Raw genomic sequence first — 144,179 nt, forward strand, 5'->3', positions numbered from 1 at the left:
AGTTCTGAATGGCACATAAAGAAACCAAACTTTTGATTTCAAGGAACTACCAGAAGAGGACAGAGAATCAATTGCCCTGCTCTGCAATATTCCTATTTCATCACTGTTGACTTGTGTGATAATAATGAAGAAGCAGTTCATCATTATGTCACGTTTCCACTCCATCTCGCCTGAAACCTCAGATTATATTGACTTGTGTGCTCTCATCATCTTCATTGCTACTTAAAGAAATGCAAGTGTTACCAGCTTAAATGCTGTACCCTTTTGCCATAGATAAAGGTCCTGTGAGGACCACACCTCTAAAAAAAATTCTAAGCCTATGTGAGCAGCGGGCATCCTGGTGAAGCCTGGAGAAAAATTTTGCTGTAAGTGTGACAAGAGGATTTCCAAAATTTGTAAAATGAAGTTGTTTCCAATGGCAGTAAAGAAAGGAAGAGAGAACTTACATCTTGGAGGCTTTAGACTGCTCTCCTTTGAAATTTCATTCTTTGTCTTCTCACAGTAGACACTCATACGGAAAAGGAAAGATAACACAGGCTAAGCATTACCCTGTTTCTAAAATGTCTGGTGCATTGAAATTAGTGAATCCATCCCTGGAAAATATAAGTAGTAATGAAGATGAGAGTGAAAGTCAACTCATCAAGCGAAAGGAAGCCAACTTGGATGGCCTGCTGACTACAATAAAGACTGATTGCCAACAGTTAGTTGGCAGGGTAAAATTCAAATGCTGACCCTGGCCCCTTTATCTTGGTCCAGGAAAAGGATAATTAGTGAATTTCATGTTTTAGACTACACTGTGAGACAGTCAAAAAAGTCACTTGATGAGAAGGGATTTCCTGCTATGCCATCACCATGTGCTGGGAAACCGCGTCTAAACTCCACGGAAGAGCTGAAGAAAAATTTTTACCAGCTTGACAAGAATCCTAGACAGATTTCTGGAGTCAAAGATAAAGTCAGTGTGAGTAAGAATGAGTAGGTATATGTAGAAGAGGTTGAGCTTATATAACCTGAAGAAACTTTATGTGCTCTTCAAAGAGCAATATCCTCAAGAAAAAATTGGGTTCTCCAAATTTTGTTCACTTCAGCCAAAATGGTGTGTGATGGCTGGTGCTTCTAGGACTCATTCAGTTTGTGTTTGTGTCATACATCAAAATGTGAAACTGCTAATTAGTGCCTTGCAATTGAAAGAATCATAAGAAGTTAATTGCTATCATCAACTGTGACAAAAACAATTCAGATTGTATGCTCAGAAAATGTTTTTACTGTCCAGATCCTTCCAGGCTAAAGGATATCATCATTTCTAAATTTTGTGAATATGACCCTTCTGATACCGTGAAATATAGGCAGTGGGTTTCCACTGATAGAACAGAACTTCAGTTGTATATATCATCCATTGATGAATTCTTGGACATTCTATGCCTCAAAATGAATAAAATGATACCACATTATTACGTAACCTAAGAACAATCCTCGTTTTTTAAAATAAGATAAGAAACCCTCAGTAATGAAAAAGCAGTTATCGTTATGGAATTTAGCGATAAATTTTCATTTTTAATTCAGGATGAAGTTCAAACTATCAATGGACCAATCTATCATGCATCATACACCCTTGATTGATTTACCAGAAGAAAAATGGTGCACTCACTACCTCATCTCATTGTTTCATATCTGATGACCTTAACTATAATGTGGCCTTGGTTATGGAAGTGCAATGTCACCTGATAAAATTTTTTAAGAGAATTTCGCCTATGATCCAAGAGGTTCAGTACTTCACACATGGATGTGCAGGGCAATATAAAAACTGCAAGTCTTTTATAAATTTATGTCATTATTATAGTGACTATGGAATGAATGCAACCTGGTCTATTTTTCCACAAGCCATGGAGAGTCCTCTTGTGATGGTATAGGTGGTACCATTAAAGGAATGGCACAGCAAATAACAAACAGCATCGGGATACATGAATTCTGTAGAGATAATATGAAAAACATCAAAATCCATTACATTTAGTTTAGTGATGTGGCTGGGTCACGTAGTAAACTTCTTGAAAGATCCACCAAGGCAAAAACAATTCCAGGAACAAGAGATTTACATCACTTTTGTGCCTTTATCGGATAGAAAAGTCGCTGCAAAGTTCACTGGCCTGGATGATGAGTACAGCATTATATTTGATTTTTGTTCTGAAACAGTGGATTTCCCAGGTAATTTGGCTGTTGGTTCACATACAGTGTGCATTTATAGCAAGCAGTGGTACATTGGAGCAATGAAAGCTTTCAACCATGAAGATGGTGATATTTCAGTTAAAATCATGGCACCTAAAGGGCCCTCACCTTCACTCTCTTGGCCAGAGAGATATGATGTTTGCTGGTGCCACAAGGGCACTTATTGTGTGTACTTTATTCTCATGCAACCACAAGCTCTAGGAGGTCATACTACTTCTTGAGGGAGGAAGTGGACAACAGAAAAAAAAATATTTAGACTTTGTGAAAAACAATGAAACATCTTAGAATGTGGTCAGCCAGTTAAAAAGAGAAGGCTCACTTTCAAATCAATTCGTAAGGTCATTAATTTAATTTTACTGTTTTTGCCTTAATTTCCAATGATATAGAATGACTAAATGAAACATTGAAAATAAGCATTAGGATGAAGTACCTCAGAAATTTCTCAATTCAAATGATTTGATGACAGTTCCCTTTGACATTTGATAATGTACATTCCTGTGATGTAAATACATCTGGAAATGAAATGTATTTGGTCTTTGGACACAGGTTAAAAGATATGTAGAATGTAATAGTGTACAATGGATCATGCAGTTTTTTTTATTAAAACTCCCTCTGCTCAAATAGTTCTGATAGCACGAAATTAGCAGTAGGTTGGGGAGTACATTGACATGATTGCCTTTGTGTTTCCTACTCTAAGAGCTAGTAGCATACACTATAGTGAGATAATGCATGATCCAATATTGTTTAATCATGAGTATTAGCTTATATCTCCTCTAAATTGTGTAATTTCTAGGTGCCTTGAAAAAGAGCCATTTTTTCCTGTGAACATGAACGAGTATTTTATTTTAATAAAAGGAACGCCAGACTCACAATTTTTTTTCGTCAACGCAAAATGATTTAATTTCTATAATAATGTCTATTTTTTTTACAACGGAAGATTTTTCAGATATAAATCTTCAAATGTGCGTAAGTGGCCTGCTCTCTAAGTGTGCCCCTACGGTAAAAATTAAAACTAGACGAACTTGAATGTTAGCCAATCTTTGCTTGCATTATCTTATACTAACAATAAGCATGAAAACTGCTGGAAACGGTTATCCTTTGTGCTGCGGTGTGATTATGCAGCCATTGGGGGCTTGATATTTTACTTTTTGAAATAGCATCAATTATTATTTTACACTTGGCGCAGCATTATATTTCGCTGATTTTTAATGCGTAATTCATCACCCAGGTTGGTATGAAAATTATCGTAGGACAAAATATAGTCGAGTTATTGAGGAAATTATTCATTAATATGTAACTTTAAGAGAAGAAAGTAACAAAAAAATATTTTTAAAATTTTTTCATCTTTAAAATGCGGGTAGTTAAAGCTAATTTAAGATTTTATGATAGTACCTGTTCATCAGAGTGAACAGGACTTTTGCGCTTCAACTGTTTAGTCATCCCAAGTAAACAACGAGAAACAATGCTACGGGACGTGCTGATGCCGTTTAAGAATATATGCGCTAGAATGTCATAAATTCTTTCACTTATATTATACATCTCGTGATTTTATGCTCTAAGTGCCAGTAATTCAGCGGCCACATCTGAAGGTACCCCAACCGTTTCCCCTGAAAAGTATATAGGGCATCGGCTAAAGTGATGTAGTGGTTATCTCGTGCTTAAGTAATTATGTCGTTTTTTGAAAAACTGGGAAGTTTAGCGATCAGAGTTGCGGGTAACCAGGTATTTCTTCAGAGCAGGTAAACGTCGGAGAACTCGAAGAACTGCCTAAACCCGTGTACTGTTTTTAATCCTTCTATATTTTTTTCTTGTACTTGCAGATTACCTGTCTCATGCATAACCTCACATCGGTGTGCAAGAAGTGTAGTGAATGCTGATGACTTGCGAAGTTTACCAGAGAAACCGAAAAAGCCACTGTCACCTTACTTTAGGTTCATGGCTGAAATGAGACCGGATCTGAAGAAAAGCCATCCAGACTGCAAAGTGACAGGTGATTGTTAGCTTTCCTTTATGTTTTCAATGAGTGATATTTTATTTTAATTTAAACTGTCTATTGAATACGTATTTATAGAACTGGCGAAGTTGCTTGGTGATAAATGGGAAAAGTTTCCTCAAGAAACCAAGCTAAAGTACTTGGAGGATTACAGAAAAGATATGATTGTTTACGTGGATGCAAAAAATAAATACGAAATGCAGCTGACAGACGATCAGAAGCAGTTATTAAAAAGAGCCAAAGAGGAAATGGTGGCAGTAAAAGAAAACCGAAAACTTAAAAAGGTACGTTCGTTGTGGAAAGATTCCTCATTTTTCTTGTGTCTGTGCAGTGAGTTTATCCTTAATATAGGTCTGTTTGCACGGTAAATTAACACGTACGGGTTCATGTCCAAATGTATGAACGCGAGAATGAACGTCAAAATGCACCGTGTAACCACGCTACTTGTGCAAATGCATGCACAGAAAATATAACCTGTTCTAATTTGGTTCATGCATTCGTACATGTTCCGCTCCGGTCCACAAAAATCATTCACGCAAACGTACATTAACTCGTACGTGTATCGTGTAAACGTGTGTTGAAGTTTTAATTCAGGAAAATTTATTTCCGTCGCGGTGCAACTCTGAATTCTTAATTATGTAGAATTACCCTTCTAGTCTATCTCGGAAACAAGTGAGATTACTTGCTCGTCTGCAAGCCGTTTGGCTCGGTAAGCTCTCGGCGAGGGTATTTGAAGCCGGCAGTGAAGGGTTTTTCATATCATCAAAAATTATTTGAAGCCAAGTTCAACGGTACTCATGATTTCTCGATCCCTTAAATTGGATAATTGCTTAATAATAGATTTACTAAGTTTTATTCCCGTAATGTGCATATTTTTTATATATTTTATTTTATTTAGCGGTTATATTAGCCTTTGACACCGTGAAAGTCACAAGACAGACCTCTTGCTCTTTTCGTCAAGGGAAAAAAGAAGTGACTGACAGCAAAATCAGAGAAAGCCACTTCCATCTAAAACCTAATCAAATCTATAGCTTCATCCTTGTCTGCTTATTACACCAGACATTAATGGGTATTTTTTATTTATGCTAAATTCACCCATCTTTCTCCTGTGTGCCATTTATAGGCACACATGACTGCAGAATTTTGACTTAAACATACTATCTCTAAAATACGGCTCATACCTTCTTGAATGGAGAGCTATCTACAACATATTAAAAAGGAGGAAAATGACAGGGGTAATGCATCGTCGAAAAACAATTGGGAAATTTGAATTTATTTAAATATTTATTTCTGAATTTCTTAAAACAATGCCATGATAATTTTTTCCAATGTCATAATTTGTAAACCTTTAAAATGAGAAATTGCATGGTTTTGTATTTTCCTTATTTCCGTTATTGCGATGTCTAATGTGGAGACACTGTCGTTGCATCCCAGTAAACTGTCACGTGCATTGCGGATATGGAAAAACAAAGGAATTACCTGAATTATGGAAAAAAGGGTTTTCGTTTTCTGATGAAATGAAGATGGTTTTCTAAATTTAGTAGAAATCACTGACCCAAGGGGTATATGGCTCGTCGAATTTGTTAGGAACAACAAAGATGTTGATTCCTCCCCATTTCATTGGGAAACGAAAATTTGTGCAAGCAAAGACGGCCTTTTATAAAGCACCAATTACAATACCATTTAATTAACCATACCATAATACCATTAACAATAAATTTCCCCTTCATGGTTTTTTAATTTCTGAAAAGTGGAATTCTTCAATTTTCGACCCCCTGCTTTTGAGACCGTTTAGACAGGTAAAATTTGCAAAGGGGATTATGACTATTATGAAACACTAATGTATGGAAGAAAGTACTGAAAAAGAGGATTCCAGTTTCAATCTTGTTGCACGATGCAGTCCAGAGATAATCAATTTAACGCAAACGTCTACAAAGGGAAAAAATGCTCCGTGATTCACAACAAAAATGGCCACCACATGTAAACGGTGTAGAATAATTTTTAAAAATATCTGTTTTGAACTTCCCATTTGTGTAGTAAAAACCTATAGAAAACATTAAAAATATTACAATTGGTCAAGCAACCTACCTTGGATCACTTCAAATGGATTGACCCATACATAAAAGTGGTTTGCACGAATGCTTCAAAACCGCTCCTCAACGTCAGAAACTACACTGTCAGGCACCACGCCAAGTAGTTGCGTCTCGCACAGGTTTCTCGGGTTGCAACTGCTGCAGGATGTGTATCCGTGATCACGGAGTGTGGTAAACAGGAACACGGTGCTCTCATGAATGCAGCTAGCCTCCGTTTTACGAAGGGGATTCAAATAGAAATAATAAGTCTGGTATAACCTAGCATTAACCTTTTCCCTACTGTACACGTATATATATGTGTGGACGTCAACTGACCCGGGAGACGACGGGCGTATATTTACGTGTGAGATTTTCCCGGCCAGGCGATCGAAAGCCGTATTTATACGTTTTCTAGCTCTCCCCCTTTTAGGATGGTTGTGGGTTTACCACGTCTTTGTCTCGGGACCCAACCCTTCGGGGTTTAGGATTAACCCTCGGGATCCGGGAGCAGGTGCCCGGACCCTTCGTCTTTTAGAACCCCTCTCAGCGATATGGGATAGTGGTCATTCAATTGTTTATAGAGTCAATTTTCGAAATAAATATTTGTTTATTTCTCAAGAAATATAGAATAAGAATTTAATTGTTTGTCTTTTGAGCTGCGTTTAGAATTTTTAAACGAAATTCTACGACAAATATTAACTTATATCTTGAGTTATGTATAAACATCAACATGGAAATTGTTGCTGCATTAAATTCGTTAATAATGGCCTTAGAGTTTTGTTAAAAATTTACAATGCTCAGATAAAAATGAGGAACTCAATTCAAAGTCTGTAATTTACGTGCAGGCGTAAATTATCCATTCGCTAAATACATATAAGCAATACATAAGTTGACCGCGAACCAATGCCGCAGGTATGGTCGTAAACCCGGAAAGGAGGGAGCACAACTACTCTCGGAGTCCGAGATAATGCGAAGTCCCTGCGTGGAGGGGTCGAAAATGGTTCAGGGAGACCCTTCTTAATGAATGTCCTCCAAAAATGTTCCGTACCACGAGAAAGAAGAGTCTACTGGGGCTCAGTACAGCAGTCATGTTAAGACGAAAACTCCGCCATCTCGAAAGGGTTAATGCAGTGGTCATTCCATGTCAAATCAGCCAATGTTTTGACCAAATGACACCCATGGACTTCGATTTTCATGAAACTTGCCATGGTCATACATCCTGGTATAACTATAGATTACAATTTTAGCCTCCAATTGTCAATTGTTAATGAAATATGAGCAATTGAAATTTGAGCGTGACTCCTAAAGTTGCGCAACGTGCAATGCATGGTGATTTTTATTTTCCTCAATAACTCCATTCCCGTTGGATGAAAAGGCATGATTTTTTTTTCTCAAGCTAAGTGGTCCATAATGATCCCTCTATTATCATAGAATATTCACTGCATGAAGTAATTCAGCTGCAAAAAAAATAAAGTTTACAAAAAAATCTCACTTGTACCATTTTTCATTGTCAGCATCCACGGGGAAAGGCCATGTGAATACAGACTCATGGTTCAGTTTAAAGAAATCATTAATGCATGGGCAAAGATCCTGATTAAAAAAATCTGGAGTCCGATGTTCCTTTTAGTAATTTAATTTTACTGTTTTTACCTAAATTTTTAATGATATAGAATGACAGAATGAAACTTTAAAGGGGTGATGTACCTGAGAAATTTCTCAATTCAAATGATTTGATGACGGTTCCCTTTGACATTTGATAATGTATATTCCTGTGTTGTCAATACATCTGGATATGAAATGAATCTGGTCTTTGGACACAGATTAAAATGAATGTAATATGTAATAGTGTGCAATGGATCATGCAGTTTTTTAATTAAAACTGCTCGAATAGTTCAGATAGCACAAATAGCAGTACGTGGGGGAGTACATTCACATGATTGCTTATGTGTTTCCTACTCTAAGATACAGTAGCATACACTGTAGTGAGATAATGCATGATCCAATATTGTTTAATCATGAGTATAAGCTTATATCTCCTCTAAATTGTGTAATATCTATGTGACTCCAAAAAGAGCCATTTTTTCCCATGACGATGAATGAGTATTTTTTTAATAAAAGGAACATCGGACTCACAAATTTTTTTCATCAGGATCTTTGCTCATACATTAATAACTACTTTAAACTGAAGCATGAGTCTGTATTCGCATGGCATTTCCCTGTGGATACTGATAATGAAAAATGGTAAAACGAGATTTTTTTTGTAAACTTTATTTTTTTGCAGCTGAATTACTTCATGCAGTGAATATTTGATGATAATGGTGGGATCATTATGGACCACTTAGCTTTAGAAACCAAACCATGTCTTATCATCTCACAGGGTTGGAGTTATGGATGAAAATAAAAATCACCATGTGTTGCACTTTGCGGCACTTTAGGGGTCACTCCCAAATTTCAATTGCTCATATTTCATTAACAAATGACAATTGGAGGTTAAAATTGCACACAATCTCTAATTATACCAAAATGTATGACCATGTAAAGTTTCATGAAAATCCGAGCTGGTGGGTGTAATGGTCTGGCTGATTTGTGATGGAGTGACCTGCAGTAATTCCAATGATTTTGCAACCAAATTTATTTTTTTTATGAAGATCGTGGAAAGTATTGAGGGAAAGTAAAAATCACACAAAGATAATCCGCAACACATGTACACCCATGTCTCGTATAGCGCAAGGGATGCGTTCCTTGGGGTCTTTGCGCTATACGAATTTGCGTTATACGAGAGCGTTTTAACATTGGGAAGGTAGGGATGCGTTCCTGGTAGCATAGGTCTTTGGTATTGAATTTCCTCTAAAACATCTATATTCCCATAAAAAGCTTTAGAAAACATTATTTCTATAAATATTTATAGTTTAAAACATCTTTAAAGATAGTATTCACGCATTCAAAGACTTTTATTCACGTTAAAAAAAATTCTTACGTGCTTTCGAAATTCCATCCTGTCGTGCGGGTGGGCTAACATCTTTTATCTCAGGGGATCGTAATGCGTTGCCGGCAGTTGACGATTTTTCAAACTAGTCTAAAAACAACTGTTTTGTCACCCAGGCCCTTTTGTAGGTCATCGAAATGACAGGAAAATGATACTTCAAATGCCATTTCATAGCTAGCAGAGTTTATGAATGATAAATCATTTTAATTTGAAGTCCTCCGAGTCATTAGCAGCTACGTGAAACAGTCTTTAAATGCCTTGAAACCTGACCCAGGTTTTCCTTCCCTGAAAATGAATGAACGAGAATGCATTCTTTTCCAAAAGAATATCGTCTCGTCAACACAAGATCTAGTTGAGGGGGAAAGGAGCCACTTTCAATAACAGCTTGGAGTTCATCAGAAAATGTTGTGGTGGCTGCGCTATCTACACTTGCAGATTCACCTGATATCGCCGCACTGAAAATACCTGCTTGTCGTTTAAATTCTGGAACCAACCGCTTTCACTAAATGTCTCGGAGCGATTACCACTCTCGTCTTTTTGTACTGATTCACCATGAACTTTCCGTATGTGTAGACCGCTTGGTTGAAGTTGGTGCGGCTGAGGTCACTGATATTTTAGCTTCGTCTTTATTCAGAATAAGGCATCGTGAGTTTAAACTTCCACGCAATATCGCTTTGACGCTCTCCATTTTCAAAGCAATTGACCTCTCTCAAGTCCTCTTCTAGGTTTATGGTTTTTCTTGATAAATTCTTGATTTTTCTACACGCATTCTTATTTTTTGCCATATTCTCTTGGTTTTTACTCTGTATGACTCTATCTAAATCACCTTCTTCTGCTGAACTGTATTCCTGAGATGCAGAAGGGCTATGACTGCGGGGAGGGAACGAAGCCATTGTGTTTGAGACTCTATAGCGGACCCTTTTATGTGTTGATGCTATTCATGCGCAACTCGGCCACCGCTTCATTTCTCCCCCGTGAATACCGATGACCTTGAAGGCTTTAGCGTAGACGCCCCTACCTGGAAGTCAATCGCCCGGTAACCTACGACGGCAAAAATACGTCTCAAACCGTATTGCTGAAAAAAAACTCATTTCCACTAGCCCCATGCTTAATTAACGATCTAAATTATTTATTATCATTCTGTTAAGGAGAGGAGATAAATCTTCGGTAGGCCGGCTATCTGGACCCAATGACGAGTAATACTTTTGGCAATTGCACAGCAATGAAATTTCGATTAATATATAAACAAAAAAGAAGATTTGAGGCAAGAAATAATATTAATAGGCGTAAATTGATAGAAATTATGAGTGTACTTAGCGCAAGTTCATTTTTTATCACGAGAGCGTTTAAAATTTTTGATTAGGCTACACTGCGTTGCAATGTTTCCCCGAGGAACGAATTTGCGCTATATCGAAATTGCGCTAATCGAAATTGCGCCATACGAGACATGGGTGTATACCACAGCCGGATAATCAGGAGTCTGTTGTACTCAGTTGTGTTCTTGATTCTCACGCAATCCTTCAAATCGTATTTGTATTTGTATTCAAACCGTTTTTACAATTTATTAAAGTATGAATGGTCAAGGGTTGATAAATAAGAATCCAGGGTGGCGATGGCTGACCAAAATGATATGGAGAAGTTTTTCGTGCCCTTACGTTGTTTCTAATAAAATGAGTTGTAGCTAACAAACCTGTGTGACGAATTACGCAATGAACTCTGCATGTTCTTAAATGAAGTATTGAATTCACTAAATAAGGGTAATACCTCCTGCAAACAACTCTGCTTATGCATGGTTATATAGATGCATACCAATTCTATAAAGAAACGGAAGTCATGGTTTTCATTCCTCGGCAAATTTATCCTTGAAAAATGGTCTGATAGGTGGGGAGCTATTGTGGAAACGGACCAAAACTTTCATAAGCAAAGAAGTTGACTTACCCTGGATGTTGGTCTGAACAACAGAAAACCAATATTGTGGTCATTGTTTTTAGGTCTGGGACTCCTACAATACTGGGAAAACATTTGGCCACCTCAAAAATACTGGGCATAGCCAAGTAAATGACAATACTCCTTGCAAAATTGTTCTCAATTGCATGCCACCTCTTGGAGGACGTTGGAAAAGTATGTGACCATATTTATGTGATGAGTAAAAATTACAATTCACAAATTACCTACCAATCAATTGTACTCCACTGTGCCGTCAATGAAATAAAAAATTTGAAAAAAGCAAACAAGCTGTGGTTGAGCAGGGAAGCATAAATACTGCAGAAGAGAAACAAATAGCTATCAAAAATGCGTGCACTTATGGCATAGGTGATAGGTCATCATAAATTAAGATATAAATATGATCATATGCTAAATATGCTACATATTGTCTCAAATATGCTAAAATATTGACCCAAATGCAAATAGGGTAATTTCCTTCATCAGAGAAAATGAAAGGCATTGATTGTGATTCATTACCCACCATTACTGTATTCATAATATACAAATTATTTGGTTTTAGAAAGACCGGTTTTAGAAAGACCGGTTTAGACGAATGGTAATGGTCAATTTTATCCTCATTTGAAAAAGGCCAGATTGGCGCCCATGCGATGCCACTCCACATTACGTCACAGGGACATACAGGGTGTGTCCTGAAAGTAGTAGGACTGATTTTTTCCCACACACGCGGACGGTCGGACGGGAGTTTTCTGGGTTGTAGGTGGTGGAAGGGACTCTAACAAAGCGCTGCGAACACGCGGCAGTCGGCTCTGAGCTCTTGCGGAGTGTGAATCGTATTTCTTCCAGACCTCTGTCAAGTGACCTTGTCACGGTGCGTCATGGAACATTTAGTGGAGCAGCGTTACGCAGTGAAATTCTGCGTTAAACTCGAGAAAAGCGGCAAGGAGACCCATGAACTCATCAAGGCAGCTTACGGGGATAGTGCCATGAGCAGAACAACCGCTCAACGTTTGAATACGACCCAGAAACGAAGCGGCAAAGTGCAGAATGGCACACAGCGACATCGCCGAAACCCAAAAAAGCTCGCATGTCCAAATCGAAGCAAAAATCCATGCTCATGTGCTTCTTCGATTCGAAAGGTGTCATCCACAGTGAGTTTGTGCCACCAGGGCAAACCGTTAATGCAGCTTTTTACGTGCAAGTACTGGAAAGACTGCGAAAACGCATCTTCCGCGTCCGACCAGCCATCGCCGCTTCGTGGATCCTTCATCATGACAATGCGCCGGCCCACACCGCGTTCATTGTCGTTGACTAACTGGCGAAACACGGCGTGGAAACCCACCCTAAAGCCTGGATATTGTCCCCCCGGACTTCTTTCTCTTTCCCAAGCTCAAGACCCCTCTGAAAGGGCGTCACCACGGGTCGGTGGAAGCTCTCCAAAAGGCCGTGACGCGCGCTGTAAAGGACATCCCGGAGTCAGCCTTCCAGGAAGCGTATGCTGCGTGGAAAACTCGCTGGCAGCGTTGTGTCGATGCCCAAGGGGGCTACTTTGAAGATTTTTGAAGCGATGTACCTATATGAGAAATACATTTTTTGTTCTCGACTCAGTCCTACTACTTTCAGGACACACCCTGTAGTTTCTATATGAATATATAGGATCTTTACATCGTCTGAGATTACCCATGCGTGCACGAGGCACAGAGCTCAGGGAAATATGTCTAAATAATCACCTATTAAAACTGGCTAAGGTTGGAAAGTTTTCTTCATTTGATAGGGTATTAATAATCATTATTTAAGCCAAGCGCTACCTGCTAGCAGGGTACTCTGCTACATGATAGCATCCTGCGTCATATCAGCGTTCAAAGCCTCGCCCCAAGGTCACCTCACTTGCGGCAGCGGGAATCAGAACAATGTGTCATGGAGTTTACCCAGCATTTATACTTACCTGTCACGTTTTCGTGTGCTTGAAAATATTCACTTTTCATTTAATCGCGAAAAATAGATATCGTCATTTAAAAATCTAAAATCGTGAAATACGTAGTCCAGGAGTAATAATCTTTAGGCAATAAAAATATAGGAAACCACCCTATTATAAAGTTGTATTAACTGAAAAATGGTGGCTGGACATCTTCTTCAAGATAAAAAATTGAGCTGAAATGTGGGCACATGGCTGGATATTCACTCCCTATGATGTCAAAGTCATCATTTCTGTTTATGCCTTTTGATGAACATAAATCATTTTTTCTTTTTTATTTTATGATCAATTTTGTAAATAAGGTGCAGTGGTAACAAAATAATTGATCACCAAAGGTAAGAGACATAAGTTTACACTTTAGCATGTGCCCAACACATTGGTTGCATGACTTTTGTATAGGTGAAACTTGTATGAATATGTGTATTCACCCATTTACTTGGTTTTATTGAAACTATTTTGTCTACTCATTTCTTATATCATTGAATTTATTACGTAATAATTGTAATACAGGGAAAGAAATGTGTTTGGCCTTAATTTCAGTATTTACTTTTGACCCATTTACTGCATACACTGCCATTAGGCTGGGTTGCCTAGGACAATAAAAAAATGGGACTCATTACTACTGTCGGCTTCAAAATGATGTGCCGCTGTACTTTGCAAATTTAATTCTGGACTTCAGAGCGTGCCATAATAATGAATAACCCGTTCTTTTAGAGGAAATTTTATTTTCAATTCTGATTAATATTTTTGTTTTATGAAAAATTCAAAAATCAAGACACTCGAGTGCATTAAATGAATCCACCCACTATAAAAGTAGCCTTTTTGTCAATTTCATGAACTTCGTAACACATCAGAGAGAAAACTACTACGTCTACAACGTTCATCTTCCACAATTAGATGCAAACATTAATGTAGATTAATTAAATGGCTTTTACGTATTTTTAGAATGCATATCTTGTTGTAAACTAATGAAAATGTTTAAACACTATCTAGTCCTACAGTTTACCCCGAAAGAAAAAAATTTAATTGAGAGAAACATTTCTTTATTTATTTATAAATTTTCTATGATCCATAATCTATGAAACTATTGATATTTGTAAATTTTAATAACTTTTATTAATGCCATGTTGCTAAACAGGGCTGTGTAGGGCCAGTGCCAGTTACCAGGAAGCAAAGTTACGTGCGCAAGACCTGGCAACACAGTATTCGTTTGCTCCGACGTATTTTTTGAATGTTCCTTAATAATCTATGCTACATAAAAATCACGTATTTTCGGATCATAGAAAAATTGCAAATAAAATATGGAGTGTTTCTTTCAATTTTCGTTAGTTTACAACAAAATATGCGTACCAAAAATACGTAAAAGCCATTTTATTAATCCACTCTAATGTTTGCATCTTTTTGTGGAAGATAAATGTTGTAGATGTAGTAGTTTCTCCTAGATTGAGTTCCAAAGTTCATGAAATTGACAAGACGGTTAATTTAATGGTACGCATAGTCATTTATTTCACTCAGATGTTTTGATTTTTGAATTTTGAAAAAGCAAAAATAAATCAGAGTAGGGTAGTTTCCTTCATCAAAGAAACTGAAAGGCATTGATTGCGATTGGTTACCCACCATTAGTGTATTCATAATATACAAATTATTTCGTTTTAGAAATACCGGTTTAGACGAATGGCAATGGTCCATTTTTATCCTCATTTGAAAAGGGCCAGATTGGCGCCCATGCGATGCCACTCCACGTGACGTCACAGGGACCTAGTTTCTATAGGAGAAGATAGGAGTTATACATCGTCTGAGATTACCAATGCATGCATGAGGCGCAGAGCTCAGGGAAACATGTCTTAATAATCACCTATTAAAACTGGCTAAGGTCGGAAAGTTTTCTTCGCTTGATAGGGTATTAATAAACCTTTTTTAAGCCAAGCGCTACCAGACAGCAAGGTACTCAGCTACCCTATAGCATCCTGCGTCCTATCAGCTCTCAGAGCCTCGATCAAGGTCACCTCACAAGGCGGGAGGGGGAACCAGAAATATGTCACACGGAGAGATTTCCTTACCCGTCGCGTTTTCGCGTGCTTGAAAATTTTCACTTTTCATTTAATAGCGAAAAATAGATATCGTCATTCAAAAATCTAAAAGCGTGAAATACGTACTCCAGGAGTAATAGTCTTCCGATATAGGCAATAAAAAAATAAATAGGAAACCACCCTATTGAGAATAAAATTTTCTTAAAAATGACTTATTATTCATTATTATGGCGTGCACTGAAATCTAGAAATAAATTTGCAAAGCACAGCGGCACATCAATTTGACGCCGACAGTAGGCAGGGTATTTAAATGGATAAAAAGATGGAGGAAAAAATGCACTACTCAGATAAGTTCAAAACTTTCAAGCTGTAAGGAATGGGTTTGTAGAGGTATTTTGTGAGGTAGAATAATCAGTTTTCCATGTCGAATTTGCATCTGTTAATACTAATTTCATGCATTTTCTCCTGTGCTTTTTCTCGATAGAAAATGAAAGATCTGGGAAAACCACGAAGACCACCATCAGCTTTTGTCATGTTTTTCAGTTTTAGACAAAGTGCTCGAGGGGATACACCATACAAGGTAATTTTCTTTGATCTTCCCACCCCGCCCACGTGATTTCCCTTCTCATACAAAATTGAACATTTGAATTTGAAATGTATAATCAGTATATTCTGTATTCAATTATTTCTGGTTTTAAAGGCTATTAGTTGAGTGATAAGATGACATTTGTGGAATAAAAAAAGGTACATTTTCTCCTCTTTTTTTCTAAAATTTTTCAAGAGTTAGAACCATAAATTTTTTATTTCTAATGCTCATCATAAGATAAGTGGCAATGTGTAAATTTAAAATGAATTCACTGAATGATAGTGCAGTTTAAACCATTGATTTACATATTAGGCAGTATTTGTTATTATGCATAATAATAAATTTATTACTGATTTGTGATTGAAAAACTTTGCTGTTTCTACAATTTGGTTTGTATTGATTTTTGTTGTTGTTGTTTTTTTGTTGATCCCCAAATTGTAGAAACAGCAAAGTTTTTCATTCACAAATCAGTAAGATGGATTTCTACAATGTGAAGGCCTCTACTATTCAGTGCATAAATTTATTAAGTTGCATACTTTGAGCACCTAATCTTTAAGGCACAATGGAATTTTTTCCTAATGTTTAGCCTATAAAATGAGGGCTTGGGGACTGCATTCAGTGAAATATAATATATTAGAAAATTTAACTTCAGGGTACATGACATTTTGTAATATGGTAGTTTCCTTCATCAAAAAAAAAAGGAAAGGCAATGATTGCGATTCAATACCCACCATTAGTGTATTCATAATATACAAATTATTTGGTTTTAGAAATCGCAGTGTAGATGAATGTTAATGGTCAATTTTAACCTTATTTGAAAAAGGAGTCATTCTATGTCAAATCAACCAATATTTTGACCAAATGACACCCACCGACTCGGGATGTTCATAAAACTTAAGATGGTCATACATTCTGGTATAATTAGAAATAGTGTAGAACTTAAGCCTCCAATTGTCAGTTGTTAATGAAATATGAGCAATTATTTTTTTAGGCGTGACTCCTAAAGTGCCGCAACATGCAACACATGGTGATTTTTATTTTCATCCATAACTTCATTCCTGTCAGATGAAAAGGCATGATTTTTTTTCTAAAGCTAAGTGGTCCATAATTATCCCACGATTATCATTAAATATTCACTGCATAAAGTAATTCAGCTGCAAAAAAATCTCGCTCGTACCATTTTTCATTGTCAGCATCCACAGGGAAAGGCCATGCGAGTACAGACTCATGGTTCAGTTTAAAGTCATCATTAATGTATGAGCAAAGATCCTGATGAAAAAAAATCATGAGTCCAACGTTCCTTTTAGTAAAAAAATACTCATTCATGGTCATGGGAGAAAAATGAAGTCTTTTTCACGGCACATAGAAATTACATAATTTATAGGAGATATGAGCTTATAAAAAATATTGGAGCATGCATTATCTCACTATAGCATATGCTACTGGCTCTTAGAGTTGGAAATACAAGAAATAATGTGAATGTACTCCCCCACATACATAGTGCTAATTTTATGCCTCCAGGACTATTCCTACTAAACTATCTCTTCCATGGGTAATGGGTAACTGAATTGTATGGTATAAAATGTAAAGGCAGAAGAGAGCCATCAGAACGTTTTCTCCAAGTGAAGTTAATTCATTTCTCATTCATATGGTGCTGCCTTAGTGATATCCTGGTTGAATTTCAGACTAGGTAACTCATGTTAGTGTGAGTGATAGTGAATTATGTTTGGTGAACCCTTCCTTGGAAAATCTTACTAGTGATGAAGATCAAAGTGACAGTCAACTCATCAAGCAAAAGACAGCCAACTTGAATGACATGCTGACTAAAATTAAGAATAATTTGACAACAATTAGCAAACATGTCAAAAATCAAATGTTGACCCTGGCCCCTTTATCTTGGTCTAGGAAAAGTTTTATGCGTAAATTTCATGTTTCAGTCTACATAGTGAGACTGGCAAAAAAGTTAATTGATGAGAAGGGAATGTTTGCTTTGCCACCACCATTTTTTGGGAAACCACTTCCAAACTCCACAGTAGAGATGTTAAAAAATATTTGAACTGGAAATATTTACAAGAATTCTAGACATATTCCTGGAGCCAAAGATAGAGTCAATGTGGGTAAAAATGAGTATATGCAAAAGAGGTTGATTTTATATAACCTCAAGGAACTTTACGTGCTCTTCAAAGAGCAGTATCCACAAGAAAATATTGGGTTCACCAAATTTTGTTCACTTCATGCAAAATGGTGTGTGATGGCTGGTGCTTCTGGGACTCATTCAGTTTGTGTTTGTGTCAGACATCAAAATGTGAAACTGATAATTAGTGCCTTGCAATTGAAGGAAACATATAAGGAGTTGATGGATATCATCATCTGTGACAAAAACAATGCAGATTGTATGCTCAGAAAATGTTATTACTGTCCAAATCCTTCCAGGCTAAAGGGTATCATCATTTCTAGATTTTGTGAATATGACCCTTCTGATACAGTGAAATATAGGTACAGTGGAACCTTGATTTATCGTTTTTCAGGGGGATGGATGAAAAAAACGATGAATGCGGGAAAACGATCAATGCGGGATTGTTTGTCCGGGTTGCCTATGTCCCAGGAAACGCTGGATTTTTGCGAATTATGACATTCATTAATGGATTTAAAAAAAGATTTTAGCTTATTGCAGGAATATTATTCCTGTATCGAAACACTTAGGTCATATTGTTGATTCGGATTATATCTCTTTCAAAAATCCTGAAGGAACACGCCTGCTAAAAAAAGGTTTTACTCCACTCGGAATTTTCACTGCTATTATGCATTTCTGTCCGATGTAAAAATTCTTATCCATCAAATGCCATTTCAAGTACACGTATTTACGAGAGAAATGTGCGTGTTATGCCTCAAACAACTGATTTCGCCGTCGCAGTGATTGGTTATAGGATGGATCAAGAAGGCCAAAAATAGTTTATTATTTGAAATGTTCCTTTCTTGCAATAAAATTTTTAATATGATTGCGGCAATGTGGCGTTAATCGTCAGCGGCACGCCCACCTGAACCTTGGCTTCATCTCACTTCTTGTTTTCACCAGGGATCTCGCTCTACCCCCACCCCTGCCGTCATGTGCTAGCGGACATACCGAGGCATGCGGTAATATTCACACATTTCTAGCCCGGATTCTTTTCTTCGTCTTAAATTAATTTCAGTCTATCTTTTAAAGTTCTCACTCGTGTCTTCGGAAGGGCCATGGTCCGAAGACGAATAAGAATAAAACTAATAAAAATGAAACCGGACTATTGAACCCGCACGGAAAACACTCGCCGGTTTTAAGTCAACCCACCCTGGAAAGTATGGAACCACTCGTTCGAGGTGAAGTTCGGTACTAATGCTATCGCGTACGGCGTAAGCAGAGCTTACTGCAGAGGGTGAAGCATGACCATAAGACTGCACAAATTTTTTTATTCTATGGAGAAGGCAGCTTACCCACTCATTTGTAACAATAAGTAGCGTAGCTGTAGATGAGCAGAGTTTTTGAAAAAAAATCCGCATCAACTGCCGTGAAGCTCACTATCAGCTGCAAGGATATCGATATTCACCAGAAATCACCATCTCTTATTATTCCAACTATTTCCTTGCTTAAAATGGTTAAATAACGTTATAAATTCTTCGTGTTTGGTATCATTCTTTTTTGAAATACGTGCACATTATTAATATCTCAATCTAATAAAAGTATAATACCAATTGCCGAAATTCATTTTTACATACCTTTTGGGCTAATCGGTGATTCATGCAGCAGTTGACCTCCAGAGGATCTTTGAAGCGAGTCAGCTAAAAAAAAGTCAGCGGTCGAGAAAGGGGGAAGCGTGAAAAAGGTTTCTTATGTTCTCGAGTAACTAGACCTTTTTTTTTATTTTGGAGAAGAGGAAAGCCTCAGATGAGGAGAGGCGAGTGCTGAATGGAGGGGGATACCGGATCTTGGGAAATGCGATAATGTGACTATCCCACGGCACTCAGCTTCTCCCTATTGTATTTCAATCTCCTGGGGAAGATTCAAACTTTGTATCTGTAGTTATTAGCCATAAACAACACGTTGTAAACACTTCGTCTTATTTTTGTCAAATGATGAATGCAGGAAAATTATACGACGGGACCGCGATCTTCAAATGATCAATGCGGGAAAACGATACTTCAGGGAATGATAGATGCGGGAAAAAATTACATTGTCTTTATGGAACTTAATTTTGGACCAGGAGCGGCGAACGATTAATGCGGGAACGATAAATCGGGGTTCCACTGTAGTGGGTTTCCACTGAGAGAACAGTACTTCCGTTGTTAACGTCACCCATTGATGGACTCTTGGATATTCTATGCCTCAAAATGAATAAACTGATACCACATTACTACGTCAATAAAGAACAATCCTCATATTTCCAAATAAACAAAGAAACCCTCAGTCATGAAAAGGCAGTTATCGTAATGGATTTTAGTGAAAACTTTTCATTTTAAATTCAGAATGAAGTTCAAAGTTAGCAGTGGACCAATATATCATCCATCTTGGCTTGATTTACCTGTTAAGAAAGATGGTATGTACTTTCACTTCCTCATCTAATTGTTTCATATCTGATGACCTTAACCATGATGTGGCCTTTGTTACGGAAGTGCAATGTCACCTAACAGAATTTTTAAAGAGAATTTCGCCTCTGATCCAAGAGGTTAAGTACTTCACAGATGGATGTGCTGGGCAATATAAAAACTACAAATTTTATAAATTTGAGCCATTATTATAATGACTGTGTAATGAATGCAACCTGGTATTTTTATTCCACATGCCATGGAAAGTCCTCTTGGGATGGTATATTTGCTACCATCAAACGAATTGCAGAGCAAATAACAAACAGTAGTTGGATGTATGAATTATGTAGAGATAATGTGAAAAACATCAACATCTATTACATTAAGTCTAGTGATTTGGCTTGGTCACACAGTAAACTTCTTGAAATATCCACCAAGGCAAAAACAATTCCAGGCACAAGAAACTTCCATCATTTTGTGCTTTTATTGGATAGAAAAGCCACTGCAAAGTTCACTGGCTTGGATGACGAGTACAGCATTATATTTGATTTTTGTTTTGAAACAGTGGATTTCCCAGATAATTTGGCTGTTGGTTCATATGCAGCTTGTATTCACAGCAAGCACTGTGGTACATTTAACTAGTGGAAGCTCTTAACTATGAAGAAGGTGATATTTCAGTTAAATTCAAGACACTTAAAGGGCCCTCACCTTCATTCTCTTGGCCAGAGAGATATAATATTTGCTGTGTAACACTAGGACACATATTGTGTGTGCTTAATTCTCCTGCTACCACAAGTTCTGGGAGGTCATACTACTTCTTGAGGAAGTGGCCAAAATTTAAAAAAATATTTAGACTTAGTGAAAAACACTAAGACATCTTAGAATGTGGTCAGCCAGTTAAAAAGAGGAGGCTCACTTTCAATTCAAGGTTGTAATTAAGTTGTACTGTTTATAACTAAATTTCCAATGCATCACTAAATGAAACATTGAAAGGGTGAAGTACCTGAGAAATTTCTTAATTCAATCGACGACAGTTCCTTTTGACATTTGATAATGTACATTCCTGTGATGTCACTACATCTGGATAAGAAAGGTATCTGGTCTTTGGACTGAGATTAAAGGAATGTAAAATATAATAGTTTACCATCGGTCATGCAGTTTTTTTTTATTAAATCTACCTCTTATCGAATAGTTCGGATAGCATGAAATTAGCAGTACGTGGGGGAGTACATTCACATGATTGCTTATTTGTTTCCTAATCTAAGAGCCAGTAGCGTGCACTATCGTGAGATAATGCATGCTCCAATATTGTTTAATCATGAGTATAAGCTTACGTCTCCTCTAAATTGTGTAATATCTATGTGCCTTGAAAAAGAGCCATTTTTTCCCATGACGTTGAATGAGTATTTTTTTTACTAAAAGGAACCTCTGTCTTACGATTATTTTTCATCAGAATCTTTGATCAAACATTAATGATTACTTTAAACTGAACCATGATTCTGTATTCGCATGGCCTTTCCCTGTGGATGCTGACGATGAAAATTGGTACAAGCGAGATTTTTTTGTAAACTTAATTTTTTTGCAGCTGAATTGCTTCATGTAGAGAATATTTAATGATAATGGTGGGATCATTGTGGACCACTTAGCTTTAGAAAAAAAAATCATGGCTTTTCATCTCACAGGAATGGAGTTTAGGATGAAAATAAAAATCACCATGCGTAGCACCTTGCGGCACTTTAGGGGTCACGCCCAAATTTCAATTGCTCATATTTCATTAACGATTGACAGTTGGAGGCTAAAGTTTTGCACAATTTCTAATTATACCAGAATGTATGACCATGTAATGTTTCTTTAAAATCCGAACCTGTGGGTTCCAGGGCCTGGTTGATTTGAAATGGAGTGACCCAAAGGACGGATTAGTGCCCATGCAATGCCACTCCACGTGACGTCACAGGGACCTAGTTTCTATACGAGTAGTCAGGAGTTTTATATCATCTGAGATTACCACTACATCCATGAGGCACAGAGCTCAGGGAAACGTCTCTTACTAATGCCCTATTAAAATTTCCTATGATCTGAAAGTACAGAGAGTCCTCGTTCTACGTCACCCCGTTTAACGTCAATTCGCGATAACGTCATGAAAATTTTGAGACCGTCATTCGTTTATCGCACCTTTGCTTTGCGATAACGTCAGGTCTCTTAAATTTCGCATGAGAAAAAATGCGAAGCGGCGGGCGTTGCAGGTTGTTCGTTTTGTGGGTGGTAATACAGTCACTCTAAATGAAGTGTAAAACGGTGTGTTTATTGTCACTTGCGATTACGTTTATTGCAAATTTTCTGCCAAATGAATTCTTCGGTAGGTGCGTAAATGTCATGTTAAGTTTTAGCAAATTTTACTTGACATAATGGTTTTCTGGAACCTTAAAAGTGATTTCAAGGAATTTTTCCGTGTAGAACTCGGAGTATTTGTCGTCACTTTTTTCGCCGTGTTCTCAATAATCTTGTTACCTGTAATTGCAACGATGTTTCAGCGATGATGATGCCCAGACGACGCTCGACCGGGTGACCACCATAGCGAAGCCGAAAAGCTAATGCGGGAAGATACAAAAATGGAGAAAGATGTACGTCGCTGCTGCTATTGTCGTTGATGAAGACAGGAACTCGTATTTATGCCATAGTTTGGCATTCCCATTGTAAAAAATGGCCCAGATATGATACGCTATAATTTTTTGGCGTAGGAATTGTGAGGTCTAGTAGCCGATTTTCACTTTTTACATTGTTTCTTATGGGATATTGTGTTTCGATGAACGTAATTTCATTTATCGTCACATTTTTCAGGAGCGATAAGTGACGTTAAACGAGGACTCACTGTATCCCTCGTTTGATAGCGTATTAATAATCCTTATTTATTCCAAGCTTTACCTGTTAGCAAGGTACTTTAGGCTACGGCTATACTCGGCAGCAAGCAGCCTGTGTCGTAGCGGGGTTCAAAGACTCGTACCCAGGTGGTGTCACACAGCAGCAGCTGGACGTCACACGGGCTTTTCCTAGCATTCATACTTAGCCGTCGTGTTTTCGTGCACTCGAAAATTTTCACTTCTCATTTAATTGCAAAAAAGTAGATATAATCATTTTAAAATCTAGAAGCATGAACTGAGGTGCTTGAAAAGTTTCACTTTTAATAAAATGGCAAAAAGTTTCATTTAAAAATCTAAAATCATGAGATACGTACTCCAGGAAATCTTTTGATTTTGGCATTAAAAAATTAGTAAACCACCCTATTATGAGGATAAATTCCAAAAACTTATCTTCATTTACAAAATTATTCAAGTAATTTTATAACAATTACTTTTAATGTGTGGTATGTACAGAGGACTTGTTAATGCGAACAACGTTATTACAAAGTTCTCGTTATTACGAAGCAAATCGTTGTTCTCTACATAGGTTTATCATCTTACAAACTAGGTCTGAGAACGCATCTAGTTCATATGTTGAAGTATTATTGCATTCGGGAAGTTATCAACCCTCGATTTCATCATGCCGCATTCTTCTATGGAGAATCTGAAACGAATTTTCTCATTTTTATATATTTGCGCTTAATCTAATCGTGTATATAATAAATATTTTTGAACGTTTCCAAAAATACGAGAATACAAACTTTGTTATAACGTACATCCGGGTTTTCGGTCCTGTGAACTTCATAATAACGAGTCTACCATGTAGCTTACCAGTCATGCTGACAAGTACAAATTATTTTGTTCTTGCAGTAATTCAAAAGAAAATAGCGACATATATCTTCTTCAGCTTATTTTAATGAGGAGGATTCTTTTCACCGCATCTCATATGGGTTTTAATATTCTAATGAAATTTTTGTTGGACCCTCCTTTATATCACATTCCATCAAGTTTAATTTCAAGTATAGCGTTGACATAAGACTAAGAAGTAATTGAGCCATTGCAAGAATGTGATATTTATTGATGTGATGCTGTCATGCACACAAAACAGGAGGGTGTGACTCTTGGAAATTGAGAACTTAAATAGGGTAGTTTCCTTCATCAAAGAAACCAAAAGGCATTGATTGCGATTCGTTACCCACCATTAGTGTATTCATAATATACAAATTATTTGGTTTCAGAAGTCCTAGTTTAGACTAATACTAATGGTCAATTTTAACCTCATTTGAAAAAGGCCATATTGGCGCCCGGGCGATTCCACTCCACGTGACGTCACAAGGACCTAGTTTCTATATGAATAGATAGGAGTTTTACATAGTCTGAGATTACCAATGCATGCAAGAGGCACAGAGCTCAGGGAAAAGATCTCTTAATAATCACCTATTAAAACTGGCTAAGGTCGGAAAGTTTTCTTCGTTTGATAAGGCATTAATAAACCTTTTTTAAGCCAAGCGCTACCAGCCAGCAAAGTACTCAGCTACCCTCTAGCATCCTGCATCCTATCAGCACTCAGAGCCTCGATCAAGGTCACCTCACAAGGCGGGAGGGGGAACCAGAAATACATCACACGGAGAGATTTCCTTACCCGTCGCGTTTTCGCGCGCTTGAAAATTTTCACTTTTCATTTAATCGCGAAAAATAGATATCGTCATTTAAAAATCTTAAAGCGTGAAATACGTACTCCAGGAGTGATAATCTTCCGATATAGACAATAAAAAAATAATAGGAATCCACCCTATTATGATTTTAGATGATTTATCTTGTGTCTTTGTAACATTAATCTTTTTATCTGTTTCTTTCAGGAATGGGTGAGCAAGTTGGGGAAGGAATGGTCAGATATGCCTCCTGAACTGAAAGCCACATACCATAGACAGTTTTCTTCAGCCATGGAAAGCCATCGACGGCAAATTCAGGAATGGGAGGAGAGAATGATAAGAATGGGACACATTGATCTTGTTAGAAGTGAGGCTCTAATTGAGCCAAAGGTTACCTCCAGGAAAGCATTCAGAACTAGGCTAGTGGAGAAAAACAAGTAATTTGGCATGTCACACACCCTTTTGTTGGTGAGTTCCCATGGGCCATTGAATGAATATTCTCATTGAGCCCAAAATTCAGTAACATCATTTCATCGTCGAAATGACATGGATCCTCGCTTCCCGCAAATCAAAGACTGCCAAGTGCCAAGTGTGCAACAATTGTCAATAGTAGGTGGCACTTGTGGTGCATCTGTATTAGTTCCACTTTTAAGCGACTGCTTACTTCTTCATTCATAGTGTACCTATAATTAAATCATAAAAATCATGTTCAGGATTTATTATTCATTCGTGAGAACCTTAATGCATGAAATTCAAAGGACCCAAAAAAGAACTTCATTTCTTTTTTGTAACTAAAATGTTTTCACCAAGTTTTTATAATATAATAAAGGTATATTTAATAACTTAAGGCTAATTAAGTGGATAATAAAACGAGTAATATTGCCACAATGCAACATAACTCAACGAGGTAGTGTAAACAAACAAAGATGCCAAACCGGTGTGAAACTAAGATAAATTGACAGGGCTGTCAAGTTGGTGGTCAGCAATTATCTATAAATCATTTTTCCCAATTAGATTAAAATTAACAGAGAAAAATGTGTCACTAGTTGAGATCTTTTTATTCATCCCAAATGATGTAGTTATGAAGCTGTCCTGCATTACCAGGGAAAGTTTTTAAATTCTATCGATACATAAAGAGTCAATATAACAGCCATTCTTCATATCACAGAATGAGGAACTTGCATGGGTCGTAGATTGCTCTAAAAACTATTTTGAATAAGTCAAATGGATACATTAGCTCGCAAAAATACCTTCAGTTTCTCCATTCAACATCAAAAGAAATAAAAATATTGCATTTAAAATCGAGAAAAATTTCTCTGAGCCGACCACTGCGCGAAGACACCCGAGCGTTGCCGAGGCCAGGCGTGACGTCATAGGTGCCTAAACAACCGTAGGGAGTAGGGAAATATGCTGAGCGCATGGTGTAAAATTTGTTTTGAGGGAGTATTTAGCCGCTCATCGTCACTTTATTTTGTTCTGTTATTCTGGGGCAAGTTTTCCTATTGCTATTGTGCCTAGATTATTACTTGGGATATTAATAATGCGGCATCGGGATAATGAAGTACAAGCGTTTCACTTCGTATGTTTTCGTTATCAGAAAAATGGATGATAACGTTGCCACTCGTTCGAATAGTACACCTGAAATTCATCTACATCTACAAAATACCCCGCAATCCGCCTAAAAGGCGTGTGGCATGGGGTGTTAGGACACCAGCCTTTTTTAGGACACCAAAAATTGATGCCACGACCCTCATGGAATTTGTTAAGACAAATTATTGCTATACGTCGGCGGAAAATCGAGTTGTAAAAGAAACTTGTAATACTGGAGGATAACGATCGTAAGCTGTGCTGTTGACATTAGAGTAAGCTGTGCTGTTGAATTTGGCAACGCCGGATTAACGGAGAAGGTAGTCCTATCCGTCCTACGGTACGAATTCACAGCAAAACAGTCTGCACACAATCCACATGTGAGATCGCGAATCGGTTCCGCTGCCAACACACACTCAAGCTACAACCTATTTCAATAATATAGGTAAATCCATAAACAATATACTAGCATATACCATAAAAATATAGTGGGAAACAGGCAAATACTCTTATCAAAAACTGGATGTCACTATCACATTATTATATTCATCACGTACAACTTACAATAACAGAACTCGTTATGATGAATACAACTATTTATTCACTGATTTAAACCCTTAAATTAGCCCACACAAGTGACACAGGTGACATTTCTCACTACTATTCGTTGAAATAATGGAATAACAAACTTCACACACAGTTTTAATGTCAATAGCGTGATCGTGAAATGTCATATCTACGGTGAACAACGGAGATTAGCACGCCACTGACAATTTTTACACTACTTTTAGACATTTATCGATAGCGTAATAGCCCTTTTTACAATTCAATCACGATGGAACACTGATAACTCTTGGCCGATATTTTTCAACCTTGTCAAACTTTGTGCATTACAACCACTGTCACTGTGATTATTAGCAGTAGCTTAACGGGAGATGTCACGTTGAAAATAACACTATTTTGGCACAAAAATGTTCCTAGATGTCTCAAATCAGCGAGCAAAAGTTGCATTGACTGGAATTCACCCCATAATACAAGCACCGACAGTCCTAAACGACGAATTCTCCGGTACCTACAAATAAACGGATGAAGTTATTGTATATAAAAGCTAAGCGGACATTAGTAAACATCAAAATCGTTCTAATTACATACTTAAATGAATGATATGCCGTCGATAACATCAACTTACAATTAACGTATCCCCCTTCCAATGGCCGTGGCTCAGACTCCTACAACGATGTTATTTAGGTATTATCAAATTTTTGGTTTAACTGCTCCAGTTTTATATTTTATGCCCTTACTCAGATATTAATATTATAAATAATGCAAAATACTAGGGCTTCCAAGCCTCTATCGTCGGATATTTATCTTTAAATAGAAAATAATCAACACGTCTAACAAACGAAGCTCTCAGAACTGCTGGCAACTATTACAAACAATCACAACAATAGCTTCGCGTGATGTTTAGGCACCTTTGACGTCATCGAGGCTTCGTCGGCAGTGGCTTGGGGGGTGAGGGAGTTTTTCCCGCGCTTTAAAATTCGTTATATTTATCATTAAATATCTCGCGAAGGAAAACTCAGATTTACATGCGGTTTTCTTTGTTGTATTCAGAAAATGATTTTCTGTCCGCCTATGAAATAAAAAAAATTCATGCAAGTTCCCCATTATTCCATTTTTAGTAAAAATTTCATGCATGGTACAGCTATTTTCATTAATTTAAAATTAGTTTTAATTTTTATAAATTACATATTGAGCCATTGTATCTTGTATTTGTCGAGTTTATCTAACTAATGAAAGCAGCATTTCGAAGCGCAGGTTCTACCTTAAGTTCCTCATTGCGGAGAAAAATAAGTATCAGTGGGGCAAATGGGTATTAAAACTTCGTGAACGAAGGGGAAATGTTTACGGCAGATTTTGGGCGGCTTAGGAAGGAGAGGGTTAAAATACTTACATATATGACAGAGATACCCTCTTTCCTCATACAACTTAGAGATTTGAACAACTGAAGGTGATTCAGTTCAGGTTTTCACTAAGCACCAGAATTAAACCTACCAACTCATTGTCCCTGGGTATTTGGCAATCTGGCACAGGAATGTATATTTCAGTCGCTTGGGCTGACCATGTTAACTGTGAAGTGGTATCAATTACATCTCGAATGTACTCCTTAGTCCGCACAGAAGGCTCCGACTTCTCATCAGCAGCCCCATCTCCTTCAATATTCTGCAGAGAAAGTAACAGTGATAAACAACTCATCCCATTAAAAATCAACAAATAAAATATACTCCTAACCTTTATAAAATAATATGTTAAACATATTGTCTCTGCTTCTTTATAAAAAGTGTGTGTTGTCTGCATTTCAGGTATTCAATCACTGAAAAGCTACAGAGACGGCTGAAACAAAATTTGGCAGGAAGATCCTTCATATATGTAACTGAGTTAACATGGTGTCTACTTTAAAATTTCCCAAGGGCGATGGACGTTGAACCTTCAATGCCAAATAAATGATAGTGCTGGAAGAGAAAATGCTGATAGTTCAAAGGTATAAATAATCCCTTGTTAAAATATCTAGTATGATGCTGGGCACGATATGGTGGAAGTTCTTAATATTGTAAATATAAGACATTACAATATTTCCACTGAGTTTAGCTGAACACTCAGTGGAAATATTGCAATGTCTTATTTTAAAAACATAGACTTCTCAAAATAGAGATTGAGGATTCAATTTTTTGCAGTTAAGAAAATGAAAAAAATAACTCTCTTATTCTTACACTTAAGTTGCTTCTGCAATTAAAATTTTCAGAGAAGTTACTTACAAAATGCCAAAATTACTATTTATTCTTTCCTCAACAATGAAGTCTTAGATTAGGAGCTACTGATGTGGAACATGTTTTCAATGTATTTCCAATGTTCTAGAACTCTTGCTATTATTAAAATTTGAACTCTGGAAGATATAATGGGGTGTAATATTTATGCAGAAAGAAAATAAACCTCAAAATCATGTTCAATGCCAAAATTATTACTATAAAACTGTATTTTAAATAACCCTGATAAATATTGCTATCCTTAAAACTTAAAAAAACCAATCATACAGCAATTATTTATTAGGTCCAAAAGTTCCAGCTGTCTGTCAATAGATGGCTATAGCACCGATTGATGATCGATTTTGACATACGAGAAATATCATGACCATGAACATACATATGGATGCTCATCGAGTTAATGGCAGATGACCCCAAACAATCCGCTTTTAACGCACACGATGCCACTCGTGGTCGTGGCGCCACTACTCGGCAGAAAGCGATACTAAAAATCTAAAACGCGGGTTTTCAAATGTGGCTTTAAGTCGGCCTGAGGGCGAAATAATTAATTACAGTTATTACGCTTAAAGGAAGCAATGGAGTTAATGCCGGTAATTATCTATTTCGGTAGCAAACGTCTTTTCACCACAGAAAGCTGAAATTCACGTAACGACACATCGAGAAACACTTTGCCTCACTGTAAACAAAGTACATGAAATTTCCTAGGAGTAAAAGTGCTAAATATTTGGAACCGACCAGCCAAAAATGCATCCTATAAACAAAACCTGCACCGCCAAGTATCGGTGCAAAATAATGAAATTTCTGAACAGCAGTCAACAAATGCATCATCTGGCCTTCATACATGCTATTAGCAATACTATAACCTGCTCCGTGTAATAATAAAGCGAAATATACTAGAAATCACAACAGCAGCAGTGGCGCAGATTCCATGGGTGCAGAGCCCCTCAAAAATTCGTTAAGGGTGTGAGGAAAAAATGTCAGGCTTGTTGATTTTCCTCAGAGATGAAGATTTGAGTTAGCAGGATTCTAATATTCATCATTTGACTCTTCTAAAATGCTAGAAAACTCACTACTTATAAAATTTCCTTGGATATGATCCCTGGTTTGGGCCCCCCAATATTTTAGATATCCCTGAACAGCAGAGGTGTTACATTACTTATCTTTATCCTATTCCACGTACCAATGCTGACACTGGAATTATAGGGTAGTCAGCAGGTAAATTAAGTGACCATTTCATAATTAACTGCAAATCCCCGATGGATAAACCAATATATACCACCCCATTCCTCTTACTGCTGGCTGCATGCCATCCAATATACTCAACATTTTGAAGCAACCATTCCACATCTAACCTTTGTAGTACAACATGAAATAATAATTGTTGTCATAGATACAAGGAAGTAATTTGTTTAATTAAGCAATGAAAATAATTGAGTAATACTTGTAAAAGAACAAAATGACATACACATAAATATCATATTAAGGTTAGGTACAAAATCCAAAAGTCAAAAACCTATGCAATGAAGGACTTTATTCAGGATAGGAAAAACCTTTGATATATAATGTGTAAGTATAGAGGAATGAACAAACTTTAATATGTGAACTTCTTAGTACAGGGAAGTGGTAAAATCCATAAAATGTCAAAGCATTCATGCATTGCTTCATCTCTTAAAAGTTTATCATCACATTCATGAAGCCTAAGTTTGCAAATGATGACTAAAATATCTTGGAACCTGTATCATTCCTGGCACCTATCAAGTAATAACACTGCCAAGCAAAAATCAATATGAAGCCATTTTCTACCCAGATAAGTACGTTAAACATAGATGATGCAACAAACAGGAACCAGTCACTTCAAAATCAACCAATTATCACGAAAAACAATTTGATGTCATTTTCTTCACAGTTATGCCTGATGAGTACCACAGATGAATCTGCAAAAATATTTTAACATCAGTCAAAAGCATAGCAATACAAATGGATGCATATAGAGGGAATACGTAAAAATCACACTATTTCTATCTAAATACCAAACCGGGACAGACTACCATCCTCAAGAAATCTAGTAGAATACGTCAAAAACAATGTAATTCATTGACCTCTGGAAAAGAGTAAAAATCAACTAAGACAATGACTTTGATACAAATTTGCAATGGTGTGACATGCCTTACAGCCTCAAAGTCTAGAACATAATTATTTAAGAAAAATACCATGCAACCAATAATCATTTCAGGTAGTTTGAACAGAGATGCTGAAGCATACAGACTAAGAAAGAGAAATAAAGAAAAGGAGGAATTGCTACGCAGACGCAGACAGAAATTTCTTAGAGTAGCAGATGCTTCAGCTACTAGTAGGAGCCAACAACATATCACAGGGGAGATAGCAATATTACTAAAAAATAAGAGAAATAAATAAAACAAAGATTTACCTCTTATCAGCTAAATCCATTTATTACTTACCATCTGAAAACAGGCTGTAAATAAGGTATTTATAAAGAAAAGTGCATGACATAGGTAAACTTATTCCTCTTCTAAATGTAAAGTTCCTTTTGAGCTCCTTGTCAAGGCTTTTCCTCTCTTTGGATTCATATTTGATCTCACCCTTTTCTAGGTATAGGGATGTGGCTCCGTATCGCAGTCACTTTGTTTCACATGCATCTGTTGTGATAAAGTTTTGTGAGCGCTCGAATCTGAAGTTCTTATAATTTTTTTAATTTGCAAAAGAATCATCCTTGACATCTACATAATACACCCAGTAGCCTCTGCAAGTAATGGATACCAAATTTTATTAAAGACCAAATTCATTAAAATAATGACTGTCTACGTTAACACATTTATTTCTACTAGTAAGCATATTCATTCACTGACTAGGTTGGGACAAGTCAGGAAAGTCAGGAAAGTCAGGAAATAGTCAGGAAAAAAAGTTTTGGTCAGGAAAATCAGGAAATCGTCAGGATGAGCGCCCGAAGAGTCAGGATGGATCGGATTGTGTGCCTTTTGCTGTGCCGCCGGCCACCGCACGCCGCACTGGCGGCAAGCGACAGCCGCAAGATGAGCCGAGAACGCCCGCGCCGCGCTGTCTCACCGCCTCCCTTCCCCTCGTGCTAACCCGTGCCGAACTGGGCTGCCGCCTTCACCGCCGAAGCAAGGAGTGCTGGCGTCGCTCTGCCTGCCGCTGCATGGCAAGGTTCTCGCATGTGTTCTAGCAATTCACCGCTTTACACGACGCAATTTTGATTGCGCCTTCGCACGTACGTCAGACTGCGCAATTCCGTGTACCGTGTAAAACGGCCTTTAGACACTCTTAACCCTCTCATGCATGCATGCATGCATGAAATCCTTTGGAGTAATCAAAAAATAAAATAAACATGTGACGAGTGCAAAAAGTGAAAAGGGTTGAAATTTTACATCGCTTGCTGCAGCGGTTCCAATTAGGCAAACGTTTAGCAAATAATTTAGACTATTGAAAAGGAACCAACTTCAATATTGAGCTCAGAGAGAATTCAGAAGAGTCAAAGCATTTTTAGAAAATTTCTAGAAAACATTCAGCAATGTGAGTCACTTAAAAATAACGATCATTGATTATAAAATAAATTTTGAAATTACCGATTGCTAATTCAGATGCACTATAATTGAATTCATATGCCTACTTTTAAAGCTCCTCTCGATCACCCGTCAGGTATGCTATCAGCTAAATAAAACTAAAACACATATATGCATATGCTTTTCACTAAGGATGACCATGTCATTGCAAAACGCTATTTTCTCACCATGCGTCTTGTCGTTCATTATCATGCTCTGGAAAAATTAGTTGATAATTGAGAATAGAGAAAAGTATAAAGTCTGAACGCAATGAAGATTACCAATAAATCTGGAGCAAAGTATCAATACCTGAATTAATGACTTTTGATCGGATAACCAGGCTAAAATCTCAAAAGTAAAAAGAATCCTTCACTTGGAAGAGGTTCTGATTCAATACAGTTGCAAGTACATATGACGTGAAAAGAAAAAAAATTGAAACGGTTTATCCTAATTTACCTTAGAAGTTTAGCAAGACTACCAATTTATAGCTTGTTCGAGTGAAGGAATAATTACCATAAAAAATATAGGTTTCTATCATGCGATTTACGATCTTTCCCGTGATGCCTGAGAAATATTTTTAATGCGCTAAAATATTTTTGAACTTCAATTATCACATGTTATGGGTTATTCTGCTCAGCCATTGCCTGGAAAATTGCTCTGTATTATTTAATGGCGTACAAAATAATAAAATTACAACTAGTTTTTAGTCTCACGTCTAGAAATGAGGTTGAATGATTTCTTACAATGGGGATACAGTGGAGGTCATGCCTTTCGGGTTGATGATGTAAAAACATAATTGTCTTTGCACGAATAAGTATGTTAGGTAATTTATCTCAAAAGTGGAAAAAAATCTAGCTTATCACATGTGATAGGAGCATCGCAAATCTTGTACATCACTTCTTTGGTATATATACATATTAATTTTGACCGATTCACTTTCAGCGATATTTTTTTAACGTGTGAGGGGTATTAAGAGGTTGTTGGTGCCGATTTGTATATCCATGAAATAAAAGGATTCCTAAATTCAAGTGCCCACGTGTAGTATGAGACGTTTCGTCCAGCTTTCTTCGTTTCTGACAGTTTGAGCACGTCGCCACTGTATAGCGGGAGGCCGGCATACACGGCAGTGTAACGCGCTCTTCTTCCACAAAAAGTCATTTTATCATTTGTGGACTACTGAGACCATTAACGGAGAAAGCGCAGGAAATATTGACTACATTGTGTTGAACGCATGGCGACGCAGCGTCTCAGGAACCTTAAATGAATTCTGTACTACCATACGACAATGCAATAGCAAAGTTGCATTGGGTCGTCTGTGACATAGTAGCGGCTTGGTAGGCTCATGCGCAGAAGCGAGTGAGGCAACCTTAGGCTCTAAACCTTGGCTCCACGGTCGCTCCTTTTCCGCGCCTTTCCCCCCACACCCCCCGCCATCCCACGCGCTCCCCGGGTCTACGCCCGCGGCGGGTCAACAATAACAGTGCGACGGTGACGAGTCCGGACGAGTCGGTGTGCCTGGAGAGCAGCGGAGGTTGCGTTTTCTTCATTGAAGGTAGGCTGTCACGAATATTAGCAAACTCACTGTCGTGTTATTTTATCCACTCCATTCGACTATTCATTGAAACTTAATGGTGCTGTAGTTCAAAATGAGATTGTATTATTTTCAGACCCGAATGCTGAGGCCCATTTCGTCTCTAGTCATGGTCGGGGGAAAGCAGACGTATTGGAACGAGGATTGGTCAAAGGAGCTTCATTTCAGCTGCTTCTCACCAAAGACTTCGACTGCATTAAAGCATGGATTGCCAGAAGGAAAACCAACATCTTTCTACTGCTCGGTGTGCTGCAAGACGAATCAACTCGGCAACATGGGTCGCGGTGCCCTGACTAAACACCTGTCATCAACCCACCACAATACTGCCGTCGAGAACAAGAAGAGCTGTTACGGGATCAAGATATTTTGTTTGCCTTCCGCTAAGAAGGTAAGTGATGGTGAGTTATTTGTAAAATCTTCGGGGTTTTCTGGTTCTCTACCCCAGCCTGATTTTTGTAGGTGACTACAGCAACTCCCTCTACCTCTACATCCGCGTCGGTGAACCCCACGGCGGCGGCACCTGGTTCCTCAGCATCGGGTGGGACTGCAGAAGACCCTCGGGACGATCCCGATGACCCCACACCAGCTTCACCTGCCTGCACATGTTCATGCCCATGTGCGCGATGTACCAACGAAGTTATCGCCGTCCCGAAGACTGCTGGTTTGCAAGGTCTTAACACCTGGTTAATGAAGCAAGATACTACCAAAGCTGAGATTTTGTGGTGTATCTATTGTGTAACGAGCCATACTTCTTTGTCTTCTGGGGGCAAGGCAGTGCAGTTATTTCCCACAATGTTCCCAGATAGTATGATTGCTGCAAAAATGGAATTGGGTCGGAACAAAATCGCCTATTCACTTGTACATGGTTTAGCCCCACATTTCCATGATGTTATCACATCTAAGTTAACCAAACTGGATTTTGTGGTAGTTTTATTTGACGAGAGTCTCAATAAGTGTAGCCAGAAGACTCAAATGGATCTTGCCATTAAATTTTGGTGTGATGATCAAAATGAAACGGTGACGAAATATTATGATTCAGTGTTCCTGGGTCGCTCAAGGGCGACTGATCTCATATCGGCATACTGCACAGCAATTCCTAGAAGTGTGCAGTCTCATGTGCTTATGGTTGGCATGGATGGCCCGAATGTTAATGTCAAGTTCCTGAAAGATCTCCAGATTTATATGAAAACAGAGTTTGGTGAGGATGAGCCACTGCTGCTGCTCATGGGGTCCTGTGGTTTGCACGTAGTTCATAATTCCTTCAAAGAGGGGGTTAGTAAGTGTGGCTGGAATATTGTCATGTTTCTCAGGGCCTTATACAATATATTTAAGAATGTGCCTGCCCGTCGCAGTAAGTATACAGAGTGGACAGGCTCTACTACTTTCCCAAATAAGTATTGTGCAGTGAGGTGGTTGAATAATGCACCTGGTGCCGATAATTGCATCAAAATATTGCCAAACGTAAAAACTTTTATTGAAAAAGTGAGAACTGGACCTGAAGAGGATAAAATAAAATCTGCCGGCTTCTTGTATGTTGCAAAAGCTGTTGAAGATAAGATGTTGGGGCCTAAGTTAGCCTTCTTCTCATATGTTGCAAGACTTGTTGAGCCATTCTTGACTACTTATCAAACCAATGACCCAATGGCGCCGTTCTTGCACACGGACCTGTCGAACTTAGTGTCGAACCTGCTTAGACATTTTGTCAAGAATGATTATGTAAATCGAAAGTCAGATGTATGTAAAGTTGACATTACCAATGAAGACAATCTGATTCCTGTGAAGAACTTCAATTTTAGTTTTTCTGTAAAGGACGCTCTCAAAAAAGTACAAGTATCTACTCCAGAAATGCTGAAGTTCAAGGAGGAGTGTGTGCTCCTGCTGAAGGCTATGGTTAGTAAAATTCTTGAAAAGGCTCCCTTGAATTACAAACTCTGCAGAGCCATAACTTTTTGTGACCCAGAACTGATTTCACATTCCAAAACTGCCGTTTCTACTCGACTGAACGGCTTCTTGGAACAACTGCACAGCCGCAATTGGCTTCCTGCAAGTGAGTGCGACACTATTTTGTCTGACTTTAAGGTGCTCTGTGACAAACAAGTATTTGCTAACGCCTGTCAAGAATATGATCGTCAGAGGCAGAGACTAGATCATTTCTGGAGAGGTATCTGGGATCGTTATAAGTGCTCAGATGGTTTAGTGAAAGTGATTAAAATGGCTCTGATCATAAGCCATGGCCAAGCTTTCATCGAGCGTGGCTTCTCCATCAATAAGGAGATAATAGTAGAGAACCAATTAGATATGTCTTTGGTGGCTCAGCGCCAAGTGTACGACTCAGTCAACGCTGCTGGTGGCGTAGAAAACATAAAAATATCTGCTGAAATGATCAACAGATTTCGGCACGCGCGCTCCGAGTATGAAGAAGCAAAGAAGCAGCGCCGATCTGAGGACGCTGAGGTCGAAAAAAAAAGGACCCATGAGAAGATGATTGGAACTGAAGTTAAGGAGCTTCAAGCCAAAAAGATGAAAGTGTTAGCATCAAGCCAGAAGGAGGCTGATGCCATTGATGAAGAAATAAAAAAGTTGACTGGTACTTTCTAACTTAACAATGGAGTTTCTAACTTAGACAATTTGTGAAGTGCACTTTAAATTAATAGTGATTTTTTTGTTCACCAAGTTTTTTTTACTGTTTTGACTAATGATTAAGTCACAGTGATTGCTAGTCCAAAGTGGCCATATTTTGTTTGGAAAGTCAATATGAAAGAACTATGATAATTTGTGAAGTGTACTTAAAATGAGGAAATAGTGATTTTTTTGTTCACCTTGTTTTTTTTACTGTTTTGACTAATGATTAAGTCACAGTGATTGCTAGTCCACAGTGGCCATTTTTTGTTTGGAAAGTCACTATGAAAGAACTATTATTATGTGTGAAGTGTACTTAAAATAAGTAAATTGTGATTGTTTTGTTCACCTTGTTTTTTACGGTTTTGACTAATGATTAAGTCACAATGATTGCTAGTCCACGGTGGCCATATTTTGTTTGGAAAGTCACTATGAAAGAACTATGATAATTTGTGAAGTGTACTTAAAATAAGGAAATAGTGATTTTTTTGTTCACCTTGTTTTTTTTTTACTGTTTTGACTAATGATTAAGTCACAGTGATTGCTAGTCCACAGTGGCCATTTTTTGTTTGGAAAGTCACTATGAAAGAACTATTATTATGTGTGAAGTGTACTTAAAATAAGTAAATTGTGATTGTTTTGTTCACCTTGTTTTTTTTACTGTTTTGACTAATGATTAAGTCACAATGATTGCTAGTCCACAGTGGCCATATTTTGTTTGGAAAGTACCAAAGTACCTAACGTGTAGTACTGTACAGTAGTAACATTTCTTGTAAGTTTTTCTGATATTACAATTAAAAAATACTGAAGTGTTGCATATTTTGAGCTATTTCCTTGTATATGACCTCTTATGACATCTTTCTTCATGCGTTAAAACTTATGGCGAACGCTAGAAAAAGTCAGGATATATCAAGATTTTGGTCAGGAAAAAGTCAGGAAAAGTCAGGATGGGAGGAAATTGAGATCTTGTCCCAACCTAGACTGAGGAAATAAGTCAGGGAAGTGGCAGAGTTTGCATCATGTCCTTTCGGATAATAGGGTGGTTTCCTATTATTTTTTTATTGCCTAAATTGAAACATTATTACTCCTGGAGTACGTGTTTCACTCTTTCAGATTTTGAAATAACAAATTCTATTTTTCGCTATTAATTAGTAGTGAAAATTTGCAAGCACACAAAAACGAGGCGGCTAAGTATGAATGCTGGGAAAAGACCTTGGGGCGAGGATATTGTGCGCCGCTGCGATGCTGATCTAGCAGGTAGCAGAGTACTCAGCTAGCAGAGAGCGCTTGCCTTAAATAAGGATTATTGCTACCCTATCAAACGAAGGAAATTTCTCCACCATAGGGAGTTTTAATAGGTGATCATTAAGATATGTTTCCCTGAGGTCTGTGCCTCATGCATGCATTGGTGATCTCAGACGATGTAAAACTCCTATCTACTCGTATAGAAACTAGGTCCCTGTGACATCACGTGGAGTGGCATCGCATGGGCACCAATCTAACCTTTTTCAAATGCAATTAAAATTGCCCATTGCCATTCGTGTAACTAGGAATTCTAATCCAAATAATTTGTATATTATGAATACACTAATGGTAGGCAACGAATCGCAATCAATGCCTTTTGTTTTCTTTGATGAAGGAAACTACACTTTTACTGTTGATTTTCAGTTGATAAATATTCCTACTTATATAAACCAAATTCACACCAAACAATCAGACACACTCTTAATTAAATTCATTTTCATAACCCTAAATTAAGATAAAATTGGAATTAGATAGATAATCATACTTTTCAAGTTTTCCAGTACTTGATAACTAAATAATACAAGAGATTACATTTATGAAAGCACAAATGCTATACCAACAGTGGGTATGTGAACAAAAAATAGCTATAAGGACCAGGTGGAAATTCTACCATTCTAGATCGAAGAAAAGACATCATAGTAAAATCACGGATTAGCCTGAATTAGAAGTTTGAAGACATAAATGACCATTATTTCGGTCATCATTGTACAATTATTTACTGTATTTTATATATGAATACATGTATTATTAATTGTAAGTTAATTAGTTTCAAGAGTTCATTTACTAATTTATTTCTACCTATTTCAACTCTGGCAAAGAATCTGTTTAGTAATTAATGCGTTAATGTAGAAAGTCATAATAATTCGAAAATTAAACTTTCATCTGCATATGGTATGTTATTATAGGAATGGATCTTTTATAAAATGACAAGGTTATGATTCCATAGGATATGAACCCTCCATGAAATGCACAACACCTAATGTGCACAGAATGGACCTGATCCGCTACGGAGCCACCTTTGAGTGGAGCAAAAATGATGAGTCTAGGGATGAACCTAAAGAGAGGAAAAAGCGTTGGAACTCATCGCTGATTGGTGCTGGGAAGGCATAAGATGCAGGATGCTTAAAGAGTCAACCTTCCAAGTTGTTACTGGCCAGACTACATCACTTAAGTGGGGATATTGGGTGTGAAGATATTAATGGAAACAATAGCACATCTCATGACGATGCAGGAATGAATAGCAAGGAGTGCCTATGGGTGTCACATGTCCAGAAATGAATAGGTCAAACCTAAAAAAGAAAAATAGATGGTAATTAACGCATTCAAAAAATGCCCATTACTATAATCAAAAATTTATCAGTACTTGCAGTAAAAAGGCCATCAGCCATAGTCTGAAGTGATATATTTTCCTATGACAAAGGAGCTTAGTTTAACTTCAGATATTTCACATAGACGTCTTTGGACTTGACGAAACATGACGAAGGAAGATGAATATAAAGGAGTCCATGTTGAATAGCAAACATCCCCGATTCCATTGTTCACATCTAAAAAATAAATATACATGGTAATGCAGGCATTGAAAAAAACGCACTCATTATTAACCACTAATATGAGTACTTACGGGATGAAGGACCTGCATTATGGGCTGAAGCTAAGTGACCACCTTTTCAATATCAAAGGAGCTTAGTGTGACTTCAGATATTCCACATAGACGTCTTTGGACTTGACGAAACATGACGAAGGAAGATGAATATAAAGGAGTCCATGTTGAATAGCAAACATCCCCGATTCCATTGTTCACATCTAAAAAATAAATATACATGGTAATGCAGGCATTGAAAAAAACGCACTCATTATTAACCACTAATATGAGTACTAACGGGATGAAGGACCTGCATTATGGGCTGAAGCTAAGTGACCACCTTTTCAATATCAAAGGAGCTTAGTGTGACTTCAGATATTCCACATAGACGTCTTTGGACTTGACGAAACATGACGAAGGAAGATGGATATAAAAGAGTCCACATTGAGTAGAAAACATCCCCGATTCGATTGTTCACATCTAAAAAAGAAATATATTTGGTAATGCAGGCATTGAAAAAAACACACTCATTAATAAACGCTAATATGAGTACTTACGGGATGAAGGACATCCGTCATGGGCTGAAGCTAAGTGACCACCTTTTCAATAACAAAGGAGCTTAGTGTGACCTCAGAAGTTACTCAGAAGTCTTTGGACAAGGCATGGCGAAGCAAGATGAGTGGGAGAGTCCATGATGAGTAGCAGAAGCAAGATGAATATAAACGAGTACATGTTCGGTATTATATCTCTGTGATGTACTGATTAAATCTGAAAAAGATAAACAATGGTTATCATGGCATTGTGAAATACACTATACACTATCATTAATAACTGCCTTAATACACGAATGTTTATAAATACTTACTGGATAAAGAATTTCATGAATGATCATGAGCTGTAAGGAATGTCAGAGAGATTACATAAGGAATCTCTAATGCCTAGCGGTAATTGGCTTGGAGGAGAGTAACAATTAACACTATCACCCAATGCGAGGGCAACAAAGGGTAATGAAGTCAAAAAATAGTCACAAAATGAACATGATCACTACATGATAAAATTAACAGGAGCACTAAGGAATGTCAGAGAGATTACTTAAGGAATCTCTAATTTACATTATAACTTCGCCCTCTTCCTATTAAGGTGTGTCTCTTCCTGTTCTCTGTTGTCATTTTTGTTAGACACACGACATGCAAAGTGCATCCGTGTGGTAATAAAAAAATTTAATATCGCCTCTGTGAGGTTAGCCCTATGGTCCCCACATCCAACTAGAGGTATATTTGATTTCTCCTCAATTTCATTGATGATTTAAAAACTGAGTCCACACTCATCCCTTCCCTATTAAAGTGTGGACCAGTAACTTTTTCTAACTCATTTATTAAAAGGAAAAGTGTCTCTGATGCATAGGTTAGGTGGCCCCCATCTCGGTATGCAGTGAATGCTTCCCTTTCACTTATGGTGTTGGTATTTGATACCAACTCCTCCTTGCATCTTTCGCATTTGGTAAATCTAATTGCCTTCCTGGCCACATACCCAGCGAAATAACTTACAATGCCATCAGATGGACACATTGCAGCATAGGTGTGCTCAGCCATTACTGGACTCCGCAAATCTTCCACGGACACACCATTATCAATGATTCTGTCCAAGGTTGACTGGTAAAGAGACCATCTCTCATCTCTAGGAGTTATGTCCGTAAGCCTGAGCAAGGTCTCGAGTACATCCGGGCCTGACACATTGCAGCCTTTGGGTGGCTTCACCAGGCTGTATGTCCCCATTAATTGGAAGACCTGCTCAAATTGCACTGAATCAGGATGATCATTAGCACCACATGCTGCCCTCATCATGCAAAAAAACCTCTGCAATGTAGGAAGAAGAAAACATGCCATTAGTTTCCAAGAGATTTTGACGAGAAAGGTACACTTTAACAACCCTCATGAAGAACGCCTAAATTGCAGTGTGCTTTGTAACTATAAATTTGGTAATAGGGTAGTTTCCTTCATCAAAGAAAATGAAAGGCATTGATTGCGATTTGTTACCCACCATTAGTGTATTCATAATGCACAAATTATTTGGTTTTTGAAATACCGGTTTAGACGAATGGCAAGGGTCAAATTTTATCCTCATTTGAAAAAGGCCAGATTGGCGCTCATACGATTCCACTCCACGTGACGTCACAGGGACCTAGTTTCTACACGAGAGGATAGGAGTTATACATCGTCTGAGGTTACCAATGCATACATGAAGCACAGAGCTCAGGGAAACATGTCTTAATAATCACCCATTAAAACTGGCTAAGGTCGGAAAGTTTTCTTCGTTTGATAAGGTATTAATAAACCTTTTTTAAGCCAAGCGCTACCAGCCAGCAAGGTACTCAGCTACCCGCTAGCAACCTGCGTCCTATCAGCACTCAGAGCTTCGATCAAGGTCACCTCACAAGGCGGGAGGGGGAACTAGAAATGCGCTGCACGGACTTTTTCCCATCATTCCTACTTACGCGTCGCGTTTTCGCTCGCTTGAAATTTTTCACTTTTCATTTAATCGCGAAAAATAGGTATCGTCATTTAAAAATCTAAAAGCATTAAATACGTACTCCAGGAGTAATAATCTTTCGATTTAGGCAATAAAAAAATAATAGGAAACCACCCTATTGAGTCCTTCGGTGAGGCACTTACTTCTAATGCATCCGGATTCAGACGAGCAGTCATCAAATATTCATAACCGCAGTTTGCGGCAAGGAAATCGTGTATTTCCATTGTGGCCTTCAGGGTTACCTTTAGCCCAAGATATGTGTTCCCAGATAAGAAATGATATTCATTTCTACCAGCCTCCAATTGCCACTCCTCAAGGTAATCCAGGAACTTCTCAATAACCTATAAGCAAAAATATTACGTAGTTGTAGGCAAGAACATGGATGAAGATATCATTTCCACACAGACACCTATAACAGGTATACATCCTCACCCACCAATGCTCTGTGTTCTTTCTCAGAGCTGTCCCTGGAACCCTGGAATTCATCGCCAGGATTAACCCTTTCACCCTCTCAATGACAGCAATTGTGGAATTGCAGTCATGCAGAAGAGAATGATGTGTCTTGTATGCCATCATAGCAGCAGCCACATTACGTCCAAAAAACTGTAAATGAAGGAATGGAAAATAAAGACATAACTGTTAGCATAAAAAGTCATTGAACTTAAAAAGTCTGAAATGTTTTAACCCATTAAGATGTTATGGGTACGTAGTCATGTACCTGAAATGCCCTGGCAACATTCATTTTTTGGTATGGCCTAGGGCGAATGTGGTCCTCGGTCAGCTTTGGGCATGTTTTCAAATGGAACCCCTTAGGTTTATCCATTTCGATGACAGCATCCCAATGCCTGATCTTCACAGGCCCATCTGGAGTCTGAAGAGGAAAGTAACAGAAAGGACTTAGAAGAGGCAAAGAATAACTTGGTTATAAATAATGCATGCATGAGAAAAAGCAATACCCAAGAAACATCTCGAGAAATGAAGAATTTCTCATGTTCTTAATGAGATGAGGGAAGTCAGATATGAACCACAGGCGCCTTGATTGACTGCAGGGATATTCGCAGCTGCAGTTTTCGCCATCGATTCTGAACCTTCTCCACATGCTTCCATTCCATTGGGCTCCATCGCACGTCACTGCATCCACATAGAAGTTGGCTTGCTCCACCAACATGATGCCCTCCAAAATTATGAGGTGCAGGACAGTGCTACTTGCACAACCTTTGCTTAGGAAGCAAGCCAAGGATTGCACCCACCTGCCTCGAAATGGCTGAAACATAAGCACCAACGCATGATCCCCCCTCTCATTGCGTTGGTGCAGTGGACTGTAGTCCCCCAAATCGGTGAAGCCTTCCAACTTCAATGTTTTCTTATCAAAGGATAAAGCCTTTGAAAGTTTCATTTCATCCCCCAGTAGAACACCTAGAGTTTAAGAAAAACAGATTTACCAAAATGACAGAAAGTTTAATATATAATTTCATTTAACTTCAAAGGCAACCCAAACCTCTCCTTTCCTCCGCAGCTAGCCCTTCAGCCTTCTCCTTTAAGCAGTGGAAAATTGCCCCCTGAAATCCGTATGCCCCCTTCACATTACGGATGTACCTACTTAAGGTATTAGCTCCAGGGAGACAAAGGATGTTGTTTTTCCTGAGGTGTTCATATGCTTTGCGACTTTTAATCCTAAGAAGTAGGCACTCATACACCCAACTGAGTGTATAGCGCCTATTCTTAGGATTTTTTAGCTGAGGTGCAGCAAAGCATACCCTCACACCTTCTTGCTGGCGCTCTGGAAGGTTAGATATGTTTGCAAGGAGCTGAGACTCCCATGATGAGGAGCATTTCTCCTGTAACTCCTGCATCGTGGCCTTCAAATGGTTAACCTTTAAAGGAGACAAGGTATGGCATCCCACTCCATTACTTTATTAAAAATAATCAAACTAGTACAAGGGGGCCAAAAAAATTACAGTAAGAGTAGTTTTCGCGAAATTGGATTTTGAAATTTTTATGGGAAATTCATTTCCCTTCGCAAGGCGAAGTTTGTCACAGATTCATTTTGTTCACACACTAAATATACTCGACATCCTTTCATCGAAGGAAGTACATTCATGAAGGAATGGTATAATAATTAAAATGCTAAAATCAATAGGTGTCAAAACCTCATTTTGGTGGTTATTATGGCGTGGAATGACCCTATGGTTATTACACATGCTTACCTTGCTGGTCAATCTCCTATTCTTTGCACGGCATATCTTCAAGGAGACCCTTGCGGGACGCCTGGACCCTCTTTCTCCACCATTCCTCTGCCTCCTTCTCCTATCCATTGTTTGCCGCCATGCGACTGTGCAGGGTGGGCATCTCATTTTAGCCCTTCTGTTCCTCTCACCGGCAGATTTGGCATCAATGGGAACAAAACCCAGGCAGCCAATAGATGTTCTGGCCATTTGAAGAGGAACTCAACTGTCAATTATGCTATGTATAATACAATATCACAGTGGAGAAATAATCTGAATCCATTAAAAACTTATACAGTGCAACCTCGATATAACGACACCCCACGGTGCACTATTAAACACTCGCTATAGCAAATTGTCGCTTTACCGGAGGTGGAGCAAATAATAGCCAATATACCTGTTGCGAACAGATATACAGGAACAGGAGTGGTGCGGCGACAGATAAACATCTATCCGATAAACGTAAGCATAAATCCAGGCGAAAGGTGATGTTTTTTTGCATCACTAAATTTCCTTACTGAAATAACGACTAACTACTCAAACAATTTATAAGCGCCGCACTGAATAAAAATCATGCAAAGCATTGTTTCATCAATCATTATATTTATCGAACGACAGTTTACCACATAAATTTGAAACTGAGCACTCCATTAACTTCACTTCTAACAGATCGCTAGCAATTACAGAGGTTAAGGAGTCTTGATGAAAGTCTTCCGGTGGTGAAACCCTCGCTATGGCGAGAGCCAACACCGAAAGGGTCTCGTAAAAACAAATTTATTAACATGCTTATTATAGGGTCAATTGACGGTTCATCGGCTATCTCTCGTAATAGCGGGGGTGTCGCTATATCCCCTACTCGCTTTAACGAGGTTCCACTGTAATATTCTTTACAGTGAAACATGATTTGATATACATCTATGCAATGGAGATCATCCAGTGATTAGTTGAAGAAAAATTATCTCAACTGAAAACATAGGAAGAAAATGCAGGCAAGTTGGAAATACAAAAAAAGTTTACATTCGGCACCGACGCATAATATCATACAATAATGTATGATTCTACTTCAGTTATGGCCATGAGTAATTTGAAATGATGATATCTTGACACCAGACATAATGCAACTAAAATTTTCCATGTAACAGAAATGCCTCTCATACCTTTCACTGTTTGGCACTCCAGGAAATGCCCTGAGTCCATCTACTGACATGAGCATTGGCCCAATGTCGTCGACATCTGTCACTCTTTCTTTCCCTGGAACCATGACTTCCAGACCACGGAATATGAACTGGCGGAAAAGAAGGTATGATTAGAAGTTTATCACATATTATTGAAATTAATTGCTTTTTCCTGTCAAACTTAAAAATAAAATTAATCGGATAAAATTTATAAACCATACGTTAACCCTCATGTCCTGTGATATTATCACGGTTCTCTCTGTTACGAAGTCATGGCCAATGCGGACAAACACGACATTCCTTCCAACTAAAGCCCTAGCCCAATTTAATCCAGGCAGTTTTACAGAGTCAAGGGAATTAATAAAGCGAGAAAATTCAAGTCTTCCGAAACTTGCAGCTTCCCGAGACTCGGCCGCATTTGCTAGTAGGAGAAGACCGCTTGCTTCCGGTACGTTCTCCACTGCCTCATTATTGTCTCCTGAGGAGACACCATTGTCGGAAGGCAACAGTTCTCCCGGATAATTTTCTCCCAGGACACATTCATGGCACACCGTCCTAGACGTGGGTGGTTTTCTAGGACGAATGTTTTTTGATAAATAATGAGGGAGATTGGGGAAAATAGATGGCACCGCATCTTGAACTAAAGCTGGCCGGTCCCTCTCATTCCTGTGGGTGGTACCATCAGGCAACTTCGTTTCGAACCACCGGATTATGTCAGAGTCTTCAAAATGGAGCTCGCAAATCACATTGTGCTCCTCAAAGACCAAGTCTTTTCGCGGAATCACCGCTCTCCATTTCTGTAGCTGCGCATTGCTCTGAAAGTAAAGCTGGTTTCCTTTCTTTGACATGTCACCCGTAAGAAATGCTGCAAGCTCCATTTATATCATAGGGTAGAGATAACCTAACTAACCAACCAGGTTTTTAAAATTATTTATCTCATCAACCATTGAAATACAACACTAATACTTCAAGGGAACTAACATTTAAAACTCTAAAATTACGTGAAAAGTTTTTCACCACGGAAGTCTGCATGATGTCGAAGATATTCTCAGAAAAAATCAGCAAAGAGCATTAATCATTCCCTCATGCATTCCATTAATAATATATTCCTGTCAGCATAATCCACACTCATTGAACAAAATTTATCAACATAAAAACAGAATCCCATAGTAAATGTCACACAATTACCACACAAAATATTATATAGAAAAGGTTTCCGGAAACTTATTTCGAAATACATAAATTATAAGAATCAAAATACTGTGCACCCACATTATTACAACTCATTTAAGTCACAATCCCCTAAAATTTAACGCCGGTGTCCCACGGTCAAATTTACATCAAAATATTTGCATCAAAATCTCTGTCCAAAAATTTTGATGCAAATATTTTGATGTAACTGGACGGGGGTGTCCCACGATGCATCTCATTTTGATCAAAAACAAACGAAACATATTTATGTACACAAATTTGGAAACTTGTGGAAGTGAAGGATTCTGTCTTTTTTAGCAGGCGAAATTGTCAGAACAGGCCTCTTGAACATTAAAGAGGCAAAAAAAAAAGAAAACAGAAGGAATGCTGAACTTGGCCTTGGCTGGAAAGGGGGTTATAAAGCATTGGAATAAGCATGCTAAACATGTTGGAGAAGGAGTTGGTCGCCGATGTTCCTGTATATTATTGATAATAATTGACGATAAGTGAGGATATTTTCACGTCCCTTATCAGCTAAGTTGAGGGTAGAATACGTAAGGCAGTTTATTCCCGCGAAGAAAATGTTATTAAAAAATGATGGACATTGTGGTTGAGGAGATGTTACAAATACTGCTGTATGCATGCACTTAAATCACATTTTTCTCTCCTAATCTAGCAGTTGCTAAAATAAGGTCCTTATCCTATAATCATATAAATAGAAAGGGGCAGCTGTAGTGTTTCACAGGTATAATCGTCAGTTTATATTAGTCATTTCTCTAGCTGCTCACACGCATTATATGCCCTCCACAAAGCTAACCTGGAGAATTCCGCCTCGATACCTTAAATAAATCTTTTATTCTTTCCAAAACATCCCTCCTTGTATTGCGATTCTAAAGATCGCTTCCTTCTTATTAAAGATCAACTCATTATCACGGATTTCCTAGTTGAGACTTTCCATCACCTATCAAGACCAATTTTTGCTACAAATCCATTTGGATGAAATTTTGACCGTGGGACAGGGTGCGCGTCAGTTGCATCAGATTTTGATGCAAATATTTTGATGCAAATTTGACAGTGGGACATCGGCTTAAGAATGAAATATTGCCTTGCCACGGTTGTGAAGACTGTTCTGCAGGATAAAAATCTCAAACCATAAAAATGTTTTTCCCAATACAGGTCACCTTTAAACTTCTTAACCACATACGTAATTCATAGAAAATTTTCAATTTTCATATTGCAATAAGGGAACAGCTTTTATAAACACATGTACAAATAATCTTTATAAAGGTACTAACACAGATGGCTTTATCCATATGTTTGGTGATCTTATTAATCACAGTTGACGCAAAAATAAAAAAATAAATTAAAATATTGGAAATTGGAACAAAAAAATACTTAAGGACAACAGAAAAGGTGTATCACATCAAAATTCCTTATTTGCTTTGTAATTGTACAATTACTTAAAATATTTTCCAGGATAATTTTGGCGTACTAAAAATTAATATTTTTATATACCTTGCTACCCTTGCATTCAATGTACCCACCACCTATTCATAAAAAAACACCTTAAAAATGAACAATCCATTTCAGAAATGCAGTGAAAATATTTTGGTATACAGTGTGTTCCAAATAGAATGACCCGATTTCAACTTGTAATAATATTGAAACAAATGTCACTAGGCAAGCGAAACAGCACCAGATGTGATCGGCATTGTTTAGAGTTTTAGAAAAATCTGCTGAATGTCACTACGAGCGATGTGGAGCGTGCAACCCTTAGACCATTGGTCTAACAATAAGGTACAGCCAGTCTCGCTGAAGATGATGCACAGGACCACGAGAACAGGCTTTACACTGTTGGCCTCCTAGGTCCCCTGACATGACACAATGCGATTTTTTCCTTTTGGGAAATGTTAAACAGCATGTTTACGTTCCTCCCTTACCTCATGACATTGATGAACTAAAAACAAGAATATCAGCTGCTATAGTTTCAGTGACAGAAGACACCTTACGCTCAGTTTGGGATGAATTCAGCTATCGGCTAGATGTTGTCCGCGCAGCCAATGGAGGACACATTGAACTTTTATGATGGCTTTTTATAAACTTTTGTCTTTTGCGAGTAATTTAGTATAGAATATGTTTATGTTGAGCCCTTCTTCCTAATAAATAATCTTATTTAGAATCGGGTCATTCTTTTTGGGACACACTGTAGTTCACCAAAACCTCAAGAGATGATAGTCGAGGGTAAACAAGAACTCGAACAAAAGAAATATCATACGTTTGCGTGCACTTGAGACTATGCTTGACAACCGACAAACAAACTAATTTCTGGGTGTCTCACATTTCGTTCATTAGCAGTAAATTGTCTGGAATTTGTTTTTTCACTTAAATATGCTCCGGATACCCAATCGAATACTTAAAAAGGGAGTGTGGTACAGCCTAGTGGGTGGACTTCCTTTTTGAGTTGATCAATTGTGAATTTGAAAGCCATACTTTCCGGATATCATTGTTTAGTACACACATTAAGTTTTACCAGAAGACAAAATGTCTTCAGTCGTGGCCTTTGAAACACCAACTGCATAACTAGGTCCTTGCCAATGATTCACACACAGGGAACAGTTTGAGGGGAAATTGGATTTGTTACACTTTTCCGTAGACCACGTACGAGGGCCTTTCATGTCCCCAATTACTGTAGATAAAACATTGGTTTGCTCAACTCTCTTTCGATCGTTAATCGAAGTGCCTCTACTTAAAAGGTACTGGATTAAATGGCCTCATGCAGTAATACAATATATTTTTCCGCTAATGCCACTAAGCGAATATCTATTACCAAATTCAGTTAATCCCTACAAATTTTTGTCGTAACAATGTCATTCCGCAAATAATTATCTTCCAAGATTTCTTATTGCTGTTAAAACAAACCGAAGAGGGTCACTAATAACTCTCCGAAACTTATAACGCACAAGTCTTCAAATAAGAAAAAACGAAAAGTACTCACCCTGCTGTAATTTCGTGGCGGAATTTTTCTCAGAATTGCGTTTGATTCTAAACAAATCTTTTTGAAAACACTGAACTCAGTGAGTTTCGTCAAACAAGGTGGACACATGGTAGCGAGCAGGCCATCTCCCACAGCAACCTGAAATAGAAATAAACAAGCTGTGTTTCATCGGAATTTTCTTGGAAAAAACGAAATAATAATACAGCAGCACAAATTACAGGGAAACTACATTCACTTCAATGATGTGTGAAAATGAAAATACTATGAAATGATCCACGAAAGGACCAAAAACGCCAACAAATAATTCACCTAACACATACATTTCGACGCAATAGCATGGACTGAGAATATTTTCAACAAGTTTTGACACGATTGTAAATTCCTTACACACAACATCACATCCACATGTTATTTGTTAATATAAGACATTACATTAAAACACCGGCCTAGAATCGAGTATTTCTAGTTTCCATTTTTACCGCAGAAAGCACACCTAAACAACAGGCCTGATATCTGCGTTTGAAGACTAACTTCTTTCCATTTGATTAAATAAAATAAATGGACACTGCATTTGAAATTGATTGCACTACATTGATTGATCGTATTCTACAATTTCATTTGATTATTCAATATGCCGGCAATAAACGGAATTTAAGCCCAACCTCGGCTTGCACACGGTCACATTATATATAACGTCTTGAAATCAGAAAAAGGATTCCAAAATTTCCTTATTGTGTAAATTAAAAATATTAAAAAAAAAAACATGTTAATGCCCACTAAATGAATATAAAATAAACGCCCATTTGCCATTAAAAATGCTAGAATATAGCATTTTTCGATAGAAAGCCCGTTGTATACGTAGTCCTCTAGTGGTAAGATACGCAGATAAAGTACGAAATCTAAACTAAACCTTGCTTACCTGGTCTGATATAAACTCGGGTGTCAATGGGCATGAAATCCGTGTAGAATTATTTCCACTCTGTTGCGAAGTGATTTCTATTTGAGGTCGCATTCAAATGTGGCTTTATATGCCCTTGTCCTTGATCAGTCTCAATTTTTCGTATTGACGTGCGTCTTGGAAACGATCGTAGTGTATGAGGAATTTGGCAATCTTTACCAGTGCTGTGTGGATGATTTCTTTGATGAGTGAAGTGGTTTTAAGATTGAATGAGTTATTTCATTGAAAAAATGAGTGCGACCATTGAGAACTTCTCGGAGTCTTCAGGAAGGATTCACGAGGGTACCCTGTGCAGACTTTGCATGAAGAAAAATAATTATTATTACAACATATTCACTTCAACTATAGCAAGACAGATAACTGTAGCGGATGCCTTGTATGATTTAGTCGATTTAAATGTAAGTGATTTCGTTAGTTCATGTTTTAATCTGTTCTATGAACATATATTCCACGATGAGTCTGAAATCTCTTGACGCATATGTTTTCATTGCTTTCTCAGGTTGCTGTGGGAGACGGCCTGCCCGCCACTTTATGTCCATTATGCTGGGGAAAGCTCATGGAATTCTCTGATTTTAGAGATATTTGTCATAAATCGGACGCAAAACTGAGAAAATTTTTGCCCAGAAATTGCTTCAGGGTGAGTGCTTTTATTTTAGTTTTCCATGGGAAGCCTGGTGAAACTATCAAGTAATGTTAAATCATTCACGCAAGCAGGAAAATGACAATAGATGTGAAATATATTTAGGATATATTCCTTTTGCTTTTGACCACCTGTTTGGATTTAAATTTTAGGTCTTTAAGTTCATTAATAGAAACGTTTGAACTGCGGACGTTATTGAAGTTTATTTACCATTTTCAAAGTGTATTATTACACGAAGAGATGAGAGAAATGCAAAAGTGTACAAGGACTAAAGAAAAATATTTCTGTTTGAGGCACGATGTGGTGGAAGTTCTTAATGTTAGTAAAGTTGGACATTGCTATATTTCCACTGAGTTATATTTAGACACTATACGTTTCGTTGTTGTTTATTTGATAATGATACTCGTAATAACGGAACGCATAATGTCAAAACAAAACTCGGTGGAAATATTGCAATGCCCTATTGTACTAATAATTTAGCCGTACAAAAAATATCCAATAAATCAGAGCATTCGTGGAATAGAACTGCAAGAATAATATAACTTTAATTCGGATCCAAACTTAACGAATCAACCATAAATACCTATCGTCTCTTGTAACGAGTAATTGAAAAGCAATGCAATTCATTACATTTGTAAAATAACCCTGTTGCTCTCTTTAACAATAACGCTAGTTTGTCGTCTGTTTAGTAGGCTGTTGGCTCCCTGTGTCTTGTCCGAGTGAAAACAGTCAGGTGACTGTTGGTAGGTTGTAAATTGGAATGCCTTGTCTGTTTCAAGTCTGTGAGAGGAGTGTAACTTGTCTGTTCTTTCCCTGTTGTGGGATACGGCAATCTCTGTTCCTTACTTGTTGATTCACAGCCAACCAGCCAGTGGACTGTGCACTGTCATTTCAGTGCCTGTTTATGTGGCTGTTACATCTCTGTTTACTGTCCGAGTGACAATGGGCAGGCGACTATTGGTAGAATGCTAATTGGAACAGCTTGTCTGTTTCATACCCATGAGATGGTGACTTGCCTGTTCTCTCCCTAGTCGCAAACTTTGTTCCTTACCTGTTTGCTGCTGCTAATTTGGTAATAGACAAGGCATAATTTATGTAAAAATATAATTCAAAGTTGAAATTCATTTGAAGGATTGCTAAAAAAAACTTATATTGTGCTTTTCCACACATTCCATGAGTTATGAAAATCCTGAATAGTTATCGAAAAGCAAGCTTTGTCATCATTACCAGAAAAACCACGACACCAAAAAATATTTCACATATCTTCATCAAAGAAAGACTTCCTTAAATGAATACAATTTGGGGTATTCACTTTGCCAATATTATACGTATTAATGAGGAGAGAAACACACCATTAATGATTTTACATGAAGACAATAATTTCACTTCACACAAACAAACCTAGAAGAAGCACAGTCCTCTGACAAATGTTTGTAGGTTCTTATCAGCGGCGGAACTCGTATACCCATAATACATTTTAAATACAAACATTAGTAATTGCTCAGAAACTGAAGTCATACAATAAATTATTAAAGGAACACACTGAAAAACAATTATCACATCAAGACTTTCTCTGTTACTTGTATGCACGGATGACTTAATTATATGCTGCAGGGATTTAGTGCAAGTTAAATAACACTCAAAAAAATAAATTTTTTCTCTAAATCAACAGCCCCAATACAGTGCACATAAAGATGTACAGATAATGGTTTCAGAGATATCGGCATTGTTGTTTGCATTTGCTATCTTCCATAGGTAGGTGGCAGCACCATGTCCACTTTTGTCTTCTTTTGTCCAATACGTCATCTTTTTCTTCCAGTAGAGAGCCTGTTCACCATTTTCTGTATGTTCCCTTTAGTGTAAAATGGATGATCAACCTCCCTGTCTGATGAATATGTTCCCTGTCTGTTGAGTGCCTGTTTACTGTTGTCTGTTCGTTCCCTACCTGGTGAAACGTAATCCAGGCATCCCCTGCCTGTAATTGGCAAAGTAAATATTTATCATGCATAAGCCATGATAGCTGTTATAATTTTCGAGCTCACTTTATTAGCCATTTTCTATGGTTGGTGATAATCATATTGATGAATGGGTCATTCCATGTCAAATCAACCAATATTTTGACCAAATGACACCCACTGACTCGGATTTTCATGAAACATGCCATGGTCATACATTCTGGTATAATTAGAAATTTTGTACAATTTTGGCCGTCAATTGTTAATGGAATATGAGCAATTAAAATTTGGGCGTGACCCCTTAAGTGCTGCAACGTGCAACACATTGTGATTTTTATTTTCATCCGTAACTCCATTCCTGTGAGATGAAAAGGCATGATTTTTTTTCTAAAGACAAGTGGTCCATAATGATCCCAAGAGCATCATTAAATATTCACTGGGTGAAGTAATTCAGCTGCAAAAAATAAAGTTTACTAAAAATCTTGCGTGTACCATTTTTCATTGTCAGCATCCACAGGGAAAGGCCATGCGAATACAGACTGATGGTTCAGTTCAAAGTAATCATTAATGTATGAGCAAATATCCTGATGAAAAAAATTTGTGAGTCCGATGTTCCTTTTATTAAAAAAATACTCATTCATCGTCATGGGAAAAAATGGCTCTTTTTGGAGTCACATAGAAATTACACAATTTAGAGGATAAATAAGCTTATACTCATGAATACACGATATTGGAGCATACATTATCTCACTATAGCATATGCTACTGGCTCTTAGAGTAGGAAATACATAAGAAATCATGTGAATGTACTCCCCCACGTACTGCCAATTTCTTGCCTTCAGGATTATTCCTACTAAGCTATCTCTTCCATGGGTAATGGGTAAATGAAAAGTATGGTATAAAATTTGAAGGCAGAAGAGAGCCATTAGAAAGTTTTCTCCAATTTCAGTCTAAGTGAAGTTAATTAATTTCTCAGTCATATGGTACTGCCATACTGATATCCTGGTTGAATTTCAGGCTAAGTAACTCATGCTTGTGTGACTGATAGCCAGGCTTACATTTTAACATCTCATTCGTATTGAGGTCTGTCTTGCCATGTCAGAGATAGCATTGTGCAGTGTTGGTAAAGAACTCAGTTCTGAATTTCACAAAAAGAGCTACACAAGCACAGCCCAAACTTTTTATATCAAAGAACTTCCAGAAGTGGACAGAGATTTAATTGCCCTACTGTGCAATATTCCTATTTCATCATTGTTGACTGTGTGCTCTCATCATCTTCATTGCTTCTTAAAGAAATACGAGTGTTTTCAGCTTAAATGCTGTACCCCTTTGCCATACAAAAAGGTCCTGCGAGGAAATGCACAAAAACTTTAAGATTCCACGAAATTACTTGTATTCCTAAACCAAAAATTGAAGCTTATAAAAATTTCTTTAATTATTTTGCACCTAAATTGTATGTAAATCTTTGGCAAAAATTACAAGGTTGTAATAGCGAATCTGAATTTGCAAAAAAACTGAGAGACTGGTTGTTTAGTCATAAAAATATTGAATTTTTATTTGAGACAATTAAATAATCTGTTCGTTTAATTGCTTAAACTTATTTTGTTACAAAATTTATTATAATTTCATTCCATGTTAATTTTCCTATTTCTGTATTCTAATCGTATTTTGTATGTTTTCAAGATTGTATACATGCACATGGACAAATGTTTCTATGAAGGACTCATAGAAGAGCCACTTTTGTTTGTTTGTTTGTTTAAAGGTTATTATAATGTACTGCCGAGCATTGCCTTATTTGTATGTAATGGCAACCCCTAATCAAGACTCATCTTAAGGGGTGTCTAATTTCACTGTTAATGTAGGTATGTATTTGTTAGAATATTTTGGGGCAAAAAAAAAAAAATTCTGAGGACCATACCTCTAGAGCTCTGAGGACCATACCTCTAGAGAGTCTGTGAGAGCAGTGGGCTTCCTGGTGAAGCCTGGAGAAAAAAATTTGCTGTAGGTGTGACAAGAGGATTTCCAAAATTTGTAAAAGTGAAGTTGTTCCCAATGGCTTTGACAAAAGGGATAAAGAACGTACACCAGTAAAGTCTTTGGGGGAAAGTGATAGAAAATAAGATGAAAAAAACTGCAGCTTGGAGGCTTTAGACTGCTCATCTTTGAAATTACATGCTTTTTCTTATCATAGTAGACACTCATATGGAAAAGGAAAGATAACACAGGGTAAGCATCACCTTGTTTCTGAAGTGTCTGGTGCATTGAAATTAGTGAATGCATCCCTAGAAAATCTAAGTAGTGATGAAGATGTGAGTGACAGTCAACTCATCTAGCTAAAGAAAGCCAAATTGGATGACCTGCTGACTAAAATTAAGAATAAATTGCCAACAGTTAGCTGGTGGGGTAAAATTGAAATGTTGACCCTGGCCCCTTTATTTTGGTCTAGGAAAAGAATTATGAGTGAATTTCATGTTTCAGACTACACTGAGAGACAGGCAAAAAAGTTACTTGATGAGAAGGGAATACCTGCTATGCCATGACCATGTGCTGGGAAACCACTTCCAAACTTCATAGTGGAGCTGGAGAAAATTTTTTACGAGCTTGACAAGAATTCTAGACAGATTCCTGGAGCCAAAGATAAAGTCAGTGTGGCTAAGAATGGGTATATGCGTAAGAGGTTGATTTTATATAACCTCAAGGAACTTTATGTGCTCTTCAAAGAGCAGTATCCACAAGAAAAAATTGAGTTCTCCAAATTTTGTTCACTTCAGGAAAGTACTTTGTGATGGCTGGTGCTTCTGGGACTCATTCACTTTGTGTTTGTGTCATACATCAAAATATGAAACTTGTGTTAGTGCCTTGCAATTGAAGGAAACATATATGTTAGGAGTTGATGGATATCATCATCTGTGGCAAAAACAATGCAGATTGCATGCTCAGAAAATGTTATTACTGTCTAGATCCTTCCAGGCTAAAGGATATCATCATTTCTATTTTTTTAAAATATGACCCTTCTGATACAGTGAAATATAGGCAGTGTGTTTCCACTGATAGAACAGAACTTCCATTGTTTACATCATCCATTGATGAACTCTTGGACATTCTATGCCTCAAAATGAATAGACTGATACCATATTATTATGTCGCTAAAGTACAATCCTTGTTTTTCAAAATAAGCGAAGAAACCCTCAGTTATGAAAAGGCAGTTATCGTACTGGATTTTAGTGAGAACTTTTCATTTTTAATTCAGGATGAAGTTCAAAGTTATCACTGGATAAATCTATCATGCACCATACACCCTTGCTTGATTTACCTGAAGAAAGATGGTACTCTCACCACCTCATCTCATTGTTTCATATCTGATGACCTTAACCATGATGTGACAAAGAATGTAATTTCAAAGATAAGCAGTCTAAAGCCTCCAAGCTGTAGTTTTCTTCATCTTATTTTCTATCACTTTCCCCCAAAGACTTTACTGGTGTAAGTTCTTTATCTCTTTCGTCAAAGCCATTGGGAACAACTTCACTTTTACAAATTTTGGAAATCCTCCTGTCACACCTACAGCAATTTTTTTCTCCAGGCTTCACCAGGAAGCCCACTGCTCTCACAGACTTACACTTTTCTAGAGGTATGGTCCTCAGAAATTTCCTCGCAGGACCTTTTTGTATGGCTAAGGGGTACAGAATTTAAGCTGAAAACACTCGTATTTCTTTAAGAAGCAATGAAGATGATGAGAGCACACAGTCAACAATGATGAAATAGGAATATTGCACAGTAGGGCAATTAAATCTCTGTCCACTTCTGGAAGTTTTTTGATATAAAAAGTTTGGGCTGTGCTTGTGTAGCTCTTTTTGTGAAATTCAGAACTGAGTTCTTTACCAACACTGCACAATGCTATCTCTGACATGGCAAGACAGACCTCAATACAAATGAGATGTTAAAATGTAAGCCTGGCTATCAGTCACACAAGCATGAGTTGCTTAGTTTGAAATTCAACCAGGATATCGCTAAGGCAGTACCATATGACTGAGAAATTAATTACCTTCACTTAGACTGAAATTGGAGAAAGCTTTCTGATGGCTCTCTTCTGCCTTCACATTTTATACCATACTTTTCATTTACCCATTACCCATGGAAGAGATAGCTTAGTAGGAATAATCCTGAAGGCAAGAAATTGGCAGTACGTGGGGGAGTACATTCACATGATTTCTTATGTATTTCCTACTCTAAGAGCCAGTAGCATATGCTATAGTGAGATAATGTATGCTCCAATATCGTGTATTCATGAGTATAAGCTTATTTATCTTCTAAATTGTGTAATTTCTATGTGCCTTGAAAAAGAGCCATTTTTTCCCGTGACCATAAATGAGTATTTTTTTTACTAAAAGGAACGTCGGACTAACGATTTTTTTTCATCAAGATCTTTGCTCATACATTAATGATTACTTTAAACTGAACCATCAGTCTGTATTTGCATGGGCATTTCGTGGGGATGCTGACAGTGAAAAATGGTACTAGCAAGATTTTTTAAAACTTTATTATTTTGCAGCTGAATTACTTCATACAGTGAATATTTGATGATAACCGTGAGAATATTATGTACTCTTAGCTTTAGAAAAAAATCTTCATCTCACAGGAATGGAGTTATGGATGAAAATAAAAAAATCACAATGTGTAGCACGTTGCGGCACTTTAGGGGTGACGCTCAAATGTCATTTGCTCATATTTAATTAGCAATTGACAATTGGAGGCTAAAAGTGCACAAAATTTCTAAAGGCCGTTTTACACAGTATACGGAACTGCACAATCTGACGTACGTGTGAAGGCGCAATCAAAATTACGTCGTGTAAAGCGGTGAATTACTAGAACACATGCCAGAATGCGTGGATGCGAGATGGCAAATTAGCCCCTGTTCTAATTTCGTTCATGCATTCATTCAATTCCACGCCATTTTAGAAATTAATGCAGCTTTAACCTGCGCAATTCTGTGTACCGTGTAAAACGGCCTTAATGTTACGAGAATGTAATACCATGGCAAGTTTCATGATAATCCGAGACGGTGGGTGTCATGGCCTGGTTGATTTGAAATGGAATGACCCGAATTCAATCAGGTATAATTTCTGTTTAAGCACATAATATTTTGTGTAGATTCAATTTGTTACGGCAATTAAATGGATGGAAATGGACGTGAGTGACTGAGTGGTGCCCCACAAGGGGATGGACCCCGTTTGGGGTGCCCGGGCAGGGGATTGTATTGTAAGGAGTGCCTCTGAAGGGGAAGGGAGAGGAGACGGTGTTATGAAAGGAACGACTGCGCAGTCAGTCACAAGAGAGCGACGGTCGGTGGAAGGTGCTTGTTCCACAGCATACGAAAGTTTCAAAAACACTTTGTAACGACGAAATTAAACAACTAAATACAGTCCATTTTTAAATCTAAAAACAGTTCATTTATGTTGACATGCCGAAGGTGTAACACAATTAAACTTCCAAGTACGCATTGAAATTGATATTGTTTGTAGGCTGTCCATACTCTGTTCGTTAAATCTCCAACAGACTTAAAACTAGATAGCAAACAGGCATTATTTTTGCAGAAATCAATACCTATTGATTACCCTTGGGTGTATAGTGCGTTAACTGTTGTCTGTTTGTTCCCTGTGCAGTGAAACATACCACCAACTGGACCCTGTCAGTTGATTGCCTGTTGTCTGTTCCTTCCTTGTTTGGTGAAGTGCACAACCAACCTTCCCCTGCCTGTTGAGAGCCTGTTCACTATTGTTTGTTCATTCCCAGATGAGAGCAGCCCATTTTTTTAGCATTCATTTTTGTTTTTAACAACCGATGAAGTTGAAATATTTAAGAAGTTTAAATTTACAGTGTATAAAAACGAATTGCAAAAAAAACGATTCAACTAATAAAAAATTAAAAATTTTGAGGCAGGGTCATGACTTACCGTGTTACCCCCCTAAATCCACCTCTGGTTGGGAGATGTAGACGGCAAACCAGTCCCTTAGTTGAGAGGCTGTTCAATGTTTTCTGTTCGTTCCCTGTGTGGTGAAACATAAAACCAAACCAGTCCCTGCCTTTTAAGAGTCTGTGCCATATTGTTCCCGAAATTCCTGTTGCCTGCCTGTTAAGGAACAAGCTTCAAACAGAGTACAAACTGTCAACACTTAGCGTGCCATGGACGTAATATTTTGTCCTGTTAATCTTTCTGAAGATTGCCATGGACGTAATATTACGTCTTCCTATATATTTGTCTTTGTACGCGTGAAGCCATAATATTTCGCATGTGGTACTTTTCCACTATACTGCTTAGTGGTTCTGTTATTTCAAAAATGAAATCCTTGATGGAAAAAGAGTTCTTCTAATGCCTTGAGGACGAAAAGTCCTCTGCAGCTACCGGCATCCTTAACTTAGGCCACTTGGTGTGAAAATTCTTTTGCGGAAAGAACCGTTTCTTGAGGATGCAGTGACCCTTTTTGTCATCTAGGATTTATAATGATTTGCTTGGAATAATGCTTTTTTATGCTTTAAATAGTTCAAATTGAGTGTAATAAAAAAATTGTTATGCATGTTATGGCGGTACATCATATGTTGCAACTTTTTTTATTTTTCAAAAACAGCAGGTTTTCATTGTTAAATTATCTTTTTAAAAATTAGCAATAAATGTTATTCAACTCATTCATAAATAAGAGAAAAGTCTCATTTTTACTGAAATGCACATCGATATAAATATTTTTTTGATGCTTATGTTTTAAAAATGTACGAAGTTAGTAAAAAAGGCTGGATTTTTCAGTAGGGCTTTAAAATTAGCAGCCTGCACTCAAAGTGTTAAAGACAGTTGTTGCCTGGTCGCTGTCTCTTTAAAGCCTGTTGGATATTTACTGAACAGAGTACCAACAGCCTATGAACAATCTCGGGCCACACGCAAGTGGGAGCGTTGATTGATCCTTTAAGTGCCAACCTATCTCCTGGGTACTACACTGATGCCTCGTTCACATTATGATCGTTTGAGCCATCGTCCCGATGATAGTTGACTGAACTAGCCGTGTGAATGCATGTCCCGACAATAGTTCACATAGTTCCGAACATTGCCATTTTACAATGGTTAGGCCCTGGAATACCGGAAGAGACAAGAGAAAGACAAAAAGCTCGTGTAGCTCTATTTTTTTCATGGATTTGTCCTAGGAAGGAAGAAAATGGGTGGAAAGAAATTATTCAGTAAATACACGTCTTGTCCATGCATACCTCAACAGCTTTGCTAACCGTCAATTTCCCGTTCATTTTAGATGTCAGCACTAGTGGGCAGCACAGGTTTCAACCATGGTTGTGTGAATGCATGATAGTTCCAACGATGGCTGGAACTATCATAATGTGAATGAGGTATCAAAGTGCGAAGGCATTGTTGCTGATTTTGCAGTTGGTTAGGAAAAAAATGAGACCTCAAAAACAACTGGAGGTATATATTAAAAAAATCTAGGAAATATTTATTATATGTGGTTTCACCTTTATAATGTAGTATTTAATGATTTTTTGTTAATGTGAGTTAATTTTTATAATTAAAAAAATTCGCAGGAGTGCCATGGCGCTCGTGACACTTTTAGTGAGATATAGGAGGAGCGCAATAGCGCACCCCGGCACTCCAAGGGTTAAATAAAATCAATGATCCTAATCAAAGACACCAATGTTGAACAAAGAGAATTTAGTGGTTTTGAGGTAAGAAATACAACTACGTAGAAAAATGTTACTGTGTAAGCAAAATGAGTCAAAGAAAAAGAATTTTTTTTTCATTCGTTTAACTGTGAAAATTATAACCCTCGATAAGGAAATTTAAGAGGGAAATTGAGAAACGTCTGCATGACCTTCATATTCTCTATAATTGCTGTTATAATATGCCATGAAAGAGCCCACTTGAAGGCCTAACAGGGCTCCAGGGTGACGTTCATGTGGCCTTAACGTGAACCACAGACACCAAGTAACTTCCTGCCAAATTTTGTTTAAGTTGGTCCAATAGATTTTGTGTGATCGAGTAACTCATGTCCAACTCTCAATATTTATGCATGTAAAAGTGTGGATGAGATAGTAAAAATCCAGTTTCATCAATGGTTGGAACTCTCACTTGTGTGGTGATTTTGATGGAGGTGATGTGGTTCACTGCTACTTTCTCTGTAAAGTATGGAAGGATAGAAGGCAGCTGATGACAGGTTTGGGTCTCCTGCTGAGACAAAGGACTGAATGTGGGCCGTGAAGTGCCCCTAATTGCATCTACATTCAAGATGCAATTGAAGGCACTTCGCAGTGCATGCCGAGTGGTAATGACTGATACATGCATTCTCATGCCTACTGCTAAGTATCCAAAGCCTATTTACTGTATATTAGGGTGGGCCGAAAAACGTTTTTTTTTCCTGATCAAATTTGCCCTATGCGGGAAAGTTGCGAAATAATATAAGGATCTCATGCACAAATTTTTTTTCAAATCGGATAATATTAACCACTGCCGCCCGAGCTCTAAAGTTTAAACTTTTGCGAAAAATCAGGCTGATTTTAGAATCAAACGGCTATAAAGACGAATTTGATGAAAATATGGGATAATGGATAATATCAAAGAGTGGGTACATGTTTAAAGTTTTTAAAAATGAAATTTGAAGTTTATTTAACAAAATCTATGGTTCAAACAATGCCTATGAATTAACCGCAAAAATAGAGTATAGACCACCCGCAGAACACAACTATTTTTGCCTACATTTCTAAAATTCCATTTTGGGGGCTAAATTGCAGGTAAAATAATATTTAATTCCATTGGATTTAATTTTTTAGCAAATAAGCCACCATATGCTAGTAAATAATCCCACAAAAAGTAATAATAAGGTCAATTATTTTAAATTAACATCAATCGTAGTGACGAATAACGTAGCTGTGGAGCTATTTTCAACAAGAAATTCAGCCAACGCTGAGAAAGAGCAGAACCTGAACACCAAGCATTTCACTAAGTAGCTCTCTGTTAGTTTCATGGAGAAACTACCCAGAACTTAGCACGAGGAAGAGGCTACCATCCAGTTCCACCCGTGTCCCCCCCCAGCCAATCTTCCATAGGAAACGATTGTGTTGGCACATCAATTACTGTGACAAAATTATATTGTGATTTTTTTTCGAATTTCGGCTGAATTTCTCTGTCTCTTATGCACGATAATTCCCATCCATGACTGCGTTCTGCACGGCACATGGATTTTGATGCCAACATTATCATTTGTACCATTCTTTCAACTGCCTGTGTGTGGCAGGGAAAAGATACTTCTAATACAGATCTTTCCGTAACAAGGTCTTCTGTCAAGTCTTTGTTTGTCATCCCAGCTACTATTGGTGGTTGATTTACCCCAATTGCTTCCCAGTCCACCAATTCGATATAATTTGGAGCATCGAAGTTTAGCTTTGGAAAATTTGAATCTCCTCAATTCCTCCCTGAGTTGAGCTGAGTTTCTCTCGATTTCAATGTATTTGTGATGGCCATTGCACGAATTTGTCTGCGCTTATCGGCTAACGTATTAAGAAGAATATTCTCTGGGTGAGCAGAATTACATTTTCCTGAATTAAAGAGTAGAGTCTCAATGTCTCTTATGTTCATAATATGCTTCGGGCCTTCCGTGCAATATTGTCTCAATTTTATTGAAATCCACATTGGAGCGTAAACTTCGATAACAAATTTTGCCAGGGTCATCAGTTCTTTTTACGGTGCTGAACGGAAGTTCATTGCAATGAAGCAGGCAAACAAACCAATGCAAAGGTCATCTTAGGGCCATTTCCATTCCCCTGATTACTCCGGCATGGCTTCCAGTGTTAACAGCAGCTCTATGGCACACAATTGCTGTTCTCTAGCAATCTTCTAGAAGTCTCTAGCAAGTTCATCGATAATGATCATTTCCTCCGATTGAAAATTCATGATGGAATCTTAGAGGCCAATTGATCAGGAAAAAAAACCTTTTTTCGGCCCACCCTACTGTATTAGTCTGAATATAGTCCCCCATTTTTTTTCCAAAATTGCCTGTGGTAAAAGTAAAGGGGGGGACTATTTTCAAACACATTTTTTTTTAACTTTTCCCGAAACTGAAGCCTCAAAATTAGGGGGGGGGGACTATTCGGAGAAATACGGTATATAAAACTAAGAGCTACGAGGGTGTATTGAAAAGTTAGGTCTCCAACAACACCATTTCCAAATCCCCAAGTCGCCATGTGGAATATGACAACAGCACTGCATTTGAAATCAATCGGTTCAGGTTTGACTTTGCGAAAATCCGTGTAGAAATGAAAAATAAACAACCCTGGTAACTTGAAAATGATGCCTCAGCATCGAAACGCGTCGTAACAATAAAAACTGGGGACGAAGGATAAGTGATCCTAGGGCAGGCTAGCGGGCCTTAGGACTTGCTGCCTGCCAAGACCGTCATGCGTGGTGTAGAGCCACATCCTCCACGAGGTGCCCCTGGTTTTCGCAGAACATGACGGATCTAGACCTGGCTGGTCGATAAACTGCTCCCTTCACTACGGTGGGCCCCTGCGCCAAGGTGACCACGTGAGGTGGGGCGGAGGGTGAGAAGTCTCTAGCAGGGGCGACTCCGGAAACCAGGCGACCTCCGGTTTTATTTAGCCTTACTCATACAAGCGGGGCTCTGTATGGGCAGGACCTTTAATTCCCTAGCTACTCGTGGGATCTATATGGATACATCAAAACCTAAAACTTCATCGGAGGCTCAAAATTAGGGGGGGGACTATATTCGGAGAAATATGGTATTGGTATGTTAATCACTCTACTACAGTAAAAACAGAGGAGAATGACCTTCACTTGTGAAAGTGTAAATATGTATTCCTATGGGTAGTCACTCTACAAATATTGTATGACCCTCAGTTGGGCAACTAAACTAGAGCCTAGACACGCTTATCTATTTTCATGTAAGTAACTCTAAGCTTTACGAAACCACTTACCTTCTGGTAGAGAAATCACACACCAAATGGAGTAGGCCTATAGTGATCGGTGTCTATTCTATTAAAAAGCTGAAAGTCTTCATAATGGACTCCATATTAACTTCCATATTTCATTTGTGATATAGGAAGACGTTGTGAACAAAATTAACTCATTCCACATAATTTTCTAAAATACCCCTCTGAAAATATTTATTACTGATGTTGCCTTTATAAATGTAGGTACTCTGCATTATATTATTGCCGAAGCAAATCCAGTGAAAGATTTAGAAATTTAGTTTTTCTGTTCATTTACAGTGACAATAGTTATCCTCTATCTCTTTTTTAAGTGTAAGCTGGTAATTTGAAAAGAAGGGAATTAAAATACTCTGCATGACTTCCATGCTCTCAAAGGGCATCTTGAATTTTCCATGAACGGGCCAATTTCAAGGTCTTCTTATGGCCCTAAAGATGTTGTAATAAAGCCATAATATGGACTCAGCCTACCAAGAATGGTCTTGCCCAGTTTTGTTTTATGGCTTTGTAGTTTGGCATGATCGACTAACAGACATATGGATACCTTTCAATTTTTACGTAATGGCGTAGGAAAGATTTAAAAAATCCCGTTTCATCAGGGTTAACAACATCCCTAATTTGTTGATTTTAAAGGAGGTTTCAAGTTTAAGAGACACCACTGAGTAAATTTATTATTTAGTGATTATGTCCTTTTGAACGCAACTTCTCTGAAAATTATTATTGCAGAAGCAAATTCAGCAAAACAATAAACATTTTTTTGTTCATTCAGCAGTGAAGATTCTTACTCTCAATCTCTATTTTAAGCACAAGCTTGCAACTTGAAAATAGGGGAATTAAGATACTTTGCATGACCTTGATATCAATTCCAGGATTAACATGAATTTGCTGTGAATGGGACGATATGAAGGCCTTCTCATGGCCCCAAGAATGTTGTAATAGAGCCATGATATGAAATGAGTCTACCAAGAATCTTCTTCCCCAATTTTGTTTCTAACGACCATGTAGTTTATGAGTAGAGATGTGTGAAAATGGCAAATGCGATATAGATGCGATGACTGGACGTCTGTGGTAGTTTTATGCAAATGTGCCTTTTTGATGGCAAAATTCGTACAGTTTGTGCCGAGCGCAGTTTAAATGCTCCGCCGACACTCACCACTTAAAGCATGTGAGCGACTGGCCAGCTGCTAATAGGGTGGTTTCCTATTATTTTTTTATTTTCTAAATCGAAAGATTATTACTCCTGGAGTACGTATTTCACGCTTTTAGATTTTTAAATGACGATATCTATTTTTCGCGATCAAATGAAAAGTGAAAAATTTCAAGCGCGCGAAAACGCGACGCGTAAGTAGGAATGAAGGGAAAAAGTCCATGCGACGCATTTCTGGTTCCCCCTCCCGCCTGGTAGGTGACCTTGATCGAGGCTCTGAGCGCTGATAGGACGCAGGATGCTAACGGGTAGCTGAGTACCTTCCTGGCTGGTAGCGCATGGTTTAAAAAAGGTTTATTAATACCTTATCAAGCGAAGAAAACTTTCCGACCTTAGCCAGTTTTAATAGGTGATTATTAAGACATGTTTCCCTGAGCTCTGTGCCTCATGCATGCATTGGTAACCTCAGACGATGTAAAACTCCTATCCTCTCGTGTAGAAACTAGGTCCCTGTGACTTCACGTGGAGTGGAATTGCATGGGCGCCAATCTGGCCTTTTTCAAATGAGGATAAAATTTGACCCTTGCCATTCGTCTAAACCGGTATTTCAAAAACCAAATAATTTGTGTATTATGAATACACTAATAGTGGGTAACGAATCGCAATCAATGCCTTCTGTTTTCTTTGATGAAGGAAACTACCCTATTGGCTGGAACTCAACGTGGCAGCAAACTACAAGTGGGTGTGGGCAAGCTATACCTCCGCCACTATGTGTCTTATTCCTTAATTTATAATTGTTCTACAACATAATTATTAAAAATATTCTATATTTTGTCATATGACTGTGTTTCCCTACACTTTATTGTCATCTACCTCATTAGGAAAATAAAAAAAAAGACGCTACAAAATGCGATAAACTGTTATTGAAAGTGCGATAAAATAGATATGAAAGTGGGATTTTCACGTATCTCTATTTATGAGTGATTTTTTTACTGGCACCTTTCAATTTTTATGTAATGGCATTGATGAGATTTCAAAAATCCTGTTTCATCAAGATAAAAAGCATTTCTGATTTGTTGATTTTGAAGGAGGTGAGTTGTTTATAAGTGTAATTCTCTCAGCAGAGTATTGAACAAGTGAAGGGAGCTGATAAAAATTTGGGGTCTTCTGCTGAAGCGAAGGACTGCATTCGAGATGCGATTGCAGGCTCTTCACAGATGGCATGCTCAGTCCAACCAACTGAAATATTCATTCCGGTGCCAGACTTCCATCTTCCCACTGCCGATATGTCGGTAAGTTATATCACCATCCAGGGCTGTGGCAGATCCAGGATAGCGTCAAGGTGGAGGCTAAGTGGGGTTAAAATACCAACAGTAGTGGGGGTTGGAAAAAATTACCATTCTATCTAGCGTAAATAAGGTACCCAAGGATAGCCCAACCCCCTGACCGGGGGGTTGGGCTATCCTTGTTCACCATAGGCCCCATAGATCCGCCACTGATCCAGGGTAAAACCTGTGTTGAAAGATTCATTCTATAATTTTTGTTGTAGTAATAATTAATTTGTATGATTAAAATGGGTTTGACCTGCGTAAGTATTGGCATTTCTTTGTGGAGACTTCTTTAGTATTTTGACCTTCACTTGTATGACAGAAGGCAAAAAGTCTAATCACGCTTATCCATTTACTCATAAGTCAATCTTTGCTGTACAACACTGCTAATGTTATGAATGAAATGCTGCTTATCCTATGCAGTAGGCCTATGGTGAACTCTCTCAATTCTGCTTACAAGCCAGTAGTCTTTGCTGTAACACGGTTTGGTATCAAGATTGTTCTCTATTTTTTTAACCCTCTTAGTGCGGCGCGCCGATATATCGGCTTTTACCGCTCGGCTGAAAAGTGCGGCACGCTGAAATATCGGCTTTTGCGTTATTGTTGTTAAATTTGAGGACATTGAAGTAAAGAAACATATATCAGCAAACATATAAAAATCTGGTTAAGGAATCCATCGAGATCCGGCTGGCAACTAACACCCTCAATCGTGACACAGGGTATTCACTGAGTAATGCATGGAAACCGGCACTTAAGAAAATAAGATTGGCTGCCTCCCAGCCAATCACGTTAGACCTCACAACCAACTGAAGAGTAAACAAGCTGGCAAACTTCATCCACTCACCATTAGCCCTGAGGATGGAACCCGACTCGTGTTCCGAAACGTCGGCAGAATGGAGGGAGACCACCCGGCTGGAAGCCCGAATAGCCTTTTTTGAACATATTCGCCGGGAAAGCATCAGATTTTACTTAACATATAAAAATGTTATGATTATTTTCCAATTGAATCTCATTAAATTAAAAAAGAACCGCTTAAAGATACCTAAAAAATTAACTATATAATGTTTATTTTTCCTAGTTGCTACATTTTATTAAAATACCCTCCACATTTTTTGACTGTACCCCGGGAAGAAGGATAGCACTACAAGGGTTAAGCAACCTTCTCTCTTGACTTCAGTTTAGTAACTTGCCTTATTGCATGAATTGGAAAATCAAAGAAGAACACAGTTACCTATATAAACTTGAGGTAGTTAGCTCTACACTAATTATAACTTGGATTCTCTTCCACTGTGCAATATCAACTCAATTGATGTGCATGACTTTGAAATAGTCTGGGAAAAGTCATCATATGGTGCATTAGGGTGGTCTTTATTGTTCGAATTTCTTTCGGGACACCCCCTCATTTTATGCCAAATGGTGTAAAAACATACCCTGTAAAATGTTATTGCGATTGAATAATGGGAAAGGTTATATTGACGAATATTAAAGTTTATCTAAAGAATTTTATGGTTTTACGATGAGTGAGAATGATCAACAGATGTTGAGTGTATGCTACCCTCGCGCCACCAAAAATGTCTGCCTAGGATGGGACGCGCTTACTTTTGGGGACGTATCTGGGGAACCACTGGTCACATTTGGAAAATATTTTAGGAGAATCATGCCAAATGTCCACCGTGTCGTTAGTTACCATAGACTATCAGTTGAAAAATACCTGCGCCTTCTTAATACCATTCATATCCGAAAAACAGCCGAAAATACCAAAATATCTCAACTTTGAGTGTGATGCAGCATGTTTTCCCATTATCCAATTGCAACAAAATTTTAAGGGGTATGTTTTTACACCATTTGGCATAAAATGAGGGGGTGTCCCGAGAGAAATTCGAAAAATAATGGCGCATATATGTTATTATTATTATTATTATTATTTGGCTTTTATCGAGTGACACCCAGCATTTTCTTCTAGTTTCAGGTAAAAGAGGAGAACAAAGACCCCCTCAGAGAAGAAGATAATGAAGTGATTCATGGAACACTTTCAGATGGAATTGCATGTGATACCATAGACCCCTTGGGAACCAACGACTTAGTGAGTGAACACTCTTTCCTTGTTTACCTCACTTTTGCTGTGATGAAAATCCATTCCTCTGTGGAACGTCCCCAGTCTCACTTCTTAGAAACAAGCCACCTTCTACCTGACTTGATAAAAATTTAGTCCATTTCATCTTAGTTAGTCGCAAAAATCTCATGCATTGAGGCATTTGGCTGGTATTAGCAGACTCAGGTAAAAGAGAATAGGTACAGTAGATTCCGGTTAATTGGGACGTATCGAGAGTTGTGCACTTTGCCCCAATTAAGCGGCTGCCCCAATTAGCCAAACTCTCTTATGTATGGGCATAAAAACTTTTAAATTGTAGAAAAAAGACTAAAGAATGGTTGTAATGCAACAAAAGTTTCTTAAATTATTAAATTGATTGATAAACCAGTGAGTTTTGTTAATTTATTATCATTTTTAAGAATTATAACGTTTGTTAAAAATATTTTTCACAGCCTCGGGCGACGCTGAATGAATGTCTTTTACTAAGTCCTATCCTCTTGGGGATAGTATAACAACAAGAGCTTTCAAAATAGGGCAAGAATAAGACCATTTGTGAAAAATAAGAGTAAATCAAAGGAGGAAAATATAAAGAAATAGTATTTTGGAAAAATAATATTAATTTTGTCGTGAGTATAGAGTCTATGTCACTGACTCATGGCCCAATGAAGTTGCATGCTGTACCAAATAAGCGGAGAATACTCTGGGATATTCCTCTAATGGGTTCTGTTCTTCAAGATCTGCCCCAATTTAGTGGCTGCCCCAAGTAACCGGTGGACCCATTTGACGGAATATAATGTATTATTTTCATCATTATTCTTGGATTTAATCGAGTAATACCCAGAATTCTCTTCTAGTTTCATGTAAAAGAGGAGAACATGGACCCCCTAAGAGAAGAAAATAATGAAGTGCTGCATGGAACAGCTCCGGATGGAATTGCAAGTGTTGCCGTAGACCCATTGGCAAATGATGATTTGGTGAGTGAATGCTCTTTCCTTATTTTGCTCAGTTTTTTGTGACCTAAATTCATTCCTCTGTTGAACATTGCCAGAACCACTCAATAGAAACAAACAACCCTTTCCCTCACTTGACAAAAAGTGAAAAAATACAGAGGAGCTGTGTTGAGAATGAACGAATCATTCAAAATGAACCACTTATTGTAATTAGCAAAATGGGTGCATTCTATCTCACTAGGTGCTCACATTTGCTCTCTGAGTGAGTGAGTGGTCTGACTTCATGGTACAGTTGGCCTTTTATTGAGAGTTGAGTCACCCTGCTCACTTCGGATCAGCACGGAGCAGAAGGGAGGGAAACAAGTGAGAGTCATGATGCCCACACTTGCATCCGGTACGCTCTCACTGAGTGGTCATGAGTTCATGATAAATGAGCAAGGTGCAGCTGAATACACCTGATGATTTGAATCATGATCCCCTCATTTAATAGGCAATATGAACAATCATTCATCATGAGTGATTTATCCTAATCATGTTCAGTTTGTTGTATTTGGTTGCATTGCCAGAGAATTGGATTTTTTGGACCCTGGCTGAGTTTACCAAAAATAACTTCTTCTTATTGAGGGATTTAACTTAACCAAAGTCAAACTGTAGCTGATATGGATTTTGTGATAACTGTGAACAGATAATTATTAGGAAGACTGGGGGTTTGTCTTCAACCATCTTTATATGGGGTGTTGGAATGTTGACTACAGGCATCCCCCGAGTTACGTATGCCTCGACTTATGTAAATCCGTACTTACGTAAGTGATAACCGTATTTCAAGTGACTACGTTAATTTTCGAATGCGAGCACGTTAACGTAGATATTCGCTAGCTTACCCAATGGCAGAAAAAATATCAAATTGTTATCCAGTTTTTTAGTGCTAAACAAAACAAAGTCGCTCATTTTTATCATTCCTCGAATGAATTTTCATTAATTTCCATAGAAAAATCGCTTGTTAATCCCAAGTCACCAATCAACGTGAAAATTTGCAGTTCTAGCGATGGAAGGTGTTGCACTCACTCCAGTACGATACAGCTTGTTACACAGATACACACCCGAACTCCGACTTTCAACTATTTAAAAATTGTATCATTAAGTTTGGACATTTCCATCTGAGGAGTTAAAAGAAAATGGAGTACGAGCAGAAATCTTTATTGTGGAAAAGAATTGGTTAGTACTCATGTAAAGGCAATGAAATTTCGAGTGTTGGCAATGAACGCTGCGAAAAAGTGCAGAAAAAGTTGACACACGATATTAATGGCGTACTTGGTTACTTGTCTCTGGTGACTGGGTTACCGTGTTTTTTATTTTTCGAAGATTTTATTAAGCTGCATTTTCTCATTCTATTATATTGTGTGCCAATGTAAATGAATACTGCGTTATTGAAAGCTTTTATGCACTATTTCATTGCAAGTTAATGACGGGAGTTGGCTGAATAAAAGCTCACTTTTAATTAGCTTCGTGCATTGGAAATACTCTCTGAGGTTTCCTGCAGAGTAAATATTCAAATGATGATATTTTGACATCATTTTATTGAGATATGTGAGAAAGAAAGTATGTTTGCGTGTGTGAAAATTTGAGTGTATGTGCGTGTGAATGTACCTAAGAATGTAGTGATTTACTGGTATTTTTGTGTGTTATTAGCTCGTAATCCTTGACATCCCTGCTACGTGTATTAACTGTGACAGTGAAATGACCAGATTCATCAATCAACGTAATATATAAAAGGCAGAAGGTATAATGATTAAAGGTAAGTAGACAATGTAGACTATACGCCCTTAGGTTGCAGTATAACATAATGAATCAATTTAAGTACAGTAGACTCTCGTTAATACGAACAACGTTATTACGAAGTTCTCGTTTTTACGAAGCAAATCGTTGGTCCCGAGCAAAAGGCCTATCCAAGCTATCGGAAAAGGAAACGTTATTACGAAATTTTCGTATTTACGAAATTACGAACCAAAGTCCCGGTCATGGCGGTTACAAAATGAACTTTATTACGAAGTTCCACGCATAAGCTATGGCATTTAGATGGACATTCACTACGCTAAGTTTTAATAATCACGCCACGTTTAAGTTGCCCGCGTGTACTGTGACCAAGAGCGTCATTTATGGTTATTTCTTCACCATTCACGCAACGTCATATAACAAGCTTCATTCCTGGGGAATCATGGTGACAGACTCATTACAGCTGGTTAGCTTGATGCACAGTTAGTTCTCTTCCTACGCACATTCGATTTACCAACATTCAGCATTCAAAAATTTCAATTTTCGAATTTGGCGTCTTTTGCTTTAGCCGTTGCTATGCCGTGCGGTGTAGAGAAAATCGTACTCTGGGCATAATCTGAACAACATATCATTCATTCCGGTGTGAAGTTAGGAACTGTTCATCGTTTTGTCCGTTCTTTGCCGCGGAGAGCGATTTTTTTCGGCTCTGGCTGCGTTGCACGGCTATCTAGATCAATTCGTCACATTCGTGAGTTAGCGCACGATTGTTGTGAAGTGTTGCATTCTGCAGGATGACCGTAATCCTCGATGCCTTGCATATAGTACGACTTGTCCCATGACGACACAATAGGAGGTGCGGATAACCCTTCGCCAGCGCGGTTTGCAGCCAATTGCTGCCCCACAAGCGCACCTCACACCATCGCCTAGTCATACAACGTTGTCAGATGCATACAGAGCTGCGAAAAAAGCCTGATCCACTAAAACATGCCCTTTCTTCGAAACCCCAAAACAAGTGATTCTTTCACTGGTTCCTTCACGCTCTTCGTCCTTTCCGTCTCCTCTCTTCATGAAGGCCTTTATAGGCGTTTCACTTTCTCACCTGGCAACGCTGCCCCGACCTAGACTATTCTCCCTGTCGTCGGACAGCTCTCGGCGGCTGGACCGTAGGTTTATCAACTGAGGAACAAGGTATTGGAACGCATCTAGTTCGTAAATCGGACTTACTGTACTCGGGAGGATATCAACCCTCGATTACGTCATGCCTCATGCCGAAACTGGAACGAATTTTCCTGATTATGTATATATTTCGGCGTAATTTAATTGCATATATCACATTCGGTTTTTCGACGATTCCTAAAAGAAATGTTCGTACGAAATTCGTTATTACGAACCTCTGAATTTTCGGTCCCGTGAAATTCGTAATAACGAGGGTCTACTATATTCAGTTTAGTAATGTAGAGTTGAGATACCGTTGAATACACGCGATCGGACTATTCGGGGAATAATGTTACGCATTTTGATTGGTAATGATCGAGATGCAGCACTCGGACTATATTAATGTTTATTGATTTTGTATTTAACAACTTAAGAATAGGTGGAAGAGTTCACAAGAGAACATGAATATGGCAGTGAATTGAATGAAACTTCACCGAGGATTTACCACGCATTTCTCCGCTTAGAATTCCCACCCGATCCCCTCCCCACCGATTGAAATCTCTGAAGCACTAATGCAGAATGTTCAACTTACGTAAATTTCGACTTATGCAGAGTCTACCAGAACGCATCTCTTACGTATCTCGGGGGATGCCTGTGTACAGGTTGATTGCCAAAAGGAATCAATTAATATTTCTTTGGAAGTATTTTAACTTAGTTGGGCGAACATTTGACTTCGATTTAAATAGAACGCACCGGTTTACTTGAATGGATGAACCCAACATTTTGTGCTCTGCACGAGCATGTTCACAATATATCTTGTTCTTTAACTATCCTCATCGTCTGTCCAATATATCAAAGAATATGGCTCATTTCACTACTTTCCCGCTTGGCAAATTTGATCAGGAAAAAACACTTTTATCAGCCCACCCTACTGTCCATTGCCCTTCTCCCTGTCCTTCTGTGCTTAGAATATTTTTTTAATTAGGCCTAAGCATCTCGTGATGTGGCCAATTTAGTTGTTTTCCTTTTAGAGGTTTTAGAAGGGCTGTTTTTTCTTCCACTCTCCTTTTCAATTTCTCATTACTTTCTCAGTCCATGTGATTTATCACCATCATAATTGTGAACTTGTTAGAGATTAGCATAGCTTTGTTTTGTAAAATTATTATATTTTTGCTATTGAGTATATTAGAGAGTATATTCCCTAGCAAGGAACGTCATCAAAAATTTTTGGGAGGATATGCCTTCAGTAACATTTACAATATTTTTTGGATCGAATAACATTTTAGTTAATTTAGTAATTGCCATTTTGTATCTGCGTGGAAAACACACAAAAACAACCTTCTACATCAAGTTCTTTAGAAATTACTAAGTATATCCATGTTACAAAGATATGAATTAACACAGAAATGGCTTGCATTTTCATGGGCTCGTAAGCTTGAGTGGAAGAGGAACATTCATGGATATGATTAACTGTATGAAATAATAAATAATGGAAAGGATTTTTAAATACTATAGGAGGTGAACTTCAGGCAAGGCGAGACAAAAAGCTTATGAGTACATTCTTTTGTCCATCTTCAGTGGTCTCATGTAAAAGAAGAGGGTTTATCATTATTTTTAAAGAGGTTATTGTTATTATTTTTCCTTTACTGACAAGGAGAGACCATTAACCATGCTCTGCCTTTTTCAATGCTGTATTTTTTATTGCCTTAAGAATGGTGAACATATATCTGAAGTAGTAGTGGTTCCCTTGAATGGGCCTTAGTTTGGTTGTAATTAAATTTATTAGTTTGCATGCAGTACTTTTAACAAGCCTTATACAATTCCACCTTTCCCCTGGGCTACAACCTTGTCGCGGTGGAAAGGCTTGCGCGTTCCTATGACCCCTAGAGCTGCACTGGCGGGATTAATTCTAAATTATTCCCGGTAGGGCCACCCATGCCAGATAGGTCGAAGGGTAGGAGCCAGACGAAAGGTAGTCCACGTGATGGTGTCACGTGAAAAACACTGTTGGAATGGAAGTGGGAAACCCTACCAATTATCTCTTCCCTGTAAACATGGAGTACAACCAAATGAGCCTCGGAATCTCATCGCCCGGGACCCGTCCGCAAAGGGCGGGTGTCGGGCACGGCAGCGAGGTCGGCAAGGTCCTCGGGGTCGCCAACATGCGAAATCCTTGCAGAGACTTATCATCATCATCATCAGCTGCAGCAGCAATGAAGAAGGAAGAAAATAAGACCAAGAAGATGGAAAAGAAGAAGTCGGCTATTAATGTAGGGACGTGGAATGTGAGGACTATGATGAGGGCGGGGAAGTTAGAAAATATCAAAAGGGAAATGGATAAAGGGAGGATAGATATCTTAGGATTATGCGAGGTGAGGTGGAGGGATGGCGGGGACTATTGGAGTGATGGGTATAGGGTTATATATAGTGGAGGGGAAGAGAGTCAGCGAGGGGTAGCTTTAGTATTAAACGGGAAGATGGGTAAGCGTGTGGTAGGTATACACCAGGTAAGCGATAGGATTCTGGTGGTAGAAATTGAGGCGCGGCCCACCAACCTTGTGGTGGTCCAAGTTTACATGCCCACTAGCAATCATAGGGAAGAAGAAGTAGATGAGGTGTATGAACAGCTCGAGGAAATAATTAGAGACACACCGGGAAAGAAAAATCTGGTAGTGATGGGGGACTGGAACGCCTCAGTCGGGGAAGGGAGGGATGGAAACGAAATAGGAGATTTTGGTGTAGGAATACGGAACGACAGGGGAGAGAAAGCAGCAGAATTTTGTAGGAGAAACAAATTATTCATCACAAACACGTGGTTCAATCATCATAAAGGGCGAAGGTACACGTGGAAAAGTCTAGGGGATGTGGGGAGATATCAAATAGACTACATTATGGTAAGACAGAGGTTTAGGAATAGTGTGAAAAACTCGCGCAGCTTCCCCGCAGCGGATGCTGATTCGGACCGCAATCTAGTGCTCATGAAATGCAACGTAAGATTCAAAAGACTTATGAAAGTTAGGAAGGCGAAGAAATGGAACGTAGAAGCCCTGAAGGGGAGTATGAGGAGAGAATATCAGGAACTAGTGGAAATTAGTATACGGGAGATTGAAAGTACTAAGACTGTTGAGGAAAGATGGGATAATATTAAAACAGGAATAGTCAAAGCGGCGGAGAAGTCAATTGGTTACGTTCACTGTAGAAGGATAAAGAAGCCGTGGATAACGGAGAACATGATAAGGGAAATGGAGGAGAGGAGGAAGTGGAAGAACGTAGACACAGAACAGGGAAAAAGAATGTATAGGGAACTGAATAATCGATTACGACGTGAAACTAAGAGGGCAAGGGAGGCTTGGTGGAAAAGACAGTGTGAGGAAATGGAAAAGTTCCAGAAGGATGGAGAAATAGGCGCGTTGTACGCCAAAGTTAAGTCACTATCGGGCGGCAAAAGAGGACAAGCCATGTCTAAAATTAAGGCTAAAGATGGGAGGATGCTAACCGAGCGAGAAGAGGTACAGAGTAGATGGAAGGAATACGTGGAGGACCTGTATGACGGAATGAACAGACCAGAGAGATTGACTCTAGAGGAGGAAAGTGCAGTGGAGGAGGATAATCTTGGGCCGGGGATATTAGATTCGGAAAAAGAGAGAGCACTTCGTGATATGAAGGCTAGGAAAGCAGTAGGCGTAGACAATATCCTGTGTGAGCTTCTGAAGAATCTAGGGAAGGAAGGTAAGAAAAGGTTTTTCGAACTAGTGCGCAGGATCTATGAGGAGGGATGCTGGCCGGAAGATTTCGTGAAGACGGTTTTAATTCCGCTTCCGAAAAAGAAGAAAGCTGTGGAATGCGGAGATTATAGGACTATCAGCTTAATATCGCACGCGGCGAAAGTGGTGCTGAGGATATTGAACAGACGAATGGAGGCGAGGGCAAACGAGTATTTGGGCGAAGATCAATTTGGTTTCAGAAAGGGGAAATCAACTCGTGATGCAATAGCAATAATGAGGTCCCTCGTGGAGAGGAACCTAGAATACGACCAGGACGTATATGCGTGTTTCGTGGATTTTGAAAAAGCGTTTGATAGGGTGAACTGGGTAAAGTTAATGGATATTCTCAAGAAAACAGGTGTAGATTGGAGGGATAGACGACTGATTCGTAATCTGTATATGGCCCAGACTGCGCAAGTGAGGGTAGCGGACGGAGAATCCGGGTGGGCAAGCATTGGCCGAGGTGTGAGGCAAGGCTGTCCTCTATCGCCGCTGCTCTTTAACGTGTACGCTGAAGAGATGGTAAGGGAAGCATGGGATGAGTTAGAAGCTGGAATAAAAGTGGGAGGAATGATGTTCAAATCAGTGAGATTCGCGGATGATCAGGCGCTGATTAGCCAGTCAGCAAGGGGGCTTCAGGCTCTAGTAGATGCGTTATACGAGCGTTGCGAGGAATATGGGATGAGGATTAATCACAAGAAAACTAAGGTAATGCGGTTTTGAAAAGCATCACGAGCGAGGAATGTGAGACTTAAGATAAAGGTGGGTGGTGAAAAACTTGAGCAGGTTGAGCAATTTAACTATTTAGGCAGTACGTTAGAGGAAAATGGATACAGTAGTAAGGACATCAGGAAGAGAATTGCATTAGCGAAGGAGGCGTTCATGAACAGGAAGGAGCTTCTAAGAGGTTCGTTATGTAAGAGTTTAAAGAAAAGGTTAGTGAAGAGTTTGATCTGGAGTGTAGCTCTCTACGGTGCGGAAACGTGGACACTGAGGAAAGAAGACGAGAGAAGATTGGAGGCATTCGAGATGTGGGTTTGGAGAAGAATGGAGAGGGTGAAATGGACGGAGAGGAAAAGGAACGACGAAGTGTTGGATATGGTTGGCGAGGAGAGGCAGCTTTTAGATGAGATACGGAGGAGACAGAAGGTATGGATGGAGTTAGATCTTAGTGGTGAGGGGATGTTGAAAATGGTGCTAGAGGGTAGAATGTTAGGGAAACGAGGGAGGGGAAGGAGAAGAATAGGATTTTTAGATAGATTGAAAGAGAGTAGGCCTTACTGTGAGTTAAAGAAGTCAGTGCTGGAAGGAAAGGGAGGCTCCCAGATCACTTCTTGCGTACTCCATGGAAACCTACCTTAATCGGTAGAATACTAAAATAATAATACAATTCCAAGACATCGCTTCAATTGCAGGTAGGCTTGTTGGTATACTGGATAGCGTCGTCGACTCCCACGTTGAGGGACAGGGCTCGAGGCTTCACCACAGCAGTACATTTTGTATTCTTCATCTTGATCATGAGGCAGCTAATATTTCATTAATTGAAATTGCAGCAAGCATAGGCAAAAGAAATTTTTAAAATCCATTTCAGCATTTAGGTATTTAGGCAGTGTCATTTCAAACGTGGAGATATGACGACTATAGTACCAAGGGTGAGAGTGTGCTAGAATGTTTTTTGTACTGCTTATACCGGTCAACTTCCAAATTAAAAATGAAAACAACTTCTTGCAAGAGCACATGCCATTAAAGCTCACAACAGGCAGCAATAGGTATGCAGATGTAATTAATAATAACATGAAACGAATATAAATTGCCATATCTCCCGAATAATTGTAATTCACATTACTCTACTGGGAGTTTACCTACAAAGTACCTATATACTAAAAAAACCATTCGAAAACATCATTTCAATTAACAAATAGGATGAAATAAAAGTTGATTATTTTAAATAAACAAATATGCTTGTGCTCCCTGCTCCCCAATATATTCCGTACTCCAACCCGCATAATATCGAGAACCACCTGCAAATGTCACTTCTTGAAAAAAAGCTACTGCTATTACTCCCCACTAATCTTTTGGTATGTTTTTGAGGAGGGTAGCAAGTTTATTCTCCTTATGTCCTCCTTCGAAATTACACTGCTTAAATACTAAAAGGCCATTATGAGGATAAAAAAATTCTCTCATGCAAATGCTTGCTGTGATTAAAATCAATGAAAACTCATCGCTGTCTGATCAATATGGAGATTACAAATTAATCTGCCGTGGCAAAGCCTCAAACCTTGGCCCTTCGGGTGTGAGTGGACAACTTTATCCACTATATCAACAGACCTACTGGCAATAGAAGTGCTATTTTGGAATGATATAAGTCTTGCAAAAAGTACTGCATGCAAATTAATTAATTACAGCCAAACTGAGGCCCATTCAAAGGAACCACTACCTGTTGAGATATGTATTTGGCATTCCGAATGCCATAAAAATGTGATATTGATAAAGGCTGAGCAAGGTACGCGGTGTTTCCTTATAAATGACTCCCAGCATTCTCTTCTAGTTTCGCGTGAAAGAGGAGTACAAAGAGCACTTGCAGAGTGCTCTGTGCAGTACAGAGAGTCATTCTGCACTGCACACACCAGATCCTGCTAAAATTTTGAGTGATGTCACCGACCCACTAGCAACTGATAAATTGGTGAGTGTACTCTTGCCTTGTCTAGTGCAGTTTTGCTGTAAGGCAGATTCACTCTTTGGTGGAATATATTCCCAACACCACTCACAAGGAGACAAACCAAGACTGATGTTCGGGATCTGAATGCCTATTTTATATTCTAAAACTATGTAGGTAATGTAGAAAAAGGGTCATGGATTTCTTCCAGATAGGCCCAGGTTCGAGACAAATTCTCATGTTAACACGTTGCGTACGGATGACAAGAATTCTTGTAATTATTTTCCCGAACATTCCGGATGGATGACGAAGATTTAGGCGAGTCAACCTAAACAATTTTAAAGTGTATAAGTATTCATTAGTACGTTTTCAGTTGTTGTTTGTTATTCATAATGAATTGATACATCATAACGTTTGATTGGGTAAAGTTTTATTCTAAAAATTAGCTTTTTAACCATGTTTAAACCAAAGGCATTGCATCCTAATTGGCACATATTTCCAAATTGGCGTTCCTAGGAATTTAAATACCCCGGTACGTAACCTGTTAAAACCGTGAATAAGCCGTGAATTTTGTCTACCGTGAACTAACTTGGAAATAGCTGTGAATTTTATTCTGAGACCTTAAAATCCTCTCAAACTTGATTGTGGAACTACAATTGACCATTCAAAAGAAAAATCGATATGTCGATCATGTTTCAAGGTCATTAACTCTCAAACAATGTCCACACATTTGTCTGTACACGTATATTAGAAGTGCAAATATTGGTCCGTGTGTCATGACGAGAGACAGACCTTAAGCCTGTCATTGGAAGACTGCTAACCAAAGTGATCATTAACTCTAGCAAGAAATCAGACACCTCTTCACTTCCCTGTCACCCTCCATTTTCCCACTCTCAACATTTATCCGGCTCTAAATTTTGCTAATGATAGGCGACATAAAAAGGAGTACTTTCATTGCTGCGTTTGCATTGCCGGCGTTTACAGTGTTGGTAAACTTTTAGTAAGCGTGCAGTCGGTGATTTTTATGTGATCAATATTTATTCTTAGAAATAAAAAAAAACAGACTGTGAATTTGACAAAATATAGACGGTGTAAACCTGGAGAAAACCGTGAATTTTATAATTCAGTTAGAGTGGGAACCCTGTTGTATTCTGAAACTATATTGTTAATGTAGAAAAAGGGTCATGGATTTCTTCTACAGTCCTGGGTTTGAAAGAGATTCTCATGTTAAGATTTCGTGCACCACCTTGAGTAATCGATCCCTCTCAGCTACCTTGTTGGCCGAGTGCTCACCCCTTCCAGTGTCTTATGCAGCTTGGGTCATGTTTGAGTCCCGATGTAGACTAATTTTATTCCTCTTTTGCACCCTTCGGAAATATTCCATTGTAAAATATTAAATTGAACTATTCCATTGAAAAATATTGAGTTGAACTATTCAATTGAAAAAAATTCAGGTGAAAAATATTCAATTTAAAAAAATCCAATTGAAGTTTGTCACTTTTCAATGGAATGGTTCAACTGTAAATACAGTAGATTCCGGTTAATTGGGACGTATCGGGACTTGTGCACTTGGTCCCAATTAAGCGGCTGCCCCAATGAGGCGAACTATCCTGTATATGGGCATAAACAAACGTTGAAATGATGGAAAGAAGACTAAAGAAATTTTTTAATGCAGTATAAGTTAATTAAACTATTAATTTGATTGATAAATCAGCGAGTTTAATTTAATTTAATTTTTAAAAATTATAACGATTTAGTTTAAAATATTTTTCACAGCCTCGGACGACACTGAATGAATGTCTTTTATTAATTCCTTTTAAAGAAAAGTCCTATCATCTTGCGGATAATGTCACAACAAGAGCTTTCAAAATAGGGCAAAAATAGGAGCATTTTTGAAAAAAAAAGTGTAGATTAAAGGAGGAAAATAAAAAAATAGTATTCTGAAAACAAAAAATTTTAATTTTGTCTCGAGAATATAGTCTAAGTCATGGCCCAATAAAGCGGCATACTGTCCCAATTAAGCGGAAAATACTCTGGGATATTCCTCTATTGGGTTCTGTTTTTCAAGATCTGCCCCAATTAAGTGGTTGCCCCGAGAAACCAGTGGACCCATTTAACGGAATATATTTTCATCATTATACTTGGATTTAATCGAGTAACACCCTGCATTTTCTTCTAGTTTTATGTAAAAGAGGAGAACAATGAACCCCTAAGAGAAGAAAATAATGAAGTGCTGCATGGAACAGCTCTGGATGGAATTGCCTGTGCTGGCGTAGACCCACTGGCAAACGATGATTTGGTGAGTGAACACTCTTTCCTTTATTTTGCTCAATTTTTTATGACCTAAATTCATTCCTCTGTTGAACATTGCCAATAAAGCAGCATACTGTCCCAATTAAGCGGAGAATACTCTGGGATATTCCTCTATAGGGTTCTGTGTTTCAAGATCTGCCCCAATTAAGCAGCTGCCCCAAGTAACCGGTGGACCCATTAAATGGAATCTACTCTGTTATTTGAATTTTTAAAATTATTAAATTTTCAATTAAAAAAATTACAAATTCATCCAATATGGTAAACTTGTTAGGTAGGATGTACTCAACTCTTTCCCTGCGATTGACAAAAATGGCAGCAGTTGTTTTTTGACTTGGGAGACTATGGTGGCAAATTTACGCCGGAGATTTTTATATGCAGGAGAACGAATGCAGAAAAAAAATACTTACCCTTGCTCTCTCCCTTTTATGGTGGTTGTGGATTCGTGAAATCTAAGTTTCAGGACCTAACAAAGTGGGACGTAGACCATACCCTCGAATTCTGGGAGCAGGCTCTTGGACCCCTCGTCTTATATCACCCCTCTTTGTGGTAAGGGACTGGGGTCATACAATTGTGCATCCAGTCATTTTGCAAAATAAATACTTGTTTTTTCTCAAAAAATCTAAGTGAGAATAGAATTTTTTGTCTTTTGAGCAGCATCTACAACTTTTAAACGAAGTTGTATGAGAAATGATCTCTGCATTTCTTCAGGGTTTTCTTCCGCGTCAGCTTGTTTGTGAACTACAGTTTCACTGGCTATCCTGCCAGCGTCTTCAGGTCGAAGGTGTCGGCTGTTGGTTTCTGCCTCGCTTATATACTGTAGGCTGGATGGGAGCTGCACTGTGATTGGCCGTCTGACTGGGCACTTCTCTCTGATTGGCTTTCTCTTTGATCACTCTTTTCCAGGCGCTGTGAAGGAAGTATCCATCTTCTCTGTTGAAATTCAAAGGTGTTTTTTGAATTTCAATTGCTTCCCTGATTTGTCTAGGGAAGTATCGGCACTCCTTAACTAAAAGTTTCTTCTCCTCAAATTAGATGTCGTGGCCAAGTTCCGACCATGCATGTTCGGCTCTACGGGGTTCTAACATTGTATGATAAATATTTACTTACATCTCAATTCTAGTATAAACATCAACATAGAAATTTTTTCTGCATTAAATGGGTCAATATTAATGGTAGAGCTTTGTTCAAATTTGACCATTCTCTGAATAAAATGTGAACTCCAACCCTCTTGCCCATTTTTTGTAAGTATAGTGATTTTTCAGCCCCAAAAAAACTCAGTTGAAGGTCCTCAGTACGCAGGGCCCCTGAGGCATGGGTTCCCCTAGTTAAGAGTAACTAAATTTTAGCATGTGAATATTTAACCTCATTTTTATCATTTTGAGCCTAGGAAAACATAATTTATCTCAATTCGGAAAAATAACGGCCAGCCTATGGTTGCATATGCTGTGTATTCTTGAATATGTGTGTATTTCTCCAGGTTTTCCTTGGACCAAAAGGGATGCCATGTTGTTCTGTTTTCTCAAAGCTTTACTTTGTTGACAGTGATGTGTTACTTCCCTAAACGATTGCCTCGTTTCAAATTTATGCCATTACTTCTTCTAGCAAAGGAATATGACTTGGGTAGCAGTTAGACAGTACTTAAGATAGTGGGTTGGCAGTATTACAGTGAAACCTGTATTAAGCGACCACTGACGGTTCCACTGAAAAATGGTCGTTAAGAGGGGTGGTCATTCAAAGGGGGTGCGGGTGTGTTTCTGACTGCATAATTTCAAGGGAGCAGATGTAAAAAAGATAGGTAACTACTGAGTTCACGCTTTACTTTAAGCAACATAAATCGCGTCTTATTCAGTGTTAGTTTTTAATTGCTGGTAAATTTTACACATTTAGTAATTTAATTAATATTAAATATTTTCTCACTACAAAGTAATGTAGTATATCTACATCTACATCTGCATAATACCCCGCAAGCCGCCTAAAAGGCGTGTGGCAGGGGGTGTTAGGACACCAGCCGTTTACAGCTAAAAAAAAAAAAAAAAATTAAGTGCTCAAACGAAGTTGGGACTAGCGTTTATTTAAGTCCTTTATGGTTCGGGGGAAAAACGAATTCCCATATCTATCCGTTCGGCAAAACATCTCTCTTAATTTATCACATCTATCGGACCTGGAAATATGGTGTGGCTCTAATATTATGTTCTCTGTGTCGCTCTTAACGATATCCATTCTCAATTGTTCCAACAATCTAAGCCTAGCGCGCAGCCTCCGAGTCTCCAACGGCTCCCAGCCTAATTCGCTTAACATCTGGGTAACACTGTCTGTACGCCCATAGCAGTTTTTGCACAAGAACATTTGCATTAACAGCAATCTACAGTAGAGATGATTACCTCTTTATTTTTTATAATGTGTACTATATAAATTTAAATATTATACGCATATACCATAACATATATAGCCTTATTAAGCTGAATTTTGAGAAAAATATTCGTCACTCTGGCCAAGGAAGTTAAATCTCACTTTGGAGCCTATGAGAAGTAAAACAAACAGTGTCAAAGCCGCAGGAACTATAGCATATATATCAAATACATATTTATTAATAACGTCCACTCTTATGAATAATGACTTTAAACATACATCACAGTATTGAGGAGAAAACATCACTTTGAGACGAAAAAAAACTGTCGTATAGAATGTTGAATTAAAACTTTTGGGCTATGTCGCCGCGTCAGATTTTGGGTGGCCCCAACGTTTCCCGACCGATGCTGGTCGCTTTCCCAAGGGAATCCCAGATTCCCTTGAGAAAGCGACCAGCATCGGTCGGGAAACGTTGGGGCCACCCAAAATCTGACGCGGCGACATAGCCCAAAAGTTTTAATTCAACATGACGAGCACCCGCGAAAGTTTTAACGAAGAATGTCGTATAGAAGTTTGCTTTAGGTCATTGCACTTTTTTTGCAATTTCAGTTTCCAACACATATTTTAGTTCTGTAAACAGTTCATTGATTTTCTCGCTGTTGAAATCTGCACTTTTCATTGAATTGTGACACTTTTCTATTAATGAAAGTGTCTCTTGAGGGCTTAATCTTGGTTCTTCGTTTGGCACAATGTTTGAGTCATCTTCATCTTTAGTAATGGTTCCTTAAAATACAATATTATCGAAAAAGAGATAAGAAAAATGGAGATAATAGATATGAAATAATGCACAATGTTATTTTTAAATACGTACTACAATAATTGAGGTAATATTGGTTATTAAAAATCCTACCTTTTGCTTCTTTGATGATGCAGTCCTCCCAATCACCGCTGAAATCATAATAGCAATCGGTGTGGTTTTCCTCCTCGGTCACCATTTGGCTGTACTCAAACCCTGCAGCTCGAGCCAAAACATCCACATCCTCTGATTTTGTCTCTTCAATTTCTTCTTCGTTGACAGGATTGAAGAAACCACACTTCTGAAAACTTTCACAATGGTTCAACTTTCCATGCAGTTTCTTTCCATGCAGAACGCACCCATGACACAGCATCACTCACTGTTATCTTCTTAGCTAAATCCGATGCGGTGGCAACTTCATCCATCCGTGCAATCAAATGTTGTATCATTCGCTTTCTGTACCTCAATTTGAATGCCTGGATAATGCCTTGGTCCAGGGGTATTAATTTTGATGTGGTATTGGGCGGGAAGAACTGCAGGTGGACATTGGTCAGTTTTATTTGATGAGAGTGACATGTAGCATTGTCCAGGAACAGGAAAATATTTCGATTTTGCCGTCTCATTTTTCTGTCAAAGGTCATTAACCAATCCTCAACAATCTTCGAAGTCATCCATGCCTTACTGTTTGCATACCAAGATATACCCAACTTTGTCATATCAGTATTCTTGAAGCATCTTGGCCGAAGAGATTTTCCAATCACCAAGGGTGCCTCTTTTTCTCCATCAGCGCTTACACAGAAACACACGGTCAATCGTTCTTTGACCTGCTTTCCACCCTTGCACTGCTCTGACTTAAGTGGGTGCTTTCCATTCATGCGACTCGTGAGTCGACTAGTGTCGACTCGCGGTAACTGTTTATAACTCTCCTATTCCTGTGCGTTACCGTTTGTTGACTTGTGTCACTACAGTGGGCGACACCCACCGAATGGAACACGAAAACCGCGACGCAAGTCGACTTGTGTTGATGTGTGTCAATGAGTGGAAAGCACCCAGTGTCAGGGATTTAGATGGCAGAGTACGGAAAAAAGTCCGCTTTTGTCCATATTAAACACATGCTGCTGTTTTCGGGTTTTGATAATCGCTAGAAGTCTCATCTTCCAATCACAGACCACTTCTTCACTTATGTCTCCAGATTCAACGGAGATCCCACGGAAGGTAATGCTATGCTAGCCACGAAATCTTCATCTTCTAATTCTATAGCAAATTGCAAGGCCTTCTCTTTTATTAAAGATCCACTTATGGGAATATTTTTCGATTGTGCGACTTTTAACCACTCAAAAACTGAAGAGTTAATTCCTTCGTATTTTTCTTGCTGCTTTCTTTTCACTCCTCGGCTCCGGTCACTGTTTTACAACTCTTTCAAAATTTCTTCCCTAGATTTTAAAATTCCGTTTATTTGGGTTTTCCCACACTTAAAACGAATCCGCTAACCTTCTTTCAGATGAACCCTTATCTCGTTCTTCAATAACTTGAACGCTTTCCTCTAAACTCAAACAAACTCTCTTCGACATCTTGGACTCGGAGATTGTTCTTATATCGTCACTCAAAGCAAACTGCCACGACTTCAATATGAAGTGGCAGTTTTGCCCACGAAAGGACTCGCTGATTCACAATTTACAAATGTTTGAGCAAAAGAAAATACGTTGTATACAAAACAGAACCCCTACGGAGAGGGTCAAGCCTACGAACCCACTCCGCCTGCCGTGACAAGAGGGTAATTATCCTCAACGGCCGAATTGTTCTGGTAAGTGCAGGTATAAACTGGTGCTGCTTACAATATAGACTTTCCTAGCAGGCTAGTAGAATTCCTTGGTCGCCTAATGGAGGGAAATTCCCGTGGTAGTGTTGGTCTTTGGTCGGGGTGAGGGGTGGTCTTTGAATAGGGGTAATAAATACATTGACTATACGGGCATCACAATCGGTTCCGAAGAAGACTGGTCGTTAGGAGGGGTGGTCGCTGGATAGGAGTGGTCACTAAGAGAGGTTTCACTGTATAAGTTGCTTAACCCTTTCAAGATGGCAGATTTTTTGTCTTAGCATGACTGCTGCACAAAGCTCCAAGACACTCTTCTTTCTCATGGTACTGAGCATTTTTGGAGGACATTCACTATGAAGAATCTCGGGGATATACACACGCTCTCAGCTCCAACCTTTTTCGACCCCTTTACATTATCTCGGACTCTGAGAGTAGTTGTGCTCCCTCCTTTCCGGGTTTACGATTCTAACTGCGGCAATGGTTTTTGGTCAAATTATGGATTGCTTAAATGTATTTGGCACATGGATAATTGTTGCTTGCACGTAAATTGCAGACTTTGAATTGAATTCCTCATTTTTTATAAGCATTTTCAAATTTTAAACAAAGTTCTATAGTTAATATTAATGCATTTAATGCAGCAACAATTTCCATGTTGTTGTTTGTACATAACTCAATATATAAGTCAATATTTATTGTAGAATGTCATTTAAAAATTGTAAACACTGCTCGAAAGACAAAGAATTCAATTCTTAGTTTATATTTCTTGAGAAAAGAAGAACTATTTATTTAGAAACATGACTGAATAAACAATTGCATGACCGCAGTCGCTTACCGTATAGAGGGGTAATAAAAGACGAGGGGTCAGGGTACCTGCTCCTGAATTCCGAGGGTAAAGCCTAAACCCTACAGTGTTGGGTCCCGAGACAAAGATGTCATACAGCCGCAACCATCGCAGAAGGGGGAGAGCTAGGAAAGGTATATGTTTGGATTTTGTTCACTTGTGTGAGAAAGTCTCCGGTAAAAATATATGGCTTTCGTCTCCCGGGTCAAGAAATATCCACAGGTATATTTACATTTTTAGTAGGGAAAAGGTTAAACTTCTGTATTGTTGAACTTCCTACTAAAAATTGAATTAGTATATGCGGTATTCATATTTGTAAACTCTTTATGCATTTTTAGAATATCGAGTGGATATCAAATGATCTCTGGTTTTCTTAATGTGGTTGGAAACAGTAGAAGAAATAAGTGTTGAAGCCATTACCAAGGAAACATTAATTCATGCATGGTAGTGTAGGGAAGAAAATACATCAATAGCAGAGCTATTTTATAAATATGATGTTACAATGGTTACATAAGATAACTCGCTGCGCTCCGCGCGCTCGTTAAGGCGCTCCGCCCCTTAAAAACCCCGGGTCCGGCTTCGCCGTCTACATTTGTGATTCTTCGAAGACTTTTAGTTCGAATAATCTCACCTCAGCTAGTGGCCGGCTTCGCCGGCCAGGGGGTAGGGAAGCGCCACACTCATTCCTCGGAACGGCTACGCCGTTCCTCGTTGAGAGGCAACTTCGCCGCCCAGGGGTTGAGTGTGCCCCCCCGGGGCTACCCCGCTTTATACTCGGAACGGCTTCGCCGTTCCTCGTCAGGGGTCGGCGAAGCCGCCCAGAGGGCAAGGGCATTTTGGAACTGTTTCGCCGTCATTCGTTTAAGGGGCGGCTTCGCCTCCCAGAGGCGGAGGGAGCCCACAGCGGCTGCGCCGCTTTAACGTCGGGGCGGCTTCGCCGCCCAAGGGTTACTGAAGCTCCCCCTCGCCTACGCCAGTTACTCCTCGGAACGACTTCACCGTTCCTCGTTGTGGGGCGGCTTCGCCGCCTTGGGGATGAAGAGCCCCCTCCGGCTGCTCCACGTAGTCCTCATGAATGGTCCTCTCCACCGAGAGGGTGCCCAGGGGGATTCGGGGGTTTTCATGTGTTATACATGCGGTCATCAATCGTCCACAGTGATCATGTGGCTATGATTTTAAAGGGTAGTGCAATGCGGCGTAATAGTGGCGACAAGTACCCATAAAAGAAGACTTAATGGCAAGTTTTCATTTTTTTGCGGGGGTTCCAACGGAATACCGGGGGTTTTATACGTGTGAAAACCAGTGGTCACAAATCGTTCTCATAAATTCCGTGCGGATAAGTCCTAGGGGTCTGGAACAGTGGCAGAATTCTGACGATTGTTTTACCCGGATAGGCGATTTATAAGAAAAATTTTCTGGGAGGTTTCACGGGGTTATCGGAGGTTTTAATAAGTAGTAGAGGCACCAGACAGTAGTAGAGTAAATTGTGACGAAAACTACTCGGAAAAGCGCATTTAAAATTTTTTTATTTTTTTTCGGCGAGCTTCCAGGAGGTGATCGGTGGTTTTCTGATATATTTTCCCGTTTTATTTACGGTGGCCCGCCCTCATCAAATATTCCGGATCTAGAGCTCAGAGGGGACGGGTAGTGCGGCGTAATGTTTGCGAGAAGTTCCCAAATAGGAGACTTAATGGCACATTTTACATTTGGGGGGATTTCAGGGGTATACCGGGGGTTTATATGTGTGTACTCCTGGCGGTCACCATCCGTTCACTTGAATTCCGTAGGGATGAGTCGCTGGGGTAAGAACCAGCGGTGGAAAGTCACGAAAAATACCGAAAAAGTAGACTTATATACAAAATTTTATTTTTTGGGGGTTTTAGGTGGGTTTACCGGGGGTTTATAGGTTTTTACTGCCAGGGGTCATCAATTGTCCTCATCAATTCCGTAGCGATGAGTGGTAAGACTAGAAAAGCGGTGGAATTGTGATGAAAAGTACCCAAAAAGGCTACTTACATTCAAATTTTAATTTTTTAGGGTTTTCAGGGGGCTTAAATATGGCCTTATCATATGGTCACATGCATTTACTATCATGTATAAGAGAAGTTGCCCGTATGACATCCATATTTCGATAGTAGTACAATAAAAAGTAAACCTCTTCCCGGAAAAAATTAGTATTGTCCGCCATTTTTATTTTTCCGCAGTTATATCGACTGCAACATTTATTAAGTTCTTATATTTTCGGAAACCAAATGCATAGATGTATGTAATTGTGGAGTTTAAAAGACATCGGTCGGGAAAACATTGAAGAAATCTTGTGTCAATCTTTTGAAAATCGTAATTTTCGGTGATTTTGGGAACGTTTTTATTTTTTCTGGAAAACCATGGACGACGAAAGAAAATTCTTACCTATATATCGTAGACGATTTTATGAGCATATATAATAATCATTTTCAGTATCCTACACCTGCAATTACGACGATGGGAGAGGGAGTTATGAAATTTGTTTCGAAAAAGCATTTTCGGACGCCATTTGTGCAGCAATTTACTTTAAAATTATCTAAATCCATTGCATAGTTACGTGACTACATTTATCAGCTTTCAAAACGTACATAAACTATCCGCGTGGCACACACCGTTCACGCGCAGTAAAATAAAAACGGAAATACCGTCCCCGGAAAAGGCGCGATTTCGGCCATTTTGTCGTCCTAGCCACGACACGTGGCGGAAACTTCTAGTTTTCGGATTTTTCCTCCGGAAGTTTCTGGTATATTTTCCCGTGTGGTTTGCGGTGGTTCGCCCTCATCAAATATTCCGGATCTAGAGCTCAGAGTGTACGGGTAGTGCGGCGTATTGTTTACTAGAAGTTCCCAAATAGGAGACTTTTATGAAATTTTTTATTTTTTGGGGGGTGTATGTGGGTTTACCGGGGATTTATAGCTTTGTACTGCCAGGGGTCATCAATCGTCCACATTAATTCCGTAGCGATGAGTGGTAATTCTTGGGAAAGCGGCGGAATCGTGACGTAAAGTACCCGAAAAGGCTACTTATGTGCAAATTTTAATTTTTAGGCGGTTTCGGGGGGTTTAAAGATGACGAAACTATATGGTCACATTCATTTACTTTCATATCTAACAGAAGTGAGCCCTATGACATCCATATTTCGAGAGTAATACAATAAAAAGCAAACCAGTCCCCGAAAAAGTGAGTAGCGCCCGCCATTTTTATTTTTTCGCGGTTAAATGCGTTGAATCATTTATAAAAAATTCATGTTTTCTGAAAAACAATGCAAAGTTGTATGTAACTACAAAGTTTGAAAGAAATCGGTAAGGATAAAGTTGACAAAATCTTGTGTTAATCTTTTGGAAATCGTAATTTTCGGTGATTTTCGAAATATTTTATTTTTTTCTGAGTAACCAAGGACGACGAAAGAAAATTGTTGCCTACATTTCGTAGACAATGTTATAAGCATATATAATAATCATTTTCGTTACCCTACACCTTAAATTAACTCGAATGGAATGGAAGTTATGAAATTTTATTCGAAAAATCAATTTTTGGACGCCATTTTGGCTGCAATTTTCTCAAATGGAAACTAATAAATTTACTTTATTACGTGCCCACGTTCATCAGCTTTCAAAAAAAGCATTAACGACCCGTGTGTCACGCATAATTCGCGCGCAGTAAAATAAAAACCGAAAGATGGTCCCCGAAAAAAGCCCGATTTCGGCCATTTTGTCGTCCTAGCGACGACACGTGGCGGAAACTTCCGGTTTTCGGATTTTTCCTCCGAATCAATTCGGGTTCCCCGCACGCGTGCCAAATTTCAGCACTCCAGCACTTCTAGAAGTGGTCGGGAATTTGTATCCATCAGTCAGTCAGTCACCACGAGGGCTGTAAATAGATAGGATTCAACGACTGATTCCAAGTTAAAATAAATGGGAAAATAATAAACGCTCTGATGGCATTGAAAATTTTTATTTTGTAAAGAAAATGTTTCTGAGGAATTATAAATTTTGATATTACGTGGTTTATAAATTAGTTTTGGTAAATATTTTCAAAAAAGTTCTGAGTCTGCTGTTTGTACATGATTCTTATTTTGATCCTTACTTCCAGCTTATTTCAGACGAGGATGGGGAGCCAATTGAAAGTTTTACTATGGTGCAGGAGTCCAGTGGAGAGGCATTTGGTGAGTACTCACAAGGGCTTGCACATTACTCCCAACATGCAGGAATTGATGTTAATAATTATGGAGGATGTACATGCCTGTCCTTTTATTTGGCAATTTTTTACTGTGACCAGAGAACTAATTGACAATTTCGCAGTGGCTCGTCATCCACAATGGAAGCAGTGGGGAAGTGCTTCCATGGGCTACAAATAGGTGTGCACAGATAAGGCTTATTGTGACTGTTTCTGAAGGATTAAGAACCTGAATTAGTCATCTATCCATATTTTCTGTTTTCTTCAATATAAGTGCCAATTGGATAGGGGAGAAGAGTTATATTTACTTACTTTTTTGTAGTCATCTGCATGTTGTATAATGGTCCTCTTTAAAAAGAATTTTCTTCAATGTTTGAGTGTCCAACTACTTGGACCAAATGCTGGAGAAATATTCTCTCTATGGCTTTTTTGAGTTTAAAATTCATATAAGAATTCTGTCATGGTTCATCCAAGCTACGAGACGAGTTTATTTAACCTCATACTCAAATATTTTACCAAATATTTGAGTATGAGTTTGATTTGAGTAAAATATTTTACCAAACATAGGATTAATAGTGGGTATCATGCTAATTTTATGTAGTTATATAATGTTTCTAGCTGCTAGTTTTATCCATCTGGCCACAGGAGGTAAGTTTAGGGGCAGTAACCTTTCCCGTTTGGAAGTGCCTTCACATTATTTTGCAGCTTAACCGTTGAGGCGTTATGGTAGTGACGGCTGGGAGCCACTCTGGGCGACCGATGCCGATCGTTTTTTCCCTCTGCCGGAGGTCACATACCACTCAATTGCGGAACAACTAGAAGAGATAGAGACTTGCGGTTTTCTTTATTGTATTTAGGAGACGCGTATTCACATATAGGAAAGAAATAAATAGTAATACGTCCTCAGGTTTTTGAGAAAATCAAGTTGGACTGTGGCCAATTATAACTTGACTCCAAGCTGAAATATAAAAATTCTAAAACAAACAATCTGTGGCTGCACTTTTGTTATACAAAATACCTTGAGACCCACGTATCTATGTTAATTTGCGTGGCCTAAAATGGGTACACCGTGGAGTACTGCAGGCCTAAAATGGCGGCGAAGGACGTGATTAGGGCCAATTCGAATTTCTTACCTCCCCTCACCCCGCTCCGCCTTCCCAACAACGGCAACGTCGCAGAAAGTGGAATGGGGAGTGATACCCTCAGCCCCTCATACGAAGGCCCAACTTTCCAGCTCTTCCCCAGTCGCAGTCAACACAGGACATAAAGTATCAGGAGTATCAGGTTCATGGTCCTTATTAGATTAGTACCAGTGGCGCCGACTCCATGGGACCTGATGGGGCCCGAGCCCTCTCAAAAATTCGTTATGACTGTGAGGAAAAAATCGGTAAGGTTTGTCAATTTTCCCGGAGTTTCCAGATATCGAGATTCGAATTTTCAGGGTTCTAATGTTGAACATATGACTACTAAAATGCTTAAAAAACTCAAAACTCACTACCTGTAAAATTTCCTGGATCAAGGAACTTTGGGTGGGTTCACAAGTCGAAGGAGGCTGCTATTGCAGTAGCTCCAAAACGATAACTCGCGACTAATTTCAACAAAGAAGGGTCTGAAGAGAGCCAATACGCTTCATATAGAAAAACAAAAGAATTTACAGTTGCGAAGGAGTAATAATTTCATCATCTCTTCTCTATGAGATAATTAAATGAAATTTTGGCTAACCAATGTTCCCTCGCAATAAATAAATTGAAGAATAGCAGTCTGTAATTATATTCTTTGCCCCCGTAGATAAATCAACATTTCCCACTTGCGATTTATGCACAGCCATCAACTCCTACTGCGTTCCAAATTGAAGCTAGGTCATTTCTTCTTTCTCAGAGATCATTCGTAGAAAATGACGATAACCCTGAGTAAATGAATTGGTTGTTTTAAAAATCATAAAAATTGTGCAACATTTTCTTAACCGTAAATCCCGGCAACATCCATTCATATTCATTCTCGGAATGAACCCATATCAATGAATATATCAATTGATGAATCGATATTGATATCACGATTAGTAAGACAAATAGAGATTACTATAAGCAGAATTTTATAATCTACTGTTGAAATTCTCTAAAAATGTTGTTCAATGTAGTGTGCTTTCTATTTTTTTTATCATGATCGAGTATTTTTGCGTTAAGTGTTTCGCATGGCGATCCAAAGCATCATCAGCTCCTGCATTACTTGTCAAGCAATGACGTGCGTACTCTTCACGCTGAGAAATGCATTTTGATGCACCACTGCTATAGAAAGAGAGATGTGGCATGAGTGTAAAAAGGTCAATGTTTGATAATAATTCAGTAATTAATGAATTTGGAGGTTTACACACTCGGAAAATACTAGGAAACAACTTGCGGGTTGCTCTATGGCAAAACATTGAGCGTAATACACAGGAAAGCGCCACAATTTCAGGTTTAATAACCAAATAGTTTTACCTGTATTTCCTCGGATGGTACCGGAACCAGGAGAAATCGTCGTGCTAAGGAGGAAAGTACGTACTTAGTACTAAGTTCCACTGAATATGAATATCGGCCTATAAGGTTGTTCCGTTTTCTTACGAGGTCTTCTCGTATTAAGGTTTTATGAGGCTTCTCTTCTCTCCTACTCTTCTCAGGACTTCCTCATTACTAACTTGGTCGGTCCATTTGACCCTCATCATTCTTCTGTAGCACATTTCGAAGGACTCCATCCTTGCTTTCTCCGCTGCTGTCTTTGTCCATGCTTCACTTCCATATAGGAGCATACTCCAAATGCAGGTTCTTATAAACTGTTTCCTTACATCCATGTTTAAATTTTCAGCTGTTAGCAGATCACCATAAGGTGGAATGCTCTCCTTGCATGGGCTATTCTGCTCATAATTTCTTTCTTGCTTCTCCCATCGCTAATGATCCTGCTTCCAAAATAACAGAATTCATCCACCTCCACCAGTGTTTGCTTCCCTATTGAAATGTTTTTTCTTGACTTCTTCTCTTCTGTTACGTAAATATCCTTGTATTCTTTGTGTTTATTTTCCGTTGATATTTATTCATTTCCCTACCCTGATTTACATTTTCAAATCCCTCTCTGTTTCTGCTACGGGGGATGTCATCGGCAAATCTTAGCATGCTTATTTTTTCTCTGTGGATATTCACTCCCAAAGCCTTTTGTTCGGACTCTGGACGTTTGTGGCACTGATGTGGTGTGAGATAGTGCTGGGAGGAAGTCACGCCTGAACGATGGCAGGGAGAGGTTGGGCAGATTCCATGCTCCCTTATTAGTGAATCAGTGCAAATGTATTCTTTGTTCTTAGAATCCTGAGATGTGAATTGCAGCAAAGTAAAATTATAGTGATACAGTCCACTATACTTCATTACAGCACCAACACCTTTTCTTTGATTTCATTAATTGCTTTTTCGATGTAAATGTTGAAAATTACAGGTGACAAAGCACAGTATTGCCTCACTCCTTTCCTAATTCTTGCTTTGTCACAGCTGGGCCCTGATTTTATCACCGCTGTTTGGTTTTTGCATAAACTGTTGGTGATTTTTCTGTCATTATAGAAGAAAGGAGTGCGACAAGGCTGTACATTGTCACCCGTAATTTTCAACGTTTACATTGAAAAAGCGATTAAGGAAATCAAAGAAAAGGCATTGGGAGTGAATATCCATGGAGAAAAAATAAGCATGCTAATATTTGCCGATGACATAGCCGTTATAGCAGAAACAGAGGATTTGAAAAATATTCTGATTAATATGGGTAGGGTAATGAGTAGATATCAACTGAAAATAAGCACGAAGAAAACCAAGATCTTAGTATGCAGCAGAAGAGAAGAAGTCAAGACCAACATTAAAATAGGGAGGCAAAAACTGATAGAAGTGGATGAATTCTCTCATTTGGGAAGCAAGATAACTAGTGACGGGAGAAGCAAGAAAGAAATTATGAGCAGAATAGCCCATGCAAGGAGAGCATTCCACCAGAAGAGAGACCTGCTTACAGCGGGAAACTTAAATATGGATGTAAAGAAACAATTTATAAGAACCTACATCTGGAGTATGCTCCTATACGGAAGTGAGGCATGGGCAATGACCGCAGCGGAGAAAGCAAGGATAGAGGCCTTTGAAATGTGGTGCTACAGAAGAATGATGAAAATCAAATGGATCGACCGAGTTAGTAACGAGGAAGTCCTAAGAAGGGTAGGAGAGAAGAGAAGCCTCATGAAAACCTTAACCCTTTCGAGACCGCCGAGTTTTCGTCTTAGCATGACTGCTGTACCGAGCCCCAAGAAACTCTTCTTTCTCGTGGTACGGAGCAGTTTTGAGGGCATTCGTTAAGAAGGGTCTAGCGGATTATTACACCCTCCGAGCTCCAACCTTTTTCGCCCCCTCGCAGCGGGGACTCCGCATTATCCCGGGCAGCGAGGGTTGATGTGCTCCCTCCTTTCCGGGTTTACGACCATACTTGCGGCATTGGTTCGCGGTCAACTTATGGATTGCTTATATGGATTTTTCAAATGGATAATTGTTGCTTGCACGTAAATTGCAGACTTTGAATTGAATTCCTCATTTTTTTCTGAGCATTGTCAAATTTTAAACGAAGTTCTACGGTCAATTTTAACGGATTTAATGCATCAATCAATCAATGCATAAATTTCAATGCCAAATATATGCTCCTAAAATTTTTCTTATCGAATTCAAACCCTTCCAAAAATCTCATTAGCTATTTCTCCGAAATGCATTACTCGAGGTAAAAAAATCCTTGCAAGAAAAGCTCTTTGTCTGTCACAGGGCAACCTTGGTATCCCTTGGAAAGTACGCTCCAATCGGGCATTCAGAACACCTGTGAAGCTTCTCTGGAATTGCATCAATCAGTATAATTATATTTTTTCTCGGAATTTTTTAAATCCCTCATTTTGTTTGGAAAATACGCTCCACCACGGGCTGAAATAACTCATGAAGACGTTCCCTGGAATTCCACCCATCAGTATAGAAACGTATTTCTCAGAATGGGTAAAGTTCATTCTCGTTCACATACCCACAATTCTTTTTGATTATAAAGTTTCCCTTCACTTCTGTCTCAGTCGTTCTTGGGTTCAAACGCTTGTGGTTCTCATTCTGCGAGTGATAACTTTACTGTATTCGTCGTGAGAAATTGGCAGTGTACCGCCAGTGTTTTTTAATCTCTGTTTGCTGCGGCTGGAATCATGGCGAAGAGATTGAAAACGGATGAACAGATATTGGAGATTTTGACCCGCAGTGGTAGTGATGATGGAGACCTGTGCTTCGATTCCGAGGACGATGATCTGGGAACGGAGGTTGCCGGTGAATTGACATCTATATCGTTGCCCTCGACATCCAGGATATCGCGGGAGCTGCACTTCTCCGCGGCTACGTCTGATGATTCCTCGTCCGATGCGGAGGAAAATGCTCCCTAGAAAAGGAAGATAAGTGATAAAGGCACAGTTTGGCGAGCCAAAGATTTATCGCCGAAGATATATAATTTTGATTCTTCCTCTTCTGGCTGTAAGGCAGATCTATCTGAAAACTCGACAATTTTAGAATTTTTTTAAATTTTCTTTTCCGAAAATTTAGTGCAGTGGTGGAACAAGAAAATGGAAATTGACTTTACAGGAAGTATTTCTCAAGAAAACTTGAATAAAATTCAACAAATTACGCAAAAAAATATTTAAAAAATTTCGGTTAAGAATTATCAGTCGTAATATGATAATTACACTAAAATCGAGATAAAAGTTAATAGTTATCGTAGAATTTCGTTTAAAAATTATAAACGCTGCTCAAAAGACAAACAATTCATTTCTTAGTTTATATTTCTTGAGAAATGAACAAATATTTATTTCGAAAATTGACTCTATAAACAATTGTATGACCGCTGTCCCTTACCGCTGAGAGGGGTTATAAAAGACGAAGGGCCCGGGTACCTGCTCCCGGATTCGGAGGGTTAATCCTAAACCCCGAAGCGTTGGGTCCCGAGACAAAGGCGACCTAAACCCACGACCGTCCTGAAAGGGGGAGAGCTAGAAAACGTATATATACGGGTTTCGTTTTCTTGACCGGGAAAATCTCACACGTACATATACGCCCGTGGTCTCCCGGGTCAGGAAACGTCCACACGTATATATACGTGTACGGTAGGGAAAAGGTTAATAAGAAGACGGAACAACCTTATAGGCCACATCTTGAGACATGATGGCCTGATAAAGACAATCGTCGAAGGACAGGTGGAAGGCAAGAATGGAAAAGGAAGACCTCGAACAAAATATATGGAACAAGTAAAGAGAGATGTGAAAGAGAAGAAATACGTAGGAGTGAAAAGATTAGCTGATAGGAGAACTGAGTGGAGAGCTGCGTCAAACCAATCCTAGGATTGTTGACCAGTGATGATGGTATAAAGAACTCCAATTTCTTTTAGGATTCCAAGCATTGTGTTCCAATCCACCTTATCAAATGCCTTCTCTAAGAATGAACGTTGGTTTGTTCTTCTCCATTCTCTTCTCTATGAGCAGCCTAAGAGCTAATATTGCTTCCCTTGTTTATGTTTTTTTCAGAATCCAAATTGGTCCTCATCCATGTACTTTTCTGCTCTGTGCTCTATGCTTCTATCTATAAATGATCCTTGCCGGTATCTTCAACTAATGTGTGGTCAGTTTCATGGTCCTTAAATCATTGCAGTTCTCTGCTCTTTTAGTCTTATGAATTGTGATTCCTTTATGTGGTTCCCCACTATCCTGTGGACGACCTCTACTTTTCCATGTTTAAGATTGTTTTGTACATCTTCACGAATATTTTTCATCCATGCTTCTCTAGCTTTCCTCACTTTATTACATATTTCGTTCCTTACTTTCTTGTTACAAATCGGCCCTTCCTCTGTTTTCCCAGCCTTGTATTTCATTTCTTCAACGAGATCCAATACTTCCTGTGTGATCCATGGGCTTTTCATGATGCCTTTTCTTTTTGCAAGAACTTCCGTAGCTGCTGCCTGCAGACCACTTGTAAGGGTTTTCCAACTCTCTTCCACTGATTTATTGAACGTATTTTCCCCTATTCTATTTTCGACAGCTTCTTTAAAAGCCAGTTGATCCTGAATCTCCTTCAATTCCTCTAACTGCCATTTATTGTTCTTTGCTGCTTTATTCAACTTTTTTTAATTTTAGGGGACTTTCATCATAACTAAGTTGTATCACCTGTCGATATCTGTCTCTGGGTAGCTTTTGCAGTCCTTCACCTAGTTCCTGAATTTTTATTTCACTAGAATGTAGTCGATTTGGTATCTTCTAAGGTCTCCTGACATCTTTCATGTGTATCTTCTTTGCGGAGGATTTTATAATAAAATGTGGGCAATCACTAGCCTATGTTCAGTGCAGAATTGAAGTAGCCTTTCTTTGCGGTCATTTCAATTTTCTAATTCATATTTCCCAGCTGTCATTCCGTCTTGACATTCGCTGAGGACAGCATTCCAGTCGCCTAAAATAATAAGATTTTCTTCCCCTCTTTGATAACTTCCGTTATACCTTGGTAGACATATTCCACTTCTTCATCATCATAGTAACATGTGAGCATATAAGCCTGCACCCTGACAGTAGCTACAGGGTTATTTTCTAACTTAACTATTACTTTGCTTTCATTAAACTGCAAGAGGCCTGTATGAAAATTAATTTAGGAGAAATTTAAAATTACAGTTTAAGATAGACTTGTGAGGGCAAATTTAGGAAACGGGTAAATTATATGGGAAAATTCAGAAAATTGAATATCATTGTACTAACTGGAAAGCAATAAATTCTGCCATTTTTGCCAAAAAAATAAAAGGAGGCTTTTATAAGAAAATTGTAATAAGGAGAAATTATACCTTTTTTACTTCTCCTTAGCCCTTTCGCACCGGACGTCGGGTGGAGCCGACGGGCATTTTATATGCAGAACACCTGACGTCGGGTATAGCTGTCGCAAACTTTTCTACACAGACGACCTGATGTCGGGTATAGCTGTCGTGGGGGATGGGAAGCGACCGCAGCGGTAGCTATGGTCGGTGGTATTCAGGCCCGGCCGGAGACCGAGCTTAGGGAGAGCCTTGTGCCTCCCCTTAGGCAATCGTGCCCGACCCTCCCACTCATTTATGATCCTTCCCACAGCAGGAACTTGCGGTGAAGTGCTTGAAACGGCAATGGTTTTTGCAAAGAATAATTTGTTGCAAACTCAAATTTTTTATTTATTGTAATGAATTCTTCGTTTTGTTCTGTGCGTAGGCAAATTTTAAATGAAATTTTAGTGTCATTTTTAACGAACTTCTGATGTGAATGCTTTAATACCTTGTTCTTTCATCTTACGGGATGAAAAATATGTAAAGGGGAGATGCTGTTGTTTTATTGTTTTATCGCTCATGAATGTTACAATCCAAATAACTTCCTACATTACATACCTTTTATTTTCTGATCCATTCAATTTCCCCCGAGTAATTACTAATACGCCGGTATTCCAAAGTAATGTTACTTGTATATCCAACTTCGTACCTGCGTTGTATGCCCTATTGTTAGCTACTCATTTTGGGTAGAACATGTGCTCAGCTGCCTGACGATGTCTCGGGTAAAGTACGCGGAAAAACCAAACCTTCCGCTCTCACAATGATATCGCACGTGCATTCATACAGTCCAGGTGTTGAGCGCTAATGACATTTTCGCCGAATTTTTCGATGGCCCTCTCCGATTCAAAGAAAAGCGATCCTCAAAATACTATTGTGCTAGTTCTTTCATAGGTTTTCAGGCTTGCATTCCTTTTTCCCTACCCTTTTTCCTTTATTGTTGAATGCATCCTCAACTTCTATGAAAACGTTATCACTTAAACCTATTTCTTAGTACTTATGCCTGCCCATACGAGAATGCATTCTCACTCTAATTTCTCACCTTACCTTCTAAAAATCTCCAAACATCTAACCTTCTGTAAAATGAAAAGGTCCTAACTAGGTTATTATCAACGCTAGAAACCCGTTTAAAATTTCACAATGCTTAAAAATATGTCAGTTATTATTATGTAAGTGTAATTTCTCATAAATCGTAATCAATAATTATTTATAAAAAACACCGGTAAAATAATAAGTTGACCACGGACTCCCGCTAAGAAAGGGTCCGAGGGTCGGGTGAGAGGCAGGGCGCCCAATTGAGTTGGGTCCCAAATCCGAGGGACGAGTGTACCCGGGCAACTCACGCCCAAAAAAGAGCTCCATATAGAGATTTTTAAAATGTTATTATGCTACTCGTAGCGAGGTTAAGTTTTGCTTTCGTAGTCTCCGGCAGGAAAGGGTTAAATTTAATCTATATAGCAACTAATTTCATCATCCTTTGAAGTAGCTACCTCTACATCAATAAAATAACTTTTGTATCATTCTAAAAGGACTTGTAGGAATCATGTCACCAAGATATAGTTTTATATACAACTGTGATAATGTTAATGTAAAATTCTTTTTCAGGGCTACCAGCTCCTGTCATATCGCACGTGGGAATATCTTCAGCTCCATATCTGCTGGCAGAAAGAAATGTAAGGATTGATCTAGGCTGTGACCATCTTCCTCCCTCAGCCTCAGTGATACCCCTTGAATCCAAGTCTGGAGCTTCTCGTGCAGAGGAAGGAACGAATGTGATTGAAAATGTCTTTGAAGAATGTGGCACTTCTCATCCTGATAAGTTAACAGCGTGCTTATTTCCTGATGATGGACAATGTTATACGAAATACATTCATACATCTAAAATCAGTGGAGATGGAGCCAGAATGAATTTTGTTGAGGATAGAGGTGGTTTTGATGCACTAAATACCACTGATACCCTTAGCTGCATCGAAAGCAGAGAAAAAATAGGGAGTGGCACTGAGGCGGTCATGGGAGAAAAGGAAGAGGTAAGTAATTGCTTTAACATAAATCCAGAGAATTATCGCAGAGCAAAGAGTAGATCATATCATACCTTCAACATCAGAGGTGGATTCAACAGCAAAAGTGAGCTGAGCAAACATCTCGAAACTCATCATGTTGCCAGAAATTCAGATGTTGATGCTGAATTGTCAGCGGGAGACGATGAGTCTATGGAAACCATTGTGTCAAATGAAGAAAGTGATATTTCTTGTCAGCCTACAACCTCCAGAACGATAAAAGAGATGAAGATTAAGAGACAAGGGAAGAGACGAAAAGGAAATGGGCGCATTGAAAAAAATTCTGGTGGAATTGGGGAGAGGGAAAATGTGAGAAAAAATAGGAAAACTGGCACTGCACATAGGGAACTGTGCGCACAAAAGTTTTCTTCAAAGTCATACTCTACTATTGAAAACCGCCGTGATCAGGAGTGTGGGAGTTCAAGAGAGACAGTTTACTCATGCAAAGTGTGTGCTAAGACTTTCACTGAAAGTAGAACCCTCAGTGAGCACATGTTAACGCATTCAGGAGAGAATTCTTATTCATGCGGAATATGTAAAAAGTACTTCTCTGGATGTGATTCATTAAGTGAACACATGCACATTCACTCACGGGACAAGCCTTATGCATGTGATGTTTGCAACAAGTGCTTTTCCAAAAAGAGCCGCATTGTTGACCACGTAAGAACGCACACAGGAGAAAAACCGTATGCCTGTGACGTTTGCAACAAGTCTTTCTCTCAAAAGGGCAACCTCGTTATGCACAGTCGCTCACATTCGGGAGAGAAACCTTACGAATGCAATATTTGCTCCAAGTGTTTCATTCAGAGTTCTGACGTCACCAGACACATGCTTACGCACACCAAGGAGAAACCTTATTCCTGCAGTGTCTGCAGCAAGTCTTTTATTCACAGTTCTGACGTCACCAGACATATGCTTACGCACTCCAAGGAGAAACCCTATTCATGCAATGTCTGCAGCAAGTGTTTCACCCAGAGGCACAACCTGGAAGAACACGCACGCACTCACACGGGAGAGAAACCTTATGCGTGCAGCGTGTGCGGCAAGTGTTTCCGAAAGGGTGGTCATCTCACCGATCACATTCGAACACACACCGGAGAGAGACCATTTTCGTGCAGCAGATGCTGCAAATCTTTCACTCATAGGACCACCCTCAAAAACCATATCCTTACGCACACGCGAGAAAAGCCTTATGCATGCAGGGAATGCGGGAAGTCTTTCTCTCGAAAGGAAACACTTGTCACGCACTTAAATGTACACAAGTGATTGACCTTATCCTTTCAGAACCACCCTCAACAACCATATCACAGAGTATACATATACAGAGGGGACAAACCCTAAACTTAATGAATATTACCTTAAAATCCTCAACAACCTATACACTGACAGTTATAAAATGATGGCGGAAATATATTGCCAGGTACCATTTATAAGGAAGTGTCTTTTAATAAACCCAATGCGAAATGACTCACGTGGCCATCTTCAGTGTAAGATCATTACGTTACATCTTTCATGGAAAGCCAGCGCGCATTATGAAGTGGATATCATTAGACAGAGAAGAGTGAGCGAAAATGTCTGTTACTTACATTACATTACAAGATTCAACATGCATTAACCTAAAATTCTCAGTCTCTGTCCAGTCCTCGAGGAGAGAGGACTTACCTTGCCGTATCTCCCTAAGTGGAAGTTGAACCGTTGACCATGGTCAGGGAGGGGAGTAAGGTTACAGTTTTGAAGTGTTCCGAGTGCAAGAAAAAGCTGAGAAATGGCGTGCAATGTGGGAAGTGCGGGAAATGGTTCCATTTTAAGTGCTCCAGATGTGCGATTGAGGACAGATATACAGAGGGGACAAACCCTAAACTTAATGAATATTACCTTAAAATCCTCAACAACCTATACACTGACAGTTATAAAATGATGGCGGAAATATATTGCCAGGTACCATTTATAAGGAAGTGTCTTTTAATAAACCCAATGCGAAATGACTCACGTGGCCATCTTCAGTGTAAGATCATTACGTTACATCTTTCATGGAAAGCCAGCGCGCATTATGAAGTGGATATCATTAGACAGAGAAGAGTGAGCGAAAATGTCTGTTACTTACATTACATTACAAGATTCAACATGCATTAACCTAAAATTCTCAGTCTCTGTCCAGTCCTCGAGGAGAGAGGACTTACCTTGCCGTATCTCCCTAAGTGGAAGTTGAACCGTGGACCATGGTCAGGGAGGGGAGTAAGGTTACAGTTTTGAAGTGTTCCGAGTGCAAGAAAAAGCTGAGAAATGGCGTGCAATGTGGGAAGTGCGGGAAATGGTTCCATTTTAAGTGCTCCAGATGTGCGATTGAGGACTGCATTAAAGAAAAATGGCAGTGTTTTCAATGTAATTCGGAGTCAGATATGTTGCAACAGAAGGAGAAGGAAAGGATAATTAAGAGTCTGAAGGAGGAGATATGTAGGCTTTCCTCCCAAATGGAAGCGCTGAGTGCGGAAAATGAAGTTTTGAGGGTTAAACTTCATCAGAAGGAATGTTGTATTAGTTGCAATTCTGGGAGCATTGGTGTTGAGGGTTCCTCGAATGTGCGCGAGGAAGTGACTTACGAGCGGAGTCAATGCAGGCAAGCAGTTAGGGTGACAAAGAAAGCGAGTAAGGGAGCAGAAACACCCGAAGTTGGGAAGAAGGACGATAATGGGAGACCTCCGAAAGAAGTGGCGGAGGAGGGGAAGGGAGCGCTTGATGGCCCACAGATGGGTGGAGTCCTTCCTGGAAGTGCAGTAAAGAAGGGCACCCCAAGGGTACGTATTATGGGGGACTCACTACTGAGACATGCTGCGGAGATACCGAGGCTTAAAGGGTATGTGGTCGATTGTTTCCCTGGTGTGAGAACAGAAGGTCTGGAGAGTATCATTGGAAGAATGAAAACCGAAGAGAAGACTAATGGTGGCAATGACGAAGTGGTGGTCATTCACGTTGGGACAAATGACGTGAAAAGGGCTAGAACAAGTGACCAAGTGGTGGGGGTGGGTATGGGATATGTGCACAGCTGCTAGAACGGCTTTCAGTTCGGCAAAAATAATCATAAGTGGGATTCTGAGAAGGCGAGATGTGCCGGACAGAATCATAGATTATATAAACGAAGGTTTTGATTGGGTTTGCATAATGAAGGGGATGTTCTTTGTGGATCCGAACTGTTAGGTAAAGTCAATTGACCGTGGAAGAGATGGGCTGCATTTAAATAGATCCGGATCGCAGAAGTTTTGAAAACTAATTTGTGATGTTGTGGAAATGTATTTGTCGGGAAACTAAAGAAGGGACTTGGTGGTGATGATCATAATGTTGATCACAGTGGGGAAGTTATTGTGAAGGGTGAATTGGAAGGTACAGGGAAACAATATTGTAATGAAATGAGTAAGCCCGTTTCAGACGGTAGTGAGGGTCCCTATATGGATACAGGGAAAGGGGTTACACTAATGGGCAGGAGTGCAAGTGATACAGACGTAATAGAGTCGTTAACAGGAGGTGCTGAACAAATAGGCGAGTTCTACAGCGATGTTAATACGCTAATGTGCAGCACATCGGCGGGAAATGTCACCATCCCCAATACTTCACAGCACCAAGGTAAGATCTTAAAAATTCTTCAGGTTAACTGCCGCAGCATAAGAAACAAAATAATTGAATTTCAGTCGCTAATTGAATTGTGTAATCCTGACTGTGTAGTAGGCACTGGGTCGTGGCTTAAAGAAGATATCAACTCGAAAGAAATATTTCCAGATGAGTTCAATGTATACAGGAGGGACAGGACTGACAGGGGAGGGGGGTATTCATTTGCGTCAAGTCAAACTTATTGAGTAGCCTAGAATGGGTAAGGACAGATTTTGAAATGCTGAGCGTAAATATATTTACGAAGGAAAAAGGAAAACCCTTAAATTTAATTGGACACTACAGAAAACCGGATGAGGATATGAGTATACTAGAGGCTTTGGCGGATGCGTGCGCCGAAAAACCGAACAAATAAATCGTCATAGCAGGGGATCTTAATCTGCCAAATGCCAACTGGGATGGTAATGCTAAAGGCAATGGCAAGGTTCAAAAACTTGTAAATAGACTAGTTTATGAAGAGGGATTCGAGCAGCTTGTGAAGGGACCAAAGAGAGGAAGTAAAATATTAGATGTGTTCCTTATAAGGCCATTTAAGGGTGTTCAAAGCTTTGTGATAATACCGGGTATAAGTGATCAGTCGGCGGTTTCTATTGAGCTAGAACTGTCACCCACTATGTCAAAGAAAAAATTTGAAAAATTCATCTGGAACTATAAGAAAGGAAATGTGACGGGTTTTAAAAACATGCTAAGAGAATATTTTCCAAAATGGGCGGGTCAAGGTGCTACTTTGGATGAAATTTGGAATTATTTTAAGAATATTTTGCTCGAGTGTATAGAAAAATTTGTGCCTAGGAGAAGGCTGAAACATAATAGCGATCCAGAGTATTATAATGTAAATATAAGAAGACTGAAAAGGAAGGCAAGGCGTGTGTATAAACAAAGAAATTTAAGCCCTAAAAACCTTGAAACTTATAAAAATATAATTAAAAGATTTAATATTGAAAAAAGGGAAGCCCGGGAGAGCTATCTGGTGAATATGCTAAGCCAGAAGAATACTAATGAATTTTTCAAATATATTAGAAGGAAAAAATATATTAATAACGACATATCTATGATCGTGAGTGAAGGTGGGAAAGTTATTTTAAGTAACAAAGACAAAGCAAACGAACTAAATAAGTGGTACGCTAGGAGCTTTAAGGATAGGGATGGTAATTTTAATTTAAACTCTAACACCGAACATTGCGAACCCTCATTATTATTATCTAGCCGTGGACAAAATAAATTAGACTATATTAGCGTGACAGGTAATGAAATTTTAAAACTAATACGGAAACAGCACAGAAATAAATCAATGGGTCCTGATAATTTGTTCATGGATGCATTGAAATTAGGGGATGAAGCAATAGTTCCTTACATTAGAAGACTTGTTTTAGTCACACTAAATAATGGGGTCTTACCTTCCAAATGGAAAATGGCAACCGTCATACCCATTTTTAAGGGGGGTGATAAAACTAAAGTAGATAATTATAGACCAGTAAGCCTAACGTCAGTAGTGTGTATATTAATTGAAAAAGTTATCGCTGGGTACTTGCGCGAATTTTGGGCCACAAATGATTGGCTATTCAAGTATCAACACGGGTTCAGGAAGGGCTTTTCTTGTGAGACCCATTTACTAGGGTTATCGCAAGACATTGCTGAAGTCCTGGATCAAGGCAGTGAAATTGATGCGGTGATCATTGACTTCAAAAAAGCTTTTGATACAGTGCCACACGTTCAATTGATAGAGAAAATTAGTAGGCTACAGATAGATGATAGGATTAAAGTATGGATTTAGGAATTTTTGAAAGGTAGATCTCAGACGGTAGGAGTAGGTGAAGGATATTCTATGGACATAGCGGTAACATCAGGGGTCCCGCAAGGAAGCGTATTAGGTCCGCTATTGTTTCTAATTTATATTAATGACATCCATGTGGGAGTTGACTCCAATATACGACTTTTCGCAGATGATTGCATAATCTACCGTAAGATCAAAGCCTGGGAAGACCCGTGTATCCTTCAAAATGACCTGAAAAAAGTATCTTCATGGATAATCTCCAACAAAATGGATGTGAATACGGGAAAATGCAAGCAAATTACATTCACGAGAAGGAGAAACACGGAGAGTCGGTCATACAGCTTGCTCGGGGAAAATATTTCCAAAGTTAGGGACTTAAAATACTTGGGGGTAAATTTCACATCTAATCTTGATTGGGGAGTGCATATTGATCATGTGGTAGGGAGATAATTTAAAACCCTGCATTGGGTCATGCGGAATATAAAAGAGAGCAAAAAAGAAACTAAAGAAATGGCCTACATGACCATGGTTCGTCCTGTACTTGAATATGCAACTTCTGTGTGGGATCCCTACTATAACAATGAATCTTCTAAGCTTGAAAGGGTTCAGCGAAAGGCAGCCAGGTACACTCTAGGAAAACATGGAAGAGGGGAAAGTGTATCAGCAATGCTAGGGACCTTAGGATAGAAACCTCTAAAAGTGAGAAGAACCATTAATAGGCTATGCGGCGTATACAAAGCATTTACAAAAGAGCAGGGTTGGAAAGAATTAGGTCTAAAGCTGGGCTCACCCTGCTACATAGGAAGGAAAGACCATAAATTTAAAATTCAATTGAAAAAACAGAAAACAGACATTTTGAGAAAATCCTTCCTACATAGAGGAATAAAAGAGTGGAATGACCTACCTGAAGTGATTTTTAAGATCTTCCCTTCAAATGCCAAATTTTTTAGGAAGAAGTGTGAAGCACTGACCTATTGATTTAGTACATTATGGTTCAAAAAGAGAGTTTGAAGTTGGGTCAATGCACATTTTTTAGTTGTATTATATTAGAATAAATGTATTTAATGGATTGTTTTAAATTGTTTTATTGGGATAATGTTAAATTCTTAGTTGTATGAGATTAGAATATGGGCATTGTTTTTATCATGGATATGTATTCCGGTTCTGTTTCCTTGTATTATGTACTTCCTGATTTGATGTTACCACCCGACATTATGGTCGACTTGTAACAATTTATGTAATAATTAATAAAAAATAATAATTATTTAATTTTAAAAAATTCATTCACATTCACTTTAATTGATGTTATGGTATATACATTCATGAATATTATATTATCTTAAACGCTGAATTTTATTAATATTACCTTGAAATCTAATGACCTCTCCAAAGGAGGCCATAAAATAATGGAGAAATATTACGTCAGGTACCAAATTTGCCCAAGTTTCCTAATATGTATCCAACGTGGGATTATCTACCTGGCCATTTTTACCGTAAGCACAGAGTGGATATATACAGCGGGGACATTCGGTGGCTGTACCATACGTTTCTCTGTAGTGATAAATCGCACGGCGGCCATACTGAAAATAAGTAAAATTATGCGGCAAATTCAAACCAAATAGTGCTAACGACTTACCATCCACAGAAAAAAGAGGGTTTAAAATTCAAAGTAGCCTAATTATTTCTTTAATAATAAAGGTAGAGCAAGGAACGCCAAATCGCACGCACAAATCCGGCAGTTATTATGTAAATAACTGAGTTTTGTTTTCTAAATCCGACGGACGACATTGAATCGCCCATTCCTTGGACCTGCGCCAACATCACAAGTTCTTATCAAACTTTTTCGACAAATTCGTTTCGCATGCAAAATAATACTCGAATATAAGTTTAGTTTCTTCCATCAGCAATGTAACTCAGAAAAAATGTGAAATTATTTACCTCACATGGTCTTTAGGGAAACTGAAGAAACTCAGCTTTGCTTCCGTCATGCCCGCATTTTATTTGCAGTTAATGGTTGAACACCAAGCAAAACTTTTTCTCCTCGTCTTATTTTCCACTTCCTTCATTTTCCACGTTTCTTTAAAACACTAGCTCACTACGTGAAAGCATTGAAGAAAGGAGGAATAAAAAGAATTTGTGCGACAACACTCCACGCCAAGCGCAAATGATAGCAACCAAATAGCAACTCAAGCCACGTTTCCTTATTTAGAACATGGTGAAATGCGCAATGAGCTGATTACCACCTTCAGCCGTTTTGTCCTCTCTGTATATCCCTACTCTGAGACCATATCCTTACACACAAGCGAGAAGAACTTATACATGCATGGAATGTGGGGTGTCTTTCCCTCGAAAGAGCCATCTTGTCACGCACTTATGTATACACAAGTGAGAGCACTTATTCTTCCAGCAGATTCTGTGAAGCTCTCACTCTGGTAGTACATCTACTTGCACGTGGCATGTGTACTAACCATGAAATTAGTAATCAGTGATAATGAGGTACACAAGAGAGATGGTGAAACATGTTATGTGATTTCATGAAGGAGAAACCGAATCATGTAATTTTCGAGTTCCGGTATGTATTTTGAAGAAGCGCGGTAGTGAAAGAAGCACAAGGCAGCTCAAGCATCTGGGGATCAAATCACCCACATACCACATTTTGAATGAACACCTCCGTAATTCTTCTCGCTCTGAAGTAATATCTGCCCCATCATTGGTCCCACTATCCTCCCGCACGAATTTCCACGATATTTCCCTCATTTACAATGCCTTAAACGGTAAGTTTCGATCCTCAGATATGCTGCCTCTCTTTTCACTCCACATTCCCACCCGCGCCTTCCGTAATTACCACCTACTACACCAACCTAAATTCCGTCTTTCTCTCTCTCTCTCAGAGATCACTATTTTACGGACTCCCTACCTCCTTCAATGCCATTTCGAGTACTCACCCTTCCCTGAATCTTTCAATGCCCGTAAGATTATTCAAGAGGCAGCTTCGAAAAGACATCTACTGAATCCCTTTTTTCTTTTTTATATCCTTTTTATAGTTTTTTTATAGTTTATATTTGTTGAAGCTGTAGATTTTATTTTTTGTATTCAATGTAAAGGCCATTTTGGCTGTTTAAATAATAATTTAATAAATAAATGCTCATAATTTTCTACACTAACAAGGGGAGTATCACAAAACCGGATCTCAGATTTTAATCAAACTTAAGTGCTGGGGTCCAGCAGGAGCTGTCTAAATATCACCCCCAAATTGGTTTATATAACCAATAGTTAAACAATAAACGCAATTTAACATTTAAAGGCATTATATATTCCCTTCGAAACACGCTCCTAATGAGAGCAAAATTCAATTCAGTGGTTACGCTGCACGACTATTGACCGGAGGTCTAAGGGTCGATTCTCGCAGTCTACAATTTTTTTTTCATATTTTCTTTTGCCTTTCATTTCACAGTAGCTATTCATCATTATTTCCATGTTATTTTCCGAATATTTTCTTTTTCTGCTTGGAAATCTTTTCATACAGTGCGGCAGCAGCTGCTGTTTTTCAATTTTTTTCACACATGTTTATTTTCAATCATGATATTTCCGTGTCGCAAAAGGAAGCGTTTTTGCAACACACTTGTTCGGATATTCTATATTTCAATTATTTTACTGCAACCTTAATGTAAATACTTGAGGAAGCGTGAATGCATTCCACTACTAGCTGATGCACGATTCCTACATTAGTGAAAATCTTCCCACACTGGAAGGAAAACACCTCAAAACTTGCGCACGATTTAAATGGCGGTAAGTACATAACCTTTTTGTGGCCTATCCACTGCGATTGAGTATGGATGCAAATGCAAAAAGACTTGGAAAAGAACCGTTGAAACCCAAAAAAAGCCAGTCGGGGAGGCAAACGTGTCTTTTTCCGGAGTTCCAGGCGGTCATTCATATTTTATGCGAGCGGTCTCTCAACTGTTTACAAAGGTCGGAAAAGGTTGTCAATTAATATACTCGTCCACACTCCCCCATCCGCTATTGAAATTGAGAAATGCCCCCAGAATTTCAACAGAGTTGGCGGCGTTAAACTCAGCCAGATCTGGAAAAGAATCTTCCGGAAGAAAAAACGGTGACTATGTAGTAGGGCGGATCGGAAAAATCGATTTTTTTCAAATCCATCTTTCGTCACTTCTCTAAAAGTTGGTAACATCGATTTGTTTAACGACGACGAGGCGCCAAATAAGAAACAAGTCGTCCCACTACTCATCATATTTACCTTCCACCATTTTTCGATTTATATTATCAAGGATGAACTCCCTCCTAGCAGCACACGCAGGATGAATTTTGCTTTACTCGAGGCATGGGAGGGGGAGAAGCGAGCGGGGAGGGGACGGGATTCGCCTGCCGCTCTCGTATCCGCGGCGCTGCGTGGGCGTTGGAATATTTTCTTCGCGGACGCGGACTCAAATAAGGTATTTTGTGGCTAAACGGTGGCAGATACGTCAAAATGCACGAAATGTTTGCCCTAAAGGGCAGTGACTCGGCAAAATCTATAGGGAATGATCATAAAATATTATATTTTTCGAAATTGGACCCTCCCCCCTAAATCTAATTCGAGCGAGGGTCAGGGGTTCACCTAGAGGTCTCAAAATTTTCAGGCCTTATTTTTGATCTGTCCCACAACTTTTTTTCAATGGGCCAGATGGATTTGAAAAAAAAATCGATTTTTCCGATCCGCCCTACTATGTAGCCAGCAAGGTTATTCACAAGATACGAGAAACAGTCCGCTTACCACTCAAGGACAGGGCTGAGAGTTCTGCTGACGTCAGCGTTGCCCAGTTCCCCCACTACTTCAGTGGATTGGGGAGGGTGGACGACTTCATTAATTGACAAGCTTTTCCAAATTTTTATTAATTGCCTGATGATGTGCCCTGTAATGGATGCGAACGCTCGCAGGAAAAAGTGCAACACGCAGCTGCTCCCGAAAGCCGTTAGCGATGATAGTAATAGTAAACCCCGTGATCGTCTTCATCTCTAAGGGAAATCAGGGTTTGCCCCTCGAAAAAGTTCTTTCCACCAAATATTTGTCAATATAACCCGTCAACCCTACTGAACACTCCAGATATGGCCCTAAAAAGTGTCATGGTAAGTGAGAGATGCATTTCAGGCGTTATAATTTAAATTGTGTTCACCATAGGGTGACTTTTCTGGGGCTATTTCGCAGCCACGCACATCAATTAAGTTGAAATTGTACAGTAGTAGAAAATCCAAGTTAAAATTACCTTTGAGCTAATTACTTAATGTAAATTTAGATAACTATATTCTTCATTCCTTTCTCACGCGTAAAAATGGGCAAGTTCCTTAACTTAGGTTCAGAAGAAAGATTACTTAACCCTTTCACTGCTGTGGACGTACCTAGTACGTCCGCACGGCAGACTGCTGTGGACGTACTTTTTCTTCCTCCCTGCCATGCGATCAGCACTTTTGCCGAAGCACTTCGAAAGGTTGCTAATCCGGGACCCTATCCTCGACGAGCTCACCCACGCAGGACCGTCTCATGGACCCTACTAGCGGGGGCCTACCTTCCGAAAAGTGACCGCTCTGACTGCAAGTTGGAAATCAATCAATCAATCCGATCATCAAAAAATGATTGTTTTCATCGCACTCCTTCCAATCTAGCAATGAAGTACGTCTTTGAACCGTGTTTCTGTGATGAAAAATAACGATTTTGTTAACTTTGCTAAAATGGCCATTTTCCGGTTGTCCGCAGCCACGTTTTTAGCAAAGTTAACTAAATTGTTATTTTTCATCGCAGAAACACGGTTCAAAGACGTACTTCATTGCTTGATTGGTAGGAGTGCGATGAAAACAATCAATTTCTGATGATCGGATTGATTGATTAATTTTCAAATTGCAGTCATCGGTCCCTTTTTGGGAGGGAGGCCCCCCGCTGGTGGGGTCGAGGAGACGGTCCTGCGTGGGTGAGCTCGTCGAGGTTAAAGTTGTGGATTAGCGACCCTTCGGAGGGTGTACCACACCCATCCCGGAAGTACCTGCTCCATGGGCCCACGAAACGCATTTTAACCGTTTCGCCGCATGTGAGGAGGTTTTCGAAGATTGAACAGCAGTGAAAGGGTTAATAAAATAGAGAACATACTTGACACGTAGCCGTGTTACAGTTACGAGTAGTTTCTTGTAAGTAGAATTGAGAAAGTTTACTTGAGGATGTGCGACATTTAATTCGTAACATTAGTGTTGTAATAAAACTAAGATTAAATTATTAGCACATGGATAAGGGTGATTAGCCATTTTGCCATATATCATATAACTTAACCCTTTCGCTGCTGTTCAATCACCGAAAACCTTCTCCTCACATGCGGCGAAAATGTTAAAATGCGTTTCCTGGGCCCATGGAGCAGGTACTTCCAGGATGGGTGTGGTACACCCTCCGAAAAGGGTCGCTAATCCGCGGCCCTATCCTTGACGAGCTCACCCACGCAGAACCGTCTCTTCGACCCTACCAGCGGGGGCCTACCTCCGGAAAAGGGACCACTCTTACTGCAATTTGAAAATTAATCACTCAATCCAATCATCAAAAAATGATTGTTTTCATCGCAATCCTGCCAGTCAAGCATTCAAGCATGTCTTTTAACCGTGTTTCTACGATGAAAAATAACTATTTTGTTAACATTTCTAGAAACGTGGCTGCGGACAACCGGAAAAATGGCCATTTTAGCAAAGTTAACAAAACCGTTATTTTTCATCGCAGAAACACGGTTCAAAGACGTACTTGATTGCACGATTGGCAGGAGTGCGATGAAAACAATAAGTTTTTGATGATCGTATTGAGTGATTGATTTTCAAATTGCAGTCAGAGTGGTCACTTTTCGGGAGGTAGGCTGCCTGCTCGTAGGGTCGAGGAGACGGTCCTGCGTGGGTGAGCTGGTTGAGGATAGGGTCGCGGATTAGCGACCCTTTGAAGTGCTTCGGCGAAAGTGCTGACCGCATGGGAGGGAGGAAGAAAAAGTACGTCCACAGCAGTCTGCCGTGCGGACGTACTAGGTACGTCCACAGCAGTGAAAGGGTTAAGGTCATAATGTTAAAGAAGACTAAACCAGGTTTTACTGTGGATGATGATAAAACTTACAAACATATTGGTTGTGGGCAATTCGAAGTCTGGCTCAGGAATGAATATTTCAGTTGGTTGGACTGAGCAGGCTACCAAGGAAGTATTACTGGCTTGTAGATTAATGGCTTGTAAGTAGAATTGGGAGAGTTCACCATAGGCCTACTACATATGATAAGCGGCATTTAATTCATAACATTAGCGGTGTTGTACAACGAAGTGAATTATGAGTAAATGGATGAGCGCGATTGGACTTTTTGCCTTCTGTCATAAAAGTGAAGGTCGTAATGTTAAAGAAGGCTTTACTCAGAAATGCATATACTAATGCCAGTCATACCCATTTTCAGCACACAAAGAATATATTACTACAACAAAAATTATAGAATGAATCTTTCAACACAGGTTTTACCCTGGATAAGTGGCGGATCTATGGGGGGAGGGGGGTAGGGGGTTGGGCTATCCTTGGGTACCCATTTTACACTAGATAGAATGGTTATTTTTTCCAACCGCCACTACTGTTGGTATTTTTAACCCCGCTTAGCCTCTACCTTGACGCTATCCTGGATCTACCACAGCCCTGGATGATGATAAAACTTACCGGCATATTGGTTGTGGGAAGTCGGAGGTCTGGCACTGGAATGAATATATCAGTTGGTTGGACTGAACATGCTATCTGTGAAGAGCCTGCAATCGCATCTGGAATGCAGTCCTTTGCTTCAGTAGAAGACCTCAAATTGTCATTAGCTGACCCCTTCAATACTCTGCTGAGAGAGTTACACTTATAAACAGTTCACCTCGATCGAAATCAGCAAATAAGAAATGCTGTTAATCTCAGAATGAAAAAAAGATTTTAGTTTGATATCTATGCCTATCAAATATAAAAAAATTATATTTGCTTCAATTTTGATTAACTATATTACAATGTAGTTTGGTAAAATTATTTTTGTCACATTCGATGCGAAGCCTGTGGATATATCCTCGTGAACCATGAGCCGGTGGCTCATTTTTCTAGAGTTAAAATTTGCTGAATTATTGAAAGTTACAGGGTATCTCATAAGGGATAATAATGAGACTCATCGTATCCTACGGATCCTAACCCAAGTTTCCCGCATTACACGGGCGTATTCGCGTGTTGCGGGATTGCAAGGGGATCCTATATGTAAGCTGCCGAATCAAATCACATACAATTATGCATTTATATCACACCAAAAACAGCACTAAGGCTTTTACATTGGGTTTATAAGCAAAATGAATTATGTAAATGTAATTAATAGACATGTATAAAAATAATTTCATAAATAACAACCATTTTCAACACATACAAAACATACAAAAGGTCGTTGTCAAAAAGATAGTCTTTTCAATTGGTCATTTACTTTGGTGCGGGAGGCAAAGATGTCAAGAGAAGAAGAAGAAGTATTGGAGATTGAATTGAAAATAAAAGTTAAGCGGTAAAAGAGGGATGTATGGGATATTGGCAGAGAGAAATTAGGCTGTTAGCAATTTCAAAAAATTTGAAATTGCCAACAGCCCATATCGATTTTGTAATGATGTTTTATTTTTTACAGACTCACCTTTAAGTTAAAGTTAAGCTTCTCCATGACGTCAAAACCCTGGCCTTCACGCTCCTCTTGTTGTATGTCTTCTGGCTTCGGCCTTCGCTCTTTTGTTCACCTAAACGGTTTCCCCCTCCCACTCCCCTCACTGCGATTCCATATCCCCCCCACCTCCTACCTTGGCCTGGGTGTTTATACCGAGAGAGGTTTTTGTTGGATTACCTTGAAAATGGCACCAAGTGTCGAAACCACGGTCGGCCGTTAAGTGATAAATTAAATAGTGTGGATGTTACCTTTTGTGCTTCAATCATGGAGTACATTTTTGTTAACTTTGCGGTGCATCGGCTTATAAGTCCGTGACTCTCTCCGTTGCACTATTTTATTGAGTTGGTGACATAATTTTCTTGAATCTGATTCCTTACGTGACATTGGCGTATTTATAATTAATATATATTTATATTATATTTATTTTGTATTTATTTATAGTTTTGAGGTGGGGGCGGTTTTGTAATGTCTGGTTCAACTTCACGCTAGCTTACGTGGAGATAACGGCAACGTGGAGGTTAACGAGGGGTTGAGTTTTATAAAGCAAATCCTACTTTTTGTGGATTTTTCCATTTTCGGGGTTATCGCAGAAATTCGTGGTCAGAGGTGACGACTGTTTCTGACATTATACTCAGTCGGTACATATTTGATGTTTAATAAACCTTTATAAATTTCAACTTTAACAAAAAGTATTTTATTTCAATATGCCGCCTTGTTTTTATTCTTGCAGCTTTAATTAATTTTATTGTACTTTGGTTATCAATGTATATTGTACTTTTGACTATTTTCCCAGTTAGTTCCTTTAATAACTCTACTAAGTACTTCAATTCTTTAGAGCATTCACATGCAGCGATAAGTTCGGCCTCGGTTGTAGATTGAGCGACTGCATATTGTCATCGTGAACACCACGAGATTGGGCTATTGTTACACATTATAAGACAACCTGATGTACTCCTTCGTCGTATCTGTTTCCTTGATTCTAGTGTCTCCACCATAGTCAGAATCACTATATGCAACTAACTCAAAATTTTTTTTCATTGTTCTTTTCCCTACCATAAAATATGCACACATGTCTCATATAGCGCAATTTCGATAAAGCGCAAATTCGTTCCTCGGGGAAACATCGAACCGCCATGGACTTCGGTAACGTAATAGCAGCTATAGCTGCTTACCAAAGGTATCGTATGATACGGAACCAGCGACAAAATATGCAATTAGAAATTGCTCGCCTGGAGCGGTTAATTGCCATGAATTTTAGGCGACGAAGAGCCCTGAGATGAGCTTGGGCTTACATTCGAGCCCAAGCGGTATAGGAGAGAGACGTCCCTGCATGGCCGGAAGATAGATTTCTGCAAACATTTCGAGTCTCTAGGGACATGTTTGACATGCTATGCCGAGAACTGGCACCGTTCATCGGTCGACAGGATACGGCAATGAGGCCTGCCCTACCGGTGGCGAAGAGGGTCGCTGTAGCCCTCTTCTATTTAAAATCTGGGTCTGATTATGGAGTGGTAGGCCTTGCTTTAGGCGTGGGGAAAGCTACTGTGCATGTCATTGTAAGGGACTTCTGCAGAGCTGTCCTTGACAGATATTTTATGGAATATATAGTGTTCCCGTCGACGGAGGAGGAAATGGCCGCCAAGGAGAACTGCTTCCGCACCCGGTGGAACTTCCCGGGAACCATCGGTGCCATTGACGGGTGCCATATACCTATGAAGACCCCAATCCACGGAGGAGCTGATTATTACAATTACAAAGGGTGGCACTCGGTCATCCTTTCGGCTGTAGTGGACAGTCAGTATAGGTAAGTAGTCATTAATAGTTAAAAATAATGTTATATACTTCACGCTGACCACGTATAAATATATTCAAAAACATCTTATCTTCTGCAGGTTAATTTACTGCAATAGTGGTTATCCGGGGAGGGTCCATGATGCTGGTGTGCTGCGGGCTAGTGCCTTATGGGATGTCATCACTAATGGCGGCTTACCTGGGAAGTACCATTGAATTGGTGACGGGGCTTTCCCCCTGGGAGCCAATATGATGAAGCCTTTCCCGAGGCTAAATGGACACCACGAAGAGCATTTCAATTACCGGCGGGTTTCCTGTTTGATACCCATCATGAAGTCATAGTCATGTTATCCTCTGAATTTTAATTTATTGTAACCTCTTACAGACTCTCTAGGGCCTGGATGGTAGTGGAGAATGCTTTTGGGCGCCTCTAGGGCAGATGGCGAGTCCTCCTTAAAGCCTCTGAAGTGGACGTTGCAAGGCTAGTGGAAGTCATAAATACCAGCTGCATCCTAAACAACATCTGTGAGGAAAATAGGGAGGTGTTCTGGGCGGGTTGGCTCGAAGAAGCAAATGCTGCTGAGAATATGTTTCCGCAACCCCAAGATGAAGCTGGTGGGGACAATTTGGTTGATGGGAAAGAGAAGGGAGAAGTTCTGGCGCAGCAACTTTATGATGCTATGCGATAATTCGACGAAATCCTCAACTCATAAACCAGTCAGGACTACCAATTACTCAAGGATAATTGTTTTCCATGACAAAGCTTTCCTTACAACCCTGTTCCCACCTGAAGGAAAACAGCCCAAGTTATGCCCTTCATTTTTAACCTTGCTGTAAAACACGCCAGCAGGCACTGTATTTTAAGCAATTCTATCATAATTACAAAGACCATTTCCCAAGTACTAAGGGAAGAATAGAGCAGAAATGAGTTTTGCATAAGTAAATTATCAATATCACTTACATTTTACATTACCCAGTGGGGAAAAGTTAGTTCAAAAGATATGCAAAGAATATTCTCCAGCAAAGCACCTTTAGTGAAAAGAATGTTCTTCATGAACGTCCAAAGAATCAATAAATGGCGCACTATCCGAGTTCAAAGAACATTCTCCTGCAGTAATGCAAAGGTTGTTCTTTGGCTATTCATCATGCACTACCTATGGCCAGATCGTGCGATAAGAAGGTTCAAAGTTGCTTCTTAGGATATGTATCGTGATCTACCTCTTACCAGAGGGTTCAAAGTTGCTTCATAGAACATGCATTTTGCACAACCTCTGGCTAGATGCTTCATTGGGAAGGTTCAAAGTTGCTTAATAGGATATGCATTGTGCACTACCCCTAGCTAGATGCTACATTGAGAAGGTTTAAAGTTGCTTCATAGGACATGCATTTTGCACTAACCCTGGCTAGATGCTACATTGAGGAGGTTCAAAGTTGCTTCATATGATATGCATCGTGTACCACCCCTAGCTTGACGCTACATCGAGAAGGTTCAAAGTTGCTTCATAGGATATGTATCAAGCACTACCCCTGGCTAGATACTACATTGAGAAGGTTCAAAGCTACTTCACAGGACATGCATTTTGCACAACCCATGGCTAGATGCTTCATTGGGAAGGTTCAAAGTTGCGTCATAGGACATGCATTTTGCACCACCCCTGGCTAGATGCTACATTGAGAAGGTTCAAAGTTGCTTCATAGGACATGCATTTTGCACTACCCCAGGCTAGATGCTACATTGAGAAGGCTCAAAATTGCTTCATAGGATATGCATCGTGCACTACCCCTGGCTAGAAACTACATTGAGATGGTTCAAAGCTGCTTCATAGGACATGCATTTTGCACAACCCCTGGCTAGATGCTTCATTGGGAAGGTTCAAAGTTGCCCCATAGGATATTCACTGTGCCCTTCCCCTTACCAAATCCTACATTGAGAAGGTTCACAGTTGCTTCATAGGATATTCACCTTACACTACCCCTTACCAGATCCTACATTGAGAAGGTTCAAAGTTGCTTTATAGGATATGTATCGAGCACCACCTCTTAGCAGATCCTACATTGTGAAGGTTCATTGCTGCTATTCTGGATGGAATAGCATTATGCTATTCTCCGTTATTGCAACCGATGTTGCTATAATATAGCGTATTGCAACGCCTATGCTATTTGGTATTCAGAACGGTTGCAATTCGTGTTTTTACTACACCGGAAGACGCAATTCTCAGAATAGCATAGGCCCGTAGCAATTCACTATTCTGAACGGTGAATTGCAACCGGTAGGCTTGCTATAATATTACGCAGTCTTCGAGGCCGAGCTATTCGGTATTGCAACCCTGAAAACGTGCGCATTGCGATGTCGAATTGTTTTTCTGAGGTTAAAGTAGCATAATCAAGCATTGAAAAATGGAATAATAGCCAAAAATAAAATGTTATCTGCTTTATTTTAATTAAATAATAGTAGCATAAGTGATGAATATTTAACTAGTTAAGTGAATTGGTTAGATATTAACATTCGAGCTTAATATATGAAGCTCAAGCTTCATTGACACTACGAAAACAATAACAATTAATGCAAAGAATTACTACGATTAGCCCAAATTTTCCGTGTTTTATTCATATTTACAACTCATAATTTTATTTCATCACTTGACTTGCTACTAAAAATATCCTCAATGTAGGCTATCAGGTCGATTCTTGAAAATTTTCAAGCTTGTGTGAACACAGTAACTCGCCAAATATAATAACAGTTATAGCCTTCAATGAAAACCATATATTACCATAATAATACCATATACTTTGATCAGCCGTTCATTTCCTCAATTGGACAGTATATACAAAAACATGCAACGAGTCGAAATTATTTTCCCCACTATAGTAATATTCCCTAATATATTCGCTACCTTCTACAATTAAAACTTAAAATTTACAAACTTATAACACGGGCAGTCGACTTGAATTACTTGCTTGAAAACAAAGGATTTCTCCGAACACCAATAAAGTTTCCGAACAAATATGATTCGCCACAAACGTTTAATGGAATATCCATGTACATCATTAATGCAATATATATCATGTGGAATTCAATACAAATTGTTTCCTCTATAGGCAAGTTAGTTATTCACACAATTAAGTTTCAGTATATCGGCACAGTTCAGGGTCTATCAAAAATTTCAGTGAGCATATTAAAATAAGCTGATACGAAAACAATAATAAGTGACACAACAGCACTTTCCACACGATTCACTTTTTCACAGTTGTTCCATCCATCCTCAAATTCACCATCACATCCCTCTGCTTTTTCCAAATCTGCAGCTGAAATATTGATACTGTTCCATCATATTACATGAAAGCACAGCGGTGACGTTGCCACCTACTTCATTTCCTAAACAGAGAATGAATACTGAAATTAAGGAGTCATATAGTATAAAGCTAGTATTAGAAACGAAAGCTTCTAGTTCATACAGTAAAGCTATATCGTCACGATCAAAGCAATAAAAGTTGGTACATATTTATTTTGACATGCAACGAACAGACAGACTTCGAAGCCTAAGACAATTACGAAGAAAATCAAACATTTAGGTTTCAATGATTATTTCGCATAACATATATCTCACGATAAAGGACCGATCGGATATAGGTAAATGATTCAATATTTATGCCCGATAAATCATCATTATAACAGTAAAATTATGACCTAACCCACCTGTCTGAAGCCATTGTGATATTATCAAAACAACAACAATCAGCTGATTTCCTAAACGAGATTTTCAAAGCGTATTATATAAATCCACGGTTTAATATAATTTTTAAATGCAAATGAAGCAATTATTTGTAATTGCAAGTCAATATTCCATAAAATACAGAAAAATATATAAAATATCTTCTCCCTCATTGGTTGCGCAAACTGTTCAGAAAGTTTTTCATACGGGAAGGGGCGGAGCTTCCAAATAGCTCGCGCAAGAAATAGCATGCTGCTATTCCGAACAAAATTATTACTACGCTTCATTCTGAATACGGGGTCGTTGCAATAATGACCCGCAGAATAGCATATGCTATTTTTTGCAACGCTTATCCAGAATAGCAGCCCATAATTGCTTATTAGGATACGCATCGTGCACTACACCCGGCGAAATCCTACAGCGAGAAGGAACAAAGGTGATCCATAGAATAGGATATAATAGGATCCATAGGATAGGATGCATGATGCACTGCCTCTGGCTATATGAATCCGCAAGAATGATCAAAGCTGCTTCAAGTTCAGTGCTATACCAGTTGTAGGGACAGGTGAAGGAGGAATCTTATGTACATTCATTTTGGAAATAAATCCAAGAAGAAGGGAAGGAGGGTATAAAATAATAATATAATATAGGTATATAATGTACAAATTTATGTTCATAAAAATGACATTCATATTAAATGGCAAATATTATAGAAACAATGTGAAAGCAAGCGAATAAAAGTAATTGAGGAATGATTGATGATGATGACACATAGCACGAAAAGAATAAATATATATACTAATTGTTTTCACATAAAAATTATTCCACGGCAATAGACAAATAGGCAAAGCACGCATATGTTGAAGCTTATAAATGAAAATTTTAAAGGGTTTCTTCATTGACCTCATCCCCAATTGGCTCTGCCGGTCTGTACGTCCATGGAATGATGACTGGAGCACTGTAAGCCTACTCTGAAGCTGGAAACTCAAATTCTGTGACAAGAAAACATAAAAAAATCCTTGAGTTTCAAATAAGATGAAAGAAAGTAATACGTTGATGATTAATTCCCAGTATAAAATGCATTGACTTAAAATAATATAGAACTTCTAATATATACATATAAATGGCTTTTATATTATAAATTACAAGCATAATTTGTAGAGTATTTATTGTATGTTGTCCACTAAAAAACGTTAAGGCTTTCCAAATATTGCAACTCTTACTGCCATACCCGATACTGGTGAGACTGCTAAAATTACTTCGCCCCCGACCTCGCGGTCGGGGTTATCCCATTTCCCGGTTTCTCGGAGGTCTTCTTGATGGGGCAATAGAGCGGGCGATGGCCGATTTCTTTAAAAATTCCACAACACTGAAGTGGACGTTCCTTGGAGAAGTGTGATTTTTCCCCGCAATTGTAACAGCGTTGAGGTTGCGAGCGACAGTATTTAGAAATATGACCTGTCTTTCCGCAAGAATAGCAGCTTCGGTTGGCATATGGTGGGCGATCTTGAACGACAGGTTTATGAACAGGAGAGGGTATAGGAGTAGGGTGTGGGCGAAGACCTTGTCTTTCAGGGGTGTGGTTCACTTGAGGAAAGCTAGAGGAGGAAAGGGAAAGTGCGGGTATTCTCGTGATTCTCCCAGCTTGGGGTGGAGGGATGTGGAAGGCAGGGTCATAGGGAGAGCTATCCAACATGTGCACATACTCAGCGTCTATTTTTTTGGTGGCGTAACTCTTCACATTTGCTTCCTCTTGCAGAGCATACTCTTCGGCCGCTAACATACTCTTTGACTGTCTGACTTGTACGAAGCGCGCTATTTCCTCTCGTAATCCCGGAAAAAATTGCAAAAGAAGCCTGTTTTCTAGCATCGCCGTGGCTACTTCCGAGGACGGATCCGCGAGTGTTTCAAGCAATTGTCTTGCAGTTTTCCGAAGCCGTGTTGCGTAGTTTGCTTCTGTTTCCAGAGGCTGCTGAGTGCAGCTGGAAAATAAGCACTCGAGTGACAGAGGTGAAATGCGGGCAGAAAATCTCTGTTTTGAGTACATTAGAAAATCTCTGAAGTCTTTGACTACGTGTGGATTAGCCGACACATATTCAGCAGCGGAACCTGCCAAGCGTAAGCGCGCGACACATAGCGTTTGATGTTCGGTCCAAGCACTTAAATTACGAATTAAATTTAAAATTTCGAAAAAGGTTTCTATCGATACGTCATCATCTCCACTGAATAACGGAATAAAATATACTTGTCCCCCAAGAGTGTGACGGATTGCGGAGTTAGGTGTAGGGAAAGGCGGATGAGGTAAATTCTCTGAATCATTTGGGGTTATGGTATTAACGGATGGACAAAAATCAATTATATCCGAGCTATGCTCCTGCCAAAATAATGGATTCGAGTTTCGTTCGAAAGGAAAATTGTCCTAAGGCCAGGCCATACTGAAGTAATATCAAAATTAAAACACACACAAAAATAAAATAAAATAACGAAAATAACAAAAAAATCGGAGTAAATGTCCTTTAGATTATTCACTGCAAAGTAAGCCCCCGAAAAGTAAAATGAATTTTGGATAAATTAATTTTTCACCTGACACCAAAATGTCGCGACGGGACGACACTTCTACCTACTAGTAGGTCTTCTGCCTGGATAAGGTCCCGAAGGGAGAGCGAATCAAATGTTCATTGGGAGTAACTAACTCAGCTTTTATTGTTCGCTTTTATTCCGTTCGTACACTTTCACGGGGGGATTTGAGGCTGGCGCGCACGGAGGTGGAATGCTTGGGTATAGAACTTACGTGGCGGCGAGTAGGGAGAGGCGGTGCTGATGGTCGTGGACTTGGTCGTACCCGGTTCCATTCCCACTCGAGTTGTTGCTCGAGAACTACCGCAGCTCCCGCGTCAAGGTCCCGAAGAGTCCCCGGATGGAGATTCGCAGAAGTCCTCGAACGACGAACTCGTCCAACCCAGGCACCAGCAAACGCACTCACTGTACTGCCAAGAAAAACTGTCCACGCGGGACAGAATTTCTGCACTATATGTCCACTTCCCGGGGGTGCGCGTGAGGGGGAAGGGGTCGCAGCGGAAAGGGTAGTGTACCCCAGTGCATGGTCCAAATTCTCGGAAATGCCCCTTGGACCCACGCACCCTAGGGCGGGAAAAGTAGCGTCACGCCTCCTTTCCCGCCACGCAGAGTATCCTCCGATCACCACAAACCGAATATGCAACAAGTGAGCTTATGTGTGGAGTCTCGCAAAATTCAAACATCTAATCTGGGAACCAAAAATTCTAATAATAATAATATTAACTAATGAAACAAATTTAGTAATATGGTAAATACTACGTACTCACCTAGAATAAATCGGCGTTCGTGGTCGCAATTGATAGCTGCCTCTTCCACTCCAGTTCCTGGGGTCCTTTCTCAGCTCACAACTGCATTCACCACGAGTTCACGAAAGAGTGACGGAGTTGCAATTCAGAGTAGGTGGTGTCAGTTGAAGCCGCTAAAACAACTCCTTGGGTATGCTTCCGCGAACGTTATTATTTCTTTACAAACTTGAGATTCTCCCGTCTTTATTCTCCTCCCCTCCTTCCCCTTCCCCGAACTCTTGTTACTTTCACCCGTAAGCTCTGCAGAGCCGTTAAATCGCAACATATACATTTTGGCTCTTATAATAAAAAGAAAGTTTTTTTTACCTATTATAAAACCTAGCTTATTGCTTTGCGTGCCAAATTTTTAAAATTCAGAATTTCCGTGCATTTTAAATTACATAAAGGCTTGAGTAATCAAGTTACCATCGCTCGCACCTTGTGTGGACATTTGGAGGGAAAATATGAAATAATCTTCGAACTCCATGTGAATTGGGAGGTGTTCTGTAGAATCCGTTGGCATCTGAGATCGTACAACCCGCGGATATCAGTGAAATAATGAACAAAATGAACAATCTTTGAATTAGTTCCCTAATTTAGTTCAAAGAATGTGCTGAGAACGTTCACTTTGCACATGTTCAAAGTTAGTGCAGCGGGAAACGATCTTTGCATGTTCTAAGCACGTTCTATGCTCATTCATTCAGAATTAATTCAACTCTGCACATACTTTGAAGTAATTCAAACTTAATTCTGCACAAACTTTCCTCACTGGGTAGTACCTAGCTCATAACCAATAGTGACCAGTGCACATAAAGTTATCACATAGTACTGCAATAATGTGATCCCTCATGGGCATTTCCCCTCACTCGCAAACCACGCTGTGAGAATGGACCATCCTTCAACCATTTCCTAACCCTTACATACTCACTCGCTTTTAGGAGGCCTTTCAACTGTGGTAACTAGATCACTCCTACCTTAGGAAATTGTTATAGCAGAAACAATCCTAATGAAACACCTTCAATAAAAATATCATAATGCCTCACAAACCGCTGAGCTACACAAGCAAAAGATATGAATTACATATTCTCATCGAAATATGAGAAGGAAAAGTAGCACTGCTGGGGAGGAATAGGTTGAAACTGAGACACAATAAAATTCTGTTTTTTAAATTTTATTTAAGATTTTTTGGACGTAACACAACAATTTTCCTAATGCCACAAATAGATGATAAAGATGCAACTGTAGATAGACTGGCGGTTGTTGGTGAGATGGTGAGGCTGGTGGTTGTTGGAAAGATGGTGGGGCTGGCGGCTGTTACAGATACTGTGGGGCTAGGGGTGGGTATGAGAATGGAGGGGCTGGGGGTTGGTGTGGGCATAGGGGGGCTGGGGGTTGGTATGGGAATAGAGCGGCTGGGGGTTGGTGTGGGCATGGGGGGGCTGGGGGTTGGTATGGGAATGGGGGGGCTAGGAGAAGGTATGGAAATTGGGGGGTATTAGGGTGGCACAATGGGAGAGGGTAGTTGGAGGGAGGTCCCCTCACCACCGACTCCATGAGCATTCTTAGGTAATCCAGGGCCCTCTCCTTCCTTTCCTCCTGCCTCCTCAGCATGCTCATGTAGTCTTCATGGGAAGTTCTTAGGTACGTAATTACGTCCGATTCACTCCTCCTCTTCCTCCGCGTTACTGATGGAGTGGCTGGAGCGGCTGAGGTGGATGGACCCCCATCATCACCGGTGATCACTTCTCTGAAACACAATATGAAGGAAGCATTACTTGTCAAACAATGGAATATTAATCGTGCCAGTTATTTAGAACTTCTATGATATCAAATGGAAAAACACAGGGAACGGATTGAGGACTCCATTCCCTATGGTCCTTAAGAGAATAAACAGCAAATGGGTTACCAAGTTATGGTGATTCTGTGCAATTCCGGGTTACACTCATTCAAACAAGCATTCACTTACATTAGTTAGATGATTTGCATCTTTCAATTACGCCTTAGCTCACAGCAAGAAACTTATTCACATTACATATTTCCCATCCCATTGAGGCTATTGTTTAAAAGGAATGAATAGCTACCACTGGAGTGATATCTCTAAGCAACATTGAGGTGATAACGTGATTGAAGCACATGTTACATTCTATGAGTTAGTACTTACGATGATATTAGGGAGTCCATCCATGCCTCAGGAGTCCCCGCCGGAGCAGTGGCATAAAGCTTATGGAGTGCATCCCAAAGCACCCACTCCGGCGGAGAGTCCCCTGACCTCATCCCCCGCTTCAACCCTAGGTACCTCCGCCTCAGGTCATTAACCTTATCTTTAATCTGGCTGGTAGACCTTGGGTATCCTAGGGTTGACAGCCGCTCCGCCAGCTCCACCCACACTCCCGCGTGGCTCCTCTGATTGCTCTGTAACCTATTCAAAGTAAAAGAAGTGATCAACTACTTTGCAACGAACATTTTGGTCTCAATAGGATATTCTGATTAGAAGTTTTCCGAGACGAGAAAAACTTAATTTAAATCATTTCATAAGAATGAAAATTTCTGTTCCAATACTAGTTAGGAAGGAAAGAAACTTCAAAGCCTATGCAGAACTAGGAAGTCATAACAATGACACCGAAAATATAGGAAGAGGAACAAGGAAAAAGATGAAACCCATGATAGTTGAGTCTAGGACCGTAATTTCTTTCAGGATACACATAATTCACGTAGGCACATCCCCTGGAGAGCGTAAGAACATACACTTCAGCGTTTAATTAGAACACGAAAGATAAACACATTGCTACGCTTTGCTATTCACCAAGACACTTTACAAAATGTAGATCACATGGTAACCTTTTACGTATGAATCCCTACGTTATGAACACGTAATCAATTCAGAATATCAATGAGGCACTCAGCATTTTACGGTTTGATGCCCTATGACGTTAACAGGAATTGAGCAATTCTATCCACTTTGTACAAGTGGTAAATGATTTTCCAAACAATCATCACAGCATTCTACATGCAAGCACCATACTTCAATTTAGTATTTCAGAAATTGACACCATGTGCTCAACACATTTTGTCGTAAGTAGCGATTAAAATTACTTATTTAGGAAAAAAAATCACTAAATACCACCAAATATTATACAATAAACTTACTTTCTTTGTATATCGTTATCCGAGAAGAGAGCGAGTAGAACCTCCACCTCCTCGTCAGAAAATATTTTCCCTTTATCTGCCTCCATTTTTTTTTCTTTTTGCTCTATCTTCAAAAGGCGGGAAGGCTGGATAAAAATTGAAAGACGTTTTGCGATCGATCTTCATTTCCCTTTTTTCTTGGCACACTAGCGCTAACCATCGTTAGTTCGGCAGTGTTAGGTACTAAGACCTACGATGGTAACTCTGCGCGTTTACACGGCGTTTTGAGGTTACGCGCGTAGGGATCAACGTCGCGACGATCGTTGTGTAGACGGGGCATTACCGACACCGACAATCGTCGGTCCGGAGTACAGAATTCTGCCTCTGGACACAGGCGATGTCTTCACTCACAATCTTCATTGCCATAATTATATATGCACAGGTATATTTTTTACGAGTACTTCACCTTTTTTTATATCTTCATTCACAGTTTTTCACAATTTGTTTTTTACTTCTTTCGTGCCTCTGGGCCCGTAACCTGTTGAATTCTTAGCTATTTTATAGTTTTTATTCGAGAGAAAATAAAGACACGTTTCAATGTGTTAAACTGAACAACAATCAACCTTATCTTTTTATTTTCTGAAAACAAAAAATGTCTCCATGTAAAAATTCACATGCCCACCACAATAACAGATGAAAACTGTCTAACTTCTTCCAACAAATTTGAAAAGTCTTGCACGACAAAGGATCCTCCAACAATGGCCTATTCCTCTACAAAATTATCTATTCCTATTTATATTTTTCCTATCTCCTTTATTAGTAAATTTTAATGGAATCCGTCAAAACTATACAAATCCTCACCTGTTTATTTTTAATTACCATAGAGCAAATTATGTCTTTAACTCCCAGTTATCCAGAACGATGAGATGTAACTCAACTTAGTCATAACAGTCCGTGAATCCTTTTAGAATCTAGATTCTTCGAGAGAGTGTGTCAAAAAATTAAGAATATTCACGCATTAATGGCAGTACATATTGCTCTTATTATTTTACTATAAAAGGCTTGGATTTCGGCTAAATTCGCCTCAAGTAATGATTTCTCCATGTCTTCATCTGAATGTTATAGTTATTTGTGGCGAATTTTGTCGTGAAATTCTGTATACAACGATTTTTTATTGGTTTACATTTTGTGTATATTTGTTATTTTCCATCATATGTAAAGTATAATGTAAGGACACATGATTATGGGTTAGCCTGTAAATGAAGTAATACATAAAACTGGTATAGTATAGAATATCCGATATCATTAATTGATAAATAGAACATCAGAAAAAACTTAACCCTTACGCCCTTCTATTACCTGCTCCATAATGTCTTCAATCGTTGCCATTTAACTGTGATATATTAGAGTTATTTATGAAACATCAACTACCGTATCAAGTTTGCAAGGGCGCGAAAGAATCGTATATGCATCGATCTTCATTTCCTAACTCTTTTTTCTTTGTGCACTAGCGCCAACCATCGTACCCCGTAACCCCCGTAATACTCTGTTTACACTACGATCGTATCGACGTTGATCCGTACGTGCGTAACCTCAAAACGCCGTGTAAACGCGCAGAGTTACTATCGTAGGCCTTAGCACCTAACACTGCCCAACTTACGATGGTCAACTTGATGGTGAAGAACAATAATAAACGATATTGATACATGCATAATGGTTGCAAAAAATTTGTTTTTACAATAATATAATTAAAAAAATGAGAAAGGAATACACAAGGATTTTGACATTAAGAAATTATTTTTTATATGTTTTAATGTCAAAATTCTAGTGTATTCCTTTCTCATTTTTATTCTATTATTGTAAAAAACTGTTTTGTAACCTTAATGTATGTATCAATACTGTATATTATTGTCGTCTCATTTTTTTCATTCATAGCCCTGATGAAGGTTTTAAAATAAACCGAAATTTTGGCAAAAAAAATTGCATTGCATGACATATACTCCAGGAATTATTTAATCATTAATTAGAAAAGGTCACAACAAGAGAAAAAAGAAAATCCAATTATGTAAACCAACATCATAAAACATTAGATGCATTAAAAATATTTGTTTACATAAAAATTCATTTTTTTTTATCATATCAAACTATTAAGCACTTTTACATGAGTGATGAAGCAAACATGTTAGCTTACCACGTCCGCTAACTAATTATAACGAGAATATCATGAGAGTTTATCATGCACGCTTAAAATACAATAATAATAAAACAAAAATGAATCATATAAATGCCAAATTAGCACTCAAATGAATGATTTTAGAACATACCATCCCTTCGCAAGACAAAATTTCAGCACACACGATCACGAAATGAAAACATTACCTACCGTGCTCGGTGAACATGTTTACATTAGTTCAAATCAGTTTTCCCAGGCAATATATTAATAATGTGGTACTTTAAAAATCACGTAAAATCGATGGAAAATATTATGACTATCATTTCTACCGACGAGGTTCGCACAACATTGCATGACTCAGGAAGACCACACTGTGGAGGGAGTATCACATAACACTAAAAATGATTTCTGACGTTTGTTTCATGTAAATAACTGTCGAGTACGAGGTACGAAGTGACATGATATGAGGTAAACAAAATAGCCTTTTTTATCTACGCCCTACCAAGTCGACACAATCAGCTGCTCTCATAGATGCCGTCTCTGGACAGCCAATGTTACGAGCGAGCAGTCTTCAAAATGCACGATTTGAATTATTAACAGTATTATACGTGCAAAACTTTTCAATGAGCTATTTACGATCACGTATCACCTACCTTGATTATCTCAGACACTGTGGATTGCGTCATCTGGGATAATTCAGCGCAGACTATCTGTAAACGACGACATCGTAAAATTCATACTGGCATTCTTGGAAATCAGAAACACGCTAAACTTAGATAGATATCTCACATATTACACTATCTGGTGTCACAAAGACAGAAGTAAATGATAACGTAATGGCATTCGTGTTTTATAGGTAACATTACCGCTTTTAAACAACTACTCTACTGAGGTGAATTTACGTTCGATTCTGACAACGAAATGAGCATTCTTAAAACATATTTTAACGGAGAAATGAGCACTTAAGACTATTTAACATCATGCATAAGGTTGTTATTGTTTCCGCGTGCCAACATTAGTAGGAATACAACAGTCACTGTCTTCTTGGAAAACCTGTACCTTGACATTAATTCCCTTTCCGAATAAAATTCCACTGTATTTTGGCGATTCCTCAAGTGATGCCGAAAGTGCATGGAAAAAGTGAAGTTAGAACTATCGAATTCTGATGAAATTTATCAAACTTTTCGGTCGTCACAGGGCTCACTGAAAAATTTGGTAACAATTACCACACCAGTTTGATAAATTCTATCAAACTGGTTTAGGTAATTGTTACCGAAATGGCCACAGCAGTCCGATAAAAACTACATGAGACATCGATGTAGAGATGGTTTTTAGCGTGCTGGGTAATATACTAAGCATGGATTGGGTCTAGTATGACGACTTTGCAAACGATTGCAAAACATGATTGCAAACGATTATACCTGAGGAATACCTCTAATAAAGTTTTAATGTGTCGAATTACACAAATATCTCCTTGCAGTTTAAATATAACGGGCTAACGGATACAATTGCAATTTAAAGCATAAATAAACAGAAAAATTAACGTGAATATAATAAACAGTTATTGCCATCACAAATCATAACAAAATCTTCTCAACCAATCTATCTTTTATGAAAGGCCTGTTTAAATCCTAGATGTCATATCGTACTTTTTTATCTCAGCAGTAACTCTACGAATTCTTTTAAAATTTAAAATTCTAAGAGTCATTTCGTATTTTACTCATCTCAGCAGTGAAACTACGAATTATTTTAGAATTTTGAATTCTAAATATCATTTCGTATTTATTTTACCTCAGCAGTAACTCTACGAATTATTTTAGAATATTGAATTCTAGGTGTCATTTCGTATTTTTCTTATCTCAACAGTAAAACTACGAATTTTTTAGCATTTTAAATTTTAGGTGTCATTTCGTAGTTTTCTTATCTCAGCATTGAAACTAGGAATTATTTTAGCATTTTAAATTCTATATGTCATTTCGTATTTCTCTTATCTCAGCAGTGAAACTACGAATTCTTTCAGAAATTTGAATTCCAGGTGTCATTTCGTATTTTTCTTACCTCAGCAATAAATCTACGAATTCTTCTAGAATTTCAATTTCAAGGTGTCATTTCGTATTTTTCTTACCTCAGTAGCGAAACTACGAATAATTTTAGGATTTTAATTTCTAAATGCCATTTCGTATTTATCTTATCTCAGCAGTTACTCTACGAATTCTTTTATAATTTTTAATTCTGGATATTATTTCGTATTTTTCTTATCTCAGGAGTAACTCCACGAATTATTTAAAATATTGAATTCTAGGTGTCATTTCGTATTTTTATTATCTCAGCAATAACTCTACGAATTATTTTAGCATTTTAAATTTTAGGTGTTATTTCGTATTTTTCTTATCTAAGCAGTGAAATTACAAATTATTTAAGCATTTTAAATTCTAGATGTCATTTCGTATTTTTTTTATCTCAGCAGTAACTTTACGAATTATTTTAGAATATTGAATTCTAGTTGACATTTCGTATTTTTCTTATCTCAGAAGCAAAATACGAATTAGTTTAGCATTTTAACTTCTAGGTGTCATTTGGTATTTTCCGTATCTCAGCAGTAACTCCACGAATACTATTAGAATTTTAAAATCTAGGCGTCCTTTCGTATTTTTCTTAATTCAGCAGTGAAACTACATATTATTCTAGCATTTAAATTCTAAAGGTCATTTCGAATATTTCATATCTCTGTAGTGAAACTTCGATTTCTTTTAGAATTTGATTTCTAGTAGTCATTTCGTATTTTTCTTATCTCAGCAGTAACTCTACGAATCCTTTTAGAATTATAAATTCTTCATGTCATTTCGTACTTTTCTTACCTCAGCGGGAAAAAAACGAATTCCTTTCGTATTATTAATTTTAGGTTTCATTTCGTATTTTTCTTACCGTTGCAGTTCCTCTACGAATTCTTTAAGAATTGTAAAAATTCTACATGACATATCGTATATTCCTTACGTCAGCATTGAAATTACGAATTATTTTTGCATTTTAAATTCTAGATATCACTTCGTATTTTTCTTATCTCAACAGTTCTTCCATGAATTCTTTTAGAATTTTAAATTCTAGATGTAATTTCGTATTTTTATTATCTCAGCAGTAACTCTATTAATTCTGTTAGAATTTTAACTTCTAAGTGTCATTTCGTTTATTTTTAATCTCCACAGTAAACTATTGATTCATATTATAACTTAAAATTCCAGGTTTTATTCCATATTTTTATTATCTCATTGAAAAACTACGAATTATTTTACCATTTTAAATTCTACGTGTCATACCTTTTTTTCATTGTCTAAGCAGTAAAACTACGAATTTCTTCAGAATATGAAATTCTAGAAGTCATAATGAATGTTTAATAATTACTAGTAACACTTCATAAAATTTTATAATTTTAAATTCGCGGTATTGTTTCGTATTTATTTTACCTCAGCAGTGAAACTAGGAATTATTTTATTATTTTAAATTCTAGATGTCATTTCGTATATTTCTTACCTCAGCAGTAACTCTATTAATTCTTTTAGAATTTTTAATTTTTGGTGTCATTTCGTCTTTTTTTAACTCAACATTAACTCTAAAAATTATTTTAAAATTTTAAATTCTAGATGTAATTTCGTATTTTTCTTACCTCACTTGTGAAACTTAGAATAATTTTAGCATTTTAAATTCTAGACGTCATTTCGTATTTTTCTAATCTCTTCAATAACTCTACGAATTCTTCTTGTATATAAAATTTTAGAATTCATTTCGTATTTTTCTTACCTCAGCAGTGAAACTACGAATTATTTTAGGATAATAAATTGTAGATGTCGTTTCGCATTTTTCTTATCTCAGCAGTAGCTATACGAATTTTTTTATAATTTCAAATTCTGGATAACATTTCGTATTTTTCTTATCTCAGCAGTAACGCTAAGAATTATTTAAGCATTTTAATTTTTTTGGTGTCATTTTATATTTTCCTTATCTCAGCAGTGAAACTACGAATTATTTTAGCATTTTAAATTCTAGACGTCATTCTGTCAAATACGAAATGACATCTAGAATTCTGAATTCTAGATGTCATTTCGTATTTTTTTATCTCAGCAGTAACTCTACGAATTCTTTTAAAATTTAAAATTCTAGAAGTCATGTCGTATTTTTCTTATCTCAGCAGTGAAACTACGAATTATTTTAGCATTTTATATTTTATATGTCATTTCGTATTTTTTTATCTCAGCAGTAACTATACGAATTATTTTAAAATTTAAAATTCTAGAAGTCATTTCGTATTTTTCTTACCTCAGCAGTGATATTACGAATTATTTTAGCAATTTTAATTCTACATGTCATTTCGTATTTTTCTTATCTCAGATGTGAAACTACGAATTATTTTAGTATTTTAAATTCTAGAAGTCATTTCGTATTTTTCTTACCTCAGCAGTGAAAATTAAAATTATTTTAGCATTTTTAATTCTGCATGTCATTTCGGATTTTTCTTACTTCAGCAGTAAATCTTTGAATCAATTAAGCATATAATATTTTAGGTGTCATTTCGTTTTTTCTTATCTCAGCAGTGAAACTACGAATTATTTTAGCATTTTTAATTCTAGATGTCATTTCGTATTTTTCTAATCTCAGCAGTGAAACAATGAATAATTTTAGCATTTTAAATTCTATATGTCATTTCGTATTTTTCTTATCTCAGCAGTGAAACTATGAATCCTTTTAGAATTTTGAATTATAGGTGACATTTCGTATTTTTCTTACCACAGCAGTAACTCTACAAATTCTTGTATAATTTTAAATCCTACATGTCATTTCGTATTTTTCTTATCTTAGCAGTGAACCTACGAATTCTATGAGAATTTTGAATTCTAGGTGACATTTCGTATTTTTTTTTATCTCAGCAGTAACTCTACGTATTAGTTTAGCATTTTAAATTGCAGGTGTAATTTGGTATTTACCGTATCTAAGCAGAAACGCCACCAATTCTTTTACAATTTTAAATTCTAGACGTCGTTTCGTATTTTTCTAATCTTTGGAGTTACTCTACTTATTCTTCTTGAATTTAAAATTCTAGAATTCATATCGTATTTTTCTTACCTCAGCAGTGAAACTACGAATTATTTTAGGATATTTAATTGTAGATGTCGTTTCATATTTTTCTTATCTCAGCAGTAGCTCCACGAATTCTTTTTAATTTAAAAATCTGGATGTCATTTCGTATTTTTCTCATCTCAGCAGTGAAACTACAAATTATTTTAGCATTTTATATTCTAGACGTCATTTAGTATTTTTTTTACCTCAGCAATGTAACTATGAATCATTTTAGCATTTTATATTCTAGACGTCATTTAGTATTTTTTTTACCTCAGCAGTGTAACTACGATTTATTTTAGCATTTTAAATTTTAGATGTCATTTCGTATTTTTCTTACCTCAGCAGTAACTCTACGAATTCTTTTAAAATTTTAAAATCTAGAAGTCATTTCGTATTTTTCTTACCTCAGCAGTGAAACTTAAAATTATTTTAGCATTTTGAATTCTGCATGTCATTTCGGATTTTTCTTATCTCAGCAGTGTAACTACAAATTATTTTAGCATTTTTAATTCTAGATGTCATTTGGTATTTTTCATATCTCAGATGTGAAACTATCAATTTTTTTACAATTTTGAAATCTAGGTGTCATATCGTATTTTTCTTACCTCAGTAGTAACTCTATGAATTTTTCTAGAATTTTAAATTCTAGATGTCATTTCGTATTTTTCTTACTTCGGCAGTGAAACTACGAATTATTTTAGCATTTTGAATTCTAGATGCCATTTCTTATTTTTCTAACCTCAGCAGTGAAACTACGAATTCTTTTAGAATTTTGAATTCTAGATTTCTTTTCGTATTTTTCTTACCAAAGCAGTATTTGTATGATTTCTGTTAGAATTCTAAATTCTAGATGTCATTTCGTATTTTTCTTACCTCGGCAGTGAAACTACGAAATATTTTAGCATTTTGAATTCTACATGCCATTTCTTATTTATCTAACGTCAGCAGTGAAACTACGAATTCTTTTTAAATTTAAAATTCTAGAAGTCATTTCGTATTTTTTTTACCTCAGCTGTGAAACTACGAATTATTTTAGAATCTTGAATTCTACATGTTACATCTCTAAAGTAACTCTACGAATTCTGTTAAAATTTAACATTCTAGAAGTTATTTCGTATTTTTCTTACCTCAGCTGTGAAACTACGAATTATTTTAGCATCTTGGATTCTACATGTCATTTCATATTTTCCTTACCTCAGCAGTAACTCTACGAATTATTTAAGAGATTTTAATTCTAGGTGTCATTTCGTATTTTTTATATCTCAGGAGTGAAACTACGAATTCTCTCAGAATTTTGAATTCTAGGTGTCACATCGTATTTTTCTTACCTCTGCAGTAAATCTTCATATTCTTGTAAAATTTTAAATCCTAGATGTCATTTCGTATTTATCTTATCTTAGCAGTGAAACTACGAATTCTTTGAGAATTTTCAATTCTAGGTGTCATTTCGTATTTTTTATATCTCAGCAGTAACTCTACGTATTAGTTTAGCATTTTAAATTCCAGGTGTCATTTGGTATTTACCGTATCTTAGCAGTAACTCCACGAATTCTTTTACAATTTTAAATTCTAGACGTCATTTCGTATTTTTCTAATCTCTGCAATAACTCTACGAATTCTTCATGAATTTAAAATTCTAGAATTCATATCGTATTTTTCTTACCCCAGCAGTGAAACTACGATTTATTTTAGGATATTAAATTGTAGATGTCATTTCGTATTTTTCTTATCTCAGATGTGAAACTACCAATTGTTTTAGAATATTGAATTCAAGATGTCATTTCGTGTTTTTTTATGTCAGCAGTAAATCTACAAATTATTTTAGCATTTTTAATTTTAGGTGTAATTTCGTATTTTCCTTATCTCAGCAGTAAATCTACGAATTATTTTAGCATTTTTAATTTTAGGTGTAATTTCATATTTTCCATATCTCAGCAGTGAAACTATGAATTCATTTAATATTTTGAATTCTAGGTGTCATTTCGTATTTTTCTTACCTCAGAAGTAACTCTATAAATTCTTGTAGAATTTTAAATCCTAGATGACATTTCGTATTTTTCGCGTCTTAGCAGTGAAACTACGAATTCTTTGAGAATATGAATTCTAGGTGACATTTCATATTTTTTTTATCTCAGCAGTAACTCTACGTATTAGTTTAGCATTTTAAATTCTAGGGGTCATTTGGTATTTACCGTATCTAAGCAGTTACTTTACGAATTCTTTTACAATTTTAAATCCTAGACGTCATTTCGTATTTTTCTAATCTCTGCAGTTACTCTACGAATTCTTCTTAAATTTAAAATTCTATAATTCATTTCGTCTTTTCTTACCTCACCAGTGAAACTACGAATTATTTTTGTATATTAAATTGTAGATGTCGTTTCGTATTTTTCTTATTTCAGCAGTACCTCTACGAATTTTTTTTAAAAATCAAATTTTGGATGACATATCGTATTTTCCTTATCTCACCAGTGAAACTACGAATTATTTTAGTATATTAAATTGTAGATGTCTTTACGTATTTTCTTATCTAAGCAGTAATTCTACGAATTCTTTTGGAATTTTTAATTCTTAATGTCACTTCGTATTTTTCTTATCTTAGCAGTACCTCTACGAATTCTTTTAGAATTTAAATTCTAGGTGTCATTTCGTATTTTTCTTACCTCAGCAGTGTAACTACGAATTATTTTAGCATTTTAAAATCTAGATGTCATTTCGTATTTTTCTAATCTCTGTAGTAAGTCTACGAATTCTCCTAGAATTTTAAATTCTAGATGTCATTTCGTATTTTTCTTACCTCAGTAGTGAAACTACGAACTATTTTAGGATATTTAACTGTAGATGTCATTTAGTATTTTTCTTACCTCAGCAGTGTAACTACGAATTATTTTAGCATTTTAAATTCTAGATGTCATTTCGTATTTTTCTAATCTCTGTAGTAAGTCAACGAATTCTTCTAGAATTTTAAATTCTAGATGTCATTTTGTATTTTTCTTACCTCAGCAGTGAAACTACGAATTATTTTAGATTATTTAACTGTAGATGTCATTTCGTATTTTTCTTATATCAGCAGTACCTCTACGAATTTTTTTAAAATTTCAAATTCTGGATTACATTTCGTATTTTTCTTATCTCAGCAGTAACGCTAAGAATTATTTAAGCATTTTAACTTTTAGGCGTTATTTCATATTTTTCTTATCTCAGCAGTTAAACTACGAATTAATTTAGCATTTATAATTCTAGATGTCATTCTAGATTCAAATACTAAATGATATCTAGAATTCTGAATTCCAGATGTCATTTCGTATTTTTTTTATCTCAGCAGTTCTTCCACGAATTCTTTAAGAATTTTAAATTCTAGATGTAATTTCGTATATTTCTTATCTACGCAGTAACTCCACGAATTCTTTTACAATTTTAACTTCAAAGTGTCATTTCGTGTATTTATTATCTCAACAGTAAAATTATGATTCATATTATAACTTAAAATTCTAGGTTTTATTCCGTATTTTTTGTATCTCAGTAGTAAAACTACGAATTATTATTGAATTTTAAATTCTACGTGTCATTCCGTATTTTTATTATCGCAGCAGTAAAACTAAAATTTTTTTTAGAATTTTAAATTCTAGGCGTCCATTCGTATTTTTACTATCTCATAGAAAAACTACGAATTGTTTAACAGTTTAAAATCTACGTGTCATACTTTTTTTTCATTGCCTAAGCAGTAAAATTGCGAATTTCTTTAGAATATGAAATACTAGGCGTCATATTGAATTTTTAATAATTACTTGTGACACTTCGTACTATTTTATGATTTTAAATTCGCGGTATTGTTTCGTATTATTATATTAACTAAGCAGTTAAACTACGAAATATTGTAGCATTTAAATTCTAGATGTCATTTCGTACTTTTTTTTTCTCAGCAGTGAAACTACGAGTTCCTTTAGAATTTAAATGCTAGGCGTTATTTCCTATTTTTTTATCTCAGCAGTGAAACTATGAATTATTTTAGCATATAATATTGTACATGTCATTTCGTATTTTTTTAACTCAGCAGTGACTCTACGAATTCTTTAAGCATTTTAAATTCTAGATGTCATTTCGTATTTTTCTTATCTCAACAGTAACTCTACGAATTCTTTTACAATTTTGAATTCTAGATGTCATTTCGTATTTTTTTATCTCAGCAATAACTCTACGAATTCTTTTTAAATTTTAAATTCTAGAAGCCATTCCGTATTTTTCTTACCTCAGCAGTGAAACTACGAATTTATTTAGCATTTTGATTTCTGCATGTCATTTCGTATTTTTCTTACCTCTGCAGTAACTCTAGGAATTATTTTAGAATTTTGAATTCTAGGTGTCTTTTCGTATTTTTCTTATCTCAGCACTGAAACTCCGAGTTATGTTAGCTTTTTAAATTCTAGATGTCATTTCTTAGTTTTTTTATATCAGCATCGAAACTACGAATTCTTTTAGAATTTTGAATTCTAGGTGTCATTTCGTATTTTTCTAATCTCAGCAGTAACTCTACGAATTCTTCTAGAATTTTAAATTCTAGATGTCATTTCGTATTTTTCTTATCTCAGCAGTTACTCTACGAATTATTTTAGCATTCTAAATTTTAGGTGTCGTTTTGTATCTTTCATATCTTAGCAGTGAAACTACGAACTATTTTAGCATTTTAAATTCTAGATGCTATTTCGTATTATTCATATCTCAGCAGTAACTCTACGAATTCTTTTAAAATTTAGAATTCTAGGTGACATTTCGTATTTTTCTTATCTCAGCAGTAAAACTACGAATTATTTTAGCCTTTTAAATTCTAGGTGTCATTTTGTATTTTCCGTATCTCAGCAGTTACTCAACGAATTCTTTTTAAATTTTAATCCTAAGAAGTCTTTTCGTATGTTTCTTACCTCAGCAGTAACTCTACGAATTATTTTAGAATTTTGAGATCTAGGTGTCATTTCGTAGTTTTCTTATCTCAGCATCGAACACCGAATTCTTTTAGAATTTAGAATTCTAGGTGTCATTTCGTATCTTTCTTATCTCAGCAGTAACTCTACGAATTCATCTAGAATTTTAAATTCTAGATATCATTTAGAATTTTTCTTACCTCTGCAGTAAAACTACGAATTATTTTAGCCTTTTAAATTCTAGGTGTCATTTTGTATTTTCCGTATCTCAGCAGTAACTCAACGAATTCTTTTTAAATTTTAAATTCTAGAAGTCATTTCGTATGTTTCTTACCTCAGCAGTAACTCTAAGAATTATTTTAGAATTTTGAATTGTAGGTGTCATTTCGTAGTTTTCTTATCTCAGCATCGAACACCGAAATCTTTTGGAATTTAGAATTCTAGGTGACATTTCGTATTTTTCTAATCTCAGCAGCAAAACTACAAATTAGTTTATGCTCCTGCGGAAAGTCATATGTTGGCGAAACATGCCGAGGAATGGCGACAAGGATGAAGGAGCACGTGAGAGCTACCAATAAAAAACAACTGCACTTGTCAGCCATTGCAGAGCATGTTTGGAGTGAGGCCGGCCATAACATTGAATTCGAAAAATAGAAGATAGTGGCAAAAGAGAGTCGCTACTACCCAAGGCAAATCAGGGAAGCAATTGAAATTTACAAAAGACAAAATATTAACAGGGACAACGGCTACCCAATCAGCAACGTTTGGAAGAGAGTTCTGACCAATTAGCGCACAGGAGGAGATCGGTCAGTGCTATATAAGACGGCAAAAAATGAAAACTTCTCACCTTCGACCTGAAGACGGAAGCAGGATGGCTTCCGAAACTGTTGTCAACCAAAAACGACAGACGCGGCTGAAGAACCCGGAAATTAGCAGTCATAGCAAATGGGTTACCAAGTTATGGTGATTCTGTGCAATGCCATGTTACACTCATTCAAACAAGCATTCACTTACATTAGTTAGATGATTTGCATCTTTCAATTACGCCTTAGCTCACAGCAAGAAACTTATTCACATTACATATTTCCCATCCCATTGAGGCTATTGTTTAAAAGGAATGAATAGCTACCACTGGAGTGATATCTCTAAGCAACATTGAGGTGATTACGTGATTGAAGCACATGTTACATTCTATGAGTTAGTACTTACGATGATATTAGGGAGTCCATCCATGCCTCAGGAGTTCCCGCCGGAGCAGTGGCATAAAGCTTATGGAGTGCATCCCAAAGCACCCACTCCGGCGAAGAGTCCCCTGACCTCATCCCCCGCTTCAACCCTAGGTACCTCCGCCTCAGGTTATTAACCTTATCTTTAATCTGGCTGGCAGACCTTGGGTATCCTAGGGTTGACAGCCGCTCCGCCAGCTCCACCCACACTCCCGCGTGGCTCCTCTGATTGCTCTGTAACCTATTCAAAGTAAAAGAAGTGATCAACTACTTTGCAATGAACATTTTGGTCTCAATAGGATATTCTGATTAGAAGTTTTCCGAGACGAGAAAAACTTAATTTAAATCATTTCATAAGAATGAAAATTTCTGTTCCAATACTAGTTAGGAAGGAAAGAAACTTCAAAGCCTATGCAGCAACTAGGAAGTCATAACAATGACACCGAAAATATAGGAAGAGGAACAAGGAAAAAGATGAAACCCATGATAGTTCAGTCTAGGACCGTAATTTCTTTCAGGATACACATAATTCACGTAGGCACATCCCCTGGAAAGCGTAAGGACATACACTTCAGCGTTTAATTAGAACACGAAAGATAAACACATTGCTACGCTTTGCTATTCACCAAGACACTTTACGAAATGTAGATCACATGGTAACCTTTTACGTATGAATCCCTACGTTATGAACACGTAATCAATTCAGAATATCAATGAGGCACTCAGCATTTTACGGTTTGATGCCCTATGACGTTAACATGAATTGAGCTATTCTATCCACTTTGTACAAGTGGTAAATGATTTTACACACAATCATCACAGCATTCTACATGCAAGCACCATACTTCAAATTACTATTTCAGAAATTGACACCATGTGCTCAACACATTTTGTCGTAAGTAGCGATTAAAATTACTTATTTAGGAAAAATAAAATCACTAAATACCCACAAATATTGTACAATAAACTTACTTTCTTTGTATATCCTTATCCGAGAAGAGAGCGAGTAGAACCTCCACCTCCTCGTCAGAAAATATTTTCCCTTTTTCTCCCTCCATTTCTTTTTCTTTTTGCTCTATCTTCAAAAGGCGGGAAGGCTGGATAAAAATTGAAAGACGTTTTGCGATCGATCTTCATTTCCCTTTTTTCTTCGCACACTAGCGCTAACCATCGTAAGTTCGGCAGTGTTAGGTACTAAGACCTACGATGGTTACTCTGCGCGTTTACACGGTGTTTTGAGGTTACGCGCGTAGGGATCAACGTCGCGACGATCGTTGTGTAGACGGGGCATTACCGACACCGACAATCGTCGGTACGGTGTACAGAATTCTGCCTCTGGACACAGGCGATGTCTTCACTCACAATCTTCATTGCCATAATTATATATGCACAGGTATATTTTTTGACGAGTACTTCACCTTTTTTTATATCTTCATTCACAGTTTTTCACAATATAATTGATTTTACTTCTTTCGTGCCTCTGGGCCCGTAACCTGTCGAATTCTTACCTATTTTATAGTTTTTATCCGAGAGAAAATAAAGACACGTTTCAATGTGTTAAACTGAACAACAATCAACCTTATCTTTTTATTTTCTGAAAACAAAAAATGTCTCCATGTAAACATTCACATGCCAACCACAATAACACATGAAAACTGTCTAGGTTTAATAACTTCTTCCAACAAATTTGAAAACTCTTGCACGACAAAGGATCCTCCAACAATGGCCTATTCCTCTACAAAATTATCCATTCCTATTTATATTTTTCCTATCTCCTTTATTAGTAAATTTTAATGGATTCCGTCACAACTATACAAATCCTCACCTGTTTGTTTTTAATTACCATAGAGCAAATTATGTCTTTAACTCCCAGTTATCCAGAACGATGAGGTGTAACTAAACTTAGTCATAACAGTCCGTGAATCCTTTTAGAATCTAGATTCTTCGAGAGAATGTGTCAAAAAATTAAGAATATTCACGCATTAAAGGCAGTACATAACTCTCTTATTATTTAACTATAAAAGGCTTAGATTTCGGCTTAATTCGCCTCAAGTAATGATTTCTCCATGTCTTCATCTGAATGTTATAGTTATTTGTGGCGAATTTTGTCGTGAAATTCTGTATACAACGATTTTTTATTGGTTAACATTTTGTGTATATTTGTTATTTTCCATCATCTGTAAAGTATAATGTAAGGACACATGATTATGGGTTAGCCTGTAAATGAAGTAATACATAAAACTGGTATAGTATAGAATATCCGATATCATTAATGGCTAAATAGAACATCAGAAAAAATTTTCCCCTTACGTCCTTCCATTACCTGCACAATAATGCCTTCAATCGTTGCCATATAACTTTGATATATTAGAGTTATTTATGAAACATCAATTATCGTATCAAGTTTGCAACGGCGCGAAAGAATCGTATATGCATCGATCTTTATTTCCTAACTCTTTTTTCTTGGCGCACTAGCGCCAACCATCGTACCCCATAACCCCCGTAATACTCCGTTTACACTACGATCGTATCGACGTTGATCCGTACGCGCGTAACCTCAAAACGCCGTGTAAACGCGCAGAGTTACTATCGTAGGCCTTAGTACCTAACACTGCCCAACTTACGATGGTCAACTTGATCGTCAAGAACAATAATAAACAATATTGATACATAAATAATGGTTACGAAAAAGTTGTTTTCACAATAATATAATTAAAAAAATGAGAAAGGAATACACAAGGATTTTGACATTAAAAAATTATTTTTTATATTTTTTAATGTCAAAATTTTAGTGTATTCTTTTCTCATTTTTTATTCTATTATTGTAAAAA

At 38.2% G+C, this 144,179-nt stretch overlaps 5 protein-coding genes and 1 long non-coding RNA gene across 8 annotated transcripts; 4 read left to right on the top strand and 2 right to left on the bottom strand.

Moving 5' to 3' along the window:
• Positions 1-3,662: 3,662 nt before the first annotated feature.
• LOC124172149 (transcription factor A, mitochondrial-like) lies at positions 3,663-29,456 on the top strand. 2 transcript variants are annotated; one of them, XM_046551560.1, is made up of 6 exons: positions 3,663-3,959; positions 4,041-4,210; positions 4,292-4,497; positions 15,705-15,800; positions 25,120-25,380; positions 28,863-29,456. In XM_046551560.1, the coding sequence occupies exons 1-5, from the start codon at positions 3,889-3,891 to the stop codon at positions 25,351-25,353; spliced, it is 777 nt and encodes a 258-aa protein (XP_046407516.1). In that variant the 5' UTR covers positions 3,663-3,888; the 3' UTR covers positions 25,354-25,380; positions 28,863-29,456. The 2 variants fall into 2 exon arrangements, with proteins under 2 accessions (XP_046407516.1, XP_046407517.1); XM_046551561.1 differs by having other exon boundaries at positions 3,663-3,809.
• A 1,378-nt stretch (positions 29,457-30,834) lies between these two features.
• LOC124172150 lies at positions 30,835-31,863 on the bottom strand. Its single transcript, XR_006868061.1, has 2 exons — positions 31,781-31,863; positions 30,835-31,255 (listed from the first exon to the last, which is right to left on the bottom strand). It is a non-coding gene; the product is annotated as an uncharacterized LOC124172150 (long non-coding RNA).
• Positions 31,864-32,869: 1,006 nt separating this feature from the next.
• LOC124172147 lies at positions 32,870-37,137 on the top strand. 2 transcript variants are annotated; one of them, XM_046551559.1, is made up of 3 exons: positions 32,870-34,454; positions 34,570-34,881; positions 34,953-37,137. In XM_046551559.1, exons 2-3 carry the CDS (start codon positions 34,576-34,578, stop codon positions 37,089-37,091), a joined length of 2,445 nt encoding a protein of 814 aa, XP_046407515.1. In that variant the 5' UTR covers positions 32,870-34,454; positions 34,570-34,575; the 3' UTR covers positions 37,092-37,137. The 2 variants fall into 2 exon arrangements, with proteins under 2 accessions (XP_046407515.1, XP_046407514.1); XM_046551558.1 differs by having other exon boundaries at positions 32,870-34,881.
• A 3,425-nt stretch (positions 37,138-40,562) lies between these two features.
• Positions 40,563-50,183, bottom strand: LOC124172257. The gene is made up of 10 exons (XM_046551678.1): positions 50,115-50,183; positions 45,911-46,038; positions 44,736-44,955; positions 44,027-44,402; positions 43,485-43,944; positions 43,247-43,399; positions 42,965-43,131; positions 42,672-42,869; positions 41,547-41,855; positions 40,563-40,767 (listed from the first exon to the last, which is right to left on the bottom strand). Exons 2-6 carry the CDS (start codon positions 46,012-46,014, stop codon positions 43,381-43,383), a joined length of 1,179 nt encoding a protein of 392 aa, XP_046407634.1. The 5' UTR covers positions 46,015-46,038; positions 50,115-50,183; the 3' UTR covers positions 40,563-40,767; positions 41,547-41,855; positions 42,672-42,869; positions 42,965-43,131; positions 43,247-43,380.
• A 952-nt stretch (positions 50,184-51,135) lies between these two features.
• On the top strand, positions 51,136-103,121 carry LOC124172503. The gene is made up of 10 exons (XM_046551943.1): positions 51,136-51,470; positions 51,572-51,709; positions 66,928-67,095; positions 69,095-69,214; positions 70,078-70,197; positions 79,414-79,548; positions 81,701-81,820; positions 91,753-91,825; positions 101,329-102,089; positions 103,065-103,121. The coding sequence occupies exons 1-10, from the start codon at positions 51,282-51,284 to the stop codon at positions 103,119-103,121; spliced, it is 1,881 nt and encodes a 626-aa protein (XP_046407899.1). The 5' UTR covers positions 51,136-51,281.
• Positions 103,122-117,302: 14,181 nt separating this feature from the next.
• LOC124172504 (putative nuclease HARBI1) lies at positions 117,303-118,406 on the top strand. The gene is made up of 2 exons (XM_046551944.1): positions 117,303-117,730; positions 118,157-118,406. The coding sequence occupies exons 1-2, from the start codon at positions 117,303-117,305 to the stop codon at positions 118,404-118,406; spliced, it is 678 nt and encodes a 225-aa protein (XP_046407900.1).
• The last annotated feature ends 25,773 nt before the right edge of the window (positions 118,407-144,179 follow it).

This window comes from Ischnura elegans (assembly GCF_921293095.1).
Source record: "Ischnura elegans chromosome 13 unlocalized genomic scaffold, ioIscEleg1.1 SUPER_13_unloc_1, whole genome shotgun sequence".
Lineage (NCBI taxonomy): Eukaryota > Metazoa > Arthropoda > Insecta > Odonata > Coenagrionidae > Ischnura > Ischnura elegans.

What these genes read in the sequence shown, in the direction of transcription:
- LOC124172503 (XM_046551943.1), top strand. Translation starts at nt 51,282, where the DNA reads ATGAGTTATTTCATTGAAAAAATGAGTGCGACCATTGAGAACTTCTCG. An exon ending in TTCCCACTGCCGATATGTCG is followed by an intron (nt 67,096 to 69,094) that starts GTAAGTTATATC and finishes ATTTTCTTCTAG; the next exon opens with TTTCAGGTAAAAGAGGAGAA. An exon ending in GTCCAGTGGAGAGGCATTTG is followed by an intron (nt 91,826 to 101,328) that starts GTGAGTACTCAC and finishes ATTCTTTTTCAG; the next exon opens with GGCTACCAGCTCCTGTCATA.
- LOC124172149 (XM_046551560.1), top strand. Translation starts at nt 3,889, where the DNA reads ATGTCGTTTTTTGAAAAACTGGGAAGTTTAGCGATCAGAGTTGCGGGT. An exon ending in TCCAGACTGCAAAGTGACAG is followed by an intron (nt 4,211 to 4,291) that starts GTGATTGTTAGC and finishes ACGTATTTATAG; the next exon opens with AACTGGCGAAGTTGCTTGGT. An exon ending in GAGGGGATACACCATACAAG is followed by an intron (nt 15,801 to 25,119) that starts GTAATTTTCTTT and finishes TGTTTCTTTCAG; the next exon opens with GAATGGGTGAGCAAGTTGGG.
- LOC124172257 (XM_046551678.1), bottom strand. Translation starts at nt 46,014, where the DNA reads ATGGTTCCAGGGAAAGAAAGAGTGACAGATGTCGACGACATTGGGCCA. An exon ending in GGAGTGCCAAACAGTGAAAG is followed by an intron (nt 44,956 to 45,910) that starts GTATGAGAGGCA and finishes TCAAATGGCCAG; the next exon opens with AACATCTATTGGCTGCCTGG. An exon ending in AGCTGCGGAGGAAAGGAGAG is followed by an intron (nt 43,945 to 44,026) that starts GTTTGGGTTGCC and finishes CTTAAACTCTAG; the next exon opens with GTGTTCTACTGGGGGATGAA.
- LOC124172504 (XM_046551944.1), top strand. Translation starts at nt 117,303, where the DNA reads ATGTTTGACATGCTATGCCGAGAACTGGCACCGTTCATCGGTCGACAG. An exon ending in GTAGTGGACAGTCAGTATAG is followed by an intron (nt 117,731 to 118,156) that starts GTAAGTAGTCAT and finishes CCTCTAGGGCAG; the next exon opens with ATGGCGAGTCCTCCTTAAAG.
- LOC124172147 (XM_046551558.1), top strand. Translation starts at nt 34,549, where the DNA reads ATGAGATTGTATTATTTTCAGACCCGAATGCTGAGGCCCATTTCGTCT. An exon ending in GTTTGCCTTCCGCTAAGAAG is followed by an intron (nt 34,882 to 34,952) that starts GTAAGTGATGGT and finishes TGATTTTTGTAG; the next exon opens with GTGACTACAGCAACTCCCTC.